This window comes from Xenopus laevis, chromosome 4L (assembly GCF_017654675.1).
Source record: "Xenopus laevis strain J_2021 chromosome 4L, Xenopus_laevis_v10.1, whole genome shotgun sequence".
In the NCBI taxonomy this organism is placed as follows: domain Eukaryota; kingdom Metazoa; phylum Chordata; class Amphibia; order Anura; family Pipidae; genus Xenopus; species Xenopus laevis.
Genome location: NC_054377.1, coordinates 126,191,058 through 126,308,267, shown reverse-complemented (window position 1 = coordinate 126,308,267; position 117,210 = coordinate 126,191,058). Strand labels below are relative to the sequence as shown.

The window sequence follows — 117,210 nt, the reverse complement described above, 5'->3', positions numbered from 1 at the left end:
AATTTCAGGTGACACGAGCTTTTTAATGGAAGCTTATTCCGACTGCTTCCTTTGCAGGACAACATTTGTTTAGGGCCCCCCTTCCCCTTAACTCAAAACTAAAGATGCATGAAATCCCAGCCACCCTGTTATGGTGTTCCATGAATAAACATTATCTCCGCTGCTTCTGGCCACCCTAGAGGTCCACTAGCCAAGCTCAGGGGAAACTAATTTCTTGTTCTACTGTACAGTGCTGCTTACATAAATAACACTATTTGAGAAAAAAGAAATGTTTGGTTTCCCATTTTAAATTAACTCCAAAACGTGTATTTTTCTTACACAGTGTTACTATATTGGTGCCACCAGCGATGCCGCCACCAAAATCACAAACGAGGTGTCAAAACCACTAAGTCACCACATCCCCGCTGAGAAGATATGTGAGAAGCTAAAGAAGAAAGATGGACAGATCTGTGAGCTGAAGTATGGTGAGTGCATGGACACGACTGATTTTATTTTAATTGAAACAATATATTCTTTATAAAAAAGCTACATTGTCTGAGCTCTACATTGCATGAAGTATTATTGGTTTCTGATATGGTTTTTTATTCACTTTGCTTCCTGCAGATAAACAGATTGACCTGAGCACAGTGGACCTAAAAAAGCTCAAAGTGAAGGAACTGAAAAAGATTTTAGATGACTGGGGCGAGTCCTGCAAGGGCTGTGCTGAGAAATCGGACTTTATCCGCAAGATTAATGAACTGATGCCTAAATATGCTCCCAATGCAGCCAATGCACGGACAGACCTTTAAAGCACTATCCTGTGGATCTAGTGCAAGAACTGATCCTCTAAACTATAGACCCAGCCAGCAGACGTTCCTCTTATACGGTTATTCTTTTACTTTTTATGGAACGGATTTCTTTTCCCACTTTAGTTTTATTTTCCTTTTTTTGTAACAGCCTGAAGACTTCCAAACACCCTCCCTCCCTGTATTGCAGGACTATGAACCCTGCAGCCAGGAGGGATACTTTTGTTTAATACATTTGCTTGTAACTTATTGTTTTTTTCTCTGCGCTGTCGGACAGTTTTGCAGTATAGGGAATTTTTATTACCTCCAAGTTTCCTTGGGTTCTTGTCGAGTGGCCTTTTTTTCTATGAAAATAAAAGGATCCACTCTGCTTCTTGCTGTAGTGAAAAAAAAAATGGAATGAAGACACGAACTGCATAACGGTTACCCACTCTGCTTCATATCATGCACATGCAGCTGGATGAGCGAGAACGCAGTCAGGCGAAGGGGAGTGTCTTTTGTAGACATCCCATTGTGCCAAGCACACGGTTGGAAGCGTCACTGGCATAGAGCAGTATTTTAACCCAAGGGGAACCACTCAGAGTTATTTTGCTTTAGACACCGGCACTAAACCTCTATGGCACCCCCCAGCCACTGGAATGTTAAAAAAAAAAAAATGTTGCACCTGTCTTGCTCTTGGAATTAAATAGTTATGTTTCTACTTCTCTGACTTAAACCATATATTTTTATAGGAGGTTATGATGATGATGATGATGATGATGATGATGCTGCTGCAGTATTTACAATATTTTGTTTTGGGCATTAAATAGGTGCATCCACGTGTCCATTTGGGGAGAATATTTCACCTGGTGTCTTTTGTAGGGGGCAGATTAGAGCTATAAATATATGATATAAATAGCTACATATAATGCCTATACAATTATAGCCATCTTTATTTTACAACTAAAAATTAAATTCATACCATCTCCATGCTATACAGTGGCTCCTTCCACTCTGTCCATCTGTAAAGAATTACACAGAAGCATCAATAAACATAGGTTTAAATGTATAGGAGTAAGGGGTTCTTGGCACCAGTCACTAATACAAATGGACGTGTTTGTACAGCTGTTCTAGTTGCTTTGTTTAAAAGTTATTCCTTTCTAAACTTGATCAAAGGGTGATAACTGAGCTTGCCACAGGGAATTTGAATAGCCCTCTATTCACTTCTGTATGAGATTTTTAAGGGCATATATGTCTTGGAATATAAATACTGCTAGCTAGCCCTGTTTCCACCACTTGCTTCATCAGAGTGCCCAGTTCACCAGTGAAGGGAGTGATCAGAATGCTATACATGATTAACAATTCATTATTTTGGAAGAGACCTGACCTGGCTAAACCACACAATCTTGTCTTTCGAGGAGAATCTTAGTAAACCCTTGGTCTAAATTGTTGTTAAAGGGAAAGTATTATTAAATAAGTTTGTACAGTTTAGCGAATATGTTACAATCACTGTGTGAAAGCTAGATGTAGATTCTGGAAGCCAGTGCTTCCTAGTAGTGGGGGGAGTTAATGGAGGTGGGGAAAAGTAGCTATCCTTGGCTGTTCAGCACAGATGTATAACCCGAGGCCCTTCAGGTGTTGTAGCAGTAGAGCTGCTTTTAATATGCCAGAACACAGTAATTTCTAAAACAGCATTACAAGAGACTTGAACGCTTCTTACTGACCTAGCCTCAGGGCAGGGAGCGGCAAGTGAAGAAATTCCAGGTGTAGCAGAACCAAGAATTCTTTTATTACAGTTTGAGTTGGTGCATAGGTTTTTACCAGTGTAAAATGTAACCTTTCTTGCACTTTATACAGCAGGTATGTGAGGTTAAGCAGTGCTCTGGCACACAAACCTGAGTTGAAATCTTTAGACTTAAATACTTAGCTGGGAACATAATTTGCCAAGTCCTTTACCATTTGGCTTTATGGAGACATGTTATGTACAGTTTGCTCAGAAGCAGGGAGCTACAGTATTACATAATACCCATATTTCTGTCTTTAATCCCGCTACCCTTGTTTTCTGATCAGGCTTACACCCAGACAGCAATAATGAGGACAAACGTGGTTTAACTAAAAGATGCTGATTAACTAATAAGTAGCCAAGTAAAGGTGACCAAACACAATCAATATCCATTTGATCTGAGGGTCAAACAATCCAATCAACCCAATCTCATCCAGCTCATGGGCTTCTCAGGAAACCACTATTGATGCCATTTATTCAGTGCTGATAGTCCGCTTCACAAGTAACTGGTGTGCTACAGTGTTACTTCAATTATTTGCCCCTTTTGCAGTTTTTTTTTTTACATTCAGTATTATGAATATGATTGCACATCTCTTCATATAGAGAAAAATGGTAAAGGGCAAATATTTTATTACATCAATGTTTACAGGCTGGGGTGTGTTCCCTAGGGACTGGCAGACTTATTGGAGTAGGATTGTCATGCAAATCTTTTACTCTATCCACTGGCCGCTATCATAGAAACAAAATAGGGACTTGGCCTGTTGGGAAAACAAAGTTTTACCTGGCTAATTTGACTATAAACTATATGCTGATAATTTCTCATATGCTAGTATACAGTAACTGGTGCTGAAAGGTAAATTATGGAGCAGTTCTTACCAATTAGCTGGGACAAGCTGTCTGCTCCATTGTATCCAGCAGATGGCACTGAGTATCACATCCTACATGGTATTTGCGTCTAGCGTCTGTATTGGAGGAGAACGTCAGCATTATTGGTTGCTCAAGATTCTGATTTTCATATTTACATTCGGAAATTTGTATTACAGTGGCCCTTTAATCAGTATCTTATGCCCCTGCATCACCATAGTGTATTAGATATGACCAATTTCAAGCTAAAAGGAGACCTGTACCTATTGCAGATGTGAGCAACCTGCAGCCTTCCAGGACTACAACTCCCGACACTCCACAAACAACTATATTACAGTAGAAGGGGAAACGCCTGACCAGTGTTGATCAGCATTTATCAAGTCCAGCAGCTTCATATTTTTTTATTATCAAAAAGCTTCGAAGCCTTTCTAGAACCACTCATATATATGTGCCGGTACAGCTTTATAAAAGATAGAACTGTTCTTCTTCAATATCCAGCTGAATCCCTGCTGTTATGGCAAGCAAAATAAATAGAGACAAGTTTGGAAGGCTATTGGGATGCTCTGCTCTTTAGTGTTGGCCTCTTATATCAATAAAAAAAATGATACACTGTACTGTGCATTGTTGGCCCTGTTGGGGTCAGTGTAGGTGGGGCAAGCTGGATAGACCACTGCTTGCTCCCTGCCTCAGGCTTGAATTACAGGCCACATACTCAAGTACAATTTTGAGACCTGTACTAAATCTGCAATGGTTATTTGGTGTAGAGAACTTTGTTATGGAAAAATCCACCAGAGATATTATGGAATATTTACAATGTATTTCCAGTGGCTCTAGCCATTGTGCCATTGGCCATACTGGAGCTAAATTTACAATTTTATATTATGTGTAGCATTTAATCCCCTTCCCTGTTCCTTCTGGTGTCCAGTTGTTAGACTAACCTTGTATCTTGCCCCAGCCTGTATTGCTACCAGCCTTGCTTATCCTGTTTGCACCAGAATAGAGAGTACCAGTCTTGCCTGTTCTGTCTGTTCCTCAGTACCTGCTTCCACCATACTAAACCGGTTTCTGGATTGGGGGAAACCATGCAAGGCCTGAAAGCAACAGATTAATTGCAGAAAAATTGAAGGAGACATTTTGTGTAAAAAATAAGAATGTACCAGTGCAATACACTGATTTAGATATAGAAGAATTTTGCTTAAAAATTTAGTGCTTCAAGCTGAATATTTCTGCAAAACCCCTAATAATCCCTCCTTTCCACTTCCTGCTCCCTGTATTCCCAGGCTGTACAGGGGAGCTGGTAGCTCTCAGCTCACTGCACTGTAGGACAGGAACCAATCAGCAGCTAGAAGGACCTGATAGGGAACTGAAGCCTGTCTGTGCTTGTGTGACTGCAGGGCTGTGATTGGCTGTCCCCTTCCTACTGTGCTTCTGGCAGGGACTGGTAGGACACGCCCAGCCCTCATTTGAAACACAGACGGGGACCAGAGAACATCTATAGGGAGCTCCAATAAAGAGGCAATTTTTATAGATAATATTAATATATATTACTTATAATTGCCTACAAAATTAGGGTTTTTTTTTTCATTTATCCTATATGTCTCCTTCAAAGAAGCTCTTGAGACTTGCAAACCTGCTTTTGTGAACACTGAGCACTGAAAGTGATAAACAGTCCTGAGTTGCACTGGGCTTGTGCTTCCAAGAACCTTTAATTCCTCCTACTGTTCCATCCCCTGCTCCATCTCAGGAGCAAATGCAAGGCAGGGGTTATGTGTCTCAGTGATTACTTGTATTGTGACAATATTGACCACTGAATCGGGCAAAACCTCAGGACTTGGATACCTTTTAGGAGACATATCTGGACAGTGTCAATGGGCCATACATTGACTTTTGCTACCAGTACACATTGAGTAAACCTACAGAGTTAGCCTTCCCTGATTCTGCAGCTAAGGGCAACTTTATGGATGTCAACTTTACACTTTATTCTGCTCAGCCCATTGCCTGCACAGGGTACAGCTGGCATTGCATAACAAAAAGATTCTCTTTCCTGATCAGCCAAAGTCCATCTGCACCAAAATATTGGGACTGCTCTGGGTTTGCCTCCACAATCGCAGCATTAGCAGCAGCTGGACCCACCAATCACATGAACTGGTGCCAGTAGCCCACTTTTGTCACCTGAACCCACTTGACCCACCAGTCTTTCAGTTTTGGACACACACTGGCTTGCATCACTAATGTGCATGGTAATTATGGATTTATAGGGGAGAATAAAAAGGATTTAGGGAGCTTTTGTTTCACCAAAAAGAGACCAACTGATATATTGATATATAATAGAAGTTATTCGATGTAAAGTCTTCTGGTGGTGGTTTACCCATACAAAAATGTCACTTTCCTGCTTATTGATAAAAATGGTAAATGGTTCTTCAGGGTAAATATGGCAAGTTCTGTTTCGTGTTCAGCCGCGACCAAGGGTGATGTCCGCTACAGTGTTCACCTATTCTGTGTATGTCCTTGCCCTGTTTAATAATTAACCTGTTCTCTGAAATCCTCACCTTGGCTGACTTTCTTTGCTCCCTGTCCTTACCTGTTCCTGTCCAATTACAATCACATATTAAACCACATTATAGATTATGCTGCCGAGATACCCTGGGAATCCTCAGAATAAAAGGTTTTGCCTCCTAGCCCTCAATCAATCAAGGTCATTAGATACTTTAGGTGGGTTTAAATCACTTTCCAGACTTCATCGAGTACTTCTTCCATATAGTCACCTTTATTATGGCTTCTAATAGGAAACTGACTGTGATGTTACTCTGGATTTCAGAAGCTCAAGCTGCATTTTCTCAAGAAGTCTTTAGTGCAAATCCATGCTGATCCTTCTTTGCTTTTTGACTTGGCTTTTGACACTTGTATTGCCTTATTTATTAATAAAATAACTAGAATAAATCGGATCGGGGGAAAAAATTATAAAATCGAGCGAAAACCTGAATTGTATGATTTTTTTTTACTTTCTTCCTGAACTGCTCAATTATTTTAGGTTAAAAAATATCAGCTTATCGGGCTAAACCCAGCGCAAACCACGATAACTTCCAAATGGGATAAGGGCATCTCCCTTTGACTTATACATCACCTCAACAGGTCGGATTTATAGATTCTGGCTTTTTCCATCCTCGGGGTATAATAAATCTCGAAACAATTCAAGTTTTTCCCCCCAAAAAGATGACCATATAAATTTGTGGTTTAGTAAATAACCCCCTAAAGGTTGGAGTAGGGACCGGTATTTTACTGAGAAAAGAATTGAATGCCAATTCGAAACTATCCAGGCAGGAAATGATTCCATTGCTTTAGTCCTGAAGGGAAGTTCACCTGCAGACAATCTTTTTCTGTGTTATACAGATGGGACTGGTATAAACAGTTTTTCGGTTGTTCTTCATTATCTATTTTCTATGCTTGTTTTCATTATTAAAGGTGAGGTTCACCTTTAAGTTACTAAAATGGCCAATTCTAAGCAACTTTTCAATTGGTCTTCATTATTTATTTTTTATAGTTTTTGAGTTATTTGCCTTTTTCTTGTGACTCTTTCCAGCTTTCAAATGGGGAGTCACTGGTCCCATCTAAAAAAACAAATGCTCTGTAACTGTACAAATGTATTGTTATTCTATTCAGGTCCTCTCCAGTCTCTTATTTAAACCAGTGCATAGTTGCTACGTTAATTTGAACCCTAGCAACCAGAATGCTGAAACATCCCAAACAAACTCTCTTGCTAACAGAGATGCTCTTTCTCGCCCAACCCTGACACAACCACTGACCGGCCATTGTTACGTTGTAACGTTTTCACGTTTTTGCCAAGAAGCGACAGACGTCGCCGTGACAGAACTGACAGCGGCTTCCCGACACTCCCGGCGGCTCACGTGACCCCCAGGAGACACACCCATGCTTTCGTCACGTCTCCAGGCGCCTCCTGATGACATCAGTTCTCCCTCCCCACTCATTGTGGAAGATGGCGGCTGCACAGTAAGCGCGCCTCCCCCGCGTGCGGTGACCGAGCAGCGAGCGCTCTGCAGCGGGAAGTGAGCATGAAGCGACAAGGCGAACGTGGGGAGCAAAGCCCCGGCCGTGCAAAGAGAGCCAGAGAAAGGCGGGAGGAGGCCGGCGGGGCTCACCATAAAAGTTCGGGAAGGCGGGAGAGGCCTAACCAGGCCGGGGCCTCTTCGTCTTCTTCCTCCTCCCGCCGTCCAAGGGATCCACCGCCCCGGCCCCTTCTCCTGACGGCTCCAGCCGAGGCTCCGGGCTTAGAGTACAAGACTCTGCTGATCAGTAACCTGGGCTCTGCGCTGCCCGACCCTCTGTTGGAGGATTGGCTCTTCCGACACTTCCAGCGCTTCGGAGAGATCAGTGTGAAGCTGTCACACACCCCGGAGCTCGGCCGAGTGGCCTACATCAACTTCCGCCGACCGGCAGAGGCTCGTCAGGCCAGACACGCCAAAGTCCGCCCGGTACTCTATGATCGGCAGCTGCGTGTGGAGCCGGTATTCACTCAGCAACCCGCCCGCCGGCCCGAGCCTTCCCCGCTGTCCCTCACCTCTCTGCCCAGCTACCCCCGATCCACCTCCCCCCGGCACCTGCTCCTGCCCTCCTCCCTCACCTCCACCGCGGCCTCTGGGGACGGTTATTATCCGCTGTACGAGGAGAGGGCCCGAGGGGCCACATACGGCATGAGCAGCACCAGCACCGCCGAAGATGAGCAACTGGCCCCGGAGGATGATCACAGAGCCACCCGCAACCTCTTCATTGGCAACTTAGACCACATGGTGACCGAGGTGGATTTAAGGAGGGCATTTGATAAATATGGCCCCATAGAGGAGGTGGTGATCAAGCGCCCAGGAAGGGGCCAAGGGGCAGCCTACGCTTTCCTCAGGTTCCAAAACCTGGACATGGCCCACAGGGCAAAACTGGCAATGAGTGGGCGCTTGTTGGGGCGTAACGCAATGAAAATTGGCTATGGGAAACCCAACCCAAGCACACGACTGTGGGTGGGGGGGCTGGGCCCCAGCACCTCTCTTGCAGCTCTCGCTCGAGAGTTTGACCGCTTTGGGAGTATCCGTACTGTGGATTATGTGAAAGGAGACAGTTTTGCTTATATCCAGTATGAAAGCTTAGACGCCGCCCAGGCTGCTTGTACACAGATGAGGGGCTTTGCACTGGGAGACCGCAGGCTACGGGTTGACTTTGCCACAGTGTCACCGGACGAGGCTGCTGCGGCTGCATCACGTTATACTCCTCTCCAGACAACTCCATACCCTCTGCCTCTACCCTACGAGTTGTTGCAATCTGAAGCCTACAGCAGGCATCGCACCGCTCTGGACCCAGATCTCCGAGTGCGAGACAGGACCCCTCCGCATCTTCTATACTCTGATCGTGAGAGACCGTTTGTGGAAGCTGGTTGGGTAAATTCAGAACGGCGAAGCTCCGGCCAAGGAGCCCGGAGCAGGAGTGGGGACCGTGGGGGTGGAGGAGGTGGGGGTGGCGGTTCCAAGACAAGGGAGGAAAGGCGGCGACGCCGCAGCTTGTCGGGTGACAGGGTTCGGAGTAGAGCCGAGAGGAGCCCAGAACGTCAAAGGAGAGAACCTCTGGAGAGAGACCCTGGTACTCCTCCATCCCCACAACACAATCATAGACCTTCATCCCAGGACAAGCCCCGGCCCCCAACTCCTGACCCCCCCCAGCCTCGCAGGAATCACCATCCTAGACCTCCCGAGCCACCTGCTGAAAGACAATCCCCCGGCGCAGAGAAGGGACGGACGCTGCCACCTGTGTGGTGTGGGCATTTGGTACTAAAGAACAGCTGTTTTCCAACCAACCTTCATTTCTTAGAGGGTGACCATGATGTGCCAGGTGCCCTTCTCAAGGACCGTTCTTCTACAAGTGCAGGCAACCTGGCACAACTTAAGATTGCCCAACGACTCCGGCTTGACCAGCCTAAGCTTGAGGAGGTCACCCGAAAAGTGAGACAGGGCACTGCCGGAGGCTATGCTGTACTTCTTGCCACACAGGCCCCACAGAATGAGGGGGCAATACCTGGGGAACCTGGCTTACAGCGCCGCCTGCTCAGGAACCTGGTCTCCTACCTAAAACAGAAACAGGCGGCGGGCGTTATCAGCCTCCCAGTGGGAGGGAGCAACAAGGGCAGGGACCCAAGCGGCATGTTGTATGCATTCCCTCCATGTGACTTCCATCAGCTGTACCAGAAAAGTGCTCAGCGCGTTGTCAGCAAGCTAGAAGAGAACATGATTATTGTGTTGGTGAAAGACAGCGCCTGATCCAGACTTCACTGTGCCCTGTTAGACTGTCCTGTGCCTACACTCTCCTCTCTCTCTTATAGTTTTCAGAATTGATGGGGGCGGGCAACCAAAAAATCTGGGGGTTCAAGTTAGGACTAAACTGAGTGGAATAAATCATGTATCACTTTAGTTTGTCTAAAAGGTTCTGCTACATAATTTACAATGTGTTCCCTAACCCTGTTAGCTGTCGGGGTGTTCCAGTGCACAGCAATGACTATTGTCACAGGTATATAAGGCGATAAAGTAATAAATCATGGGAAGGTACCACCACCCTGCTCACTGTAGTCTCTTCCACTTAGGGCCCCTTTTATAGTCAAATTCCAACAGCAAACTCGCTGCTGGACAGATCAACTTTCCTTTTGTGTGTGTGTGTTTATTTTTTAAAATCCCGTCTAGTGAATTCTGCTCCCTAGCTCAGCATCAAGCACCTTAGAAATGCTGTGTGCGTGTGTTTTTGGCTAGTTCATAGAGTTTGTCACATTGGGGATACTAGTTCTGTTTTTAGGTTTGTGTCCTGGAGACCTCGGTAGTCAAGAGGATCCCAAGAGTGCCTTATGTACACGTGACACTAGTATTTAGTGTGTGTGTGAGATGCGGGGGGAGCAGAGCTCTTAGCAGAACCCATGAGCCTGATTAGTGTGATAAAACTACCTGTTTATAATCACAAGCAGCCTCCTAGGATCAAACCCAGCTCATTATTTCTGCCTAATGATGCTCGTTATGTGTGTGTGTTCCGAAGAGGGACTTGGGTTATTACCACTACCTGAAAGACTAGTAGGTTACATTATATGTTACGACTGAGTATCTGTGTGCACTGCATCTTCATTACTAGTCCAGGAACCTACAGGGAGTTAAATCTATCACTGCCCAGAGCCAACATAACACTGTTCTTATGTTTGTTTACATGTATGCTAGCATATGTGCGTGCACTATACATATATTAAATGTGTGTATTATTGTGTACACGGATATGCCTATGTAAATGGGTAAACAGTCTCTGTATGTAATAGCACATCTCTGGGTTTTGTGTATGTATCTTGCACGCACGTACTCGTGTATATATTTCTAAACCGTATACATGTGACCAAACAAGGCTTTCCTCACAGTGTTGAAGGACGGCACTCAAGTTAAAAATCAAAGCATATTCTGCTATATATGGGGTTAGAAATACCGACATGTTTTAAAGCTCCACAAAGGGGATATATAAATAAATATATATAACTATACATACAAATTTCTGTTGTAGAAATACATGCATCAACAGGCAAGATAAACGCAGCTCAGAGATATTTAACAGAGGGCATCCCAAGGGTTTCACCATAGACATTCCCATGGCATGTAGCTTGGGGATATACGTGTTGTACTATGCAAAGATAGAATAAATAGTAGAGGGAGAAATCCCTTGGATCCAATCTTACAACCATGCCCTGATATCCAGCCTATGCCCTGTGGGTCTTTTCGGTCAGCTGTCGTTAAGGGGCTTTTTGATGCATGTATTCTAACTTATTATCTCTCTAAAATGTTGCCTTTAATATATTTTTGTTGCTTTGTGTACATTGTTGGCAAAGCTGATGGCACAATACAGTTTCTATGGTTTGTACATTACAAAAGGAGCATTGCTTTATACATTATGTTTTGATATTTAATTTGAGTGTATTTCCCCCCTCTCAATATTCTGTTGCTAGGCGACTCCTACTAGTTTTGTACATCTCTCTAAGCAGCCACACACTGATAGATCTGTTTGTTTGGTGACTTTGCCCAATGATTGGATCTTTGCTCAGTTTGACCATCTTTGTTTTTGGCCGGATAGGCTGGTCCAATTGCTTGGCCAACAATATAATCTTTATAACGGCCTATGCACACTTGTCAGACGAGTATTGTATCGTTCCTAGCCCGACTGGATTATGAATTCTACCCAGTAGATCTGTTGCTGCTTTTCAGGCACTTATTGATTGGGCAGCCAGTCGCTAGGCCCCATCCACAGGCCAATAAGCAGCTGACTGTGTCTTGAGGGGCAGAATCTATAGCCAATACAATCCCTGTGTATGGTCAACCTAACCTCTCACGTCCATAGAATACATCACAGGCTTTCAGTTTCACTTTCCATTAGCACCAATCCCATCTCATTCTGTTCCCTGATTCCAGCTGGTTATTGGTCAGGAGCTGAGCATCTCTTGTGACATGTCATTGTTTTATCCCAAATGGTTCTGTGCTGCTGAATGGGTATAGCTGATCCGTTCCCACTAGATGCATTTGTATTCCGTCACAACCCAAGCTCCTAGTATGTCATTTCATTTGTTTGACTCTTAACATGTTTGTTTTGGTGAATTTCCCAACCCCTTTCTCCTGTTAGAGGCTGCAGCCCTTTATTCCCCCCCTTCAACCGACAGAAAGAATATGCATTTGCTTTTAGTGGCTTTTTATGTTTCTAGGGAGCCAGAGTGTCCAGAGGCCAATATGTTGCGAATGTAGAGAGAGAAATTTAATAAATAACACTGAATTTTCAAGACCATGTGTAAAAGACTGAAAGTGTTTCAGATGCAACATAAAGCACAGCACAAGCCCCAATATATAGTGAATAAAGTACCACCTCTTGTAAAATATAAGGATATTATAAGTTACCCAGGAGTTTCATGACCATATAAAAACACGAGGCCGAAGGCCGAGTGTTTTTATACAGGTCATGGAACTCCGATAAAATATGGAACTCATAAAATATGGAACTCATATTTTACAACTGGGGGTACTTTATTTATTATAATACACACGGAACTCACCGTTTATAAGGATATAATTTACAGGATATTCATGGCTTTTGTGTTTTATAGACACACCCCAAAACTATTCTGTTGCAACTATTTACTGCCACTGACCCCAAACCAACTCCTCTCCCTGCTCATTGGCCTTTTAAAGGAACAGTAACACAAAAATGACAGTGATTTTAAGTAATGAAAATATAATGTATGCTTGTCCTGCATAATCTGTTTGCTTCAGAAACACTACTATAATTTTTATAAATAAGCTGCTGTGTAGCAATGGGGGCAGCCATTCAATGGAGAAAAGGCTAAGGTTACACAGCAGATAAGCTCTGTATAACATAATGGTGTTATCTGTTATCCACTATTTAACCTGTGCCATATAGACTTTTTTTCAATTTCTGCTATTGCTACACAGCAGCTTGTTTATATGAACTATAGTAGTGTTTCTGAAGCAAACTGATTATGCAGGGCAAGCATACATGATATTTTCATTACTTTAAAGTAGGGATGCACCGAATACCGGTTTTGGTTCGGGATTCGGCCTTTTTTAGCAGGATTTGGATTTGGCCGAATCCTTCTGCCTGGCCGAACCAAATCCTAATTTGCAAATTTGGGTCGGGGAGGGGAATCCCGTGACTTTTTGTCACAAAACAAGGAAGTAAAAAATGTTTCCCCTTCCCACCCCTAATTTGCATATGCTGCGGTATTCAGCCGATTCTTTTGCGAAGGATTCGGAGGTTCGGGTGAATCCAAAATAGTGGATTCGGTGTATCCCCAAATTTAAAGCACTTTCATATCTCAAAAGGAGGCCAGGAACAGCACCCTGGTCTACTGAATGAAAGGTCATTGTAAAACTATATATATTTGTCATATATACAATAATTGTTCTATATAAGGCGTCTGAGAAGAGACTATCCTCAAGGGGAAACTATTGCATCTATTCTTGTATGGCTTCCCATGCAGCAGAAAAAAAAAGCTGTCACTGGCCTCCTAGTGCAACGCTGTTATCAGCCACATTCCCAGCAGATCGGTTATCTTGCTAAGCACAACACACCAATACAGAAAACAATATCACATTTCTTGTCTGTGTTTATGTATGAATCACACTGCAGAAATGGCTGCACATGTCCAAGGGTGTCAGGATTTGGGGTTCCTGGTTTTCAGGCAAATCGAAGTTGTGTGTATTTAATGTGGGTTTGTACTCAGCCATAAGGGAAGGGAATAATGGTCAACAGCCTGTACACCATTATGGCTGCTTCACACATAGGGATGCTGTGATTTATTACTCTCCTTTTAAAGCAGTTGTTCACCTTTATATTAACTTTTAGTATGATGTAGAGGGTGATATTGTGAGACAATTATTTGCCATTGTTTTCCCTTTTTTATTTGTTTTTTTTTATTTAGCTTTTTATTTATCGGCTCTCTACTTTCAGCAGTCTGGTTGCTAGGGTCAAATTACCCTAGCAACCATGCACTGATTTGAATATGAGACTGGAATATGAATAGGAGAGGCCTGAATAGAAAGATCATGAATAAAAAGTAGCAATAACAATAATTTTGTAGCCTTACAGAGCTTTTGTTTTTTGAGGTGGGGTCAGTACCCCCATTTGAAAGTTGGAAAGAGAAGAAAAAGGCAGATAATTTAAAAATAATAAAAATAAAAGTTGCTTAGAAATGGGCATTCTATAACATACTAAAAGTTAATTTAAAGGTGAACCACCCCTTTAACTAGATAAGTTATCCAAGGTATAAGTTACACTCCGTGTGACACTTACACAAGGTATAATCTACAGAACGACTGTGTTTTGTGTTTCTTAGTCGGTTGTTTTATAAAACACTTGAATTTAATGACAGCAATTCAATTCCTAGCTGTGTAAAACTCTCAGAATTGCCCCATTAGTTCCTTGGCACCTGCAGCCATTCCCACAGGAAGGGACGGGGCAATTCTGAGCCTTTAGACACCGAGCTACAAATGTCGGGAATCACCCCATGTGCCTTTACCTCTAATCAGTGTTATAAACTTCACTAAACCAGTCTGACCCGTGTGAGTCCAAGGGGTGTGTTTATAAGGGTCGGCACTTTAACACTGAGTTATGTCATATACAACCCTGTGTAATGATTATATGGCACTATGCATACCTCCCAACATTTTGGAAGTAAAAAGAGGGACAAAAAATTTTTTCCCGCACCCCTTTCGGTGGCCACACCCCCTAATTACCATGTTTGTTTTACAAAATTTGCCAGGTTATGAAAGTTTGAAAATATTTCTCCTTATCTAAACTGTGTTTTTGTGTCTCAAAATTGTTACAAAGTATCTTATTTGCACCTGTTAGCTGTTCTGGGCTCTCTGCTAAAAGCCAATTAAGTTAGAAAGTTTGTTTCTTTTTCTGGTTGTTCAGTGCAGAGAAAAGAGGGACTTTCCAGTACAAATGATGGACTGCGGGTTGAGCTGTCAAGAGGGACTGTCCCTCCGAAAAAGGGACAGTTGGGAGGTATGCACTATGTGGCCAGTGTTACTTCTCCTGTACAACAGCTCTTCTCTCTGTGACTATATGCCACTATATTCTGGGTTTTACAGGTTTTTCTTTTCATATATGACTTGTCTCCAAATGGTAAACTACAGAGACTACAACTCCCAGCAGTGTAAAAAATAAAAACTGGGTAAATAGGCTGTGCAAAATAAAAAATGTATCTAATATAGTTAGTTAGCCAAAAATGTAATGTATAAAGGCTGGAGTGACTGGATGTCTAATAAAACAGCCAGAACACTACTTCCTGCTTTTCAGCTCTATAACTCTGAGTTAGTCAGCGACTATAAGGGGGGCCACATGGGACATAATTGTACAGTGAGTTTGTATTTGATCCTCTGCATTCAGCTCAGATTCAAAAGCAACAGTTATGACCCATGTGACCCCCCCTCAAGTCACTGATGGTTACTGCCTAGTAACCAATCAGTGGAAACCAAACAGTACACATTTTTTAATTAAAGTACATTGGAGATAGGTTTCTTTTTCATTAAAGAAAGTAAAAATGGGATTTTATTTTTTTGCCTTTACATGCCCTTTAATGATCAGCCAGTAAAGGAAAATCATTCCAAGAAATATCCCAAAATACAGGTATAGTATCTGTTATGCAGAATGCTCCGAATTATGGCAAGGTCATCTCCCATAGATTCTATTTTATTCAAATTTTTAAAAATTATTTCCTTTTTCTCTGTAATAATAAAACAGTATCTTGTACTTGATCCCAACTAAGATATAATTAATCCTTATTGGAAGCAAACCCAGCCTATTGGGTTTATTTAATGTTTACATGATTTTCTAGTAGACTTAAAGGGGACCCGTCACCCAAAAAATGGAAATTGGTTTTCATGTTTAATTTGAAAAGGTATACAGCTTTTTGTGTCTGGGTGACAGGTCCACTTCAAAGTATGAAGATCCAAATTACGGAAAGATCTGTTGTCCAAAAAAGCCCAGGTCCCATACCTGTATAAAATATGGCATTTCTAGCCATATTCATATACTAACTTAAATGTAAAGTACCCCGTTAAAAAACATGTAGGCCATGCTTGAACTAAAATGACGGCAGAATGTTTTAATAATCAGGCTTACAGAATGGCTGTATAAGACTGAATGTACAGCAGCTCTGCCCAAGCTGAGAACTCCAATTTGTTTAGGGCCCCCAAGTGATTACAATCGCACACATGAGACCCAAGACCAGTGCTCCTGTTAACTGAAAACTGCACCTGGCCAGGGTTACTACTGCAGGAGCCCCACATCTCCAACGTCTGTCTCCAGTAGAGAAGAACAGAACTTTAAATGAGAAAGGTGACTTGGCCCAGGGCCATACAGGGATCCTCAAGGAGGAAAACATGGCGGAGTGGCACATGGGACCGGGTTTTGAGATGAAATATAATCACTGGGGGAGGTGGTCCTTACAGTCAGTGCCCTAACCCAGGCGATTATACCTTTAAAGGAGAACTAAAGCCTAAAAATAAATATGGCTAAAATGCCTCATCGTGCATAAGGAACTTATTGCACCAGCCTAAAGTTTCAGCTTGTCAATAGCAGCAATGATCCAGGACTTCACACTTGTCACAGGGGGTCACCATCTTGGAAAGTGTCTGTGACACTCACATGCTCAGTGCGCTCTGAGCAGCTGTTGAGAAGCTAAGTTTAGGGGTCGTCAATAATTATCAAGCAGAACATGGTTTGTCTGTAATACAAACTAATGCTCCAAGGCTGATGATTAAATTTTGATGCTAGTTGCACTGGTTTCTGTGCTGCCATGTAGTAATTATCTGTATTATATTACTAATCAGCCTTATATTGTGACATTTCTATTCTATGTGTACTGTATATTGTGAGTGGGTCCCTAAGCTCAGTAAGTGACAGCAGCACAGAGCATGTGCAGTGAATCAGCAGAAAAAAGATAGGGAGCTACTGGGGCATCTTTGGAGACAGATCTTTACTGATAAAGGGCTCTGGATGTCTTGGGCTGGTACAAAACAATGTACAACATTTCTAGCTACTTCTTTAGTAAAGCTTTAGTTCTCCTTTAAGTGTAAGTAATTGAAGATCTGTTCATTTAGCCGCCAACAAATAGGGCGAAATTGGAGGGTTATCTGATTGGCTCCCAGGCAAACGGTTGGATCACATTTTAATTATTGGCAGAGAAATGCATCAGCCACCAAAGTGGTCCTTCCCGATAGATATCTACCCAATTTCAGACTGGGCCCAATGCTCTGGCCAGTACACTGCTGACTGGGCCGCCATTATCTGCCTGTATTTGGCCACCTTTCCAAGCCTGATAAGAGACGGATTAGTCGCCACTGCAGAGACTTTCCATTTATCACATGGCCCCAGTAGCCGTTACTAAAACAAACTACTTTGTAGGATCCATTTTGCTCACAAGATGTTCTGTGCTATTCAAAGCATCACCCAAGGCATTTTGTGCTGGACATTAGTCCGGTTTATTTCTGGATGTTAGAAAAAATACAAATGATGGCAGGGTTTTGGCAGTAAGAGCAATGAGTTGTTTGCATACGTGTACAAGTATCAGCGCCCAATGCAAATCAGCAGGGAATTCGTTTAACCCCGGGATGGAAGAATTTTATATTACCCATCTTTCTATTCAAGCCCTCTTATATTCATATTCCAGTCTCTTTTTCAAATAAAAAAGCATGGTTGCTAGGGTAATGTGCTGAAATTGCAAACTGGAGAGCTGCTGAAAAAAAAGCCAAATAACTCAAAAACTACAAATAATAAAAAATGAAAACCAATTGCAAATTGTCTCAGAATATCACTCTCTACATCATACTAACAGTTAACTCAAAGGTGAACAACCCCTTTAAATTGCACAGTGCAGTTACCCACAGCAACCAATCAGATCTGTCCCTTTATTTTCTAATCACTGATTGGTTACACTTGGGCAATTTAGTGAACGATTCCTTCCATGTACTGGATGACTTCAGTCTGGTGCAGGCCAATGGGACAGGCAGTGCATTATACTATAGAGATTTGGAGGGAAGGCAACCAATAGCAGTGAGCGCATAGTAAATGTAGAAGGGGTTATCATGACAGGAATTAGTATTTAAATGGGAAAACATGCTACACTGTATTTAACATTCTGATGGCTGCATCTGGCACAGTGTGTTGCTAGGCAACATATACTGCAATGTGTGCACATGGCAGTCACAGGATTGGCAGACTTCTTGGTACATTCTACAATCTATGGCAGAGACTGAGGGGTGTTATGTATTGGAGGTGCTTTGTATTGATTGGAGGTTGGAACATTTGCTATAATCACCTACAGCGACCCCTCAGCAGGTTGTTTTTGCTGACGGAATGTAAACAACTGGCTGCTATGGGTTACTGGGTCAACTTACTGGCTATATACTCACTCATTAAACATCAGATCAATTATTAAAATTAATTAAAACAATAGGCAAAAAGCATTTTTTTATTTATTGCAGTAAACCTGCTCCCTGCTTGGTCCTTGCAAGGTAGATGTTAACAAAACTCTTACAACAAAGGGTGAACAGAAGGGGGGTATAAAGGTAATCTAATGATCTAGCTCACAAGGACCAAACATGGAGTAGCTTTAATTTCCCTGCTTTCTGCCCTGTGGAGGCAGTTTAAAGGGCATGTAAAGGCAAAAAAAAATCCAATTTTTACTTTAATGAAAAAGAAACATATCTCCAATATACTTTAATTAAAAAATGTGTACCGTTTTTATAAGAAACCTGACTATATGCAGTGAAATTCTCCCGTCATTTACTGCTGTGGATAGGAATTGTCAGATGGTCCCTAACTGCTGAGCAGGGAAACAATCATACTTATGTACAGCAGGGGGAGCCCCCGCCTTACTTCCCAGCCATGCAGAACTCAAGCAGCTTTGTTTATGACGATCCCTAAGCAGCCCAGACCACACTGAGCATGTGCACAGTCTTAGTCTTGCAAAGATGTTTAACAAACTTACAAGATGGTGACCCCCTGTAGCCAACTCTGAAAGCATAAATTATTTGTTTGATTAGGCTTGTGGTGTAGTAAGTTCATGTTTATATTTAATATACAAAATACAGCATTTCTAGCCTTATTCTATTTTAGACTTTACATGCCATTTAAAGCATACAGAGGTATTAGCGAGAGGTGCTGCTGCTGGATCGTCACATTTGTAAGGGATTAAAGCTGGCCATAGATGTAAAGATTTTTAAAAGATCTTTTCGTTATCGTGAGACCACAAAACGATCGTTTAAATGTACGATTTGTCCATCAACTAAAAAGACTAAAAAACTGAGGGTAGCTGCCTGCTTGGCCCTGTAGACATAGATAGATTGCCCTGGGACCGATAAAAATGTTTTAACCTGGCCGATGAATTTTCTGACAGATGCAGGATGAAAAATCGCAAGATGCACGATTGTTCGATTCCCACTAACTTCACAATAATTTGACGGATTGGTCGGATTTCGCTAAAATCGGTCGTTCACCAAAGAAAACTCTTTGCGTCTATGGGGACCTTAACCGTCCGAAGAAATGGACTAATCTCCTCCTGTGCTATTGCCCTTGTAAGACTGTGGTATCTATGACATGTGACCAGTCTTCATTTCTTTGTGGCTTTTAGAACAATTTAAATTTTAGATGTGCAGTTGTCAGACTGAGAACATGAACAGAAATAAAAACAATGTGAAAAACTGTAAAATGGAAGCCTCACTGTTAATTCAATCAGAATATATAAAATATTTAAGGTTAGTTTTCCTTCAAACCGATTATCCACGTGCTACCGCTACGAAATTAAATGTTAAATCTGCATATTTATATCTATATATTTAACTTATAACTTGCAACATGTACAGTTTAACATGTAAACGCTTAGTCCATATCCAGACATGTTGGTATTTCTGACCTGGTGCAGTCCCTTCTTAGTCCACATAATTAGCCATAAATCCAAAGCCCAGGTTCAGTCCCTTCTCCAGAGAATTGAACGTTTGCATTAATTTGTATTCCCACACTTTTCTATCATTGTCTGTTTTAAAGCTGCCCTTAAGAACAAAAATTCTTAAATTCTTTATGGAGTGATGAAGGCTATTGAAGTGATTTCCTACTGGTGTGTCCAGTTTTTTTTATTGGTTATAGTGAATCGGTGGTGTATTTCTCTTTCTCAGACTTTGCCCAGTCTCTCCTATATACTGTCCCCCTGTATTGCATTTAGTGCATTGTATTAAATACACCACACTGGAAGAAGAACAGTTGTAGTGACCATGGATGCTGTATTCCTCTAATGTGTCCGGAATTGGTATTTTGTGTGAAGTCAGGATGTGTGGGAAAGTTTTCCATTGTTTTTTTGCCACAGGGATATGTTCCATTTTTGGTGGGGTGCAATAAGGCACTCCTAGCATTCAGACAGCCTCCCAACCTAAAGTCACTAATAACAAGAAGTGGTGGGTCTGGGAATATGCTTTTGAACCTCTCGTACTTATGAAGTGTACCTTGTAGATCTCTGGCTATTTTTCTGAGGGTCCTTAGTTGTGGATTGTATGTGACCACTAGGGGAACCCAATTTATTTCAGGTTTTTGTTTATAGTGTAAAAGGAGACTTTGGGGAATCATGGTGGTTCTATGAATGTATTGATCTACAATGATGGGGTTTTAGCCCCTGTTGATGAAATCTGCTTTGAGTGTTTTGAGGTGGTGGTGGTTCCTTTCAGCAGTGTCCGAACATATACGATTATATAGTAAAGCCTGGCTGTAGATTAAGTGTTTAGTGTGGTCAGGGTGAAAGCTGTCATACATTAGATATGATGGTTTGTTCGATATATGGTGGTTTGAATAGTATTTTCCCCGATGTAAATGGTTGTGTCCAGAAAATGGATGTGAGTTGGGGAGTAGCTCATTTTCAAATTGATAGTTGGATGAAAGTCTTGAAACTGTTTGTGGAACTGAAGAAGTTCTTGTTCAGTATTTGTCCAGATTATGAATAGGTCATCTATATAGCGGAGGTATGTCACTACAACTGTTCTTCCAATGTGGTGTATTTAATACAATGCAATACAGGAGGACTGCATATAGGAGAGACTGGGCAAAGTCTGAGAATGAGAAATTCACACCACCAATTCACTGTAACCAATAAAAAACTGGACACACCAGTAGGAAATCACTTCAATAGCCCTCATCACTCCATTAAGGATGTAAAGTCTAAGGCTTGGTGTTGCAGGTGGAGATAAAGTCCTCTTTTTAGTTTTGTTATTTTTATTATAAAAGGGTTTCCCTATAACATTTTCACTGACTAACACGGTACAGCAACTTTAACAACGGATATTGAAATAATTAGTATCATGTGAATTAGGCTTTAGCATTGTCCTTGTTATCCCTTCTAAAATAAAGGGATAAGTTAGTATGGCCTATTCTTTGCAACTTTTCAATTGATCTTTCTTATAATCTTTGAATCATTTTCCCCTCGCCTTTTCCATCTTGCAATTTAAAATGCTTGTTGGGGGTCACTGACCCCAGCAGCCAAAACTAACAATTGCTTTGTGAGGCTACAGTGTTATTGTTACAGTTTATTTCTTATCTTTCTATTTGTGCCCTCCCCTATTCATCTTCTATTCTCTCATTCAAACCACTGCCTGATTGCTAGGCTAAACTGTGCAATTTCAGCAGCTGTCTGGTTGCTAGGGCAAACTGGAGCGCTGCTGGACAGAAAGCTACATAATTCATATTACACAAAAAATAAATGAAGATCAACTGCAGCTTGTCTCAGAATATCAGCATCCTACTAACAGATTATTTAAAGGTGAACGACCCCTTTAAAACAATACAAGGTTTGCAGCAAATGAACTTGTAGACTGCAGTTTGATGTTTTTGTTGTACACAATACAAGTGGGATAGGTATTGCAATATATTTTCCACGTATGTGAATAAAAGAGACCCAGTGACCTTTTTTGGTTTTATTTTTTAAATAAATACACTTTACATGAAAGAAATGTTTTTTTCTGATTTGTCTCACACACGTCCAATGTAAAAGCAATGTTTTGGGGAGGGGTGGTGGTGGAATCCTTGCTGCCAATGAATAACAACATCTGTTCTGAACCAGCCTTGTGGGACTGGGCTTTCCTGAGCTCCCTGAGGAGTAATCTTCAGCCCTGTATCTATTGAGGCTGCAGGTCATAGAAGGAAAAGAAAAAAAAAAAAAAAATTCTGCTGCTGCTGCCAAGTTAATACAAATAAAGGCAGCCTAAAGCAGTAAAGAAAATACCTGGCCACAATGTTACATAGGTTGACATACAAAGGCAATTTAATGCTGTAGAAATCCCCCATCTCTTACCATTGGTACAGAAAAACCAATCAATAAAGGTCACCCACACTAATGGGACCATGAAAAAAAAAAAAAAGCCATATCCTATGCAATATATTACAATTTTATCATAAAAATACTTTCCAGGCTAGAGTTAAGAAAACTGAATTAATTTCATCCCTTTAAATACAGCTCTATAAAAAAACTGAAAACACAGTTAAAAAAAAAAAAAAATGTTGTTGCTTTTCCCCAGGGGAAAGCAACACTTCCCAGCAGACTGCTTTTGGTCTTCCTTTTTTTTTTTTTTTTTTAAATCTTCAGTTTTATATAAAACTAATTGTTAAAGAGCTTTTATTTTTACAAAAGAAAAGTGTAAATCTTGGTTGGCTCTAGTGTGGGGGGGGGGGAGGGAAGAGAGGAGCTACAAGAGAGACAACTGGCAGCTACTCCCCCCAAAAAGAAGCCTGCAGTGTGAAGACAAGCTGTTTCTATCCGTGTAGCAACCTCTAAATCTCACTCTTACTAGTACCTGCTCCATCTAGTACTCAGAGGAGCTCTGCCCCTTTTGCTGCGTCTCCAGGTGGAGGACTGACCCTGTGTCCAAATGATCGAGACTCCGAAATCTTTACTCGTTTAGCGCTAACATAATGTCATCTTCCAAGTCGGAATTGTCTGAACTGTCAGCTGTGGAGAGAAGGAGAGAAAGGAAAAGCTACTGTTAGTAGGGACCATTGAAACACTAGTGGGGAAGCAGCACTATGACTAGTATCAGTCTGGTATGAATGTGTTACAAGCCACCTGTTCTCTGCTCAACATCTGGCAAGTCTCTGTGGCCCCCAGCAGGTGACAGCTGAGTTAAAAGAAGCTCCTTGTCTGCAGTTGAGCTGTGCACACTGGGGACACTGTATGAAAGCAGACAACTGGCCATGCAGCTGCTACACAGAAGTAACAAGCACTTGCATATGCAGCATAAGGGTAAGGGCCAGCAAAAATGTACCTAGTAAAATTCAAGCAAAACAAAAAAAAAACACAGATGCATAAACAGCTTTGAGCGCCGTTCTCCCAAACTGAGCTTATGCTGGACTCCTAGGTTTGATCTCACAAGGGGTGAACAACCCCTTTAATGAACACCTGATAAAACGGACCACAGTATTTGTGAATTTGATAAGGCCCTTAGTAAGTTCCATTGAGGAACACATGTAAATAAGGCATAATCTCTGCAGAGTGCTGTATAAATAAAGTATAATGATAATGCAGAACAACAATAAAGGATATAGGGGACAGAATTTCAGGTGTCCTGATGTTGCTTTACATCCTAACAGGTTAACAGAATGCAACCTAAAGAGATAACCGTATGCTAAAGGGGTGGTTCACCTTTACCTTTTAGTATGTTATACAATGGCCAATTCTAAGCAACTTTTCAATAGGTCTTTTTTTTTTTTTAAAAAAAAAATTCTTCCGACAATTTCCAGCTTTCAAACAGGGGGTCACTGACCCCATATATAAAATAAATTCTCTGTAAGGCTATGTTCGATTACTCATCTTTCTATTCAAGCCTCTCTCCTATTCCAGTCTCTTATTCAAATGAATGCATGGGTGCTAGGGTAATTTGGACTCTAGCACCCAGATTGCTGATATTGCAAACTGGAGAGTTGCTTAAAGAGATACTGACACGTGCCTATAAAAAAAATCATAGGAACATGTCAGTATCAAGTAGATGCTGTAATCGTAATCGTTCCCCCGCAAAGCCGCCCCTGCATTCACCCGACCCTCCGACACTGCTAAAAGACCTTCTGAGCCGATTCAGTGACGTGGGCTGCGTGATCCTTCCATAGGCTGATTATGAATGAATCCCCCCATCTACTTTATACTGACACGTTCCTAGGATTTTTATAGGAAAGTGTCGCTTTAATAATAATCCAAATAATTCAAACACGACAAATTATGAAAAATGAAAACCAATTGACTCATAAAATCACTCTCTTCATCAGTTAACTCAAAGGTGAACAACCCCTTTGAGGATTCTAAAAAAACTAAATTCATGTGACTTAAAGGAATAGTTCAGTGTGAAAATAAAAACTGGGTAAAGAGGCTGTGCAAAATAAAAAATGTTTCTAATATAGTTAGTTAGCCAAAAATGTAATGTATAAAGGCTGGAGTGACTGGATGTCTAATAAAACAGCCAGAACACTACTTCCTGCTTTTCAGCTCTATAAGTCTGAGTTAGTCAGCGACTTGAAGGGGGGCCACATGGTACATTTCTGTTCAGTGAGTTTGCAATTGATCCTCAGCATTCAGCTCAGATTCAAAAGCAACAGATATGACCCATGTGGCACCCCCTCAAGTCTCTGATTGGCTACTGCCTGGTAACCAGGGTAACCAGTCAGTGTAAACCAAGAGAGCTGAAAAGCAGCAAGTAGTGTCCAGACTGACTGATGTTACACATCAAATCACTCCAGCCTTTATACATGACATTTTTGGCTAACTAACTATATTAGAAACATGTTTTATTTTGCACAGCCTATCTATTTACACAGTTTTTATTTTTACACTGAACAATTCCTTTAAGTGTTCTCAAATTTGAATACTATGTCAACTCATTCAGTTCAACATTTAGTCTTTTGTAGCGGATTCTGTATTTGGCTGATTTCAAAAGCTATGGATTCATTGTAACTACTGTAAATAACACTTGGATACTTCCAAGGTTAATTATGCCCCAAAAATACAAAATCAAACTGCTAGGGATGTTTTGAATTCTTTATATTAGTTCCCAGTATGGGGACCACATTTCAGGAATGGAAGAATTTTGGGGGGGGGGGGTCTCTGCTTACTAGGGATGCACCGAATCCAGGATTTGGCATTTTCAGCAGAATTCAGCTGAATCCTTCTGCCTGGCCGAACCGAAGGGGCAGGGAGGGAAATCCCCTGATTTTTTGTCACAAAACAAGGAAGTAAAAAAAAATGTTTTCCCCTTCCCACCCCTAATTTGTATATGCAAATTAGGATTTGGTTCGGTATTCGGGCAAATCTTTTGGGAAGGATTCAGGGTTCGGGGATTTAGTGATCCAAAATAATGGATTCGGTGCATCCCTACTGCTTACATATTACGTTATTATTAATTTATCCTGTCACCTGCAACACTAATGGCAGTGAAGTTGCCTTCAATATCAGGAAGGCCCATTTATCAAAGTCCGAATTTATCGCATTATTTTCTGAAAAATACTCCGACCAAATCCGCACAGGAAAACCACGAAATCTTCGGATTATTGCACGAAACCCAGCGCAGATCAAGATATCTTCACCACTTCTCCCATTGACTTATATGCAACCTCAGCAGTTCTGAGATACCAGATTTTTGGATTCTAACTTTTTACATCGTTCAGGGTATAATAAATCCAGAAAAATTTGTGTTTTTTTTTTTTCTACTACAAATTTGGATTTTATGGTCATGGTTTATTGGTTATTTTTATGCCATGTCACGGGACTATTGTTCATTTGAATCCATTTTTTGGGCCTATTGTTTGGATGACATGTATGTTGGTAGTATTTCTCAATGTTTGTAGATTTCAGTAAAGGGCTTTTTGCTGTGTAATCTACAATTTTTATGAAAGGCATTATGCTGCATTAGGGTTGGTCTTGGGAGCAACAGATGGTGTGTCTGTGTGTGTATGGGAGGGGGGGGGAATCTCTGGTGTATTATTTTCACTGAATAGCCTGTTCTTAAAGGAACAGTAACACCAAAAAATGAAAGTTCTTTAAAGTAATGAAAATGTTATGTAGTGTTGCCCTGCACTGGTAAAACTGATCTGTTTGCTTCAGAAACACTACTATAGTTCATATTAACAAGCTGCTGTGGAGCAATGGCGGAAATTGAAAAACGGCTATATGGCACAGGTTAACTAATGGATAACAGATAACACCATTAGACAGACAGAGCTTATCTGCTGTGTAACTTGAGCTTTTTCTCCTTTGAATGGCTGCCCCCATTGCTACACAGCAGCTTATTTATATAAACAATAGTAGCGTTTCTGAGGAAAACACATCAGTTTTACCAGTGCAGGGCAACACTGCATTATATTTTCATTACTTTAAAACACTTATTTTTTGACGTTACTGTTCCTTTAAATCCTTAGTATGAGGATCTGTCAGTCGTGTTGAGATTATGGTCAGTATCCACATGTTCCTTGGGTTAATTACAGTTCTTACACCTGTATGACAATAACGATATTGGTCCTCTCTCTTTTGTTGGGGAAAAAAAAAAAGTGTCTGTATTCAAAGAGGCAATAGCTATATACAATCTGAAGGCTCCAAGCAACCCTCAATCAAGTTTTGGTTAACAGATAAAATCAACATTAATTCTGTACAATTTTACACGTTCAAAAATACAAAAAAAACAAAAAAGCAGTAAACCTTTAAAGACGTTCAGCAGATATGGTCCTGTGTTTCTCTCATTTTACGGTTGCTGGAATGCCCCTGAAACAAAGGTTATTCCTCATGGACTAGTCTTTTACATCTGCCAGATTGTTTTTTTAGCATCAACAATTCTTCCTTTTAGCTATGGATTTATACAAACTAGTTTGAGGTGGGCCGCACTTAGCTCAGATATGATGCTCTCAATGTGATTAAAATGTTCAGCCATATCAATTTTCAGCCCTCAGACTCTCTATGTAAATCTAAAACCTGTTGGATTTAATTGTGCTTTGGTGGAGTGCTTGGGAGTTGCTCCCCTGAAAGGCTGCTTGTTTCAGATGACTGTGCTGTAGAGAGGGTTCCTTGTTGGCCAACATCTGATTCAGCATGCAGCTCTGAGCTTTCTTCTACTACTGTCCATGAAGCTAGAAGCACAGAAGGAGGGGGAACAGCCAATCATAGCACTGCAGTCACCCCAGCAAAGACAGGCTTCAATTCTCCATCTGGTCTGCCTAGTTGCTAACTGGTTCCTATTCTACAGTGCAGTGTGCATTTAAATCCAACCGGCTCCCCTGCACAGCCTGGGAAAGGAGGCAGCAGGAAACTGAACAGATGGCAAGGACTTGTAGGGTTGGGGGGGGGGGATTTTACAATAAATCTGCCCAAAACACAACTTTTCTCATAACATTTCTTCTCGAAGTTTTTTTTTTGTTTTTTTTTTTAACACCACATGACCCCTTTAACTTAGTGCTAAGCAAATCACGGGGAGCACTAATTTGGCAACACAGCTGTGCAAGGAAGAAACCTATTTATCCCTATATGCATTTGCCATTTTCTATCACTTGCACCACAGGAGAGAAAGTGCTGCAAACGGTCACCCCAGGGCAGTAGAACCCCATAGTTCCGATCATTTTCAGTTCCTGCTTTCAGTGTTGACTACTCTAGTAATATTCCCTGTGCCCCAAAGCAGTCAAGAAAAGAGCATTTCGTTTTACAGTGCTAACCCTTAGAAGATACATCAGGAAGAAACACTAAATCCACTTTCTTCTCATCTTCACTCCTTTAGTATAGAATAGACAGCTTGATTGTAACAGTTGTGTTTCTTCTAAGATCTCCTGGTCTGAACCCTTAATAAAACCCACAGAGTTGTGGTTAATTAAGCAATACTTACAGTCTCCAAGTATTAGTTCCACTTCAGGATCAAGATCTGAGTCGTCATCATGGCCATCTTCGTCACCCTCATCACCATCATCTTCATCATCCTCAAGTAAATTCGCAAGCTCTTCATCATCGGAGGGTGAGAAATCATTCTCTCCATCCTCGCCCGCTTGCTCACCAGTTTCCTCTTCCTCCTCCAATTCTGCATCCAGTAAAGGACCTAGATCATCAGAGTCATCGTCGTCATCATCATCTTCATCATCTTCTTGTTCTTCTTCCTCCTTTAAACACATGGTAGTCCATTAAAAACTAAACTATGAAGCATTTCTATAATTGTAACTGCTTTATTCAAGGAACCTCAGGTTTACCTGATCTTCCTCTTCATCCTCATCCTCTGCAAGCCGTTGCCTCCCAACCTCATAGAGACGGCAGACTGTGTCCATATTTAAAGCATCCATTGTGCCTTGATTCTGAGCAGAAACCCAGGTTAGCATAAGAATGATAAGAAAAAATCAAGCATATAACAATATCCAAAACAAAAGAATCTATTCTGTGTCTGGAGTTAGTCTTAATTTGTTTGGGTGTTGGATAATTAAAAATGTTTCTGTTCTGCAGTTCTCTTGATTGACTGGTGTATGCCAGCTGGCTCAAGAAATAAGGTGAGGATTCAGCCAAATTAGATAAATATATATTTAAAAAAAAAAAAAAAAAGAAATTCACAGTTGACCATAGACGCACAAATACTATTGTACGAAACTAAGTTTGTATGATGAGTTTGTACGACGGGAGACGAGCCGACATATATCAGCAGAAGACTTGGATATCGGTTGGCATGTTGATCAGGCAGGTCTTTTAAAGTGCCCGAACATCAGCCACTGTTACTGCTGAATCATCAGATACAGGTAGAATTCTATTGTTTCTACCTGTATATCGGACTATTCAGCTTTATGGGGGTTATTTACTAAATCTTTAATTTATCACATATTTTTATTAAAACAAATCCGACCAAACTCCCATCCACAATTTTTTATCAATAAAATAACTCGAAAAAGTCGGGTCGAGAAAAAAACTTGATAAAATTGAGCAAAAACACAAATCGTAAGAATTTTTCAGATTCTACGCCTGTATCTCTTGATTTTTTTCTGGTTATCGCCCGAAAACCAAGAATTTTTCGGATTATCGGACGAAACCCAGCGAAGATCATGAAGTCTTCAAATTGTATAAAAGACATCTGCCATTGACTTTTAAATGACCTCGGCAGGCTTGAGATGGCAGATTTTCAGATTTGGACTTTTAGCAGCTTCGGGGTATAAAAAAAATCTCTTAAAATGTTGGTAGTTTTTTCCACGCAACATTCAAGTTTTTGGCCAAAAAAACTAGACGTGAAAAAAAGGTTTTCGTGTTTTAGTAAATAACCCCCTAAATGTCTGTGGTGAAAACGGACAATCGTAATTGTTTCATCTATGGCCACCTTAAATCAGCACAATCAGTCTTCAGTTACCTCAATAACAGCTAGATAGCAGTCTTTTGTGTCTGTGCACAGGTCAAATATATTGCGCTTCACATCAATGGTGGCTGCAAAGACAAATGTCAGTTTGCATTATTTCAACAATACCTAATTCCCACCAAAGGCAACTGACCATATGGCTCACCTATTGGTTTATAATCTGTAGCATTAAAGGTTCGGAAAGAAGAACCAAATGGACTTTTCATCCTCTCCTCTAGTAGGTCATCCTCGTCATCTGCCTGAAGCATGGCTGAAAGAAAAGGAGAATCAAAAGGGAATCTGTATAACTGACAGATAATGGAGTTACTTTATCATGCTACTATGGAATTAACTCTTTGTTCTGTCATTACAGCAATATAATATACCAGTCAGTAAACAATTCCTAGATTATTAAAGTCATATAATTTATTCACCTTTAATACTTAAAAAAATAATTATGGAGAGTGTGCTTAAGTTCTATTGCAAACCATAGGAAAAATGTAATGTATGTGCTCTTTGTATACCTCCATACATGACAGTTCCTGTGTTATTGAAAACAACACGGCATTGGTCCAAAGCTGGCACAGTATGCAAAAGGTGAAAGGTTCGAAGATCCCACTGAGCATCATTTTTAAGGAAAAACGGCTTTAGAGAGAGAGCAAAAATCATTTAGACAGTCATACATAGTTAAATTGGGTTGAAAAAAGACAAAGTCCATCAAGTTCAACCCCTCCAAATGAAAACCCAGCATCCATACACACCCCCCTCCCTACTTTTACATAAATTCTATATACCCATACCTATACTAACTATAGAGCTTAGTATCACAATAGCCTTTGATATTATGTCTGTCCAAAAAATTATCCAAACCATTCTTAAAGGCATTAACTGAATCAGCCATCACAACATCACCCGGCAGTGCATTCCACAACCTCACTGTCCTGACTGTGAAGAACCACCTACGTTGCTTCAAATGAAAGTTCTTTTCTTCTAGTCTAAAGGGTGGCCTCTGGTACGGTGATCCTCTTTATGGGTAAAAAGGTCCTCTAATGTACTTAAATCAACCATTAGTTATTGCATTATTTGAATTGAGTATACAAGTTGTCAATCTGCCACAGGGCTCAAACGTTGTAGTTAAAAAGCTTTGGGATTGGACACTTTTAGGGTGAGAATATCCGTTTAAGAATCAATGTAGTACTCACAAAATGCTATGCTTACTTTGCATATTTAGCTGCATGTTTAAAGAGGGATGCATTAAATACCTGTTACGGAATCCATTACTAATTATAGATGCACATCATTTTTAATACACAATTACTACTTTTGTCAGATTTGAAATTTAAAATCAGTGTTAGATGCACTTGCCAAATTTTGGTTCTCGGTGTGTTATTGGATGTGCTTTAAAAGACAATAGCCAAATTTCACCAAGTATTGCACATAATTTTTAATCAGCTTTGTAGCCATCAGAAATAGCAAGCAAAGAGATCTACACTCACATTGACTTATAAAAAACAATAAAGAGGAATAAATTCATCTGAAAGGATACAATCTCTGTGTTCACAATGACTTCCAGGCCATTGGGGTGGAAGACACCGCTTATGTTCATGTTGAATTTGTCAAATTTATGGATGGCTTGGGCAGATCGCACATCCCATAAGACTCCATCATTCAGCACTAGGTCATCAGTAGGATTGAAGGTAGCACAGTTGCGCTTGTAGTTATTTGCCAGATCTGAGTTGTACAAGGTAAGTAGCTTCTGCCCCGTCTGAATATCATAAATCTGCAGGACAGAGGAATAATAAGTCTGAAACCTACCATATCTGGTATTTCACTCATAGCATTACAGTTGTTACCTTGTTAGTGTATGAATTCTTAAATTTTTTTGGAAGAGGATTGGGATCAGTTTGCAAAGGATTGATTTGTCACTTGGGATTACAACAAGGATCTGACTTTGTCAGTGTAACCAAAAAATTGATTTAAACCCAGCGTTAACCCAGTTGTTTAAATTTACCAATGAATTATTGTATAAGATCTTATGTAACAGGGTGTAATTATTAAAAACACTTGTGAGACCAATCTGCTTTCTGAATCATTCATTTGTTGTGCTAATAAAGAATGATTCTCCACTTCTTATTGTTTACTTTCAGCAATTAATCAGTATATTTAAAATTAATTAATTCAACAATGATAATTAGGAAACTAGAATTAACTTCTATAAATAAAACATGTGCTTGTGCATATAAATGATTGATTTGAAAATTCACAGATACCCTGTATCCCAAAGGTAGGGTGTAAAGTGATTAAGCTAAAAAGTTCATAGAGAGAATTAAATCATGGTGATAAAGTGGCTTAGTGCAAATTAAAAATGGAAGATCGGTTTCAGTATTTAGGAAGATGACTCCCTTTCTTCAGATAATGTTGTATAAAGCTTTACAAAGGGCAAAGCTCTGTTCTAAAACATTTGCTATGAGCCTGTTGTTCCTGACAGGCAATAATAGACAATCTCCTTCTGAATGTTTGAATTCACCCAGATGGTTACATTTCAAGGGCGTAACAATTTGACATCCCTTCTATACCACATAGGTATTCAGTATTATATTTAGCCTGGGACCTGTTAGGATCAATTCCTCAGCCAATAGAGTGAATACTCACATGAGCCACATCTTCCTTTGTGCCAATAACACGGTCCTGTGAAAGTTTGCTGAATTCAACATAATGATCCTCAGTAAATGAATGCCTGAGAATAAAATAAAGGTGAGATTAAAAACTGCTCCTGGAGATGATCAGAAAAGGTGCACTTGTTCTAGGGACCATGCCTAGCAAACTCACTTCATTTCAAAGACAGATTTCATGCTCCAAAGTGCTGAAAGAGGCTGGCTCCATGTGGCTGCAGTTAAAAGGAGAGACCCATCCTGTGAAAAAAAGGACAGAAATGTTGACTGGAAGTTTAAGGGCAGAGGCCAACGGGAGGTATATCGCCGGCAATTATTTATGCGCGACTGCCGGCAAAAGATCTTTTGAAAATGCATCTACATTGGAAATGAATGAAATTGCTGGCGATAAAATCAACATATTGAAGTTTCCTCTAGAAGCAACTTGGGATGACTTTGCTATATGCTGGTTTTTTGGTCATTGATTTCACTTATTTCCAATGGAGAAGCATTTTCAGGAGATTTATCGCAGGCAGTTGCGCATAAAAAAAAGTGGGTGACAAATCTTCCCATTGCCCACTGCCCTAAGAGGAGAGACTGGAAAAGTGAAATGTTGGCTGAGGGCAAAGACAGGGAGGATATTGACTGAATAACACATACCCGAGATGGCTCCAAGTGTGTTATTGCAGAGATATGACAATTGTAGCTAGCTTCTTCCTGCCCACTAAACACATTGTATAGTTTCAGCTGCCCTGTGCATGTCCCCAGCATCAGAAATCGCTCACGTGCAGAGAATGCACAACATGTAAAGCCACTCTCATCTTCATTTGTTTCACGAAACACAGATATTGGACGGAACCTGCCAAGAAGGAAGACACAAGACTAAAATAATCCAGTTGTGGTTTCTCTTGAATACTCTAAATTCTAAAAAAAAACAAAAAAACACTTTTACAATTCTGTGATCCCTTTCCTTCTTCCTTACCTGCTGAAAATAAGATGTCTGTCAAAACAGCCCCCATCTACACCTCCATATTTGGGAAAGGCAGCGCGTCGGGTTAACCTGGAAGTGCAGTTCGTAGGGGCTTGTCTGCGCTGTTTAGGCTCTGGGCACTGATGTGGAGTAAAAAGGGAGAAGGGGGGGCATATAGCAACAGGATTCTTGCAACGAGCATGTTGTTCTCGCAGATACTCTGTCATAATGCTGTCCAGAGTAGGAGGAGAGGGCACATGTCTTTCCAGTTGCTTTTTGAAGGCGGGGCTTTGGCTATAGGCTCCATGATCAGACTTCTGCCGCAGAATACGTCCCCTCTTTCCATTACAAGGTGACTGCCGTTCTCGAGCAAAGCTGATCCGACCAATAAGTGGGGAGCCTGTAGATACTGTGGCAGGAGATGATAAAGGCGGAGGTAATGGAGGTCTTGAAGGTGGGTGAGGGCATAATGCTGTACTTGAAAGTCTAGCAGTGATACGTGGTGTGCGTGGCAGAGAAATAGGTGAAGAAGTAGTAGGTGGTTGGGTAGCAGTGGCAGGCAGGAAGGTAGAAGAATGTAAAGCAGCAGTCATGGGTAGATCAGCCTCTCTTGTCAACGTGGCTGCAGTTTCCTGTAATCCTTTGGATACCAGGTGATTCCGTATTAGGAGCAACAGCTCTTTCTCAGGGAATGAAATACGAGACTGTGCTACAACATCTGCCTTTTGCAGTCGTGCAAGAGACACATCACTTCCCATTAGCAATGGCTTCCCAGACACTCGCTCAATCAGCTCCGCTGCGTACTTACAGAATCGAACATGCTCACTACGCTTGTCCTGGAGGATTGGCTCTTTCATCAGTTGCTGGATCTGGCTGCTGCTGAACAGGGGCAGCTTTGAAATAATTTGTCGCACTGAAGTGCTCCTGCTTAATCCAACCAGTGCCTTACAGGACAAAGCCCTGATCTGATCAGCATCAGTGATTGGCATTTTAACAGAAAGCAAAGACAAAAGCACTTTTATACCATTATTAGATTGGACAACATTCCACATCTTGGAAAGTGTGGGCTCTCCACGTCCATGGTGATGAAATGTTGGACAAACAAGTCCCCTTCTCCGAGGTGTCCCAGAGACATATTTACCAATGCTGGAGACTCGCGTTTCAGGAGCACAAACACAATTTATGATGATTTGAAGGGCAGATTTCTGAATTTCTGCATCATGTGTGAAAAACTCTCCCTCTGCCACACATAACACAATACTCATCCCTAAGAAAGATAAAAAAATATAGCATGAAGGTGATGTTAAATGATAAAACATATGACAAAAAAGGCAAAGGAATTTCTAGGAGGTGAGCGGTTTTTAGCATAGAGAGGAATAGCAAGTGGCAAGGAAAAGTACAATAACATGAATTCACATTATTTTCTTACCTACGGTAGAGACGGTAGAACCTGCCTCATCCAGGACATCTACTGGCTCAGCCAACTGAAGCTGAATCTTTGGTACCACAGTCAGAATGGCAAGAACATCCAGAGCATAGCGCACTGTATCATTCCTAAGAGAGATAAAGATTCTATGATAACAAGTGAAGGTAAAATAGATGGGGACATAATACTAGTGTTAAGCAACTACTTGAAGGAAGATGTGACAAAGTATAGTAGGTATGATTAATTAAAAGTTAAAAGCATAAATCGATTAACTGGCAACTGTAGTACAGGAAGAGATTGGGTAAGACCATAATGCAAATCACTATTTGCATTCATGAGGCTGGAAGAATTTATATACAGTATATGGACAAAGAGCTTAAGTGCAAAGTGGTAAGATACCTAGTGGGAAGGAGGTCCCTGCCCCATAGAGCTTAAAGTCTAAGTGGATGGAAGGCTAACATACAGGCATAAATTGGAGATAAAAAAAGTGCACACGGTAAGGCATAGCCAGGAGGCACAGGACTAGGCTAATGTTCTAGTGTTCCAAAAGGTAAACTTTTAGTTTTTTCTTGATGAGCTTGAGAGAGGATTCCATAAGGAGGAATTCAGGGATGGAATTCCAGAGGGTAAGGAGCAGCAAGATAGAAGGATTTTCAGAAGGAATTCAGAGATGGAATTCCAGAGGTAAGGAGCAGCAAGATAAAAAGGTTTGAGATGAGAAGTGGCAATGGGTGTGGATGGAGTGAAGAGAAGGTGGCTCTGAGAGGAGCCAAGAAAACAACCAGGAATGTAGTGTGAGACAAGAGACGATATATAGTGAGGAGCAGAGGAGTGAAGGGCTTTGAATGCTATATTTTGCTTAGGGGCGCTGCCATCTTGGATTTTGCCGCCGGAGGGAGTAGACGCGCTGAGCGCGTCTAGCGCTCGTGACAGCAGCCATGCTAGGGATTTTAGTTAGGGTTGAGCAGGTTTCTTTTTAGGAAAGAGCAAAAGGATCCTGGTAGCAGAGTTTAAGATTGATTGGACAGGAGTGAGCAAGACAGGTTAGTAGGAGATTGCAATAGTCTAAACGGGATAAGATAAGGGCATGGATTAGTTTTGGCTGTTTGTGAAAGAAACGGGAGGATCATGGCTATATTGCGGAGGAAGAAGAGACAGGTTTTGGCAGTATAATTAATATGATTAGAGAAGGAGAGGGACTGGTCAAAGATGATCCCCAAGTGGCGTGCTGAGTTAACTGGGTTAATGGTCATGCCATCAATAGTAATGGTAAAAGAAGGGCTTGGTTTAGGTGGAAAGACCATGAGCTCAGTCTTGGCCAAGTCGAGATTGAGGTGCCGTTGGTTCATCCAGGAAAAGATAGCTACTAAGCAGCTTGCAATCTGGGTTTGAACATTAGCGGTTAGTGAGAGGGTGTCTAAATATATCTGAATGTATTTGGCATGCAGATGGTTTTTAAGGCCAAACAAAGATATAAGATCTCCTAAAGAGAGCATTTTCAAGGAGAACAACAAAGGACCAAGTACAGAACCCCGAGGCAGCCCCACATCAAGATGAACAGGGGGAGAGGATTTGTTTGCAAAAGCAACAGAGAAGAAGACATCAGAAAGGTAGGAATAGAACCAGGCTGCAGCTTGATCACGGCTACCAACTGTAACTGATTTTAATAGACAAGCAAAAGAATTTTTTTTTTTTTTTTATGCTTTACCCACCTGGCATAATAAGTTTTCCAGGTACAAGCAATGGAGATAAGCTGCAAAAGAAGCTGAACGCAGGAGAGTTTAAGAAAAACCTCAGCGGGTTCCCAATACAACTGAGATGGACCAAACTCTATAAGATACTCCATCATCTCTACTATCTGCTCACGTGTATATGTGCATGCCTGCAAGGAAAAGAAGAATTAAACCAGACTAATTTTATAGTTGTTATACAAAGTTATAGTGGATTTTATCACAGACTTTTTTGAAGCCAGGTCTGCATGTAGAGAACAACCACATTTTCTTCATTTTATCAGAGGCTGTCTTTTATTGCCTTGTTAATGTATGTTATTAAAAATAAAAACAGCTTTTCAGTGGTTCTGCCCCTGCTGGTACTACCAGTCCAAAAGTTTACGCCACTTATAAAACATAATTGCTGTAATCAGTTTCCTTTCGGAAGGTATCTGTTGCTGGGCAACAGGTATAAAGCAGGCAATTTACCCAATATTTTTGCAGCTCCATTTTCCCATACAAATAAATATGACGGAAAAAAAGTACAAATAAAGATAAGGTTTGGTCTTAATGTGTTGCAATTATATATCTCATGACTTCAAGTCTTCAAGTCTTAGAGCATTCAAATAGGATTCTGTCAAATCCTAAACCGAGTGCATCCCCATGTATTTCTGAAAATGTTTTACACCCATTCAACAGTATACAGGATTATGAATTGCAGACACACTATTCGAAATATTAGCATATTTTGAAAAGACTTTGTTGAAACTGGCGAATCAAACTGGATTCATATTTAATAATGAGCTAGTCTTAGAGAATAACTTATTTGTGAAACCACCTTAAAATCTAGTGTTCTATTCAAAACGTTACCATATGTAAACCTGGTTATGCAGACTGCATGTCTTTACTATTGCAAAATCAAATATAAAAAGCTTAAGATACATGTCAGGATTTATATTAAGGCAGAAAAGAACTACAAAGACATCTATGAACACTCGTGCCAGGGATTTTTTTTTAAATAAATGCAGACTCTGGAGGCTTACCTTGTAAGGTGGTGGTGGGTGTATGGGCAGCCCACCCTCAGTGCGCTGCAGAGCCTGTTTAACTTGTTCCACCTTAATGGCAAGATGAGCTTCAAAATATCTGCGCAATGCCATGCAGGTATGCTTTCCTGTCTGGCGGCTTGCAAAGATCTCATCATCACTCAGCAGGGCACCCTGATCTTCCAGGTTTAAGATTTCTAGGGTACTGATCTGAAAATTTTAGATCAGAAAAAAAAGCAGGTAAGAGAAATGAAATAGGTACAATTTAAGGGTCAACAAAAGCTCTGCAATAGGTACTGTTATAGACCTAGAGCTCATAGTTCTATAATTATTGCCAACAATGTTCACAATATTTGCCTTCCATGACAACATCGCCTGTAGAAGACCAGGACATTACAGTGGATATAAGACTATACAATCTAAACTACACTCCCATCTCACCAGGTTCACTAGCCTCCGTAGTCCATCTTGACTGTCAAACAGCTCCAGAACAGCTCGGAAAGAGAAACAGATGGAGAAGAACATGGTGGCATGGCAGCATCCAGATGCATGTGAGCACTCCATGAGCCAGAGTGTGTAATTCACTACATCCTTTAGAACCTTGTGTGGGTGCATGCATACCTAGGTGATAAATAAGACATAGGTCATTCGGGTGATAGGCTACATGGTTTGCAGAACAATGCCAAATGTTGTGAGGGGAGATTATGTGGTTGACATTACAGAACAATGCAAATAAGTGCTAACCCAGAAACTTCAGATAAATAAGTGTTCCCACGTTAAAGGGATACGGTCATGGGAAAAAATGTTTTTCTGTAAACGCATCAGTTAATAGTGCTGCTCCAGCAGAATTCTGCACTGAAATTAATTTCTCATCCACTTTTATATTTAATTTTGAAATCTGACATGGGGCTAGACATATTGTCAGTTTCCCAGCTGCCCCCAGACATGTGCTCTGATAAACTTCAGTCACCCTTTACTGCTGTACTGCAAGTTGTAGTGATATCACCCCCCCCCCAGCAGCCTAACAACAGAACAATGAGAAGGTAACAGAAGATAGCAGCTTCCTAATACGAGATAACAGCTCCCTGGTAGATCCAAGAACAACACGCAATAGTAAAAATCCAGGTCCCACTACGACACATTCAGTTACATTGAGTAGGAGAAACAACAGCATGCCAGAAAGCAGTTCCATCCTAAAGTGCTGGCTCTTTCTGAAAGCACATGACCAGGCAAAATTAACTGAGATGGCGCCTACACACCAATATTACAACTAAAAAAAATACACTTGCTGATTCAGGAATGAACTTTTATATTGTACAGTGAATTATTTGCAGTGTAATCAGTGTAATTTAGAAATAAAAACTACATCATAAAAATCATGACAGAATCCATTTAAGGAAACACCGAACAGCCAGTCTTTGATCCCATACGCAACTCAGTCATGTTTAATGTTGCTCACCCGCTCCATTGCATCCTGGTTGTATGACAAATAGTAAAGACACATGGACACTCCAGTAGCTGCCATGGAAGGACGTGGTATCTCCAGCAATTTCTGGACACCCCCATGAGCAACAAATTCGGCAGCAAACTTGTTGTGAAGAAGAAGAGAGGCCAAGTGCTGTATTTGGAGAAAAGATGGAAAAGTTAATTGTGTGTATTTATTTGTAGAGCGGGGGCATCAGAGTAACTGTGAGAAGTAAAACAATCTTCCACTTACCTTAAGAGCCTCAAATGTGAGCAACACATCATGTGTACGCTTTAGGTCAATGTAATACATCATCAGCTCACGAGAACCCATTTGCATAAAGATGGGGAGTAACTGAAGGAGAGTGAAAAAAAAAGAATGAGGAATCACAATTTAATTTTACGCCAGGGGAAAAAAGAAAAGTTTGCCGGCTTGCGACAACTGCGCATGCGTGAATTACACTGAAATTGCCGATCTCCCAGTCAGTTTACCGAGGACCCGGAAGATGGTTGCGTGGAACTCCGCTGGCAGAATCTGTGCCGAGGGGTAAGTATGGGGCATTTCCCTGGGGGGGGGGCAGTTAGCCTGGGGGGAGGAGGGAGGGAGGTCTACCTGGAGTGGGGGGTACTCTCTTTTTTACACATGGGTTGAATTCTCCTTTAAGGGTGGAAACAACACAAAGAATGTAAGTGACTTTTCAATGGTATTTATCAAGGTATCTGGTGGTGTAGAACCCTTGGAAGTGCCAAACAAAAAAATGTATTTAGCTGCCGTTAACCCTTTAAGCATCGGAGGTTGCCATTTCATTTTTATATAGGTTTAAGTAGAACCCACAAATGTTTCTATAGTGTTGGAGCGTTGACACTTTGTGTCAACACTGCATATGCTATGATCAGTGGCACTCAAAGTAATAACTCTCTAATCTGCACTAGGATACACCTTTAACACAAAGCATTTATACACACACTATTTACTTCTGTCTCTCACCTCCTGGTACTCTCCAAGAGGGGTGAGATACTGTAGGATCAGTCTTTGTTCAATGGCTGGAGTCAGAGGGCACAGGCTGTAATTGGTGCCAATGACCCATGGTGACATTTCTGACCAGCTACTATTGGAAAGTTCACTTGATGCTCGTTCAGGCTCTGAAAAGCTGAGTTTTTGTTTCACTTTCACCATATCGGGCTTCTTTCTAGATGAAGGCCCTGTGCCCCCAGAGTTCATAACTCTATAAGCTGGAGAAGATGCCAAGTGAAAAGAAACCCCCTCTTCCTGTTTAGGCCCCGTATCCAGCAGTGTTTCTCCATAATCCATGTCCACTGCCTCCTCATCTAATGGGAGCAGAGGTTCACTGAGAGGCCGGCGTGGGCTCTGTCGCTTCATTTCATGTTTACAGGAAGAATCCTGAGACTGCAGCTCCCGCAGCCTGCCGAGAACCAGGGCAACCTGCAGGACAAAATAAAGAATCATTTAAAATATGCACCACTACTAACAAGCTTTGTAGTATACGACAAAGAACTAGACTTAATTAAATATCATTAAAATTAAATGTCACTGCAAATATAAACATGTTAATAAATATCTTTATTTTGATATTTAATAGCATATAGATGAGCACCCTTCCCTTTTATTTCCAGCTGCAAACAGATTACTCATGCTGTGGGTCCCAGACTAATTGCAGCACTTGCCTAACAACTAGAATACATGTATTTGATTTTGAACGCCCATCGGTCAAATGGTCAGCAACTGTTGGATCTGAAAGCAGGGTGCAGAGATACACTACCATAAGTTGCTTTCCAGGACAGAAGTGAGTATTTGTGCAGTTTAGAGTAAGGATATGTAACTTTTAGGAGAAGTGGACATTTTTACTGTGGCCAGAGATTAGAGTTTAATATATATCTTGGGCCCTCTAAAAACTGTATTTCCTGATCATAAAGCTGTATTTCCTGATCATAAAGCTATCTGCAGTCTGGTAGTAGCCACCTGTTAAGAGGGCTATTCAGTCCCTTAGCATTAATATAATCATTATTACACAAAAATAGGGATGCACCGAATACAGGATTCAATTCAGGATTCTGCCTTTTTCAGCAGGATTCAGATGAATTCTTGTGTCTGGCCGAACCAAATCCGAATTTGCATTCGTAAATTAGGGGCGGGGAGGGAAATCACGTAACTTTTCATCACAAAACAAGGAAGTGAAAAAAATATTCACACTTTTTACTTTCAGATTTGGTATTCAGCCAAATCTTTCACAGGTGAATTTGGTGCATCCCTACAGAAAAAACACAAATCAAGGTGTCCTTTCAGAGTTAATCCTGCTGTGGCAAAGGAACTGTGCAGCAACTTAGTTTAGGAAAACAGAGAACACATAAATAAACAAGACTGCCTGAGATAAACGGCATATGCCAAATATGGTTAGCCAAGCAGTGTATAATAATGAAATATTAAAAAAGGAATATACAGCATTAAAATACTGTGCAACAATTTCTGTTTTACCATCTGCGAGTTCTCATCCCGATAGTTGGCTGCAATATCTTGGTTTTCCATGGCTCCCCCCAGCAACCCTGTAGCATAAGTCCGAAGTGGTTGTTCAGCTTCCCGTGCCCACTTAAACAGATTCTCCACAATCCCTTCCTAAAGACAAGTCAGCAATAAATCAACACAAACAACATAGCACCATAACAAGATACTTAGCCTTGCTTGCATATAAATTTGCTAAATTTGGAAAACTTTGGACAACTGAGCAATGCTTGCTTGTAACTGTCAGTGTCTGCCAAAGGCACAGATTTTATAATGAATTTCTATGTGTAACGGGTAACTTCATAAAATTCTTCCCAAATAATGTGATACAGAGATGCATTATTTGGACACAACCCTTTTAAATGTTATTGTGGCATAAATTAATAATACTTGCAACATATATGTATTTTTTTTAATAAAGTTTGATATTTTTTTTTTAAATATTACAAAACACCACCCTGCTCTACACTGTACGACATTTAGAATCTGAGACAATTTACAATTGGTTTTACTTTTTTTTTTTCTTCCAATTATTGTTATTTCAACTCTCCTAGCAACAAGGCAGTGGTTTGAATAAACAGCTGGAAGATCAAGAGGAGAATGCCTGAACAGAAAAATAATAAAAAGTAACTATCACAGATCAATGGTTATTTGGCTTCTGGGATCAATGGCTCTTTAGAATTTTAAAAGAGGCAGAAGTTGTTTAAAAATTCACACATTCTAATTCTAATCCCCCAATTCCAATGTGTGCTTTATAACACCTCAATCATGCAAACAGTCCTAATTCAAATATTCACCAGCTAAAACATGCCGAGTTCAAGTACAAGTCAATGTACAAGCCATTTGGAGATGTTAATAGCCTTCCTGACATTCAAGTTTTTTTTTTTTTTCGAGAGAAAAAAAAACTATTCACAAGAATCGGATAGGAATCGAATACAAATCAAATTTTCGAGTCGGAACCATTCGATCGAATATTAGACATTCAAGTTTTTTCTTAAATAACCTCCCCGTCGAATTGTGAGTATATTTGAATTAAAAAAAAAAATAATAATAACATGAATTCGAAATTTGACTTTTGATAAATGAGCCTCTAAAAGTTAAACTGCTCATTTAACTCCTACAGATAGTGTCAGTGACACCCTTACTCCAGGCTGTTCAATCATACAGACATGTATAAATCAAATGAATATTGGCATCTGACTTAATTTAAAAGAGCATGAAAGTTACTTTGCCATTACACTGCCTCCAAACTATACTGTTTTGGCAAAGGAGAATTTAGTATGTTCTGAAATCTCTGGCACAAATGACAGATATTAGTCTCCTTCACAGCTGCGTCACCACCAAAAACAAAACTGCCAAGATGTTGGCTCTGTTGCATGCTGTTGCCAAATATATTTTTTTCAAACTTTATTGACTAATGCAAGAGTGCAAGTGTCCCCTCAGCCATACACATTACCCAGGAGAGATCATGTTCTTAAAGGGATACTGTCATGGGAAAAAATGTTTTTTCAAAACGCATCAGTTATATCCTCCAGCAGAATTCTACACTGAAATCCATTTCTCAAAAGAGCAAACAAGATTTTTTTAATATTTCATTTTGAAATTGGACATATTGTCAGTTTCCCGGCTGCCCCCAGTCATGTGACTTGTGCTCTGATAAACTTCAGTCAATCTTTACTGCAAGTTATATCACCCCCTCCCTTCTCCCCCCAGCAGCCTAACTACAAAACGATGGGAAGGTAACCAAATAGAAGCTCCCAAACACAAGATAACAACTGCCTGGTAGATCTAAGATCAACACTCAATAGTAAAATCCAGGTCCCACTGCGACACATTCAGTTACATTGAGTAGGAGAAACAACAGCCTGCCAGAAAGCATTTGCATCATAAAATGCTGGCTCTTTCTGAAAGCACATGGTAATGCAAAATGACCTGACATGGCTGCCTACACACCAATATTAAAATTTAAAAAATAACACACTAGCTGGTTCAGGAATTAAATTTAATATTGTAGACTGCATTATTTGCAGTGTAAACAGGGTAATTTAGAAATATAAACAGCATCATAAAAATCAGAATCCCTTTAAGTGATTATCTTCCTACCTTCTCCTGGAAGACAACGGCTGTCTCAAGTCCTGGCATTATGTCCAATAGCAGACGGCATGCTGCATTATTTAATGGTGGCTCTCTACTCGTCATGACATAGGCATTCACCAGCTAGAAAAAAAAATAAGGAAAAGAAAATAGCTGTGAGGGATCTAAATAAAATTTACAAAGAAACACAAAAAATATTTATGCCAGAACATGAATGCTGATTTTATCAACATTAATCTACTATGAAGTCAAATAACACCAGTTTTATAAGAATTCATCCATTGGTCAAACTACTGCAAGTAGATTTGCAACATCCCACACTCCTTTGCATACAAGAGCCGCACGCCAGTAATACAGTAGGACACATACTGCATTCATGAAGTCGTCATTCTTAAAAAGGATTCGCAGAAGATGTCCAAGCATACATTCTGGGTTTGCACGACCTGCAACATAGAATATTGTATAGATTTTACATAGAAAAAACACTGTTGAAATTCATATGCATGGAGCCAATAGTCTGCCATCAACTAATAGTCAATTTTCCGGACTGTTCAGCTTTTTATTTGGGGTAAAATGTAAAGTTTTACTTTTATTAAACAATGAACACAAAAAAAAGAACAATATCAGAATTAAATACAAGATCACTAAAGCGACTATTCAAGCATTCAGCTAATATCATACCTGGCCAAGAGTCTGTCCTAAAACAAGGTAAAAATAAAGTGTTTCCTAAAACCAGGTATATATGTATAGGCTGTATTCATACCAGCATTCAACAAAATCAACACTGACTCATCTAGTCTACTTTGCGGACTAGATTATGATTATGGCCAAAAAGCACCTAAAAGATTCACACAGACCAAAATGTGGTGGTATTATTTATTTAGTAATTAATTAATTAATATTTATTTAGAAGCACAAACACTTAGAAGCCTATTTTCATGCTGTGTAAAACAGTGGGAAAAACATAACCAGTGATGTTGCAATGGAATCCAATCAGCAATCGATTTCAAGTCACCTACTAAATAGAAAACAAAATAGCTGATTGGTTGCTATGGGCAACATCACTGGTTACGTTTTTCCTCCAATTTTTTTTTTTTTTTACACAGCATGATAAATAGGCCCCTAAATGTCTCATGGTTGTCCCTCCCCTTCACCAGTAGCATGGCTTATTTTATCTGTGTGTGTATTGGATTCTCTATGTGACAAGCCAAATGGGTATAGAAAGGTTGTACCAACCAGAACCAGTTGGTATATATATATATATATATATAGATTATAGCCAGCACATTTACCAAAATAAAAGCAGTCATTTACCTGGATGTCTGTCATCAAAAGGATCTGGGTCTCCTTTGCGATATTCCTCTGTTTCCTTCTCAATCAGCTCAGACATCCTAAGAGCAAAGAATATCATAATCCAGCCCTCAGAACTGTGACTGTTTTAGGAAAATTTCCCGCCTGTCATATACACAGTGCATGCAATTATTGTATGCGTGGGTTTATCTATTTATATATCATTAGGCGGGGGGTGCAATGTGGCTGTGACCACTAAGTACAAGAGTACTCTGCACTCAACCCATTATCAATATATTTAAGACATTGAGACAATTTGTGCATACAGCTACTAAAAAATGCCTTACCCTTTAAACAAAACAGGGATTGTTTGTCCATATATTGCAATATAAGCACCCCCGCCTAATGGTTTTAAAAATTAGTGGTGAGCACAACTTTCCCTTGTTTGTTATAGTTTATACAGGAGCAGTGACCAGCTCCATGTTGTAGCTCCCACCCTTCCCATCTATAGTCAGGTGATCCCACTGGTATCTAATAAAAGGGAAGGCAAGTTTGGGATTTTTAACCTTGAAAGCAGAAAGTAAGTTGCAGGTAAAACGTAGTCACCGCATAAAATGTATAATGAAGCAATAGAATTCTTAATGAATCAGATGCAATTGAGCGTAGGACTGGCTAGATAGATAGATAGATAGATAGATAGATAGATAGAACATTGTCACTGAATATACACTGTTGGGATTAATAAATACGGGAGTTGCTCTGTTAAAAGTATATGGGGTTCACGGCATAGTGAGGGTTAAAGGGAAAGTTGAGAAACGTCACAGAAGGAAGGATTTTTGAAATTTGCGCCAACTTGTCTGTATTTAAGAGTGGATTGTTTGATGTTTTGCAACTTTGACAAAGGCCGAGTTACAGCCAAAACGTTAATGACTCTACAATAAAGAAACTTTGTATTTTCGTAAGACCTGTATATAGGGCTCGAGGTTTGAGATGGAGGATATGTATGGACATACATATCCTCCATCTCAGGTAATAGGGGGAGGGCCTGATTTTTCACACCATTGAGAGGGTTTTTAGGGGTGGTTTGCATAACATTTTGTAACTCTGACAAAGGCTGGGTCACAGCCGAAACATTAGTTTCTAAATAAAAAAAAATATATATATATATTCCAAATGGGAACACTCTAAACTTAAAGTGCTTAAATAATTAAAAAAAAAAAAAAAAAAAGTATAGCACTGAAAAGAGCTTATATAAAAAGTGATGTATTTAATTATAACCCAACATTTCCATCACTAACTGTGAGGGAAACAAAAATAAACAACTCCACAAAGGTTACATACATACCTGTCGAGATTTAAATACACACACATCTCCATTACAGTGCTACGGACACTTAGAGGCACATTTATCAAAGGTAGAATTTTGAATTCATGCGAGTTTCTAAAAACTCCCATAAATTATAAAAAAAAAAAAAAAAATTTAACTCGGATGAATGGAATCGGCCCGAAAACTCTCATCGAATTTGTATTGAATTCAATTAGAATTTAAAAAAAAAAAAAAAAATCGATTCGAGTTTTTTCTCTAAAAAACACTCAAATGTCAGGAAGGTTGCAAACAACTCAAAATTGATCCCTGGACCTCTCCTTTTGACTTAAACAGCAATTTGGTAGTTTTTAGGTGGCGAAACAGTCGAATTTGAGTTCTTAAAGGGCCAGAGTATGATCTATCTCGAAAATTTAATTCAAATTTTTTAAAAAACTCGAATAGAATTTGAATAATTCCCTAGTCAAATTTGACAGTTTTGACCATAAAAAGAGACTCAAAAATTCGATTTTCTAATTTGAATTTTAAAATCTGCCCCTTAAACTACCTGTTGTACATTAAGGGGCACATTCAAAGTGAATTTTCGAACTTCAAAAACTTCGAATTTCGAAGTAATTTTTAGATACTTCGACCATCGAATAGGACAAATTCGACTTCGACTCAAAGTGAAAAACTTCGACTTCCAAAATCGAAGTACTGTTCGACTTCGACACTTCGCCATCTTAAACCTGCCGAATTGCTGTTTAGCCTATGGGGGACCTCCTATAACCTATCTTGATTGTTTGGGCAAGTTTTGGGAAATCAAAGGATTTTCGGTAAAATCATACTATTAAATCGTTCGATTACAAGGATTTCATCGTATGATTTTAAAAATCCTTCGACTTCGAATGTCGAACTACCCTATTCGGTGGTCGAATTTCTAAGTTTTTTGTACTTTGAAATTCGACCCTTGATAAATCTGCCCCTAAAAGTTACTCAGAGGTCATGTTCATTGTTTTTAGACGATAGGTCTGCTTTTGTAATAATTGTTACTTGAAGTTACCAACCTGACTGTCCCTTCTCAACCTGTCAGAATTTCTAATGCTAACAGCCTACTGAAGCTCAAATATGGCAGCCCCCTCATAGAGGAACATTGGGGATGAGATAGTAGATGCTAATGCATTGGGCAAATATTTTTATGGCAAAATTATAGATAGTATGCAAAGAAAATATTATGATATATGTTAGAAAAAACAATAATGAAGAAGAAATTGGCCTCTCGCTCACTGTATGCATGTGTGGGCCTTCAGCAAGTGAACCCCCAACTCAAATGAGTTTAAATATTAACACGGTTACATTTTTAAAATTGGCTTCCGGATTATAGACTTTTTAGAAATACAATCCATGCTTCTATATCTTCCTAAGCAATCTAATAGCAGGAAAAAAAAGTGTGTGGTCTTCCCATTGGTCAGGCTGTAGCACTATGTAAAAAACATGTTAATGAGCATTTGGATGGCAAGATGTACAAACAAAGAATTTGCTAAACTTAAAGGGGTGGTTCACTTTTAAGTTAACTTTTAGTATGTTATAGAATGGCTAATTCTAAACAACTTTTTTTTTTAATTGGTCTTCATTATTTATTGTTTTTAGTTTTTAATGATTTGCCTTCATCTTCTGACTCTTTTCAGCTTTTGAATGAGGTCAATGACCCCTTCTAATGCTCTGTAAGGCTACAAATATTTTGTTATTGCTAATTTGTATTACTCATCTTTTTATTCAGGCATCTTCTCTTCATATTCTGGTCACTTATTCAAATCGGTGCATGGTTGCTAGGGTAATTTGGTCCCTAGCAACCAGATTGCTGAAATTGCAAGCTGGAGAGATGCTGAATAAATAGGGAAATCACACAAATAATAAACAATAAATTGTCTCAGACTATCACTCTTTACATTATACTGAAAGTTAATTTAAAGGTGAACAACCCCATACTAGGGCTAAAACTAGCTATTGATAGACACAAACTCTTGGGAGGTTATTTACTAAACTCCGATTACCCGAAAATCCCTGAAATCCGAAAAATGCATGATTTTTTTTTTTTATAATTGACTTTTAAAAAAAATCACGAATTTTTCGGAATATATGAAACCCCGAGGGCTAAAAAGTCAATGGGAACAATCCTATTGATTTTTGGTTGTGTCGGGGGTTTCAGGCAATTTCACAATGTTTATGGAGCTTTCGGGTGAAAACTCCGATATATTCAGAGTTAACGGAAAATTCACGAAAAAAATTTGAAAAATCTGAGCTTTTCCCGCAAAGGTAATTTTCGGGAAAATGTAATAATAAACAAGCGTTAAAAACCCGAGCGGTTAGATCGGAGTTTGTAGCAGCCGATATTGAGATAAATTCGGACCTTGATAAATAACCCCCTTGATGTTCCTAACCAAAACACTAATAAAGCATTCAGTAGCATTACAAAACAGTCATGGCTTACTCACCTGGTTAAAACGGGCACCATATCCTGGCCACTTCCATGTCCACTCTCCCATTGCTCCAGGAGGGTAGTTAGTTCTGACTTGGAGTCAACGTGTGTCCCACTTGAAGTCATGTCTAAAACACACAAAATATTTGCTGCAAAACTCAACTCAGACTCAAGGATTGTTATTATTTTCTGCAAAACCTTATGCGGTCATGCTTTAATATTAATCATTGAGCTCGACTCCTTTCCAAGGTTTACCTTTCATATGGCTCATGTATATATTATATTTTATATTATTAGGATATATTATGAGCAACCTTTTACATAGAAAAAGATATAGTTATCAGCTTGCACACCCTGGCTCTCCAAATCGTATATTGCCCGGTGCCCAGCCGAGAGGGCTTCGGAAACCCACAAACTTTCAGAATAAATGCTTGACAAGGGGGATCACCGCGAAACGTTGCATCACGCAAATAAAAAACAGCAAGGGTTGTCCCTGCTTGCAACCAAGACCTGTGTGCCGGTGGAATTATTTATTCTCAACCTTTTACATACACATGCCACGCCAAATCACTTGTGTAGCACCCCTCACACAGGCAATTTGCTGTGCCAAGCACCTCTAAGAAGACAAAATCTGATTTGAAATGACCATATACCCTTATGTATTTGAACTGGAAATACACACCATAAACAGATCCAGTCTAGTGAATCACTTTTGTATTTAATAGATTTCAATATCTACATAACAGAGATCACCTACATAATCTCATATACAATTTTTCATCCGATATTATTGTCCTACGCACGTTGAACTCAAGAGTCAAAAATTAACAATAATCCCCTCTGTATAGTACATACAGTATAAGCCTTCTTAAAGGGATACAGACACAAAACATGCAGCCCATTCCAATTTTTCAGCAGTATCATTCCCAGTCAACAAACCCAAACATTGGGCTGCTGGTTATCGGAGTATGCAATCCAAACTGACACAGTCTTGACTTCCTAAGGAGGACTTTAATTTTGGGTTTCTTTAGCCCTGAAAATATAGTTCTTTGAGAATAAAAACATCACGCTAAAAAGATACTGGGTCGAAGGGATGGCACTGCTGAAATAACAAATGGACTTGGACATGTCAGTATCCCTTTAAAACAGAATGGTTTCTGTGTACTGTATATTGTGAGTGGGTCCCTAAGCTCAGTAAGTGACAGCAGCACAGAGCATGTGCAAGTGAATCAGCAGAAAAGAAGAGGGGAGCTACTGGGGCATCTTTCGAGACACAGATCTTTACTGCTAAAGGGCTGTGGTTGCCTTTGGCTGGTACAGAAGCATAATGTACAGCATTTCTAGCCTGCTTCTTTAGTAAAGCTTTAGTTCTCCTTTAATTCACAGAGAAGTGAGAATTTCAGTGGCTTCGATGCACAGGGAACCTACATGAAAATAACTCAGGCCCCTAAGTCCAGTATACAAGGAAACGGAGGCCATTATGAGTAAATACTTCTACAAGATTCCAATCACATAAAGAAGTTACTGTTACGTTTTTTTTGGGTGGGGGGGGGGTTTAACAACTTTTAAATAAGAGCAAAACAAATATTGCTTTCTGTATGTGTCACTCTACCTCGCCCAATGCCAATCTCCAAGCAGCTGCTGTGTGAATGTAAAGCACAAATTGTTTTGAATCATATATCTTGTTCCAAATAACTATTCCAGAGAAAGTGTCAGCAGTTTAACAGCGTAAGGAGTATTTTTAACATGGGCTCCCAGTGCATAGCACAGACAGTGACCGGTATAAGTTCTGATGCGTTTTGTGCACAAGCACTTAAAGGAACAGTAACATAAATAAATGAGTGTTTTAAAGTAATAAAAATAGAATGCAGTGTTGCCCTGCACTGGTAAAACTAGAGTGTTTGCTTCAGGAATCTTTGTGTACCTGCTCTTTATTTTATACAGTTTGGTGCTTGCAGAGAACCCACATTAAATTCTTGTGACAAAGGAATGACATCTTATGTTATAAAAACGTGTTTACCCTATGCGTAGAGACACCAGATTCTATGTGTGGTATCTTGGAGAAGGGAGAGGCGGAGCTCCGTTTCCCTATCTAAGCATGTCACATACTTGCATATTTATGCCTGAGAATACTCAGTCGCCCAGTCCGTGATTGGCTGCATCATTCTGTCAATCACTGAAGCAGGGGGAGCAATGATAATGCTGCACAAATATCTGTGCACAGATAAGAAGTGCATATGCAAGAGTGTAGGATGCAGCACAAGATTGAGAGTGGCAGTGAGAAGACATCACTGGAAATATGTACACTGTTTACGGGGGCTGTAGTTAGTGTAGCTGTAAGGGGGTCAATGACCCCCTCTGTTAAGACAATCCTCACACATGTAAAGTGATAATGGTAAGGATTTCCTTTACGTGAATATCTTTTAGAGATTACATTTCTGCTAATAGAAACATTTTGCACCCCTGATTAGGCACATTGGACCTAATCAGGGATGATTGTATATAGGTATTTAACGTGGCAAACCGTTCCAGAGCAAACATTCATTCAGTGATTAGTCGCAAACGAGTTCAACTCAAAACATTTTTGCTTTATGAAAGAAAAAGTAACTTTCCAACGTGCACTAAACTTCCATCGGATTGAACGTTATTTGTAAATATAGGTGCTACTGAAAGAAGAATCAGTACGTCTGTTTCAGCAAGAGAAAATGCATTAAACTTCCCATCAGTGCAATAATGTAACAACTGGGTTTACACATTAGCAATAAATATCAAACAGTTTAGCAAATTGGATTATAACGTGGAGTGAAAAAATAAAAAGAGGGGGAAATCTCCTAAACTTCTAAATCAGGGGCCCCCAATTTTTTTTTCTCCTCATGAGCAACATTGAGATGTAAAAAGATTTGGGGAGCAAAGCAAATAAGTTCTGGGTGGTTCAAAATAAGGGCTGTGGTTGGCTATTTGGTAGCCCCTATGTGGACTGGCAGCCTGCAGGAGGCTCGGTTTGGCAGTACACGTGGTTTATATGCGACTAAAACTTGCCTCCAAGTCAAGATTTCAAAAATAAGCACCTGCTTTGAGACCACTGGGAGCAACATTCAAGCAACAACAACATTATTATTTCTCTTAGCTGTAATCTGATGAATATGCATCCTCATCCTGGACTTATGCAACTGACTAACACAACCAACACAATACCCAAAAATTCTATAGGGGCTAAAGCTTTTTACTAGGGATGCACCGAATCAAGGATTCGGTTCGGGATTCGGCCTTTTTCAGCAGGATTCTGATTCGGCCGATTCATTCTGCCCGGCCCAACCAAATCGGAATCCTAATTTGCATATGCAAATTAGGGCTGGGGATAGAAATCATGTGACTTTTTGTAACAAAACAAGGAAGTAAATGTTTTTCCCTTCCCACCCCTAATTTGCATATGTAAATTAGGATTCGGTTCGGTATTCAGCCGAATCTTTCGAGAAGGATTTGGGGGTTTGGCCGAATCCAAAATAGTGGATTCGGTGCATCCCTACTTTTTATATGATAACTGCGATTTACAAACATGCACCCGAAAACCTGTATTCCCCTTAATACAGTAGTATGTTATAGAAATTCAATCTGTAAAAACCGAATAAGAAAATCCTTTTCTGGAATTTGGCCACCTAGTGGGAAAAGGCAGAAGGGTAAATTAATGGCAGATAAAGTTCTCCATACACAGGCCGACAAGAGACTGATTTTCTGCCAAATATATATTGGGTATTGGTGATGAACAGGCCTGATGATGGGGTCCTCTACCAATGAGCCTGTAGTATGATTAGATTGTTGGGCTGGGAGTCAGATACTCCAAAAAGAACAATTTTGCCCACTAGTTGAGAATGTATGCTTAACCACAGCTCATGGAGATGTTCAGGATGCCCATTCATACTGTGCCAACATGAAGAAACTAAATCTGCCAATTAAAGGGGTACTAAGTAAAAAAGCATTTTCTGAAAAATATTGTAGACCTTCCCTTACCCTGCCAGATCTTAAGCCACTATGTGCTTTGACAGCTGCAACAGGGGCACTTTCTGCATATTTTATTTTTATTAGCAGCTTCCGGTTTACTTTTAACCTCTAGCACTCAACCACATTTGGACCTTTAGCTAGTGGCTTTCAAGCTATTGCTGAACTACTATGCCCAGAGGCCCATGGCTTTTGACGAGTTACAACCCATGGTGTCCCCAGCATACAGCCAGGCCTGGCAATCTACAGATTCTGGCATATGCCAGGGCTTGCTGTAAAATACAACAGAAAGAGACTACATACAAGTCTGGTGGGGGGCCTGTGAGTACTTGAAATGTCAAGACCTATTTTAATTCCTAGTCCAAACCTGCAGTAATTCAGAAATCTGCTATGAGCCATGAGATGAGGATTCCCTGACATTTTCCTTCATAACCCTTATTACTCTGAATCAGTAATGTCAAAACATGTCACAACGGCAAATTGGCCATCTCAATCGACATATCTTCATACCCAGATTGTTTACCCTGACTAAAGCTGGCCATAGATGTAAAGATTTTTAAAAGATCTTTTCGTTATCGTAAGACCAAGCTTATCTTGAAACGATCATTTAAATGTACGATTTATCAACTAAAGACCATTTCATGCTAGGTTGTCTAGTTGAAGCCAGGAAAACTGGGGGGGCGCAGCTGCCTGCTTGGCCCTGCAAACATAGATAGATATCACTGGTTTTTAACCCGGCCGATCCATTTCTGACAGATGTCGGACGAAAAATTGTTAGATGCGTGATCTTTTGATTCCCACTAACCTCACAATAAATTTGATGGATTGGTTGGATTGCACTAAAATCGGTTGTTCGCCAAAGAAAAGTCTTTGCGTTTATGGAGACCTTACGTTTTCCAACATCATTGGTTTCCATCTGACTGGCCGCCAATTCAAAGCTCACATATACTGGAGGGCAGGAATTACAAACATCAATAGCCATCATATAATGTAAAAAAGAAATGCCAAACAGGTCTGGACTGGGAGTTAAAATAGGCCCTGGATTCCACGTAATAAGAGGCCCAAATAGTCCTCCACCAGCCCACTAAATAGTGACAGTCTATGGGACTTTACAGCAGCCCCTCTGGCATTTGCCAGAACCCACAGATTGCCAGTCCGGGCCAGTTTACTAGAGAAAAAAAAAAAGCAGCTTTCCATTATGCATTTATAAGGCACTTTTTGTAAATGTAATAGCTGCATGTGTATGTTCCTTATTGCACTGCTGGTTCACACAATGTAACAAAGTGATGTTGCATGTGGAATTCAGTTGCTTCCTACTACACTGCTGCAAAGGTCAGGTGCAGAGAATAACAAGGGGACAGACGGATGTTGCTGTTTAATGTTTGTTCTATTTACAAATAACTTGAAAGCCACTGACTGGGCCGGTTTGGTGAATGTATAATGGATGTAAGTTTGGTTTGAATGAGATTTTCTTCTATTCGAAATAAACGTTCGAAAACAAGATCCTATGACGATATAATGACCCCACGACTCCCACGTTACATGTGAGACACCTGGAAGCCCCGTGACCTGTCACTGTCACCCGCTGGCGCCTGAACAGCAACTCGGCACAGACCTGCTGCTCTCCTGCTCCACCTCAAGTCCCGCGCCAGACTCCCCCCCATTCCCTGTAGTGATAAGGAATGTATCCGCCAAATATCCCCTTAATTCGGTAACCGGCCCTGCGTCTGTCCTTCTCCCCCCCACTCTGTACCTGACGGTCTCCCGAGTCCTTCTCACTCGAGTACTGCACTCAGGAGCTCTCTCTTTGTCCTTCTGTGCTCGTCCCTGTCGACCTCCGTTTACCACTTCATCACCTCCCTACAATTCTGTACCCCGCTCCGGTCCCAATACCTTTAGTCTCCAGTCTCTCGCTGTCACGTTCTCTCCTCACTATAGCCGCTGAGGCGGCGCTCACTTTACACGTCACGAGCTCGCGCTCTCGCTTTTCCCTCTTCTGCAACAACGGAGTGGGATTATGGGTAGTGTAGTTTATACATAGATTACGGTGTCCATTTTAGGACAAGTCAAACCTTCCCCTTGTGCAGCTAACTTCTCATTATGCTCCCTCCCCCAAACCGCCCCTCATACCTCCCCCAACACGGCCCTCCCCTTATTACTTTCTCTTCACTGGTTCGTCTTCCCGGCGCCACCGCCCCCATTCAGCTGTCACTTTCTCCTTGTTTCTCTTCCCTACGCTTTTCCAGCTGTCACTTTCTCCTCGCTGCATTCCTCCTCTTGCCTGCTCACACCAACTTCCTTGCTTCCCCATTATTTCTTGTACTTACTCCTTCACATAACAAACCACCATGGACGTCTCCAGAAAAATGGACACCAACTTGGGGGCAGGCTCGGACTGGCAATCTGTGGGTTCTGGCAAATGCCAGAGGGGCTGCTATAAGGTCCCATAGAAAGTCAGTATTTAGTGGGCTGGTGGGGGCTGTTTGGGCCTCTGTGTGGGCTTATTGGGCCTCTATGTACTTGAAATGCCAGGGCCTATTTTAATTCTCAGTCCGGACCTGCTTGGGGGAATCCACTAGCCCAAGCCTGCATACAATAACTAGGTGCCAACTTTGTATGACATTCATTTACTCACAAAGCCCACTGCTTTGACAGACTGCAAGGACTGAGAATCAAAAATAGGCACTGGCATTTCAGGTACCCAGAGGCCCCAAAAGGCCACGCAAAGGCCCAAACAGCCCCCACCAGCCCACTAAATAATGAGTGTTCATGGCATCTTACAGCTAGAGTTACCACCTTTTCTGGAAAAAAAATACCGGCCTTACTATATATTCATCTTTTTTCACCATTAATAACATTGAGATCAACCATAATTTTTACAGGCCAGGCCTGTAAAATACCGGTCAGGTATAGCAGCCCCTCTGGCATTTGCCAGAACCCACAGATTGCCAGTCCGGGCCTGCTGCCCAGTAATGTCGCCACCCACACCCCTGCCCAGACTTAAAGGAAAACTATACCCCCACCCCAAACAATTTAGGTCTCTATAAAAAGATATGTGTAAAGCCCTGCTTCGTGGAAATAAACAAATTTCATAATAATATACTTTTTTAGTAGTATGTGCCATTGGATAATCATAAATAGAAAACTGCCATTTTAAAAAGCAGGGTGGGACTGGCCCGGCGGGACACCGGGAAAAAACCCGGTGGGCCCTGGCCCTCTAGCCGGATTTCCTGAGCCTGAAAATTTTTTTTGCAAAGCCACACAGTGCCCTGCGACTCCTTGAGCGTATGCACGTTGTGTGGCTCCGTGCACTGAATCGCGCGGTGTGGCTCTGTGCGCACGGAATCAAGTATGGAGGCTGGGGGTTCAAAGGGGGGCCCTGGACAGCGGTCCCGGTGGGCCCTGGCCCCCCAGTCTGACCCGGTCAAAAAGTAAGGGCAGCCCCCTGGGATCGTATGATTCATGGTGCACACAAACAAACTCAGGGGCGTAACTACAGAGGAAGCAGACCCTGCGGCTGCAGGGGGCCCAGGAGGTATAGGGGCCCCATGAGGCCCTAATTAATGAGCAATTTCAATATATATTGGTAAAAAAGGGCAACATGTGGTTATGTTGGGGGCCATAAAATGAATTTGCTGTGGGGCCCAGTAACATCTAGATACGCCACTGAACAAACCATACATGTTAGGTCACATGAGCCAGTTAACAGACAGAGTTCTGTCTTTTGCTTCAACACCAATTGCTGTTACAGTTAGAGTTGTAGTATTTCTGGTCAGGTGATCTCTGAGGCAGCACACAGACCATCACAAAATGGTGGTTCAAGGCAAGAGATGTAAAAGGGCAATATCTACTTTAACATATTTTCTTTGTCACTTAATATGATATAAACTGTTGCTTAAATATTAATTTTGGGGGTACAGTTTTCCTTTAAATGGTGCAGAAAAATGGCAACCCTAACCATGTACCATCTATATACAGAGTGTCAGATTGGCCTGCTGGGAAACAGGAATTACACAATATATACTAGCAATAACACAGCAAACAGAAGACACAGGAGAGCACAGCTGCACACATACAATTAGTCCTGAATCTATTATTGGAAGCTGCCACCCTGGTTGTTATGATTTCTCAATGTATTAAATATTTCCCACATCAGTGAACTGGCATCTAGTGGGCAAATCATTTGGAAAAACAGTATCTACAAACAATGAATCTCTCAAACATGAGAATATTGATGTATTTCTCAGTACGAAGAAAACACGTAAGGGCTCCACTTGGTGGGCTCTTGAGATCAGGTTCTCTAGTGGCCCCTTGGTTCCCCAGTCTAACACTGTATACAGTGTCGGACTGGCCCACCTGGATACCAGGAAAACTCCCGATGGGCCCAGGTGTCAGTGGGCCCTCATGTTGCTAAACATTTTGCCTATTTCATGGTCATTCCCTATTTTTATGAGAAAAAGAGGCAGAATAGATGGAATAATAGGTTACAGTATGTATAACTTGAATAGACTATGAGAATAGAGGTTGAGTGAGGAGAGGAAAAATAATAGTACTGAGAGTGGGCCCCTGGTCTAAGGTTTTTGGATGGGCCCCGTGTGTCCCAGTCCGACACTGACTATATATAGGTCACACTAGACCTCCAGGCACCTGTGAGAAATGCAAGCAGTATTGATGTAAGGGTGGTCTTATTACTAACACTATGGCCTAAGGTTAGTAAGAGCTCTTGGGTTAGAAAGACTTTCCTTTATTCTTGCTGAATTGGAGCTCTTTGAAGGGACTGTTAATATAACAGACAGCACTAGACAGTCCATCTGACTGTATTTACTACATCATTCTATTAGAATTAATTTTCTTCTATATACAACATACAATTATAGTTTATGCTATGTGTTAGTATTGTATTACCTAATGTAAACCCCTGAGGATTCACTTCTTAAATGCGGCAAGAAATCCCCCTCTGAATTAACAATTATAAGCAGCACATGGGAATAATGAAGTGATGTAACTCTAATTATTCTATTTTTATATAGCACCGCAATACGGCACTGTGTACGTCACCGAATGTTTATTCATTTGCAGCAGTCACCATCCCCAGTAGGGTTTACAAGATGATTTTTATGTATCTACTAAAAAAAAGTAGGAATGTGACAAAAACGTGGGGTTTGAGCAGTGTCACGATGGGATTATGCTGTAACACTGTGAGATAGGGTAGATACATCCTGTAGCAGAAGGACATATTCTGTCATTTAAAGGACCAATAACATAAAAAATTTTTAAGAAAAAATTCTTTAGTATACAACGAAAAAAAACCACAAAGACAAATTAAACTTTGAAATCGCTAAGTTTCTATTAAGAAATAACGTACCAAAACTCCACCTGCGCTCCTCTTCAGAAAAGGCGATCCATTGTGCGACACTCAATTTCTCCTCCCTGCCGTCCTTATAGGAGATAGCCAGGGAGAAGAAATTGTGCGCCGCACAATGGATCACCAACCTGTCGCCTTTTCTGAAGCAGAGTGCAAGCGGAGTTTCGGTAATTTATTTCTTAATAAAGACTTAGCGATTTCAATGTTTAATTTGTCTTTGTGTTTATTTCTGGTCGAATAGGTCCATTTTCGATCGAATAGGTCCTTATTCAGCGAACTCGAATCATACAAATCGAAGGAATAGTGCATTAGATCGAATTCAATTCAACGTTTTTCCCAAAAAAACTTAAATTTTTTTAAAGTCCACCAATTGACTCCAAATAAGTTCTAGGAGGTCCCCCATAGGCTAAAACAGTCCAAATCGAATTTGGATTATTCCCTAGACGAAGTAGACAAAAAATAGCTCGAAGTTCGTTTTTTTTTTCATTTGAAAATTCACCTCGACCTTTGATAAATCTGCCCCTAAATGTAGGTAATCAAGCTGATTTGCAGCAGCCATGTTGTGATAGTCAGGTTGATTGTGTGAGGCAGATGCATGGAGCATTAATTGTTGGATGCCTGGGCAGTAAGAATGACTGTGAGAATCTAGGGTAAGTTGCATTCCTCCTCCATACCCTAGGCTTTTTCCTTATGCCCCCAATCTTTGACTGGGAACTTGTTGGAGAGTCACCATGCAGATTCTTGACCAAGAGGAATTCTGACATGATTTTTATGGTGTAGCTTTTATTACTAAATTACACTGTTTACACTGCAAATAATTCACTCTACAATATAAAATGTCATTTCTGAACCAGCGAGTGTATTTTTTTAGTTGTAATATTGGTGTGTAGGCAGCCATCTCAGGTCATTTTGCCTGGTCATGTGCTTTCAGAAATTTGGGTCAGGAGCTGTTTTTGACATACTAAGAGGGGATGATCACAGTCACCTTGACTTACTTTTCTTCTTTCCAAATTGGATCCAGCCACCATGAAAAGCACCTACTGAGTCCACAAGAGCCAAATAACTGGGAAATGTAAATGGCCTGTTAATGCAAGAGACACCTTAGGACCTTGGTAATCAAATGAGCACATTTGCAACCAGGTCTGGACTGAGAATTAAAATAGGCCCTAGCATTTCAGGTACACAGAGGCCCAATAAGCCCACTAGTTTATATCATAATAAATGGCATATTAAAGACTTTTACCAAACTGATATATATATATATATATATATTTAAGTAAATATTCCCCATTTTGTGATGGTCTGTGTGCTGCCTCAGAGATCACCTGACCAGAAATACTACAGCTCTAACTGTAACAAGAAGAAGTGTGGAAGCAAAAGTCAGAACTCTATCTTTTAATTGGCTCATGTGACCGAACCCGTATGTTTTTGTGTGCACCTTGAATCTTAGGATCACAGGGGGCGGCTCTTATTTTTTAAAGTGCCAATTTTCTATTTATGATTACCCAATGGCACATATTACTGAAAAAGTATATTATTATGAAAATGGTTTATTTACATGAAGCAGGGTTTTACATATGAGCTGTTCTATGCAATATATTTTATAGAGACCTAAATTGTTTTGGGTGTATAGTTTTCCTTTAAGGATTTTACAAATTTAAGAGCAACCAAATTGCCAGTAAATCTGTAATACCGGCCCCAGAGGGTATTAGTTCAGTCCTTCTAACCAATAATGTAAATCGTCCGTGCATAAATTCGCCACCTTTCACACAAATTTTTACCGGCCTTGCCAGAGGCGGATTATGATGTCACAAGGAGTGGATGACTTCAAAAGGTTGTGGCTATGTCACAGCAGGGATCTACAAGGTGGTGATCGGGGAAGGGAGAGGGTATGTTCTAGGCTTAGGTGGGCGGCCAATGGCTTCCGTCTGGGCAGATGTTTTACCGGCCAGGTCGAGTGGCAAACCTATCCGTGGGAAAAACATTTTCAGAAGATCAATCACCTGTTTATAGCCCTATTGGAAAAAAATTCCCTTACTAACTCACCCTTGAGGTCCTTAGCCATAAGACCTGCAGGATCTCTGAACTTGGAGCTTCAGATTCTAACCTAGTAAAATATTCAGATGAATAAAAAATGAGTAAATGTCTTTCTACTACAAACTACCAAAATACAAGCAGTCACAAAGCCACTTATGCCATAGACCTTAGCTGTTGAGGCCTGTACGGAGTTCTTCTAGAGTACACACGGACAAACTTCCAGTGAAGGCAACAGGCAGTGATCTGCTTTACAGTGGCCTAAGCAGAACTGTTTTAGAGCCAAGCGTTGATACACAGAGCCCTGTAGGCAAGACTCAGTCAAGAGATTATTTACATCATCGTGTTAAGAAAAAGTTCTAGGGATTTATTTAACATTTTGGAATAATAGTAGTAAACAAAACAAAAATTAGCACAGCAGTGAAAAACATAGAACTTTATACAAACTGGCACAATTATGAAACAAAACCTCACTGCATTTTTTTTTTAAAGCTGGGTGTAATATTAATAGGATTAAAATAAGCAATGATAGTTGCTGCTTCAGTAGTCCTTAGGTTTCCAACTGTTCTGATGACCTCAGGATTACATATACATGAAAATTTATATACATTACTACTTTTATTCTTCGTTCCATAAACCCAATTGAAGACAGCCCTCTAGTTTAGGATGTATTTTACAAACATGAAAAAAGGCAGGATAGCCTTGAGTAACTTTTTTTTTTCTTTTTCAATATGTTTTTTAAAAAAATGACATGGGACACGAAAAAAGTAGAAATAAATAGGAAATTTATAAACAAACAGGTGATCAGCCTTGTAATTCAAAACCGTCATGATGCCCCCCAGAGTTTCTGGCTGGTAATGCAATCCCTTACAATGACACATAAAGCTGGGCAGGTTTGTGCTAGACCATCCCCCCTGTATTAAAACCCACAGAGATTTGGTTTCATTGGAAATTATATCATCAGAATTAGATGGCGGAGGGATATGTGTAGGGTTTTTTTTTTTTAAATCAATTTTGCAAGAGTACCCATCTAAACCCCAGCCTCTGTTATCCCCCTACAAATCTCATGTTTGTGAGGGCAGGACTCCACGATTCCGCGGCGATCCGACGCGCTGAGCAAAAACACAGGAGTCACGTCGGATGCGACGGAAAGAAGGTAAAGTATGGGTGGCAATACACGGGCAGATTAAAGCTGCCGATATCAGTCCTTTAGACCGATTCGGCAGCTTATCTGCCCATGTGTGGGGGCTCCAGACAGGTCCTCAAAAATCGTGCAGATATCGATCGGTAAAGTTTGATTTTTTTTTTATGCGACCCATCGGAGCCCATTAGTAGTATCGTAATCCGGTCGTTCTGCCCTAGGGCCGAACGATCGGATTCATCCGATATCGCCCAACTGTTAGTGGGCATATCGGGTTAAGATCCGCTCGTTTGTCGACCTTGCCAAACGAGTGGATCTTATAGTGTATGGCCACCTTAATGCTATTGCCGGATCGTGTCGCATTGCTGATGCGACACGACTGTCGGATGCAGACGCAGCGTCTGCATCAGACAGTCGTGTCGCATCAATGCTGCGACACAATCCGACAATAGAATTACTTTCCTTATTTCCGTCGCATCCAACGTGACACCTTCATTTTTGCGAAGCGCATCGGATCGCGACGGCATTGTCCATAGAGTTCTGCCCTAAGAGGAATGCAGCAAGAAGGTTAAATCTGTACTCAACCGTGGTTTTCCAGTAATTGTTAAACTGCTACTCCAGGAATCCCACCTGCTAGCAAAGTTACCCCACATGATGAGACCACTGGAACTTCCAGTTTTGAAACAGCAAAAGAGTCACAGGTTGGTTACAGCAGAACTATAAAAAAAACTGAATGGGTAATAAATGATAGACTCCCTGTCACCACCCAGAGGATAATACTTGAGCATCACGCTAGAGACCATTCACAAATTGGCATAGGGCATGTTTCCCTTAAAGGAGAAGGAAAGGTTAAAACTAAGTAAGCCTTATCAGAAAGGTCCATCTAAATTTACCAGTAAACCCCCAAAGTAATGTTGCTCTGAGTCCCCTGTCAAAAGAAACACTGCATTTCTTTCCTTCTATTGTGTACTCATGGGCTTCTGTATCAGACTTCCTGCCTTCAGCTTAAACCTCATTGCCCTGGGCAAGAGCATGCTCAGTTTGCTCCTTTCCCCCCACCCCTCCCTTCTCTACTGTAATCTGAGCCCAGAGCAGGGAGAGACTTAGGCAGGAAGTGATGTCACACCACATTAATACTGCAGCTCCTATTCTAAACAAACAGAGTTTCTAGAGCTTTTTACTCAGGTATGGTAAAACATTCTACAGAATAAATATAGCATTCTAGCTTGCACTATTGCAGCTAATCTATTGGCAATAAACTGCCTCCGTAGCTTTCCTTCTCCTTTAAAATAGTGAATATTGGAGCCTATATTCACTTACAACAGACATGCCTAAACCTTGGCTTTAACTGTAAAAACGAGTCAATTTGTAAATGAAAGCCAGTGTTTCCCAAGAAGAAAAAAAAAGTGTCCCATTACCCCCATCCACTAGAATAATGGTACATGGAATCTGGAGGGGTTGCATCTTGATTTAGTCAAAACCCGTGGCCCTTAAACTGTTCTTAAACTTAAGTCATTACATCCCCTGACATCCAAGGGCAGGATGTTGGAGATACCTGCTATACAAGCAGTTTGAGACCGGTCCCTTCCAAATTGATTATGTAGTTAATAAGGCAGCATTAAACAATTTAGTGTTCTTTCATTCTACCTTGAATGCTACGTGATGCTCATGAATGAACAATTATTTAACTATTTCCTGGAGAATGGGGAAAGTCGTGTCTTTGACATTGTTCTGTGTTTTAACCTAATGCCTTACAGGCAACATTACTTTTACAGTGGATGTTGAAGAATTTATATAAATCAGTCAGCATAACATAATCACAGTTAAACTGAACTTTGATAATTGATGCCAACAGGCTTCAAAACAAACAAACAAGGATACAACTTTCAAATATGCCATTTTCAACAGCCAAGAGAAAGAGTGTCTAGAAAGTACCCCTCAATGCCTTGATACATATTTGTAGTGGATATGATCCCATCCACTGCTGGAGGGCTGCAAGGACAGATTTTCAAGTCATTGGCAGGGAGGGGCACAAAAACATTGTCAGGAGTTTCCCAATTTGATTATTTTACTGATGTTGATGTGTAATGTGCTTATCAGTAAATGGTCTAATACCCCTGTCTGAGCACTTGGACATATGCTTCCCTACTGCATATTATTTTTAAAAGGGGACTTTAAAAGAAAAAAAACATAAATGAGACATAAGTTGCATCTACAATTGATCGGGACAATTAAAAATAACTCTATTAACAGAAAACTCCATGTCCATTAACCTTTTCACTGCTGAATGTGAAAAAGAAATAGTAATTCTTTTACCAACAACAAATAGCAGCATTAGGGGGTCAAAAAAATAAAAGAATGGCAATTCGATGATCCTTCTAAATATGGTCACCCATTAGATGAGAGCTTAATCCCTGGAAGCTATAGTGTAACCACAGTTTGTATAAAATTACACTAAGGCTATGCGCACTGGAAACTAAGGCTGCTGACAGCTGCACAGTGCTATGGGTACTTTAACTCAAAATAACTACCACAACCCTACGCTTTCCACAAGCTGGTAGACAGTTATAAGAAGTGGGACAATGATAGATCCTCTTCCTGCATTGGATCAGACAGACAAGACCAATCCTAAGTAACATTCAGATTGTTTGATAGGGAGTTCAGGACATGGCAGGAATGTTCATAAACTGCCACTTAAGTTGAGTAGGTAGAATTTCGAATGATCTGATGAGCACAGGGCACATCATTTGACTGTCCTTTACATGTGGAATGACATGTGGCTGATGGTTTCCTGCACCCAAGCTTACCTCTTCACTCCCCTGTCACCTCCACCACATCATCATCCCGTCCATCCTCCTCACTAGACCCTAGCTCTGTCTCCCCTGATGGGAGCAGCCGGGATGAAGTTCCAGGAGAGGCCTGATAGTTAGAGTGAGAGGAGAGGTAGCCAGGAAAATTTGAAGCAGAGTTGTTAGTGGGAAGTCCCCGACTGAGAATTTGGGAAGGATAAGGGGCAAACATTCGGGTCTGAGGGAGCAGAGGCTGTGAAAATGGAAGAGGGAAACCACGGGGCAGCAGATAATGTGGAGGGACAGAGGAAGTCCCCGAGGAGTGGCTCAGTAGAGTGTCCTGAACCAGCGGCAGTCCTGTCTGTGGGTCTGACAGCAAAGAGGGTAGTTGGAAGTGTGATGAGCCCCCACCTGGTCCCATAAACACAGGGTTTGCAGACCTGACTAGGTTATGGTTCATTGTGGAAGGTGGTGTTACCCCAAATCCACCTGGGTTAGGGTAACTCAGCTGTGAGTATGGATTCCTCTTACTGGGGGGCCAGTGACTGGATTGGTCTTGGGGCTCCTTCCGCTTTCTCGGTTGTATTTTGGGAGCTGGGTTAAGTCCTTGGTTATGAAGGTCCATGTTCTGAAGTTGGGGGGTTGCGTGTGAGCCACGGGCAGCTGCCGCCTCTGCATATTTCTGCAGCTCATTCAGGATTTCAGGACTGTCTGGTGAGAGGGGCCTGGGAGGATCCTCGGAATCTTGTTGTGTGGGACTGGAGGTTGAGTGCCTTCCGTTACTCAGATATGGAGCAGAGCTACCCTGTGCACCTATCAGAGGGAAAGTAAGAGTGTTATCAAAAGCACAAACTAGCAAATGGATCGTCGCCTAGGAAACCAATAATGAAGGTGTCAATACTTCATTGTTAACACAACAGTTTGCTGCAAAAACGCACCTGAGAACATGAACATTCTTGAAATGGTATGAGAGAAATAAGATTGGGGAAGACTTAGTGCAGCCTGTGCCATTCACTATTCAACATCATGCTCCCCAATGGGTTTTATAATTAAAAAATATATATATAGCACTTGTCTCAAAGATTCTACCATGATTCATTACCTGATGCTGCCAGTCTGCGCACTTCGCCACTCTTTTGCTTTCCACTTGCTCTGATGGCAAATATTCGCCCGTCACTGGTACGTATGTAGGTTCCTGAGGAGGGAGGGAGATTAACACTTTACTATTCAGATTATTAGTTCTATGGGCCAGGTACTCACTGTGCCTGACAAATTATATGTACACTAGACATTAAGGGGTCCGTTTACTAAAGTGCGGTAAATCTGACTTTAAGTTTCCGCATGTTATCGCCGAGAATATTTTTACGCCAGAATATTCGCAGCGACTAAGTTTACTAAACAGCGATGCGCTCAGAAGTCATTGCGATCACTTGCGGTAACTACGTTAAGGAACCAGCTTACGTTAGCGGTAATTTTAGCGAGTTGCGAATTTTCTGGCGAAAAATTAAGTTTTTGCGAATATTTATGCTATAGAATAGTCTTGTTTTATGGCGGTTATTATGGCAATTTTTACTGTGACATTTATGGCCAGAAATGCATCTTCAAAACTCATAAACTTTATTGAATGATGATTATACCATCCAACAACATCACCAGAGTAACACCAATCAAACACGTCTGCATCATATAAACCCTTCTGCCAATAGAATCATGGGAACAAGAAATGATACCAGTCAATCTCTTTGCTTCATAGAAATGCACAGTTTAATGTAGCCAATCACAATGAAACCAAAAAACCGTAGAGGCTGACGAATCCTTGGACTGTGATGCCCGCTGCCAATAATACGACTCTGAGCTGAAACTGCTGCTGTTGCAACAGATAGAAGCAGAAGCCAAAACATCCTGCCAGCAAAAGCTACAGATCTCTCTCCTGTCAGCAAAGAATGATGGGTAAAAAAAACCCAGTATTATGGGATATTTCCTGCCCCTTGAGAATTTTCTGGCGAAAAAAATACTTTTACGCCACTACATAGGTGGCGGTAAAAGTTTGCGAATATTCTGGCGTTAATTTTGTCTTTAGCACATTTCGCTGTTTAGTAAATGCGTTAATGTGTACGTAGCGTTATTTTCAGCGAATGCGATAACTGGCGAACAATTATTCTTGCGCAAGAATATTCGCAAATTTATATTTACCGCATGTTAGTAAACTGGCGATAACATATTTGGCGAAAATTCTGTCTATATATTGTGCGAATATTTTTAACGCACTTTAGTAAACGGACCCCTTGGCCCGTTAAATTAACGGGCGCTAGAACATATGTAGTCAAACATTTATAAAAACAGAATTGTTCTAGTCTAAAAAAAATTCACCAGAGACGGTCCGTGGGGCACATGCGCAGTAGCGCAATCCCACGGACACAGGGACTGGACGCAGAGACACTTCAACTTTATTATATAGGATTGCTGGTTATATTAGTAATGTTATGCAACAGGATAATGATACTAAGAAAACAAATACATTTGTTAGTTAGAAATGCAATGTGTTCTTTGTACAATGGAATCATTATAAGTTAGAACCAGCAAGCGAGCATTTATTTGTTTATATTATTTATTTGTATTGTTATAAAATGATCGTGCAATAGTTTTGATGCTTCCACCACACAATTTAAGAGCTCTAATATGCGAACAATGACTAAAGGCAATTGAGTTTAGTGAAGATTTTTACTACTTAAAATAAGGCTATGGCTGTTTTTATTTCAGTCCCACTGTTACACATATCCCTTTTATGTGCCCATTAAAAATAGAGAAATGACTTTTAAAACTCTTGCTGAAAATGCCAACTATAGGAAGTATTAGTCATTTTAATTGTGCCATTGGTAGTACAATGCTCATTCAGTAGGATGTAGCTGCTTTATCATATTAAAGGGGAACTACCTCAAAAATGAAAATGTAATATAAGCTTCAGCTATAATATAAAATGTCATATTCATGGACAGTTAGATCGAATATATCTTATAGGAGCTTCCTTTCCTAGCAGATGAATTAGAGCTCATTCAAATAACTGAATCCAGTACAAACAAAATCAAACAAAATAACTGCCTTTTGCACAAATGCTACATGTAGAAAGACATGATGTCTGGTGATTTTAATAGAGTGAGATCTAATACTTCTTCTAGGCAAAAGGAGCTCCCTATAAGTTATATTGGATCGAACGGTCAATGAGTCTGACACCCAACTGCTGCATGAAGAGAGAATGAAGAGAAACAGATGCTTAGAGAGGGATAGTGAAGATGAACTTGACTATTTCAGAAACTGTGCAGAATTTTTAATATAAAATTTTCATTTTCACGATAGTGCCTCTTTAAGTTTTAAAATACTCTGTGCACAAACTACTGTACAGAACACTATACACTTGACTGTCCTAACAAAAGCTCTGCTTACCTTTTGTACCACGGATAACATGGATACTCTCGCCTGCGCTGATTCGTGCTTGCACATCAGTGGAGGTTGTCATTCCTGGAATAACAATATCTAGATCGGGGGTGAAAAGTAGCAAACATGAAACAACATTATGCTGGATGAAAGTCATGCAGTGTCAAATTATCTATACTTCACTAGTTTGTTTTACATAATCAGGGGTGGCAGGGCATTATCCTAAATGAGAAAGTGGAGTGTGGGTTGCATTGCATTGCTCTCTCTGGAGCAAGAAAAGCAATGCAAAGCAGTTTGACTTGGATTTGGCCACCAGAGAGTGCTCTTTCTCCATAAAAATGTGTTCCCTGATCTACAGGCTTCAGCTCAATAGTTAAAGTATCAGGCCTTTGAGACTGGAAGAATCACCCTACCCTGCCAAACCATAATAGAGCAGCTAAGTAATAGGAAGTTATAGCAAATAATAATAATTGCTCTGTACATGGCTAAGTATAAGGTGAATTTGGATTAACTAGTGGATTCAATAGTTATTGCTTTTTATTCATCAGTAAGAGTCATTACAATGCTATATGTAATCTTTAAAGTAATGTATAGTACACCTGATTATTCTTGCCCCAGTTGTAAAACAGTCGGAGCTATTTCTTTAATATGATATTATCCAGTCTCCACTTAAATAATATTAAATGTAAGAGGCTCACGATACAAAATTAAAGGGGTAGTTCACTTTTACATTAACCTGTTTAAAAGCTGTAAAGAGCCAGAAGAGGAAGGCAAATTATTCAAAAACTATACTATAAAAAATAATGAAAACCAATTGCAAAGTTGCTTGGAACAGGTTATTCGATAACATAGTGAACGTTAACTTAAAGGGATTCTGTCATGATTTTTATGATGTTTATTTCTAAATTACATGGTTTACACTGCAAGTAATTCACAGTACAATATAAAACTAAATTCCTGAATCAGCAAGTGTTTTTTTTTAGTTGTACTATTGGTGTTTAGGCAGCCATCTTATGTAATTTTGCCTGGTCATGTGCTTTCAGAAAGAGCCAGCACTTTAGGATGGAACTGCTTTCTGGCAGGCTGTTATTTCTCCTACTCCTGTAACTGAATGTGTCATAGTGGGACATGGATTTTACTGTTCTTATATCTACCAGGCAGCTGTTATCTATGTGTTGGGGAGCTGCTATCTGGTTACCTTCCCATTGTTCTGTTGTTAGGCTGCTGGGGGGGGGTGATATCACTCCAACTTGCAGTACAGCAGTAAAGGGTGACTGAAGTTATCACAGCACAGCACATGAAGCTGGGAAACTGACAATATGTCTAGCCCCATGTCAGATTTCAAAATGAAATATAAAAAAATCTGTTTGCTCTTTTGAGAAACGGATTTCAGTTCAGAATTCTGCTGGAGCAGCACTATTAACTGATGTGTTTTGGAAAAAAAAAACATTTTTTTCCCATGACAGTATCCCTTTAAAAGTACAACACCCCTTTAACAATATTTGGAGTTCCTGGTGAGAATTAGCATTGATAAGCGTACACCTAACAGTGTTATTTATTGTACACTATAAAGGATAAACTAAATTAAAGAAAGAAGCCTCTGCATAGGCTAAACGATGATCTCTTCCATGACTAAAAAAATAAAAAACCCACCTGTGGTGGTCACAACTTTTTGCACAAGCACGCCTGCTCTCTGAAGATAGTTGACTGGGAAGTTAAATGGGTGAACAGAAGCAGATGCAGATCCTGGATGATTCCCAGATACGTGTCTAGGTAACATAGGAATAGGTGTGGACTGCAGTGGCCGTACACTGGCCACAGGCCTGTCATCTCCCTTCATGAGTGGGCGCCTACAACAGAGCCAATATGTTAATAATCAGCAATACAAACATCAAGTTTATTTCAAATAAACTTATTTCTTCCAGTTTGCCAAAGCTATCCTTCTTGCACCAGCACATGTGTGTACTAACCAGTGCCTCTGACTAAAAGCAGGGATGTTACTCAGACTGTGGTCTGGAGCAGGGTAGTACTGTGAGTAGGAAGGTCGTGTATATGGTACTGATGCTCTCTTCTCTTCCTCATAACCACGCTTTGCAGCCTTTTTCTCAGCTAGTGTCAGTTTCTGCTCCTTGCGATCCAATAGCAGGGATTCATGTTGAAAAGGCTCCTGGAAAATAAGTATGATGATAAAAATAAATATGATAATGGTGGCAAGAGCCTGTTGAGAAGTCACAAATGTATACTCTACATGGAATCATTTACAGATTGAACCAAATACAGTATACAAATCCATAGACTATTGTAACTCATACTACTGTTTATACAAATCAGCTGCATCTGCACATGTTTCCAAATCTCTCCTGAACTTTTCTCCACCATTTGCCACATACAATCGATTGAGTCATTTCTACAATAGTATTCAGGCACGTTGGTCCTTGCAGTTGTATGCCATTGCACCATTTAAATATTTGGAACACAATAAAACCAACACATTTGTCCCTTCTTTATTTACTTGAAAACTGTATTTGGGCACTGGCATTTAACCAGTGTTGTTAAGGAACATTATTGTACTTTGTAAACAATGTCATAAACCTATGTTGTGACCTAACTTTAACTGTAACATTACACAATAAACATTGTGTGTGTCCCAATGGATACTACACAGCAGAGTGGGATACAGCTAAATATAGTGCTTTATAAACTATAGCACATCATGAGAAATCCCACAGCAATCAACACTTTGCTACCGTAGCTTGGTTGTATTATAAATCTGTTTAAGTGAAATTAAGTCACTGCAGCTCACCTTGGTGATTAGATGAGGGTACTGGAGACAGGCTTTCTGTAGGACAGTTTCATGGAGCCTAGAGGAATCTAGGAGCTGTCGTGAGGCATCTGGCTCCTCTTCCACAAAATGCAGCAGATTCTCTACCTCCCGGCGTGTAAAATTCATTTCAGGATTCAGATCATCAACAACACGGTCTGAGGGGATGATATATTTTCAGTTTTCCTAACAACACAGTCAATTGCCATAGGGTAAACTAAATTTCACCATCCCTTGTATTCAATACCTGACATTCCTTGCTTGGTAATCTGTCGATCATAAATTTTTTTCTCCAGAGTAAAGTCAGATACCAGTCGGTAGATATGACACGGTTTCCTTTGCCCATATCTGTATACTCGGCAAACAGCTTGAGCGTCATGACAAGGGTTCCATGAGGCATCAAACACCACTACACGATTAGCACCAATCAGATTTACCCCAAGGCACCCAGCACTGAGAGAGAGAGAAGGGTTTATTAGACAAGGGGAAATGTTATTTGTATTTATTTATTTTGCTCATTGCCAAGATTTTATGTCACTTATAGTTTAATCTTTATTTAATGAATTTTTAAGGCAAACAATTACTTTAATGAACCTTAACTTACCGTGTGGAGAGTAAGAACAGCCACACCTTTTCATTACTAGGGTCATTAAACTGATTTATTAATCTTTCTCTTTCTGAGGCGGAAGTGCTGCCATCCAGTCCTGGAGAATATAGAGAGGAGATTTGAGCAGAAACAACCACAGTAAAATGCTCATGAATATAGTACTTCTATATGCATACCCATAGGCACTATGCACAGAGAGAACTATAAGAAGCCTGAAACAGAGATGCACAATAATTGCAAGCCAAAACCAAGTCTAGTTTTGAACTATGAACAAAGTCATCCATTGTAAAGTCTTAAAGGAACAGTAGCACCAACAAATTAAAGTGTTTTAAAGTAATAAATTTGTAATGTACTGTTGTGCTGTACTGGTGCAACTGGTGTATTTGATTCAGAAGCATTATTATAGTTTATATAAACAAGCTGCTGCGTAGCCATGGGGGCAGCCATTCAAAGCTGAAAAGGGAGAAAAGGCACAGGATAAAATTCTGTAATATAGAATGGAATTCTTCAGAACATATCTGTTATCTACCGTGTATCCTGTGCTTGAATGGCTGACCCCATGGCTGTAAAGCAGTTTGTATAAACTATAGTAGTGTTTCTGAAGCAAACACACCAGTTTTTCCAGTGCAGAGCAACACTACATTTTATTGTCATTCCTTTAAGATACTTTAATTTTTTGGTGTTACCTTTCCTTTAAGAATACAAATCTACCACCTTTGTATATACTTACTGTAATAGTTGACATTACGAATCCATGTGTGACCTTCCTGGCCATCAGACCCAGCTGGGATTGGCATTTTTCGATTGGCTAAAAATTCTTCAATGATGGACAAGGTGGACAGGCTCTGACTGTAAAAGCAAAGAGTCATTACATTGTGAACAAAATTTGTAATGCCTGGCTTCATGCGCAAACACCACTATGAGATCAACTTCAGGATAACACATACCTGAACACCAGAATCTTGTCACCCAATTTCATGCTTTCCTCAATCAGGTGAAACAAGAGCACCATCTTGGGCGAGTTCTGCAGCTGGCCTGGTATGTAATCACAAAGAATCTCCTTGGCCTATGGTAAATAAAAGTAATAATGCCAATAAGTAGGTATAAGGAATGATAAAAGTAATATGCACCATAACATATGTGATCATCAATACAAACAAAAGTAAGGCTAGAGCAGTATGTGCTACTCATGGGCATAGTCGGTGAAGTGGCCTCTTCTTAAATCAGAAAACGTTTTGAAAATGAGAAGAAAAAGTAAAAACCATTGAATATGCATGGATCAAATCTGAAGACCCGTCAGCTTTTTAAAAACAGTAATGGCAGAAGAAGCACTTTGCAAAGTGTGAATAAAAAACACTCTTGAGCACAAGATGCACCAGTACCTCTATCATTTCCTTCTGCTCAAGATAGGCATTAATAAAGGACTCTCTCGTGCTCTGGACTCAAAGGGGCAGATTTATCAAGGGCCAATTTTTTGTTATGGTCAAAACTGTCAAATTCAACTATGGAGTTATTCAAAGGCATGCTAATAGAGCCCGTATTCAGGTTGGGGATAACAGTAGTTAGTTTTTTTTTTTAAATGCCCCCCACCAGCGCTACGCTACCCGCATCGGGAGGGAGCTCCCGGTGTGAGCAGCCATGTCCAGTCACTCGCATGTGCATAACGCGCATGTGCATAACGCGCATACGCATATTGAGCAATTTTTCATTATGTGCATGCGTGTGACTGGTGGGGATAGCGTAGCGCTGGCGGGGGGCATTTTTAAAAAAAACTACTGTTATCCCCAACCTGAATGCGGGCTCACTCTATTAGCCAGCACCTTACCCAACAGGTGCCCTTTAACAAATGTAAAAAATCTGTAACCTGATTGCACTGATCATCCCTTCATTATCATATGACTATAAGCAACACATTTAAAGGGGAACTCCATAAAAACATAACTTAAGCTTTTTGAAAATTAAACACAATTTAAAGCAACTTTGCAATATACATCAGTTAAAAAATATGCAGACTTTTTTTTTTTTTTAAAGGTTTTTATTTAAGTTTTCAAGGGAGGGGGACAAAAGAAAAAAGGGGAGAAAAAACAAGTAATAACACATAACATATGGCTCATATCCAAAATGCATAGTATTCAGAGATTCCTTAATTGTATTTGCAAGAGTAGAATAAATACAACATAAATACAAAACCAAACGGTCGCATCACTTCCCAAAGGAATAACCACTCGACTGAATCGAATGCCTTGGTGGTATCCAACAATACCATAACTCTGGAGCCGCCATTTGCATGCTTGGTTTAAAGATGGGTAAATACTCTCCTAAGGTTAGTGGTAGTAGATTTGGCCAGCATAAAACCAGTTTGATCAGCATGGATAATAGAGGTACTACCTTAGCCAGTTTTGTGGCCAATATTTTGGCAAATATCCTAACGTCTGTGTTGATAAGTGAAATGGGCCGATATGAAACACAGAATTCTGGGTCTTTCCCCTCTTTGGCAATCAACACTATAACCGCCTCGTAGAAGGACGAGGGGAGGGAGCCTCGTTCAATGGCATGAGTAAACGTCTTGTGTAAGTGTTGAACTACGAGGTTACCCTGCAGGTTATACCAGGCCACCGGGAACCCATCCATGCCAGGGGTCTAGCTTGTTGGTAGGGCAGATAACGCCTCACCACCTCATTGACTGTTATGGGCTGGTCTAGAAAATCTGCCTCTTCCTTTGAGAGGCGGGGGAAGGGGATAGCCTCCAGTTAGCTGGTTATGTGTATATTTTGCCTTCATACCATATAGGTCTGCGTAAAATGCACTAAAGGCATTGAGGATTCCTTCCGGAGTGTCAGTCAGCTCCCCTTTAGCATCCCTAACTCTCACTATCAAAGTTTGGGTGTTTCTGGTTGAGGCCAGTCTTGCCAGCCTTGCTAGGAGTTTTCCAGCTTTATCCCCTTGATCAAATATTTTTTGGTCTGTGTATAGGAGTTTCATCTAGTCAACACAGTTTGGGCAAGTTCAAGTGACCTTTGTGCCTGACAAATTCAGGTGCGTGTCCACACTGGGAGATTGAATATGAGTCACCTCTGCCTCCCTAAATTTTGTATCTGCCTCCACTACCTCAGCTTTGGCATTAAAAAAAATACGCAGACTTTTCATGATTTTTAATGGTTTGGAATAGTTCCCTAAGTCTAGCCCCCTGCTCTCCTTCTGATCTGATGACTACTTTGCTGAGTTGGCTGACTACTGTTACTTTTTATCAACAGCCAGCTGTCCTAATCCTGCATCCTCCAAACCCCACAATTCCCTGCACACGTGCAGGGCCGCCACCAGAGGGGCACAAGGGGTACTCCTGTACCAGGCCCGGGCCTAAAGGGGGGTCCGGCTGTGCCGCACTTTTGGAAATAGCCGGGCCCCCCTTGACAGTGCCGAAACCGTGCTGCCTCTTCCGAAGTCCTGAACCTCTTAAGTCTCGAAAAGCCAAAGTCCAGAACTGCTGATGTCCTGAAGCCGTGAAAAGACCCGAAGTCACGAAAAGAGCTGAAGTTGAAGTCCTGAAGCCACGCGTTCAGTTCTACTTAACACCAATGTGTGGTTTTTTGTTTTTGTTTTTTAAACCCCTAGCCACCAATGTATTATTTTAATACTCTTTAGACCCCTACCACCAATTTATTTTCGAAAATATTCTCTTGGGCTCCAATGTTTTTAAGTTGTAAGGGGGCATTTAAAAAAAAAAAAAAAAAAAAAACTTTTATAGGGGGTTCTGGCGCCAATGTTTTTTTAACTTATAGGAGGGCCCAGACCATCAATGGCTTTTTATAACTTGTGTGGAGGGGGATTTACCATTTTTTGCGCGGATATCTGTGTGGTCTTTTAACTGTGGTGTGTGCGGGATCTGGGGCGGGGCTTGGGGTGGGCCCCTGAAAATTTTGTTGTATGGGGGCCCCATGATTCCGGAGAAGTTGTTACAATTTGTAACATCAGTGTTTAGTCCCTCCTTCCCTGCCAGGATTTTAAATGATGCAGAAAGAGAAGAAGAGCATGTAAAGGCAAAAAATAAAATCCCATTTTCACTTTCTTTAATGAAAAAAACAAAAAACAAAACCTATCTCCAATATACTTTAATTAAAAAATGTGTACCGTTTTTATAAGAAACCTGACTGTATGCAGTAAAATTCTCCCTTCATTTACTGCTGTGGATAGGAATTGTCAGTCCCTAACTGCTGAGCAGGGAAACAATCATACTTATGAACAGCAGGGGGAGCCCCCGCCTTACTTTACAGCCATGCAGAACACAAGCAGCTTTGTTTATGACGATCCCTAAGCAGCCCAGACCACACTGAGCATGTGCACAGTCTTAGTCTTGCAAAGATGTTTAACAAAGTTACAAGATGGTGACCCCCTGTAGCCAACTTTAAAAGCATAAATCATTTGTTTGATTAGGCTTGTGGTGCAGTAAGTTCATGTTTATATTTAGTATACAAAATACAGCATTTCTCGCCTTATTCTATTTTAGACTTTACATGCCCTTTAACCAGCCGGATTTCAGCCTAGAAAATGGCATATATTCATACTTTTTGAAGAAACCAATAATAGTGAGGTTATGTGGGCCTCTTTATCAAATTTTGGTTTGGAAGCCATATGTACACATACACACACAAATCTTGTTTTTTCGCACACATTTTTATATTCCACCTCTTTCTTATATCACACCCACCACTCAATGCTTTAACCAGATACACAAATAAAATATTATACTAGTTTTGGACTTTAATTAATGGCATATTATACTGTACATTCTCCACAATGTACTACTTTTCAAACCTGACAAATTAGCTGGAATTTCAGGTAAAGCCAGAATCAGTAGAAAACTGACAAAGACCCCATTTATATGGACAGAGTAACTGTCAGTTCAAAAAGCCCATTGGATGATTAAGAGGCATTCTATTATGGAAAGCCTAATGCAAAGATTTAGAGCTGGACAATTTTTATTATACATGCAACTAAAACCACTATTTTTAAAATGTATTTACTTGCACAGTAAGTAGTAATAATAACATGGCCGAAGGAATATATATAGATTGATCGATTTAGTCATGTTACTTGAACGTCCTTTAAACTTTTACTGTACTTTAATTCTTCCATATCACCCTTATCAAGTTTGTGTTCATGTACAATATAAATTCATTCTTACAGAATTCACACTTTTTTTATTTTCAGGAGACGAGAGTATAATATTTGAATATGAAATAATATAATACAGATAACAGTCTGTAACTGAACTTACCCATTCATATGTGACAACCTGATTGGCTTTTTCTTGGGAGGGGTTCAGAGCAATACCCTGCAGTTGCTTTGTGTGTGCTGTCTCTCCCATGAGGGCTCCCAAGCTGTTTGGTTCTACCTTGGTCTTGCCACTTTGTCCATGGCAACGATTATTTGTGCCCAAGTCCTCTACATCTAAGTCTTGTTCATTTGCCAAATTTTCCTTCTGCAATGCCTCATACAGTACATCAGGATGATTCCAAATCTGCAGTCAGATAAGAGAGAATAAAGAAAAGCATCACAAGAAAATGAAGAAATAAGTATAAAGTAATGAGTAAAATGTAGCCCCTAGCTAGATACTAACGGCAAGACTGGTGCCTTTTTATTGGTGTGGGAAATGTATACATACAAAGCAAGGACATGCAAGTTAGCAAAGATCACAGTGACAAGGAGAAATGGAGTGGAGGCTTACAATTAGGGTTTGAGGCTGACAAACTCACACCCATCTATCACTTATGTAGACACAGATACTACAAGAGGTAAAGGATGGAGAAATTTCAAAACAACTCACCTTACAACAGACACAGAATGCTTTGAGTGGGTTCAGGCCTAGCCAGCCACTATTTCCTGCATCTCGAAATCGGTTCATAAACTCAGTGTACAGATCCCGCTGAATTTTAGACAGACGCACTAAGATAACATGTTCCTCTTTGAATGGAAGCTGAGCTTTTAACACTGTATGTCCACGCCTTTTCACAGAATAGGGCAGAGAGAATAGGAGAGAAGTCATGAATAAGGAAAACCATGGAAAATAATTTACCAAACACACTGTAGTAACCTTGATACCTGTGTATTCTGCATCTGTGTATTCAAATACTCCCTATGGATCGTGTCCTACTGCATGCCTACAGTGCAAAGCCTCTCTTTTTCCTGAATATAGCTTAGGTTGTACAAGCAATATATGGAAATCCTTGTATTTTGTAGGAAGAGATACATCTCAATATTTCTACAATAAATGCACACTCCTCTAGTGGACTGCAAAGAGTTGTGTGACAAAAAAGGAGATTTTGTGTACTCACCGTTAAATCTTTTTCTCTTCAGTCACTTGGGGGACACAGGGACAATGGGTATAGCTAGTACCATTAGGAGGCAGGACACAACTACAAAAAAGACAACTGGCTCCTCCCCCACTGGCTATACCCCCAGCAGGCTGGAGAAGAGCTCAGTTTGTACCAAAGTCAACAGGATATGACATAACGCAATAAAAACTTTTCAAAAAAGCCAAAAACTGCTAACAAGAAAAAACGGTTAACTTGTCTGACGGAAGTGAAAAACCTCAACCCAGGGAGGGAAGCCCTGTGTCCCCCAAGTGACTGAAGAGAAAAAGATTTAACGGTGAGTACACAAAATCTCCTTTTCTCAAAGTCAGCTTGGGGGACACAGGGACAATGGGGACGTACCAAAGCTGTCCCCTAACAACCGGGTGGGAAAAAAGAGGTTTAATTGGTGTCAGCCACCGCGGCCTGAAGCACTTTTCTGCCAAAGCGAGTGTCAGATGCCGCAAAGGTGTCAAAATGATAGAATTTTGCAAACGAATGGACAGAGGTCCAAGTCGCTGCTTTGCATAGCTGGTCAACTGATGCCTGGTTTCTGAAGGCCCAAGACGTACTCACACCCCTGGTCGAATGGGCTGTGACCCTGGACGGAGGTGAGCGACCCCGGGCCTTGTATGCGGCTTGTATAGCTTGTTTGATCCAACGAGAAATGGATTGTTTGGTAGCCGATGCGCCTCGATGGGAGCCTGAGGGAAGTACCAGCAGGGAATCGGACTTGCGGAAGTCTTGAACTCTGAAGAGGTAAAACTTTAAGGCCCGCACTGGGTCCAGAGTGTGCAGTGCCCGTTCCTTCTGATTCGCTGGAGACGGGCAGAAGGAAGGAACCACGATCTCTTGGTTTATATGAAAATCCGAGACCACTTTAGGTAGGAAGGATGGTATGGTACGAAGGACCGCTCTGTCTTGATGGAAGACGAGGTAAGGCGACTTGTAGGAGAGAGCGCCGAGCTCAGAAACCCGTCTTGCTGTAGCAATAGCCAGGAGGAAAACTGTTTTCCAGGTCAGGAACTGAATGGGCACCGATCCCAGGGGTTCAAAGGGAGGAAGTTGAAGTGCCCGGAGCACTAACGTGAGGTCCCAGGTAGGTGCAGGAGACCTGACAGGCGGAGTCACATGAGCCACTCCTTGCATGAAGGTTTTAACGTCAGGAAGCAGGGCAAGTCTTTTCTGGAAAAGCACTGAGAGAGCTGAGATTTGAGATTTGAGGGAACCCAAAGACAGTCCCATTGATAGGCCTTCCTGCAGGAACTCCAGTAAGGTAGGTAGAGAAAATAGCCGGAAGCTAACCTTGCGAGTGAAACACCATTGGCGGTAGGTGGACCAGACCCTGTGATATGCCCTGGCTGAAACCGGTTTCCGAGCCGCACACATGGTGCGTGCCACGGCTCGAGAAAAACCCTTTTGAGTCAGAATCTTGGTCTCAAGAGCCACGCCGTCAAATTGAGGTAGGTCGGGTTTGGATGTAAAATCGGACCCTGAGTGAGAAGGTCTGGAAGAGGAGGCAGAGGCCACGGTTCTGCGACGGAGAGGTTGAGAAGGTCCGTGAACCAAGCTCGTCGAGGCCACCTCGGTGCTATGAGGATGAGGGTGGACCGTTCCCGCTGGAGCTTTCTGATCGTCCTGGGGATTAGTGGAGTGGGCGGAAAGGCATACGCCAGCTGAAAGGGCCAGTCGGCTGTCAGAGCGTCCACGTTTAGGGCTAGTGGGTCTCTGTAACGAGCTAGGAAGTGTGGTACCTTTCTGTTGTGCCTGGTCGCCATGAGGTCCACCTCTGGAATGCCCCATCTTGAAGTTATCTCTTGAAATACTTCGTCCTTTAGTGTCCACTCGCCTGGATCCAGGGATTGCCTGCTTAGGAAGTCGGCTTCCCAGTTCAGTAGTCCCGGTATGAAGATGGCGGACAGCTGTACGCTGTGAGCCTCGGCCCACTGGAATATGATTTTTATCTCGCTTAGAGCCGCCCTGCTCCTTGTGCCGCCCTGGTGGTTGATGTAGGCCACCGCCGTGGAGTTGTCCGACTGTATTTTCACCGCCTGCCCCGTGAGGGCCTGCTGCCAATGGATGAGGCCTAGGCGAATTGCGCGGATCTCGAGCAGATTGATCTGCAACTTCTTTTCGGTGAGGTTCCACTGCCCTTGGGCCGACCTGCCTTCGAGCACCGCTCCCCAGCCGAAGAGGCTTGCGTCGGTCGTGAGAATGCGCCAACTGGGGTCCCCGAGGCGCTTTCCCTTTGAGAGGTGAGTGGAGTTGAGCCACCACAGAAGGGACGTCCGAGTTTGAGGAGAGAGGATTATCTCTTGTAGTAAGGACTTCCGTCTCCAGGTGCTGAGAATGTTCCACTGGAGCTCCCGGAGATGAAATTGGGCGAAGGGGACCGCTTCTATTGTGGAAACCATGACACCCAGCACCTTCATGCAGAACCTGACAGGATGCTGAGGCTTCTGCAGCAGTGACCGAACCAATGCTTGGAGATGAACAATCTTCTCCTGAGGGAGGGAGATCCTCTGAGTCAGAGTGTTGAAGTTCATGCCCAGAAAGTTCATGGATTGACTGGGGATTAGGGAGGATTTGTGAAGGTTGAGAACCCAACCTAATTCCCGAAGCTTCTCCATGGAGACCTGGAGTGACCGCTGGGCCTCCTGTGGGGAAGGCGCTTTGATCAAAAGGTCGTCCAGGTACGGGGTGATCGAGACCCCCTCGTTGCGGATCAGTGCAGTGGCAGCCGCCATGATCTTCGTGAAGACCCGGGGAGCTGACGTGAGTCCGAATGGTAAACTTGTGAATTGGTAGTGGAAGTTTTGGAAGGCAAAGCGCAAGAATCTCTGATGAGGAGGGAAAATGGGAACATGAAGGTAAGCGTCCTTTATGTCGAGAGACATGAGGAATTGCCCTGGAGACATCGCTGCAATGACAGACCGGAGGGATTCCATTTTGAATTTCCTTGGACGAATGAGCTTGTTCAGTTCTTTTAAGTCTAGGATCGGCCGGACTGAGCCGTCCTTTTTGGGGACTATGAACAGGTTTGAATAGTAGCCCCTGAAGTGTTCGTCCAGGGGGACGGGAGTAACCACTCCTGCTAGGAGAAGGTTGGAGATGGCCCTCTGAAAAGCTGCACGCTTGCCTGGTTCTTGAGGAAGTCTTGACATGAAGAATCGGTGAGGTGGGATAGATGAAAACTCTAGATGGTAGCCTCGAGTAACCACCTCGTGAATCCAGGTGTCCTGAACAAGAGATACCCACGTGTTTGCAAAGTGGGACAATCTCCCCCTATAAAGTTCGGGACGGGGAGTACGGCGTCATGCCGAAGTAGTCTTGTCGGTGGGCTTGGAGGAGTGCTTTCGGTTCTGCCAGGGAGTTCGATGTTTGTTGGCGAAACGCCCCTTGTTTGCAAAGGACTGTCTTGGAGGAGAGGATCTCGCGCTCTTGGTCTGAGAGCCACGAAAAAACCTGTTCTTCCGAAAGGAGGGACGTGCCTTGGGTTGGGGGAGAAGAGTGCTTTTGCCCCCGGTAGCTTGACTAATGATCTTGTCAAGATCAGGTCCGAAGAGGAGCTTCCCTTTGAACGGGATGGAGGTCAGGGACTTCTTAGAGGATAGGTCCGCTGACCATAGTTTCATCCATAAGGATCTGCGGGCTGCCACCGAGAGAGCGGAGGCTCTGCTGATAGCTTGAGTGGCGTCAAGCGAGGCTTCACACATGTAGTCATTGGCTTCTTTGATTTGAGATGCCAGCTGTGAGAGTTCGTGACGTGGTGCTCCGTCTGAAATGGCGGTGATAAGAGTGTCAGACCAGGATTGAACAGCTCGGCTAACCCATGCCGTCGCTAGGACCGGCCTCAGCGAGGATCCGGAAGCTGCGAATGATGAGCGTAGTAAACTCTCTAACTTTTTGTCCATAGAGTCCTTGAAGGAGGACGCGTCAGGGACTGGTAAGGCCGTGTTCTTAGAGAGGCGGGATACTGGGGCGTCCACGGATGGAGGAGCAGCCCATTTTTCAGTAAGTTCAGGTGGAAAAGGATACAACTTCAGGAAACGACGGTTTGTTTGAAAACGTCTCTCGGGTGTGTCCCACTCTTGTTGAATAATTTGTTCAAGCTGGTTGTGGGAAGGAAACATCGGTGAAGTCTTGTTGCGTCGCTTGAAGAGAGACTTGGAAGACTCCGCACGGACCTCCGGTTCCTGGAGGTGGAGGGTTTCTAGTACCGAGGAGATAAGGGAGTCCACGGTGTCAGAAGAGATTTTAGGATCATCGTGGTCCGAATCAGAAAAACATTCCCCGTCTGAATGATCCTGTTCATCCCCAGAATCAGGAGGTGAAAAAATCCTCGGTGGAGAATCGCTATCGTCTTCTGACGGGGAGGGGGCCCTGCGTTTGAAAGGTCTAGGTTTATGACTGTCAAGGCGAGAAAGCAATTTGTCTAGAGACTGTGCTAGCTTTGGAATGCCTGTGGCCAATTGGGCCGCCCACTCAGGTGCTGCCTGTACTCGGCGTGGGGAGGCATCAGGACTGGATGCTAAGGGATCCCCCTGGGCAGCCTGATTCACCAGAGGTGGAGAAGGTGGTGAGGGTTCAGAAACCTGCTGTGGAGAGCACTGGTTGCATAGGGCTGATTTGTGCCCTGTGGGCAAATGTTTGCGGCATTTGGCACAAGACAGAAAAGTGACCAGGGCTGTGGTTGCCCCCCTAGAGAAGAGGTTGGCACTGGGTCCATCAGACATATTGGAAAAATATATGGAATACCTGGGAGAATAACCCAGTAGAATATAGCCTGACACTTAGCTGAGCAGTAGGAGAGAATCGAGTTGTCAATTCTGCAGTGGTGCCTTGTGTCTCTGCTGCCAGAGAATGGTAGTCTGGGAGCAGCGTCTGTGCGTGGCTAGTCCCGTGTGCGCGATCCAAAATGGCGGCCGCGAGTGTGAAGGGCGCGCTCAAGATCACGCGAGAGGCCGGGGACCGCGGGAATATACTTCCGCAATACCAAAATGGCGTCCGGAAACTGCGCCTACGGAGCGCATCCAACCGCGTCTGAGCGGCAGAGAGAGAGAGAGCTCTCTGCGGCTGGCGAGTCCCCTGTGTGAAGGAGCCGCGACTGGAACCGCGTGTGTAGGAGGCCCCTGCGCTGATATCAGGGAATGACTCCCTGCTCGCTGTGGCTGCCCCCAGAGATTTAGGGGAAACACAGCGTGGGAAAAAAAACCCTCCCCTTACCTCTCCAATGAGTTTGTTAGGGGGTGAAGGGAATCCAATCTGCCCTCCATAGTTAGGGGAGGGAGAAGGGAAGGGGGAGAGGGAGCCCACTGGGACTTACCTGTCCTGTAGACCGCTCTCCCAGTTCTGTCTGCCGGCCAGCCTGGTCTCCTCCTGTAAAGGGAGGAGAGGAATTGGCTGAGTGGTCTGTGTAAAACACCTGTGACCCCAGAGACAGATCCCACGTTGGAAGGTGCCAATGAGGTACTTTACACAGTGTAAAGGTTCAAGCAACCCCCTGGTGTCAGCAAGGCTGACTAAAAGACAATAAGTATAAAATAAAAAATTCTTCTGTCCTAACCTCCTGAGGACACAACTAAAACTGAGCTCTTCTCCAGCCTGCTGGGGGTATAGCCAGTGGGGGAGGAGCCAGTTGTCTTTTTTGTAGTTGTGTCCTGCCTCCTAATGGTACTAGCTATACCCATTGTCCCTGTGTCCCCCAAGCTGACTTTGAGAAAATGCCAGCGTCTGATCTTCCTTAAAATGGCATGTACATAGATTGCCTGTGGTTATTCATATGCATACCCCTTACTTGTCCATCATACAAGATACACAAGGTGTAGGTGCTAGTACTGATGGGCATATTTATTATTCTGTGTAAAACAAAAAAAAAATGGTGTACAATAAATGGCGAATTTATCAAGTGTGTGTAATTTTACGCCATGTGAATGCCAGATTTGCTCTGTTATTTCACATTGCTTTCGGCAGAAATCACTAAAAACATTTTTTTATACAGCGAAGCCTGGCTATTTGTGGTGTATTATCCTGCTGTTTTTTTTACACAGCATAATAAATATGCCCCTTTGTGTATTGCTCTCTAGGGGACCCAATCTGACATCCTATTAGCATGGAAGCACTTCCTACATACAAAAACATAAATGAACCATTGTTAGGAGAAGAGATCTAACCTCTGAACAAATCCTTCCAGCAAACTGTGCAAGACGTGGCTCCGGTATCGCATGAGTCTCTTGTCCTGAGGTGTGCTATCCACACACTGTCCATTTAGGATTGGCCTTTCAAACATGTTGCTAAACTCTTGCCTTGTACCAAGAAAATCAGGTCGCACAAAGTCCACCATGCACCAATACTCAATTAGGTTGTTCTGTAAGGGGTAGCCTGTTAATACCACCCTCCTTCGTGATCGGATGTTCTTCAGGGCCTGAGATGTACTGGCATGACAATTTTTTATACGATGACCTTCATCACAGATAACTACATCTGGGCCAGGCCTTGCCAAAGCCTTTTCTATCCCTGTGGTAGGGGAAAAAGGAGACAAACAACAGTTTAAAATATTAAAAAAAAAATGGAAGAACTATGAAAGTTAAAGGGATACTGTCATGGGAAAAAAATTTTTTTCAAAATGAATCAGTTAATAGTGCTGCTCCAGCAGAATTCTGCACTGAAATACATTTCTCAAAAGAGCAAACAGATTTTTTTATATTCAATTTTGAAATCTGACATGGGGCTAGACATATTGTCAATTTCCCAGCTGCCCCCAGTCATGTGACTTGTGGCTCTGATAAACTTCAATCACTCTTTACTGCTGTACTGCAAGTTAGAGTGATATCACCCCCTCCCCTTTTCCCCCCAGCAGCCAAACAAAAGAACAATGGGAAGGTAACCAGATAACAGCTCCCTAACACAAGATAACAGCTGCCTGGTAGATCTAAGAACAGCACTCAATAGTAAAAACCCATGTCTCACTGAGACACATTCAGTTACATTGAGAAGGAAAAACAGCAGCCTGCCAGAAAGCATTTCTCTCCTAAAGTGCAGGCACAAGTCACATGACTGGGGGCAGCTGGGAAATTGACAAAATGTCTAGCCCCATGTCAGATTTCAAAATTGAATATTAAAAAATCTGTTTATTCTTTTGAGAAATGGATTTCAGTGCAGAATTCTGTTGGAGCAGCACTCTTAACTGATTCATTTTGAAAAAATTTTTTTTCCCATGACAGTTTCCCTTTAAACAAAAAGTGAAAAAGTGATAAGAGAAACATCTGACAAAGAAGCTTATGGCCAGTATGCTAGGAAGCAGTATAAAATAGCATAATAAAACATTATTATGTTTTGTTTATATAGAGCATATGTACTCAGAACATAGAAAAATGTTTGCAGATAGTGCCAAGACTTTAAAGGAATCTAGTACCCCAGCACTGCAAAGCATCAATGATAGCAATTGTGCCATCGTTCTGCCCATCTTAGCTATTCCAGGTTATACCTTTTAGAATTTCTTGCTGACGATCCTCTTCATCCAAATCAATAATTACAGGTCCCGCAGCCTTTTTGCTCTTTTTTTTTCTACCAGCAGTAAAGGATTTTTTCATAGAAAGAAGCCTGTACATTTCATAGCCCATTAACAAGACTCCTCCGTCTGTCACCCAGTCATTTACTACTTTGGCTCGTGCTGTGGTTGTTCTAAAAGGGTTGAAATGAAAGAAACTTAGAAGAAAGCTCAAGTTGATAAAACCACAGCAATCAAATATAGCATGCTAGTCAAAGGTCTATAGAGATGATAGCAAATATGAAGATAAAGAATGTCTTTACTAAGAGTGAACATGGCAGCCTTTGTAAAAGCTTGTGCTCTTCACTATCAGTTCATAACTGGTTCTGTGCAACTACAGAGTACTGACTTGAAATTGTATACATGCATAAGCCCAGTATTTTCGACTAACCACACCCACTTGTGCTCGTCGTTCATAGTGTGGACCTTGAATGCACGTGGCTGGAGAAGTTCGTGGTTATGATCCTTTGGCAAAGATTCCGGTGGAGGTAGCCACATGTTGAATTCAGCAAGCCAGTTTTGCAATGTGTTGACCTGGAAGAAAAAGAACTATTAGGGTAAATTGGATCATAGCAACCAGACAGCTGCTGAAGTTCAATATGGATAGCTCATGAACAATAATAAATCACCAGTAAAATTTAAAATGAAGAACAATATCAAAATGTCTCAGAATATCACAATCTACAACACACTATAAATTAATTTAAAAGTGAACTGTATAAGAGATAAGAACAGAAAAATCTCACCGGTACAATTGCAAGCACAGTCTTTGCTGAGGTATGTTGGAAGAGCACATCCAGGAAGGAGATAACCTGTAAAGTCTTTCCCAAACCCATACTGTGGGCCAAGATACAGCCAAATCCACTGCTGCTTGAAAACCTTTCCAAAGACTCGACAAGATTGTCATACAGGAAGCGAATACCACCAATCTAAAAAAGTAGTAGAAATAAAAAAAGTAGTAGAAAAAAGAAGTAAAAATAAGATCATAAATAAAGACAGAGAAGATGGAAAGGCAAAGGGAAGACAAGTGATCAAGTACAGGGGATACTGTGGGAATATATTCAGAGGTCATAGCACAAAAACACAGTGAGAAGTTAAAAGTAAAAGCAAAATTTGTCAGCATGTACAGTACAATGAAGAAAAATCTGAAGTGGAACCTTAAACAGGATCAACACATCACAAAAAACTTCTATAAATTCAGGCCACCACCATGCATATACCTGGTGAGGTTTGACAGCTCTTGCGAGCTGTGGTGCCAGAAAAATGTCTTTCTCGTTAGGTGGGTGGTTAATGTTTACTAGGACAAGGCCCAAAGCATCAGCTTGATTCAAGGCATCATTGACATGGGAGCCACTGTTTTCAGTGCTAATGTCTTCATCAATATCATTGGTGGAATCTGCATTATCTGAAATTTGTAGATTGTCCTCTTCACCAGAGCTCAGTTCAATGATTTCTGTAAGACATCAATTAAATGAAAATGTTCAAGGGTGTCAGTTATATATACTGTCCAGATTTTTCAATATCGATTTTAGTTGCCAACTCTTATTTTAAGATTTATGCTGTAGGCTGGGCTACTTCTATGCAGTATGAAGCTACATGAAATTGCTGTGCAGCAAGACTAGGTCAATAAATACACCACTAATAAACATTTAATATGCTGCAATGAGCTGGATAACAGAAACTTTAACACGGTTAACATACCCTTTAATACAAGGTTACCAGATCATATGAAGATTCATTTTTTTATAGCCAGAAAAGGCTGTACTAATTGTGTTTAAAGTAAATGCAGTTTGAAATTAGCAAAGCCGAATAAAAAAAGTGTCCCCATGCTGATTTTAAAATTTTATTCAATTTGGGAAGGGGTACAAGTACACAGTGTTGAGCAAACTATCCACAAAGTATCAGAATATATTTCAACTAAATTATGCCTTGTAACAGTACTTATTCCCAGCTAATCAATTCCTTATCATATCCTATCCCATTCAATGCAATCAGAATGTTCCTCCTTACCATCTGTAATGCCATGAGCTCTGACCTTCCCCTCATCCTCACTGTCACCACTGCTGCTGTCAAGACAGATAATTTCCTGGCTTTTCACCAGCTGTGACACATCTGCTGCTCTCAGCTCAATCTCCTCTGCAGAACAAGAATAATAATGTTATGATTAAAGACACAGCCTCCCATGCTCAAATCAACATGCCCATGAAAATTCCACAAGGGCTCAGTCTCAACAAGTGTGTATTTATAGTTGCAGTCACTATCAGTCTCTCTTTAAGGTCAAGTTACTACAAATCAAGTAGCAAATTAAAGAGTGATGCATGAACAGCTACACAAGAGGAAACTCCTGGTAGGTAGTGGAACTTGTTAAGTGCCCCTAAGAAAGTTTGGTTATGTGAGCAGCAACTAAGAACAGCTTATAAAAATCGAATTCCACTACAGTAACACACTATATTTGGTCTTTCTATATGAGGAGTACTACATGGTTTCTGCAGGAAACTTTCTTTTGCATACTTACAAAAGACAGATGGTTTGAAGGGAATTTAAACAAAACACAGACCTATAGAGTCTGAGGGCTTAATTTTTTTAGCATTATTCTACTGGGGGTTAAGTTGTTGGTCAGTCCCAAGAAAGCCTAGTAACTTACCTCCTACTAGGAATACACAGAAACCACTTTTTTTGGCTGAATACCAAGGATTTGGCAGAATCCCAAAGTGAATCCTAACCTGCATATATGTAAAACTTGCTAAATTCCAGGAGAAAGAAATTAATTGTGAAGTGTGCTTCAAAAGTCGTCGATTTCTGTAGTCACGCAGTCTGAAACCAAGTGATCTTAAGGGTTCAGATTCGGTGCACCCTTCTTCATGAAAAGGTACTAGTCTGAGGTACTCTGTACTAAGCACCACTCTGCCATATGTTGCTCATCTTCCAGGTACCCTCTACTTCTAGATAGGTGTATGGCTGCTACAGAAAACTTGGCAAATATTTTGTACTATGATGAAACAATAAACATAAAGAAGGTTTGGGAAAATCTGAATTTTTGCTATTATAAACACCAAATAAAATGTGATTTAAGTTTCAATCAAAACAAATTAGCAGTTCACTGAGAAGCTCTATGTATATACAAACCCCTCCCTTTGTTAGGCTTTAAGATTAGACAGAGGCCTTCTCAGTGGACTGGAGATTTGTTTTGACCTCACTCATACAAAAAGAAAGTAGAATGTGACTTTAATTTCAGATTTTACCCTTTTTTTAGGTTAACACACTCAGACTAGCATGCACGCTATGGCAAACAAAATGCCTACCCTGCAGGAAGTCTAATGATACAGTGGGCAAAGTTAGCGGCACTGGGTAATCCTTCCGCTGTTGTTCCAGTCGTTTAAGTCTTTCCAACTCCTCCTGCTGAGCTGTCTTGGTCACAGATTCTAACTGATCTTCCCGCAGGAGTTTTCTGTAGGAAATTTAAAAATTTAACAGGAGTTAAATTCGCTCTCTCAAGAGGTTCCATAATAAGACAAAATTTATTTATTCCAGTGTTCAGGGATTAGATTGCAAAAAAAGATGATTATGCAGTACATTGTGGCCTACTATGCAAATATTTAGGTATAAGGTGCCAACAAATTTCACAGGGCTTTAGAATAAGATTAGACCAATTAAGGGACTTATGAATTAATAAGTAAGGCATACAGCGTGAGAAAATGAGGGTTACACAGCCCTGTTTGGCAGCCACAACCAATCTATAGTTTTTGCTATTAGTGGAGATAAACAGGAATTCAAAAACATGCTTGTTGCTTGGTGAGGGATCCGTTATCCGGAAACCCATTATCCACAAAGTTCCGAATTACGGAAAGGTAGCCATAGACTCAATCTAATCAAATAATCCAAATTTTAAAAAAATGATTCCTTTTCCTCTGTAAGGGTAATGACACACGGGCAGATTTGGGGAGATTAGTTGGGAGAGACAATCTCCCAGAACTGGCTTCCCCTATCTTCCCACCGGCTATAATGAAAAATCACCAACCGGATGGCACTCGCGGCGCTTTGTTTTCCGAAATTACCTGAAGTTCAGTCGACTTCGGAAAATGAAGCACAGCGAGTGCCATACCGCTGGCGATTTTTCATTATAGCTGGCGGGAAGGTAGGGAAAGGCAGTTCAGGGGGAAAGTTGCCCCTAAGAAGAGGCGATTATTATGTAGGGGGTTATCTGTGCACTGTTATTCCAATTATATTCCTTTCATTCCCCTTATGGGTGTCTAAACCAGCAGAAATGCGTTCCAACTAGAACATGACCAAGCAACCTTAACGAAGTCTTGAGCAAATTCCAAAAGACCCTATGTGGAGTCTCACCGAATGTTTCTTCTCAGGTTTGCAGGTTTCTGTGAGCGCTTTTTATTTGCCTCATCTGTAGATTCTTGTCCACTCTGTCCTGAGGTAGTTGAGCGCTTCCATCCTTCCTCTCCTTGCTCAGAGCTGTCTGCACCCAATGCTGCATTCTGGGATGTCTCTGCAAAAACAAAGACATACACTCAAACTCCAAGGCCGAGGGAATGCAAGGGGACATAGTTCTAAAAGTAGCTTGTAAAAATAGAATTTAGTGTAGCACTTTGAATATCAAAAACACTCTACTCTGTCATGCCTAAGGGTCTGGCCACACGAGCAGATTCGGGGAGATTAGTCGCCTCACGAGGAAACCTCTAGCGCCGCGTGTGCATTGTCGCAGGCAATTTTCATTTTAGCCGGCGGAGGGTAAGGGGAAGCCAGTTCGGGGAGATTGTTGCAACTAATCTCCCCGAATCTGCTCGTGTGGCCAGACTATTTAGAATAAGGGATCCCATACCTGTCTATATGATGGTGATTCGTAATTGAGTTAATCTGCCTTTAACAGGAGAGGTTAGCACAGAAGCAAAGACTTGGGCACAGAGGTGCTTAGAAAACACTGAAAAATGTTCTGTTGATCCAAGATCCTGCACAGTTCGACAGGATAAGCGCCTGCAGCTGCTAGTTACATAAAGGTTACTTCCCTATTATATAATAACCAGAAATACCTCACAGGATAAACGGATTCTATACACAGTCTTGCCAGTCTTATAAAGCACCCAGAACACAAATTATTCAATGCAGTTTTCCAGAGCCACAAAAAGTGCTTTGTAGGAAAACTCCATTCCTACAATCCTTAGCCTTTTTAACTTATTCTATATTTCCACTAGCATAATGGCAATAAGTCTAGTCCTAAAAGCAAACTGGACTTAGGAGACTCCTACACAATCCATTTTATTTAAGAACAGTACAATAGTATGACATGCTACTTAGGGAGAACACAAAGGATGTTCATTCACTGTATCAAGAATGGACATCCTGTGGCTCTATAGCTGTTGGTGAACTACAACTCCCATCACCCTGTCAAGTTGTATTTGTGCAGTAGCTGAAGCATCAACAGCTGCCTACCTATAGTGGCTCCCAAACCATGGGTCTGGACTATTTAGTGGGAACTCAAAGCCTTGGCAGATTTAAAGCAAAATACTGTACTCCTTATTTGGTTTAATACATTTTTGCGCATGAACTAAAATGACATTCACGGCGAACGCATCACCACAACAGTTTAATGAGTATGAGAACAGCTAATGTTTGTTTTATCAAAAGGGACCTCTGCTCACACTTAGAGGCACATTTATCAAGGGTCGAATTTTGAATTTATGAGTTTTTTTTTAAACTCCCTTAAATTCGAATGAATTTGAAATTCGACTTATTATTAATACGTTTTATAGGATTTCAAAAAATCTAAATTTTTTAAACTCGAACGAATTTAAACTACCCAAAAAAATAGTATCGAATAAGATTTGAATTTGATCAAACTCGATTCGAGTTTTTTCTCTGAAAAAAAAACTCTAGATCAGGAAGGCTGCAAACATCTCCAAATTGATCCCTGGACCTCTCCCATTGATTTAAACAGTAATTCGGCAGAGCCAGAGTACAATTATCTCGAAAATCGAATAAGAAATTTGTTAATGTGGATAATTCCCACACAGTTTTGACCATAAATAAAAATCGAAAGTTTCTATTTTCAATTTGACCCTTAATAAATCTGCTCCTTAGTTGAAGAACCACATGCCTGAGAGGAAGGAACAGCCTGTTTGTGCGGAGATGTTTAACAGTACAGTGTTTCATGTGAATCCCAGGGAAATACCTGCTGTTACATAACACATAGACAGACAGCAGATAACACACATTTGCACCTTTTCAAAAAACAGTTTGTATATTTGTTAAAAAAAAAAGTTCATATTATCAACGCCTTCCTTTTCACAGGCAAAATAGTATATATTCTTTCCTAAACAGCAAAATGATGGTGACTGTACCTGTCGGGAGAGTGGATTCATGCAGCAATCGCATGGCTATAACAGCTTGTTCCCTATTATGATCCAACTGCTACCGGTTAGGATGGGTTCACGCTGCTCTCCTGCCCCAGGCTTTACATGAGCTTTACATGAGCACGGATCCAAGTGTAGAAGTGCTGAAATGGGTTCAGTAGATGCTGCTGCTAAAGAGGAGTTACTACAGGAGGAGTTGGCCCCAGTCTAAGCAGAGAGAGTAATTCAGCCGGCTGTCTTACATAAGCATTACCAGCACAACAGGAGGGGCAGCGAGGGAGGACTGTAAGGGACAACGCAATCCACACAGAGCCAAGTGCACAGACTCTTACAGCACCTGAAGGGCCCCGTCCAAGGCACACCCACTCTTATTACTTAACACGCTAACCCAATTCAGAGGCAGACAGACAGATCAGTGATTAATCATTACAACAGGAGCAGTGACATAACTAGATATATCTGGACCCCACAGCAATTTATTTTTCAGGCCCCTAAAAATCCTAGAGGTTGATCTGTTATTCAACATTTATTGAAATTGTATATGAATTAGGGTCTCATGGGGCCCCTATACCTCCTAAGCCCCCCCTGCAGCTGCGGGGTCTGCTTCTTCTGTAGCTACACCCCTGAACAGGAGAAAATTCAAATGAACACTCAGCTCACAGTACTTTTCCCATCTTCACAGTAATTTTTCTTGTGGTTATTAAAAGTCGATGGAGCTCCCCATAATGTGTTTTGTGGGCTCTTATATAGGTATGGGACCTTTTATCCAGAATTTACAGATAACAGATCATTCTGTAATTTGGATTTTCATACATGTAAACATTAGACTGGGTTTGCTTCCAATAAGGATTAATTATTTCTTATTTACTGTTTTATTATTACAGAGAAAATGGAAATCATTTTTAAAAATTTGGATTATTTGGATAAAATGGAGTCTATGGGAGACGGATATTCTGTAATTCGGAGCTTTCTGGATAATGGGTTTCCAGATAACGGATCCCATACCTGTATATTTTAGTATGATGTAGAAGTGATATTCTGAGACCAGTTGAAACTATTATTTGTGGATTTTGCATTATTTAGATTTTTCATTCAGCGGCTCTCCAGATCGCAGTTTCAGCAATCTGGTTGTTAGGGTCCAAATTACCATAGCAACCATGTATTGATTTAAATAAGAGACTGGAATATGAAAAGGAGAGGGCCTGAGTAGGAAGATGAATAATAAAATGTAGCAATAGTGATAATTTTGTAGCCTTACAGAGTATTTGTTTTTCGATGGGGGTCAGTGGCACCCATTTGAAAGCTGGAAAGTCAGAAGAAGGCAAATAATTCAAAAACTATAAAAAAATAAATAGTGAAAAACAATTGCTTAGAATTAGCCATTCTATAACATACCTAAAAAATTAACATAAAGGTGGACCACCCCTTTGAAGTGGGTGTTTTTCTTAATCCTAGTAAAGTGCAGTACAGTTGAAGCGGTTTATGCTGTCAGCGCCTCTAAGACTGCTCACCGGGGGACCCGACTACCTGCGGCTCCGTCCTTAACACTGTAGACATTAGACAGCGAGAACAAACCCAGCAGAAAAATTAACTGTTATTTTACTATTATTTCTCAAGAGGCAAATACAAAACCGGATCCGCAGTCAGTGTGGCCACATCTGAGAGCAGCATGAGCTGGAGGAGCGAGCACCGCAGTATGGATGGTCGCCCTGTCGCCTTTTCTGAAGAGGACAGGAAGTGGAGTTTCTGTAAGTTATTTCTTAATAAAGGCTTTGCTATTTTAAAGTTTCCCTTGTCTTGGCGTGTTTTTTTCTTTGTATAGTAACAAATTTTTTTTAAAAAAAATGTTGTCGTCACTGGTCCTTCAAACTAGGCAAGGGGGGGGCAGGTGAGATAAAGAATTATGGGGAAGCTAGGGTAGATGGGGCAGTGGGATTAGTAAGGGGTCATGGGGGAGGAGTGAGGGGGGCATACAGATTACCAGCTAAGGAGGTCCCTCTGTTACAAGGAAAACAGAATAGTACTAATTTAACATATAATTCTCCACTAAGTAATGCAAACTTCAAAAGTAAAAGTAGTAACCTCCGCTGTATGCTGGCAAATGCACGCAGTTTGTCAGGTAAAATGTGAGACTTGGAATTAATTGCATGCTCTAAAAATTATGATATAATTGGTATCACTGAGACCTGGTGGGATGAAACATGTGATTGGACTGTGACTTTAAATGGCTACACCATTTTTAGGAGGGACAGAGGGATAAAAAAAAAAGGTGGATCTGTGTGTTTGTATGTAATGCCTGAATTAAAGCCATGCGCTAAAGAAATAACAGTAGCTGGCACTGGTGAGGGTGTGGAATCCCTCTGGGTAAAGATTTTGTCTGGGCAAAACGTTACAAAGAGAATTATCATTGGTGTATGCTATAAACCACCTCGTATAAGTGTCGAGTATGAAGCCCAGCTACTCTTGCAGATACAAGCGGCTTCACAGCTGGGTCAAGTTGTTGCTATGGGTGACTTCAATTATCCAGACATTGACTGAAATATGTAAATATGCTGAATGACAACTTTTTATTCCAGCTCATTCAAGAACCTACTAGGAATAACTCACTTTTTGACCTTGAAATAAATAATAATACTGAACTCTAGCATTTGTGTGAGTGAGCATTTAGGGAATAGTGATCATAACATGGTCTCCTTTGAGATTCTGATGCAGAAGCAATTCTATAAGGGAGTAACTAAAATATTACATTTCAGACGTGCAAACTTTGACAGTATAAGGGCATCTCTGCAACATATTAAGTGGGAAATGCTTTCCACAGGGTTAAACGCAGAACAAAAATGGGAAGTCTTTAAAATGCTGCTTAATAAATATACTTGTCAGTATATTCCACTTGTAAGCAAGGAACGTCGTTGCAAAGCAAAACTTTTTGGGTTCAATAGAAGCGTTGGTGTTGAGGTGGGTAAGAAAATACGTGCTTTTATGGCTTTCAAGTTAGCTGGGACAGCCGAATCATTTATAAGGTACAAGGAGGCCAATAAATCATGCAAATAAGCTATAAGGCAAGCTAAAATTGATATGGATATTGCAGCAAGCAGTAAAAAGAATCCAAAATTATTTTTTAAATTTAGTATCAGAGGGGGGTCAGCTGGTTGATGAAAACAAAATAAAAGCACAGATTCTGAACTCATATTTTTCGTCTGTCTACACAAATGAGGAACCAGTTAATGATGTATCTAGTATAGGTAAATCTAAAAACAACTGGACAGCTGTCAGCAAGTCCAGTTGTTTTTAGATTTACCTATACTAGATATACCATGACCTGGATGAATGAAAATCTTCAGAGTCAGTTAATGATGGTTTCCTTCTTAATAGTCCCAATTCTAGTAATACAACTAATGATGCATGGTTCACACATGAGGAAATTCAAAAGAGACTAGAACATGTCAAGATTAACAAAAGTCCGGGGTCAGATGGTATTCATCCCAGGGTACTTAGCGAGATTGGCTCTGCTCTGTTTCATTGAAATAATCATTGAAATAATGTCAGGGTAGTTGGCTCCCCTACATCCAACACTCCATTTCCCACATTACCTCTATAATTAAGGGGATACTGTCATGGGAAAAAATTTTTTTTCCCCAAAACGCATTATTTATTAGTACTGCTCCAGCAGAATTTTGCCCTGAAATCCGTTTCTCAAAAGAGCAAACCGATTTTGAAATCTGACATGGAGCTAGACATATTGTCAGTTTCTCAGATACCCCCAGTCATGTGACTTGTGCTCTGATAAACTTCAGTCACTCTTTACTGCTATACTGCAAGTTGGGTGTGATATCACCCCCTCCCTTCCCCCCTCTCCCCAGCAGTTTAACAATGAAACACTGGAAAGGTAACCAGATAGCAGCTCTCCAACACAAGATAACAGCTCCCTGGTAGATCTAAGAACAACATTCAATGGTAAAAATCAACGTCACACTGTGACTCCTTAAGTTACATTGAGTAAGAGAAACAACAGCCTGTCAGAAAGCAGTTACATACTAAAGTGCTGGCTCTTTCTGAAAGCGCATGACCAGGCAAAATAACCTGAGATGGCAGTTACACACCACTTTAACAACTAAAAAAATACATTTGCTGGTTCGGGAAGGAAATTTTATATATTAGAGTGAATTATTTGCAGTGTAAACAGTGTATTTTAGAAATAAAAACAACATAATAAAAATCCTGACAGAATCCCTTTAAAAGTAAATAAGATGCTCCACAGTAGCATCCCATTGTATGTTAATAAATGGTATTGGAGATTAAATCCTTGAGTTTAGTAGTTTAATTTGTACGACCAATGAAGAAGGACCAAGGAGTGTACAAGGCATTATGGGAAGAAGTATGTTGCAGTAGTCTCCTGAAATCAAATGTTAATACAGGTATGGAACCTGTTATTCAGAATGCTCGGAACCTGAGGTTTTCTGGATAACAGATCTTTCAGTAATTTGGTTCTTCACACCTTAAGTATACAAAAAAACATTTAAACATGGAATAAACCCAATAGGCAGTTTTTTTCTTCCAATAAGGATTAATTATATCTTAGTTTGGATAAAGTACAAGCTACTGTTTTATTAAGACAGAGAAAAAAGAATCCATTTTTAGAAATTTGGATTATTTGATTTTAATGGAGTTTATGGGAGATGGCCTGTTATTCAGAACTTTCTGGATAACAAGATTCCAGATAATGGATCCCATACCTGTAGTACATGCAGTTAGGAAAGCAAAGCAGAGATTGGCAAAGAAAGACCATTTCAACATTACTGTAAAATTAAAATAGTATCTACTTCAAACGGCACGGCATTATTATGCAAAAAAAAAAAATACGACCCAAGTATATTCTGAGTGACTTTATGATAGACAAAGAACATAGAACACAAAGATGGTTCTTCAGATTAGAGACCGAGATCTTTTCTTTAGTAACACAACACTTTGAGACGAACCAGTGTTCATAAATTATAGAGTTTGCTGATATTGGAGCAGAGCAGAGGCTGAAGGAACTTTTATTTACAAGTAGGATTTGTTTTGCCTTCATTTTTCAGAGAAAGGGAAAGAGAGAGAGAGAGAATCGGCACTCACCATTCATGCAGTTAAAAGCCGGGTGCTAACCAAATTCATCAATAGTAGTCCAGTGAAAGTACTCACGGCAATTTTTACTTTGAAAGCAACAAGTAAGTTGCAGGTAAAACTTCGTCCCTTTGTAAAATGTATAATGAAGCAATAGAATTCTTAATGAATCAGATGAAAATTGAGCATAGGACTGGCCAGATATGGGATGACTTTGACGTAGTTGGCCAGCTTAAATATATTGCAATATATGGACAAACAATCCCTGTTTTGTTTAAAGGGTAAGGCATTTTTCAGTAGCAGTATTCACAAATTGTCTGTCTTAAATATATTGATAATGGGTTGAGTGCAGAGACCTCTCGTATTTTGGAGGAGCACACCCTAGACTTGTTTAGCAACTTGCCCGGGTGCTGGTAAATAAAGTACCTTACTCAAAGGGAATACTTGTGAAAAAATCAAGATTTACTGAATTTTTTTTTTTTTTAATAAATCTTGTTTTTTCACAATATATAAAATAAAGTTGTTAAAAACTGTTTACAAGGAGGGGCGTGGCCTGGAAGCCGAGGAAGATGGCCGCCTAAACCTTAGCTCCATCTTGGTTACCCGCCTAGAGCCCACATTAGCACTATTATTTAGCTAAATTTCTCTCACCTGCTATTTGCTAATAACCTGTGGTGGCTCCGGGGTCGCACGAGGAGCAATTCCTGACCGTGCTGCGGCCGCACACACCAGAAGACGAGCAGGCTCTGCATTCTATGACGCGCGCCTCACAGCGCACCCGAACGCTGCGGGACACGACTCCCTCCTCCACAGCAGCTCCGCACTGGCAGACAGGCATACAGACTGCTCGTTAAACACCCGACTTGCAGGTACTGAGAACGCGACGCGCCTATAACCCTTTCACTGTCGGTCTTGGGCACCACGTGGCGGAGGGGAGGCCCTGCTAGCTCCAGACTGAAAGCTGGTGCCGCCATTGTAACTGTACGGACTCAGCCTCCTCGGGCCCAGGCCTGACCTGTGGGACAGTGGAACTCGCATAGTCTGGCGAGGGGCTTGTGCGCTCTACTCCCACGGTGGAACCAATAGCGCATTACACAAGGCCCTAAAGTGCGCCACAGCTACATCAGCAAAGGTGAGGGCGCCCAAACCTCTTAGGCCCCCTTTTTGGGAGATCATCCACGCTGAGTACCGACAAGGTTCGGAGGTCGGCAGAGGACTTGAGAACGAAGGCCCCAGCTACACGGTGCCTAGCGCACGACTAGCCCCGCCTTTCTATCGCTACCAGTAACATCACCAGTTTTTGGGGCTGTGAGACGAGGTTCCTCTTCCACGCTATTGGGGGTCCGTATTGCTGCAGGGCGCTTTCCATCCCCATTAGTAGTTGCCCACACCACGGGCATTGCAGGCCCCGATACATCTGCTAGCTGCACGCCGGACGCTCGCTCTCAGAATCTCCCCTGAGATTACCTATACAGTGCCTGAGCAAGACTGTGCCCTTTTCCTGGACTCAACCTTGCGGACTACCAGAGCCTTACTGTGACCTGTATACTGCCTACAAGCTTGCATATTACCTTCCTCATCGTCGGCTTTATCATTAGGGCCCCATTCATCATCATGGCCAGTGGCAGACAAAAACAAACCACCAATCCCACGGAGGGGACGGCGGATTTCTTCAAAAGTAGGGCCTCCACGACCAGGACCACGAGACAACTCGCCTCTACCACTGAATCAGACTCGGAGACCCCGAGCACCAAAAAAGACATGAACGAACTGAAAGCGCTCCTTCTTTGCTTCAAGGACGAGATCCAGAGTGAAATACGACAATCCCTCACAGAGATTAAATCGGACCTCACAGCAATGGATGGTAGAGTACACCATTTGGAGCAATCTCATAGCTCGCTCCAAGAATCCTCCTCCAACATGGAAACCTTGGTTCAGGACTTACAGTTGCAACTGAGAGACCTCCAAGATGCACACGAGGACTTAGAGAACCGTACCAGGAGGAACAATTTGAGGTTTCGAGATATTCCTGAAACTGTATCCATAGACTCTTTTTTACCCAGGCTTTTTAAAGCCCTAGCCCCAGATATCGAAGAAAAATATCTTTTATTGGATAGAGCACACAGGGCATTACGTGCCAGGCCTAAACCGAATTCACCTCCTAGGGACATCATAGTGCGCTTCCATTACTTCCACACTAAAGAGGCGATTTTGAAGGCATCTCGAACTTCTCAAGTAGACTTGGATGGGATAGTTCCGAAGGTTTATGCTGATTTAGCTCAAACAACCTTGCAAAAGCGGAAAGAGCTAAAGCCTCTGACAGATGTCCTTCACCAAAAAAACATCCCGTATAGATGGGGCTTCCCTTTTAAGCTGGTTTATCAACAGAATGGGCTCACCTACACCGTTCGACATCCGACTGATATCGAGGAGGCCTTGCCCTTTCTCCAAAGCAGCGAGGATATCCCCACGGAGCCTGGGGAGCAACACCAGATCACTGAGTTGCCTTAATCTTTCTTTCTAAATGTTTTTGATACCGTATAGCTATAGTTGATATAGAGCAACTTATTTTGCTACATTCTTCTTTGTCTCCTCAATGCTAGACCACCGAGCCTTTTTACTATAGTTGCCACTAGCTACCCGATTTATGGCTTCGCTATTGATATGTACTTGTTGTTCTTTTCTTGCATCCTAAGTAGCTATAGGTCCGTTAGTGAGAAATACCTTCTAGATATGTGTTTATAGTACAATCTGTTATCTATTAGGCGGGTCATACGGACGTGCTCTCTTCTTCGACTCCGTTCCGTGACCCCCCCTCTACGATAGTGCTTTCCCAGAGGGCGGCAATTGATTTGCTCCCCCCCTTGGAAACCTGAAGTCGCCTCCTATTGCGAGGCGACGCATAGTTCATTTTTGTTAATTTGTTTGTTACTCTCCTGTATTTGCTATACTTTTGATCTTCTGTTCTTAACTTTTACTCTTTACACTTTCAGCGGCGTTCCACCATGGTCTTATCTCGGCGGTCCCCAGGCAAGCCTAAGATGGGTCCTCGGGCCCCCTCGAGCTCCTCCTCCTTCGACCTCAAGGTAGGCTCCCACAATGTCAATGGTTTCAACACTCCCCAAAAACGCACTATAGCCTTCTCGGACTATCACAAAAACAGGGTGGATGTCTTGCTGCTGCAGGAAACACACTTTAGCAACACTTCATCACCTAAATATCTATCAAAACATTACCCTCATTCTTACCTTGCTAGGTCTTCTACCAAAACGAAAGGGGTGGCCATCCTGATAGCGAAACAGATTAAATTTCAGCTCAAACAGAAATTGGTCGATCCGGACGGCCGATACCTTATAGTCACGGGCCTCCTTCAGAATCAGCTGACCACTCTGGCTTCGGTATATGCCCCGAACTCCTCTAAACAGACGTTCTTCAAAAAAATTTTTGACAGACTCTCGGAGTTTGCGGAGGGCAGGGTCATCGTGGGAGGGGACTTTAACACTACTCTAAACAACAATTTGGACAGATCGAAGGACGTTTTAGACCCTCAGACCCCCATCACTTATGACAGGGACTCTAAACGCTTGGCTAAATTTTTAACTGCTGAAACCCTAGTGGACTCGTGGAGAGAGAAACATCCGATAGACAGGGATTACTCCTACTACTCTAGTGTTCACGGTACTTACTCCCGCATTGACTTTATTTTCACCAAAGCGACACAGTTACAATATGTCCGTTCGGTTACAATTCATGACATCACTTGGTCGGATCACGGTATGGTTGAGATTGTGTTCGCTAACTGGGACACATTGAGAGGGTCGGGGACTTGGAGACTAAATGAATCGGTACTTTTGGACGTGGATGCTTGCACTGAAGTGACGAACTCGATCACGGAATATTTCCGACTCAATAGCTCATCCGACACATCGGAAGCGATCCGATGGGATGCTCACAAAGCAGTGGTTCGGGGCATTCTGCTTAAGCACGCCGCGCGACTGAAAAGGATTAGGGAGGACAAAATTCAACAGCTTTCGCTTCACCTACATGAGTTGGCTATTTCGCATAAACGCAACCCCAACGGGGAAAGCCTCGAAAACATACAGAACACTAGAGCTCAACTAGTCCAAGTACTTTCGGATAGAGCAGCATATGTCATGCAGAAAACTAAAAGCTTATACTACGAATACGCTAATAAGCCACACACCATGCTAGCTCGCAAACTCAAAGCCCTCCAGACCTCACAAACCATACATGCTATTCGAACCTCGGACGGGACAACAACTAGAGATACACAACATATTCTTAAGTCTTTCCACACTTTCTACGCCGACTTATACACTGCGGACAAAGCTTCGAACGCAACTATGGCACGTTGCTCGGATTTTTTGTCAGCTTGGACTCCCCCTCCTTTGACTGCGGAAGCCCAGGAATTGCTAGCTGCGCCTATAGAGTCTGATGAGATAGAGGCGGTGATCAAAGGCTCTAAACCGAATAAAGCGCCCGGCCCAGACGGCTTTACCGTCAAATACTATAAAAAATTCTCCACTCACCTCATACCTCATTTAAAGGAGCTCTTTCGAGCTCTCATGGAGGGTGCACCCCTGACAAGACACATGCAAACAGCAAATATTATTATGATATTAAAACCGGGTAAAGATCCCCAAAATTGCGATAGCTATAGACCCATCTCCCTTATCAATACCGACGTCAAGATTTTCGCCAAGATATTGGCTAATAGACTCTCCACAACACTCCCCCAGCTCATTCATCCAGACCAAGTAGGTTTTGTACCAGGCCGTCAAGCAGCTGACAATATCCGTAAGGCTATAAATTTAATAAGTCTGGCCCCGAGTGAGAAAACTTCTTCCCTCCTCTTGTCTCTTGATGCACAAAAGGCATTTGACAGGTTGGACTGGAGGTACATGTTTGCGGTCTTGGAGAAAATACATATACCAAAACCTTTCCTTACTGGATTTCAACAACTCTACGCAGCTCCATCAGCCCGAGTGGTGAACATGGGCCTCCAGTCGGACTGTATCGAGATTAGGGGAGGGACAAGGCAGGGATGCCCTCTATCACCTTTGGTGTTCGCTCTATCTCTAGAACCTCTAGCCCATGCCATCCGCAATAACCCCGACATCAAAGGCTTTCAAGTAGGCGGACAAATGCATAAGATTAATTTATTCGCTGACGACATCCTTCTTACGCTTACATCCCCTCAAACCTCTTTGCCAAACTTAATCCACACTCTAGATCGGTTCCGATCTCTCTCCGGCTACAAAATCAACCCCACGAAATCACACGCACTCCCGCTGAAAATGTCAGACTCAGAACTAAAGTTGCTACAACTCAATTTTGATTACAAATGGGAGACTAACTCCATTACGTACCTGGGGATACAACTGACCTCATCTTATGACACATTATACAGGGCCAACTACCCCAAGCTGTTGGATAAACTTAAGAGGGATTTACTCACTTGGCACACCTACCACCTCTCTTGGTTTGGCAGGATTGCTGCAGTCAAAATGACCTTACTACCACGATTGTTGTATCTGTTTAGGACACTCCCATTACACTTCTCTGAACAGTCCGCTCGTACCCTCCAAAAGTCGATATCAGACTTTATTTGGAGTGGCAAAAAACCTAGAATCAAGGCGGAGATCATGACTAAACCGAAATCTATGGGGGGATTGGGGGTCCCTAACGTACACCGATACTATATAGCTAGCAGGTTGGAGGCCATGATACATGTGCATGCCCCAACCAGCGAACCCTGGAAAGAAATTGAAAATCACTTTATCTATCCTCTCCAGCTAGCTCACCTTTTCTGGATACCAAAAGCCTCCAGAAGTGCCTCCCTAAATATTCTACCCACGTCACAACAGGCTTTAGATCTCTGGGATGCGGTATCCATTAAGTCAGGCTTGAGTACTTCTAATTCCAGATTCAGGACCATTTTTCACAATACTGATTTCACACCGGGTTGCTCTCCACTTGACTTTACTCCATGGATAGAGGCAAATTTGACTTCCCTTACTGCCTTTCTGACAGACCAGACAGTGCTCTCGTTTCAACAATGTAGAGAAAAACATGACATACCACACTCACAATTTTTCAGATATCTACAAATCCGACATTACGTGGAAACTGCCCTTAAGTCCGCCACGAATACTACACTAACATATTTTGAAACCATTTGTCACAACCGATCGTACCCGACTCATCTAATCACCAGCCTCTATAGCAACATTGCATCAGATACCACTACTTCTCGCCAACCCTACATGACGAAATGGGAGGAGGACCTTGGTTCTCCGATTTCGGACAAAACATGGTCTTGCATATGGGACATGGCCAGAAAGACATCCATTTGTGCAGTCTCGGCCGAGAGAGCATATAAGATTATATTTCGGTGGTACTATACCCCGTTACGCATCAGTAAACTAAGCGGCAACCCGAACCATGCAACCTGTTTCAGAGGCTGCGGAGAACAGGGATCCTTTTTACACACTTGGTGGACATGCACAGTTGCCCGGGAATTTTGGGGGACGGTTGCCACTTTGCTCTCAGAGGTCTTCCATGTCACTATACAAGCCTCCCCGCACACTTTCCTTTTAGGCATAAAAATCCCAGAAATTCACTCGAAAAGTTCACACAAACTGGCCACGCATATTCTTACAGCAGCAAGATCTCTACTGGCAGCTAATTGGAAAAAGCCGGTAATACCGGGGGTACAGACCCTTATAATAAAAGTTAATTGGATCAGAGCAATGGAGTCCATTCGAGCCAGACTTTTGGACAGAAGTTATGAGGAGGAGCTGGAGTGGCACCCATGGACCCGTTACCTGGAACTGTTTTAGCTTGGGACATATATAGCGATATGAGGCACTGCACTTGGACGGTGTAGGACACGTTACCTTCACTTCGATGTACTTCTTTGGTTGAACGCACTGCTATTTCTGCTACCTTCCTTCCTTTTCTTTATTTCTTTTCCCCCCCTTTTTTTCTTTGTCTGTCCCTTCTCTTCCCCATCCCCCCTTTTATAATTGATGATACAGTCACTTTAGCTTTTCTTTAGCTACTGGTTCAAATGTGGAAACTACATTTATTGATCTGCTGTGTAACTATCTTCCTTGTTATTACTTCAGCCGATGTCTTTTTGTTGCATTACGTTCTGCAGTCTATACTGTATTGGTGTAAATCAATAAAAATTTCAAATTTAAAAAAAAAAAAAACTGTTTACAAACTACCCCACATCAATGCGTTTCGGTTCTCTTTGAACCGTCGTCAGGATGCACGCGTTGATGTGTGGTAGTTTGTAAAACTTCAATAAAAAACGTATTTTTCACGATACCCGTGAGTTCACAAAAGCCATTAATATCTTGTAATTTATATCCTTATAAACGGTAACTAGTGATGTAATCAGTTATAAACGGTGAGTAGGGGTAATTTTTGTCACATGGTTCACTGAAACTTGTGTATTATAATAAAGTACCCCTTGTTGTAAAATATGAAGAAATTAGAAGTAACCTCCGAGTTCCATGACCTCGGCCATCAGCCTCGTGCTTTTATATGGTCATGGAACTTTTCGGTGACTTATGATATCCTTATATTTTACAAGAGGGGGTACTTTATTCTATATATATATATATATATATATATATATATATATATATATATATATATATATATATATATATATATTTTTTTTTTTTTTTTTTTACTGTAGTAAATAATAGTCTATTTAAAGCCATTATATATCAATACTAGACCATTCCAAAGTAATTTATTAGTTCTATAGCCTGCATACAGCCACAAGACATCTCAAGACATCAGTTGGGCAGGTGTGAAAATCCTGTTGAAGAGAACTGCTTCAGCAAGTCAATGCAGATATCACCCGACATGACTGCATAGGCCCATATTAGGATCAGACTGTTGGCCAGGGGCAAATTTCAAGTATAGAACATTTAATCTCACATGTAGGGTTCTTCATAGCAATTGCTGAGGAGGAGTTAAAAAAAAACCTGCAACAAATGCCTATGTATCAAAATCCTGCATATCTGTAAGATTTAGGCCTATAGCACATCAAGTATATCCTATAACATCATTTCTCTGTCATGTGTAGAGTGCCATATTGTGGCCATTCAATTTATCATCCACGGAATGTGCCTACCACATTTACACTGAAGGCAGATGGAAAGTAAAGTTAATGCAACACATAGCTTTTTCTCCACCGACAAAAAATGCACACTTGCACATTTTTCAGTCCAAAATCCACCTTGTGTGAGCACTAGCAGGCCATTCTCTGCCAGTACATACACACTGTGGGGCTGAGGGAGGGGACTTGTGATTTTTATTGCCTGCGGAGGAAAAAGCCAGGTCTGACTTTAGAAAGGGTTAATGACTTTTTAGAACATCTGAAAATACAAGCCTATGCGTCATAACACATATAATAAAATTGTGATCCAGGGACTCCTTCAATAACAGTTTTGATACCATTTTAAACACTTTGGATGCTTTGGATTTTGTTGTTGCCTTTTTTGTAAAAACTAAGGGTGAAATGATAATATGTGCAGAGGGTTAAAGGGGTTGTTCACCTTTGCGTGATATTCTGAGACAATTTGCAATTGGTTTCATTTTTTATTATGTGTTTTTTGAGTTATTTAGCTTTTTACACAGTTTACAATTTCAGCAATCTCGTTGCTAGGGTTCAAATTACCTTAGCAACCATGCATCAATTTGAATAAGAGACTGGAATATGACCAGGAGATTGCCTGAATAGAAAGATGAGTATTAAAATGTAGCAATAACAATACATTTGTAGCATTTGTTTTTAGATGGGGTCAGTAACCCCCATTTGAAATCTGTAAAGAGTCAGAAGATAGCAGCAAATGATTCAAAAACTATAAAAAAAAAAATGAAAATCAATTACAAAGTTTCTTAGAATCGCTCATTCTTACTAAAAGTTGGCTGAAAAGTGAACCACCCCTTTTAACTTAATGGTCCTTTATTTGACATGTTAGTACCAGCACACTATCTCTGTGGATTCTTTATTACTGGGTTATGTTATTCAGTGATGGATCACAAGTTGCCTAACAGCTTTCAATCAGGCTTTGAACAAAAAGCTGCAACTCGCAAAGAATTAGCGCTGTTCCATTAGAACGCCTTGTACTGCCTTTATAATTACAGTTGTCAATATGTTATTATAACAGCAATTACGGTCTCTCAAGAGGAATTTATAGCCAACACACAAAATTCCTCTAAATGATACACATACACACTACAGCCAATGAGCACAGAAAGATAGATACATAAATATGCTAAGGCAGACACATATAACTTATTTTTATCTGGTATCAGTAAAACATGTTCCTACAAAAATACATTATCCCTTTCTGATTAGCTGCAGAACGAAAGGGCACTCATGAATTTCTGTTGTAAGGCTACAGTAAAAAAAAAAAACAGTAGGAAATTATTCAACAGGTACCAGTGCAAATGTAAACTACCCAGGAATGAAAGTGCTAAAGAAATACGGGTATGGGACCGGTTATCCAGAATGCTTGGGACCTGGGGTTTTCTGGAGAACTGATATTTCCTTAAAGGAGAAGGAAAGATACCGAAGCAGTTTATTGCCAATAGATTAGCCACGACAGTGCAAGCTATAACACTATATTTATTCTGCAGAATGTTTTACCATACCTGAATAAACATCTCTAGACACTGTCCCTGTTTGTTTAGGAGAGCAGCTGCCATATTGGCTTGGTGTGACATCACTTCCTGCCTGAGTCTCTCCCTGCTGACACATAGCTCTGAGCTCAGACTACAGCAGGGAGGGGGAGAGGAGCAAACTGAGCATGCTCAAGCCCTAGCCCTGGAGGTTTATGCTGAAAGAAGGAAGTCTGATACAGAAGTCCATGTGTACACAACAGAAGGAAAGAAATTCTGTGTTTCTTTTGACAGAGGACTCAGAGCAGCATTACTTTGAGGGTTTTCTGGTGCATTTATATAGACCTTCCTGATAAAACTTACTTAATTTTAACCTTACCTGCTCCTTTAATTTAGATCTTCAGTCTTAAGTCTACTAGCAAATCATGTAAATTTTAAATAAACCCAATAGGCTGCTTCTATTTCCAGCAAGGATTAATTATATCTTGAAGGAAATAATGGAAAAACAATTGAATAAATTGGATCAAATGGAGTCAATGGAAGACTGCCATCCTGTAATTCGGAGCTTTCTGGATAACAGGTTTCCGGATAACTGATCCTATACCTGTAGTACACAAATACATTTTTCTGCATGAAAGTCACACACTTTAGCTGCATAAAAATATTTTCTTGACCTCTCTCCATATTTCAGCCATCACATGACAGATGACAAGTTTTTTTAACTCACCATTTTTATCTTGAATATCATCCTCATCATCACCATCATTATCCTCCTCATCCTCCTCCTCCTCCTCCTCTTCATCTTCATCGTCTTCTTCTTCCTCCTCCATATCTTCTGGGTCCAATTCAGGCTCACTCCCTGAGATGGATGCGTCAGACATCTCAAGCTCTTGCAGAAATTTCCCAGGTTATCTGCTCATCCTTTTCTGACAAAGAGGGAACTGCAAAAGAGCAAAATTGTTAATGCCTTACAATAAGACAAAAAATGTATGTATGTATGTATATATGTATGTATGTATATATATATATATATATATATATATATATATATATATATATATATATATATATATATATATATATATATACATATATATATATATATATAGTGGAGAGAGAGAGAGAGAGAGAGAGAGAGAGAGAGAGAGAGAGAGAGAGAATTAAGTGAATTCTTTAAAAAGACAAGTATAAAGTAGTGTATAGGCTTCCATATATTATTCATTCTAAAGCTTGCATTGTGAATCCAGTTTTGCTGTATAATTTAAGAGTAATTACTCACTGATTCATGATCACAAGGTGGTAAAGGAAGGTGTAAAGATAATATAAAAGGACACTGCTATCTAAATAAAACAGTCGGTCTGCTCAATAAACTCACAATATGTTTGTTTTTCTATGATTAAATATGAGACCCTGTTGCCTTCATTGGCCACAACAGATGTACTGTCTACACACAAAGTGATCAGGTTGTTCAGTTCAACCACAATGGACAATCATCATTCTTTGTTTGTTTGGATCCACCACCCAATCATGGTAAGATCTAGTGCAACTGCAGATCACTCTATCACATTATGTAGGCACCAATATGCCAACACTGGAATGCAGATTTACAAACATCTGTAAATTGCACCAAACCCTTTGTTTGGCACCATTTGGTCTTCCTCTTTCTTTGTGTGGCTGCGCATGCGCAGGAGACCAAAAAGTCGAACTTTAACTAAAAAGTCAGCTATTTCTTTCTACTGCGCATGAGTCTGCCCCAGGAAATTTGAAGAAAGAAGAAGCCCAAAGAGGATCAAGTTGGTGTTCACTGGAATAACCCCGGGCCGGTGCAGTTTTCTGCTGATAGGAGCACCGGCCCGGGGTTTCAGGTAAGAAAAAACAATCACTTGGGGGTTGCCTAATATTTGCCACCCCCAAGTGCAAAAATACTTTCATTCTCCTTTAAGCAGATGCCAATTTGTTTCCAAAGTCAGGACCACCAGCAGGAAATAGCAGGGGACAGTCAGAAGATTGAATTCAATAGCAGTTACATGTGTAATGCATGTCTAGTAGATGGTGCTTGGAATGATAGTGTCTATCATTAGACAAAATGTTGACATCCTCTTTATGACTCAGTTTAGTATATTATATGTGGGTGGCCAGCCTTTACTGATTTTCTTCAATGAACACAAATTTGGTTTTTCAGGGATGGAGAGTGCAGAGATATGCAACTAAACTGGTTAGAGGGACGGAAGACTTAAATTATGAGGGTAGACTGTTAAGGTTGAAGTTGTTTTCTCTGGAAAAAAGGCGCTTGCGAGGGGACATGATTACACTTCACAAGTACATTAGAGGACATTATAGACAAATAGCAGGGGACCTTTTTACCCATAAAGTGGATCACCGTACCAGAGGCCACCCCTTTAGATTAGAAGAAAAGAACTTTCATTTGAAGCAACGTAGGGGGTTCTTCACAGTCAGGACAGTGAGGTTGTGGAATGCACTGCCAGGTTATGTTGTGATGCTGATTCAGTTAATGCCTTTAAGAATGGCTTGGATGATTTCTTGGATAGACATAATATCAAAAGCTTTTGTGATACTAAATTCTATAGTTAGTATAGCTATGGGTATATAGAATTTATGTGAAAGTAGGGTGTGTGTATGGATGTGTTGAACTTGATGGACTTTGTCTTTATTCAACCCAATTTAACTATGTAACTAGCTGCCCAGGGCAAATTATTTGCATCCGCACCCCCTACACCCATTGGACCCTCTTCTCCCAACATCAGATGACAGTGTAAGAAAATGGTCCAACGGCAACGCAACCACTTACCTGCCCACCACATTCTCACACAGACTTTCATTGGAAAAAAACAGTGTTGTTTACAAAGTTGATTCTAGCTCTGTATATTTGAAGGCATACTTACACCTGTATATCTGTACAGCCAGGTGCCATTGTGATTAAGGCGTTGCTTCCCAGCAATAATACCATTGTGCAGCATTAAAGAATTAACGAGTAAGGAGCATAGCTGTCACAGCCCCACACTCACATATACATGTGTAATATAAACACAGGGGGCTTCAGAGCAGCAAACACAAAGACAGCAGACAAATGAAATAGATGTTAAAGCAAACCTACAGGCACAGGGCTGGATGTTGCCACAGGATTTCTCAGCATTGGGCTCTTCAGCTGTTGTTTAACTACACCTCCTACAGCTGCCAGAAAGCCAAACACTTCCAGGGAATTCTGGGTGCTGTAGTTTAAGCACAACACCAAGAGCCGCTGGTTAGAGGTACACACACTAGCCACACGCACATACACCCAAGATACGCACGCAGACAGACGCACACAGCCTCGCTCTCTGACACGGCGGGAACTCTTTACCTCCCCCCGTCGACGCTCTATCTCTTCGTTCTCCCCGCTCCCAAGGCTTTAGTTCCGGCCTCTACGACTCTCCTCCACCGCCTCTGCTCTGTCTCTGCAGGCCTGTCCGCCTAGTGTCGCCCGCCGGGAACACAGAACGTGTTGCACAAGGTTCCGGCCGGGAAAGAAAGGTTCCGCCTCAGGGGACATAGAGGAGGGATTCTGAGACTGCGCCTCAAATCGCCTTTGTAACACTTTTCTTGACAGGGGGCTGACTGCTGAGAGGCGAGGCAGAATGGAGTTGGGAGGTGTAGCCGATATAAAACAATAAGATTATGCATTTCATTACTTGAACCCAGGGGACTATAAGAAGACTGGCCTTTGTGGAGAATAAATCTGTGCACTAATTGATATGTTTACTTACTGTTTTTATTATTAACCTTTGTTTATGCAACTCCAAAATATTGTTTAGCATTTAACAGATATTATACACAGGGCCGCCATCAAGGGGGGACAAGTGTCCTGGGCCTGAAGGGGGGCCTGGCAGGGCTGCATTTTTCGAAGAACTGGGCCCCCCTTGACAGTTTCGAAGCGGTGCCGCTCAAAGTCCCGAACAGCCCAATGCGGAAGTGCCGAACAGATGAAGTCCTGAAGCCGCAGAAAGACCCAAAGTCACAAAAGGAGCCGACACTGAAGTCCTGAAGTGTCGAAAAGAAATGAAGTCACGAAAGGAGCCTACACTAAAGTCCTGAAGTGGCGAAAAGACCCGAAGTCACGAAAACAGCTATAATTCTGAAGCCACAAGTTCAATTCTACTGACACCGACATGTGGTTTTTTTTTTTTAATCCCCTGGCCACCAATGTTTTATTTTAATACTTTTCTACTCCTGCCAATTTTTTAAAAAAAATATTTTATGGGGCCCCAATTTATTTTAACTTGTAAAAGGGGCCTTGGCGCCAAAGTTTTTAAAAAATATTTTTCTGTTGCCCCAATTTTTTTTAACTTGTAAGGGGGCCCTGGCGCCAAGGTTTTTTTAAAAAATATTTTTGGGGCCCTAATTTATTTTAACTTGTAAGGGGGGCCTTGGCGCCAACGTTTTTAAAAAAAAATATTTTCTGCGGCCCCAATTTTTTTTTTAACTTGTAAGGGAGCCCTGGCGCCAAGTTGTTTTTTTTTAAATATATTCTTTCTTTGGGGCCCCAAATTTTTTAACTTGTAAGGTGGGCACCAATGTTTTTGTAAAAAAAAACTTTTATGGGGGACCTGGCGCCAATGGTTTTTTTTTTTTAACTTATAGGTGGGCCCTGGTCACCAATTATTTTTTTTAACTTGTAGGGGGGCCCTGACCACCAATTTTGTTAAACAAAACCTTTATGGAGGGCCCTGGCACCACAGTTTTTTTTTACTTATAAGGGGGCCCTGACCATTAATAGCTTTTTATAACTTGTGTGTGTGTGGGGGTTACTTTTTTAGTGCTGATGTCTGTGTGGTCTTTTAACTGTGGTGTGGAGGGGGCGGGACCTGGGTGGGGCCCCAAAAATTTTGTTGTACGGGGCCCCGTGATTTCTAATGGTGGCCCTGATTATACATGATCATTACATCAGTCTCTGCCTTTGTGGAGTTTACAGTGTGAGCTAGGGTTGCCACCTGTTCCGTTTTGACCCGAACAGTTCTGTTTTTCTAAGGCCTCTCGGGTCTCAACTTTCTGTTCGGTTTTCAGCCTTGTCAAACCTGAACATTAATCTGGCCAAATAAAAACCAATTAAATACCAAGATACTCACCTTGACATGGCTTAGTTATTATGAAGTGTTCATTTCTTGTTATTAAAGAAGCATAAATAAGGAAATCAATCAAAAATAAGAAATAGTTTTTCTAAATGAGCATTGCTGTATTTCAGAGCATTCTGGATAACTGATTTCTGTATAATAGATCCCATACCTGTAGTAGGATTGGTCTTACTCATCGTGCAGAATAGATAGAGGTAGGATTTCCAGCCGTGTGGGTTTCAACTGGATATCTCAGTTTGCCAAAGGGCTGTCCATTCAAAACTTTCTGTCCCATTTAAAACATTTTGAAAACTGGACAGAAATCCATCCATTTGCATATAAGTGATGTAATAACACTGACCCAGCATCATAGCTCCACAACATCATTGTGTCTGCCTCTGATGTCATCATGCCCACCCCAAGATCACTGCTTCACCCCCAATCCTATCTGCCCCATCCCCATTGTCCGGGTTCAGCCACCGGCAAAGGTGGCAACCCTAGTATGAGCTCCCTTTTCTATTTACACATACAATAGCCAATTTACAAGGAGACAAACATAATGTATGTTTTCAGAAGGAAACCAGAGCAAGTATGGTGGAGAAATTACAAAGTCATTGCAAACTGTACCCTGGTCGGGAACCAAACCTAGCACTCATCTCTGCAAGGTACAATGCTACCCACTGCAGCACCATACTGGGTTCAGGGATGTCCAACCCACCGTTTTTCAGCAGACTGCTATTGGGGGGGGGGATGCTGTAAGTGTTTGTTCAACACCAGTTGTGGGTTCAGTCTTCCTGCCATACCCAGGTTGCCTTGATATAAACGTATATATTCATGCAGAGATATAATGGAATAACCAATGAATGTTTATAAAAACAGTAGTTCAGTATAAAAGGCTAAACCATTAACATAAAGACTGCTATTTTGATCAATGATAGTAAAGAATGTTCAGCAGATTGACCATGCATGCAAAGACAACAATCTGGAATTTCATCTTTTTAATGGCATGCCAAGTAACAACAACATTTAAGGCTAGCCCCCACCACCTATGCCCCCTTCCTTGTCACCTCTTCCACCACCTCCCCCTAGATCCCAACCACTCTCATTAAATCCCCCACTCACTTTTCTCCTTCCATTTGCATATCACCCTCCCTCTCCTTCAGCCAGCTGCCGAGAAGGGCCCAAATCAGACTAATTGCTAGGCCGGTAGAAGTGGAATGTGCGTGGTGTCCCCTACCCCCCACTATTGCATTATGCCTACACCTAGTTATGGCTCTGCGTCTTTTATTATGATGAAACTTATCTATGGTATGAGGATGTCTGTTCCATTCATTTCTTGATTACTCACTTCCCAAAAATAATTACAATTAATTTACATAATCTAGAGTATAAGTGATTTTTCCTTTTCTTGTTATCCATTTGCTAAATATGTCATATACAGTATAGTCGTGAAAACACTCCTTAAAGGAGAAGGAAAGGCTAAAATTAAGTAAGCATTACCAAAAAAGTCTATATAAATACACCAATAAACCCTCAAAGTAATGCTGCTCTGAGTTCTCTGTCAAAAGAAACACAGCATTTCTTTCCTTCTATTGTGTAAACGGGCTTCTGTATTAGACTTCCTGTTTTCAGCATAAACCTCCAGGGCTAGGGCTTGGGCATGCTCAGTTTGCTCCTTTCTCTTCTCCCCTCCCTGCTGTAATCTGAGCCCAGAGCTATGAGTGAGCAGGGAGAGACTCAGGCAGATAATTATGTCATATCAAGCTAATATGGCATCTGCTATCCTAAACAAACATAGAGAGCTTCTAGAGCAGTTTACTCAGGTATGGTAAAGCATTCTGCAGAATAGTGTTATAGCTTGCACTATTGTGGCTAATCTATTGGCAATAAACTGCTTCTGTAGTTTTCCTTCTCCTTTAATTTTGCCATATGCAAACAGATTTTGTGGGGAAGTTTGGCCTATCTAAACCTTACTCTACAACTGCCTGGGCAGGTATGTCACTTTGGTAGTCAGTTGCAAGAGACAGTCCTGCAGTTTTTTCAGATTGCAATTAATTGAAAATTTAATCTGCCAATGTACTTCATCAGCAAGCGTATGGCACACTGGTACAGGAGGAATGCCATACATAATAAAAAAGATCAATAGCAAATTGTTTTTGAATATTGTTGGCTAAATCATACAATAAAATGTAATTTGAGGTTGAGGCTACAATTCTGACATCCTTGATATTCATAACTGCTGATGAGGAAAAATATGGTCTGATTTATGTGTATTCTTTATACACATGCCCCTGTCAAACTAGATGCCTTAAGTCACATACCACTCTGCAATGGATTTTTATAGCCCCCTGCCAGCACCAAGCAATTTGTAAAATGATTTGTACAGTGATGCCTGCTTGGCTCTATAGCATTGGAGTTATACTACAATGAAGGTTCCTGCTACATTGTTCTGTACCCAGCACTGTAACATAAGGGATGGTAATTAGTTCAGAACAGCTTTATTGACTTTGAGCATACTACTTGTTGGCTAAACCACCTCTGTTTGGCTTCCAGAAATAGAACTGCATATACAGTACCTACAAGAGTTGCTGGCCTTCATGCCTCTAATCTAACTTTCCTATTAATAACACTGGCAACAAGTACAGAATTCAAAATATGTTGACAATTTGTAATGGCAATTACATTAGCATGATGTTATTTATGGACCTATTGTAAGCAACTTTACAACATATCTTTATTATTTATATTAATTTTTTTTCTATTTCTGCTATAGCTATTCCTAGCCTGTAGCTAACATGTTGTCTGGTTGTTGTGGCCACTAACAGGGCTACAGGGCTTTTACCTATCACTGTAATGGTAGCTTCCAACACTTATCTGTATCTGTGAGCACCTAGTGAAAATGTATATTGTCGGGGGGTGTGGCCTGCATGGGGAACAGATAGGACGTGTTTGGTGTGAGCTCCGTCCTGGGGTGTAATTAAACTGTATTTATCCTGCAGCATACCTGCAAATACCTACCAAACGGTGAGCAACCTGAGACTCCTGCACATAGCACTGATGGTGCGGAACGGCCAGAGTAGAATCGCAGCCCCAGCAAATACAAAACATCAGCGCACCATACCGAACCAAAATGGCACTGAGGCGGGTACATCCAGAGCGGCGTCGGAGACAGACATGAGGGCAGGAGATACTGCAGAAAGCAGCTAGCCCGGTTCGCGAGGGAGGCCCCGCAACAGCGCAAATACCAAGGTACACCAAATACCCCACAAAAGATAGTAAACCAGGGGGACAGTGCGAACACCACTGAATGCGCACTTGGGTCTATGGAGCCTACAATCACTGATGTCCTCAGTGCTATTACCACAAATCATACCATGCTCATGGGTAAAATTTGCCATTCTGAAACATGACACGCAGAAACTAAGGGAGAGGACAGGGGAAGCAGAAAGGAGAATAAGTGATCTGGAAGACATCACTGCCCCAATGCCAGGGCGTATGACAAATGCTGAAAAACATCTCGCCCTCCTAGAGAGCAAAGCGGATGACCTTGAAAATAGGCTGAGAAGGAATAACATAAGAATCCTTGGTCTGCCAGAAAGAGCAGAGGGGGCAGAGACAGAAAAGTTTGTTGAACACTGGCTCACAGGCAACTTTGGCCAAGCAACCTTCTCTAGCGCTCTCAAGAGCACATAGAATACCTGGAAAGCCACCACCTCCACGGGCACCCCCACGCCCTTTGATAGCAAGGCTGTTAAACTACAGAGATAGGGATGCATCACTAACAGCAGCAAGGAAAGCAGGGGATCTCCACTATGAGAACCAGAGAATCTCAATCTACCTTGACTTTCCACGGAAGTGAGGAAGCAGAGAGCAAAATTTACAGAAGCTAAGAATCTACTGCGACAGAGACAACTTCCCTACGCCATGATGTTCCCAGCGAGGCTTCGGGTCACGGATAAAGGCAAGGCACATTTTTTCTCTACCCCAGAGGAAGACGTGAATTGGCTGGAAATAAGACCACGTAACTCTCCAAGCAGAGAATAAAGATCCCTACTTTTTGCAACCGAATAAAGTTGATATGTTTGATATGTTTCTTCATGACCACAAGTATGAGGTACTTCCTTGTTCTCCTTACAAGCAACATCCAAATCGGAGGACTTCTCGTCATCCCATTCTATAACGTGCTTCACAACTGGTTCAGGTAACGAGAAGGTTAATAACATCTGTCAGGACATAATCCCTGTATATTTTATTTTTTCTTCAACCCCAGTATTGTGAGCAACGGAGAGTATTTAAAGGGCATGTAAAGTCTAAAATAGAATAAGGCTAGAAATGCTGTACTTTGTATACTAAATATAAACATGAACTTACTGCACCACAAGCCTAATCAAACAAATAATTTATGCTTTCAAAGTTGGCTACAGGGGGTCACCATCTTGTAACTTTGTTAAACATCTTTGCAAGACTAAGACTGTGCACATGCTCAGTGTGGTCTGGGCTGCTTAGGGATCGTCATAAACAAAGCTGCTTGAGTTCTGCATGGCTGGGAAGTAAGGCGGGGTGACACAGACTTACCGGAACTAGAGGTGCAGGCTAGGGCAGAATTGGCGGCGCCTATTACACAAGATGAAGTGGTGGCAGCAGCAATAACAGCCTTCCCAGGGGGGAAAACTTCAGATTTGGATGGTCTGCCAATAGAGTGGTATAAGCAGCACGTTAAAAAAAGCTCCTCTCCTGGTAAACATTTATAATGGAATCCGGAGGGGGGACCCTCTTCCCGAATCCATGAGAGAAATGCTTATTATTCTGATTCCTAAACCGAGTAAGGACCCTCTGGAGTGCGCCTCATACAGGCCGATATCACTCATTATTGTGGACGCAAAAATTTTGACCAATGTTTTAGCGATGCGACAAGCACCACACATGGCCTCTGTGATTTCGCCAGACCAAACTGGTTTTATGCCTGGCCGGATGACAGACACTAATATTAGACGACTCTTCACGAACATCTCTGTAGTTCATGATAACAAGGGGGAAAGGGTAATAGCCTCTCTAGATAATGAGAAGGCTTTTGATTCGGTGGAGTGGGACTATGTATGGGCCACAATGAAGCAGGTGGGAATACCCCCAGAATTTATTGCATGGGTGCAAGTGTTATACCACTTGCCAGTGGCCAAGGTCAGGACCGATATGTCGATATCAAAAGCCATACCAATAGGAAGGGGAACTAGGCAAGGCTGCCCTTTATCCCCCCTGCTCTTTGCAATTGTGATGGAACCTATGTCGTATAAAGATCTTGCAGGGGTCTAAGAGTAGGCACAAAATGGGAAATTATCTCCATGTATGCTGATGATACTCTCCTTTACTTACCTAATTCTCACAGAGCATTGGCTGGGGCACTAGAGATCATTAACACACATACAACCTATTCCGGCCTTTAAATTAACTGGTCTAAATCAGTGATTTTCCCTATAGACCCTCCCCCACCTGACAAGCCCTCAAGCACTCACGGCCTGCAGTGGGTAGAGTCCTTTAAATACCTAGGGATCTGGATCCATGCTGACCTTACCCAGTTCATGGATTTGAATGTTCAACCCATATTAAGGTACATAGGGGGGAAAAGAAGCTTGGATGCATCTTCCTCTTTCTTTATTAGCCAGAATCAATTTATGTAAAATGATTTTACCTAAACTCACATACATGTTCAGGCAAGCCCCAATAATGATTCCAAGATCAATCTTAACAAAGTTAAGAAATCTTATGACTACATTGTTTTGGAACAGGGCCCACCCAAGAGTGGCTCTGAGTACCCTACAGCTGCCAATCATGGAGGGGGGCCTAGCTGCTCCCAACCTCTATTGGTATTTTGTTGCAGCGCAGTTGGTAGTGGCGAGAAATTGAGAAATCGTCACAAACGCAGCAACTCTCATTGAGGCACAGCTGGTGGGTTTGCTAGAGGGTTTAAAAAACCTACTGTATAGATGAACCTCACATACCAAAAATGTCTCCCCTCTAATGAAAGCTATGGTGAAAGCATGGTCCTCGGAATTTTCTCCACTTTGGTGCAATCCCAAATTACAACATCATAGCACTATCCCTGACCCACAGATATGAGCACAACATAATATAAAATACTTGGCTGACATTATGGCTGAGGGGAAGATAATGACATTCCAGGTCCTGAAATAAAACTATACCCTTCCCAACAGCTTATTTTTTAGATACTTTCAACTGAGACATGCGGTAGATACACAATTTCAAAATGTAAGTATTGAGTTAAGCATTAGAAAAGAGACCCTCAGTAAACCTCTTTCATCCTTTTATGCCCAGTTGTCTCAGGCAGGGAGTGCCTCTCTTAACAAACTGTTAAATAAATGGCAAAGGGATATTCCCAGGATTACTGCAGAGGACTGGGAGGATATACTGGAAAATACCATTGAAGGTATCATCTGCAGTAAAGATAAAATGACACAGCTGAACTACCTTCACAGGGTTTACTTTACCCCACATAGGCTTCACAAAATGAACCCAAATATAAAAGATGAATGTCCCCCAGATGTTCAGATTCCCCAGGAGAGTTTATGCATAT

General features: G+C 41.3%; 4 protein-coding genes and 1 long non-coding RNA gene across 9 annotated transcripts in view; 2 read left to right on the top strand and 3 right to left on the bottom strand.

The window, feature by feature from the left end:
* The window catches only part of manf.L (mesencephalic astrocyte-derived neurotrophic factor L homeolog), a 4,211-nt gene extending 2,726 nt beyond the window's left edge, over nucleotides 1-1,485 (top strand). Inside the window, exons 3-4 of the mRNA XM_018258976.2 lie at nucleotides 323-464; nucleotides 604-1,485. Coding sequence (XP_018114465.1) covers nucleotides 323-464; nucleotides 604-788 — 327 coding nt within the window. The 3' untranslated portion in view covers nucleotides 789-1,485. The remainder of the gene's footprint in view (nucleotides 1-322; nucleotides 465-603) is intronic.
* A 154-nt stretch (nucleotides 1,486-1,639) lies between these two features.
* On the bottom strand, nucleotides 1,640-4,713 carry LOC121403114. Its single transcript, XR_005967059.1, has 3 exons — nucleotides 4,350-4,713; nucleotides 3,424-3,509; nucleotides 1,640-1,786 (listed from the first exon to the last, which is right to left on the bottom strand). It is a non-coding gene; the product is annotated as an uncharacterized LOC121403114 (long non-coding RNA).
* A 2,625-nt stretch (nucleotides 4,714-7,338) lies between these two features.
* On the top strand, nucleotides 7,339-12,255 carry rbm15b.L (RNA binding motif protein 15B L homeolog). The gene has a single exon (XM_018258975.2). It carries the CDS (start codon nucleotides 7,482-7,484, stop codon nucleotides 9,723-9,725), a length of 2,244 nt encoding a protein of 747 aa, XP_018114464.1. The 5' UTR covers nucleotides 7,339-7,481; the 3' UTR covers nucleotides 9,726-12,255.
* Nucleotides 12,256-21,935: 9,680 nt separating this feature from the next.
* dcaf1.L (DDB1 and CUL4 associated factor 1 L homeolog) lies at nucleotides 21,936-54,354 on the bottom strand. Of its 3 annotated transcripts, XR_001935386.2 has the most exons (25): nucleotides 54,188-54,354; nucleotides 48,315-48,426; nucleotides 44,541-44,617; nucleotides 43,596-43,669; nucleotides 43,236-43,349; nucleotides 41,109-41,246; nucleotides 39,603-40,058; nucleotides 38,868-38,969; nucleotides 38,610-38,768; nucleotides 37,592-37,771; nucleotides 37,151-37,360; nucleotides 36,111-36,280; nucleotides 34,402-34,526; nucleotides 32,985-34,239; nucleotides 32,663-32,861; nucleotides 32,181-32,263; nucleotides 32,004-32,088; nucleotides 30,898-31,131; nucleotides 29,876-29,969; nucleotides 29,518-29,622; nucleotides 29,367-29,440; nucleotides 28,234-28,335; nucleotides 27,879-28,146; nucleotides 22,827-22,981; nucleotides 21,936-22,160 (listed from the first exon to the last, which is right to left on the bottom strand). XR_001935386.2 is itself a non-coding variant. In XM_018258972.2 (24 exons), the coding sequence occupies exons 2-24, from the start codon at nucleotides 48,422-48,424 to the stop codon at nucleotides 22,923-22,925; spliced, it is 4,473 nt and encodes a 1,490-aa protein (XP_018114461.1). In that variant the 5' UTR covers nucleotides 48,425-48,426; nucleotides 54,188-54,354; the 3' UTR covers nucleotides 21,936-22,922. The 3 variants fall into 3 exon arrangements, 2 of the variants coding, with proteins under 2 accessions (XP_018114461.1, XP_018114462.1); XM_018258972.2 differs by having other exon boundaries at nucleotides 21,936-22,981; XM_018258973.2 differs by lacking the exon at nucleotides 54,188-54,354 and adding an exon at nucleotides 54,048-54,187 and having other exon boundaries at nucleotides 21,936-22,981.
* A 7,897-nt stretch (nucleotides 54,355-62,251) lies between these two features.
* On the bottom strand, nucleotides 62,252-109,191 carry rad54l2.L (RAD54 like 2 L homeolog). 3 transcript variants are annotated; one of them, XM_018258971.2, is made up of 23 exons: nucleotides 108,875-109,191; nucleotides 108,629-108,743; nucleotides 106,241-106,454; nucleotides 88,727-88,883; nucleotides 87,685-87,830; nucleotides 86,393-86,518; nucleotides 85,603-85,835; nucleotides 85,129-85,311; nucleotides 84,783-84,916; nucleotides 84,320-84,516; nucleotides 83,007-83,349; nucleotides 76,308-76,485; nucleotides 75,759-76,001; nucleotides 71,431-71,549; nucleotides 71,214-71,332; nucleotides 70,481-70,580; nucleotides 70,124-70,329; nucleotides 69,859-70,034; nucleotides 69,026-69,222; nucleotides 68,709-68,905; nucleotides 67,065-67,154; nucleotides 64,726-64,818; nucleotides 62,252-64,436 (listed from the first exon to the last, which is right to left on the bottom strand). In XM_018258971.2, the coding sequence occupies exons 3-23, from the start codon at nucleotides 106,392-106,394 to the stop codon at nucleotides 63,646-63,648; spliced, it is 4,182 nt and encodes a 1,393-aa protein (XP_018114460.1). In that variant the 5' UTR covers nucleotides 106,395-106,454; nucleotides 108,629-108,743; nucleotides 108,875-109,191; the 3' UTR covers nucleotides 62,252-63,645. The 3 variants fall into 3 exon arrangements, with proteins under 3 accessions (XP_018114460.1, XP_018114459.1, XP_041446709.1); XM_018258970.2 differs by lacking the exon at nucleotides 108,629-108,743; XM_041590775.1 differs by lacking the exons at nucleotides 106,241-106,454; nucleotides 108,629-108,743; nucleotides 108,875-109,191 and adding an exon at nucleotides 90,733-91,181.
* Between the last annotated feature and the right edge of the window lie 8,019 nt (nucleotides 109,192-117,210).

Excerpts from the sequence above, each read along its gene's own strand:
- rbm15b.L (XM_018258975.2), top strand. The coding sequence starts at position 7,482 with ATGAAGCGACAAGGCGAACGTGGGGAGCAAAGCCCCGGCCGTGCAAAG.
- dcaf1.L (XM_018258972.2), bottom strand. The coding sequence starts at position 48,424 with ATGACTTCAAGTGGGACACACGTTGACTCCAAGTCAGAACTAACTACC. Across the intron at positions 37,772-38,609 it reads ACCAGGATGCAATGGAGCGG|GTATGCATGCACCCACACAA; the intron begins GTGAGCAACATT and ends TTTATCACCTAG. Across the intron at positions 29,441-29,517 it reads TACAGATTATAAACCAATAG|CCACCATTGATGTGAAGCGC; the intron begins GTGAGCCATATG and ends TTGTCTTTGCAG.
- rad54l2.L (XM_018258971.2), bottom strand. The coding sequence starts at position 106,394 with ATGTCTGACGCATCCATCTCAGGGAGTGAGCCTGAATTGGACCCAGAA. Across the intron at positions 70,330-70,480 it reads CTGTTCTTACTCTCCACACG|TGCTGGGTGCCTTGGGGTAA; the intron begins GTAAGTTAAGGT and ends TCTCTCTCTCAG. Across the intron at positions 70,035-70,123 it reads TACCAAGCAAGGAATGTCAG|ACCGTGTTGTTGATGATCTG; the intron begins GTATTGAATACA and ends TCATCCCCTCAG.